This window comes from Malaclemys terrapin, chromosome 24 (assembly GCF_027887155.1).
Source record: "Malaclemys terrapin pileata isolate rMalTer1 chromosome 24, rMalTer1.hap1, whole genome shotgun sequence".
NCBI lineage: Eukaryota > Metazoa > Chordata > Testudines > Emydidae > Malaclemys > Malaclemys terrapin.
In genome coordinates, this window is record NC_071528.1 from 14423802 (window position 1) to 14548960 (window position 125159).

A 125159-nucleotide genomic window follows, 5' to 3' on the forward strand; every position below is an offset into this window, starting at 1 on the left:
GACACAGAGCAATCCTCCATTTGGTGCACAGATGGAACGTACGTTCCACAGGTAGGGACAGAAATCAGCTCCCATAACTGCTCTCACTCAACGTCCATACCAGCGTCTCCTCCCCAGTACAGTTTAACCACATTGTTGCACGCCTCGCCTGCCTTGGGCTTGGGATGCGGCAGACCCCAGGGCAGTTTATCAAGAGATTCTTCATTGTACATGGGCAAAAGAAAAGGTTGCTTTAGGTGCGGTGGGAGGCAAAATCTTGAACAGATGTCTGCCAAGCCAGGAACCGACTGACCGACCGACCCTTGACATATTTTTTCCTTTCCTAAGATCACATGAGAGCAAATGGAACCCAAAGTCACCTGATCTCATCAATGTTACCCAGATCTACAGTACTTGCATCTTCACAACTCTTGAAAGTTCCTCAAAGAGGCGTGGGAGGGGAAGGAAACTGACCAAGGTGCAAACTCAGCTTTTATCATCCCATGAACAAACAAGTCTGACATTTTAAAAAGAGGGTTTTAATGGGGAATCCCAGCTTGAGATGGGCTGTCTGGGGGGACGTCTACACTGCGACAAAAGACCTGCGGCACGGGCACGACTGGCCCAGGTGCGCTGACTCGGGCTCATGGGGCTCTATAAAATGACAGTGTAGACGTTCAAGGTCAGGCTGGAGCCCAGGCTCTGAGATCCTGGGTCTGAACATCTAGGCTGCTATTGTATGGAATACCAGGAGTGGGGGAAGGGGGCGCACGGCAGCCTGGGGGGGGGAATGGGGGGTGCACAGCAGACTGGGGGGGGGAAATGGGGGGTGCACAGAATACCAGGGTGGGGGAATGGGGGGTACATGGCAGCCTGGGGGGGAATGGGGGGTACATGGAATACCGTGGGGGGGAATGGGGGGTGCATGGAATACCAGGGTGGGGGAAGGGGGTACATGGCAGCCTGGGGGGGAATGGGGGGTACATGGAATACCGTGGGGGGGAATGGGGGTGCACGGCAGCCTGTGGGGGAATGGAGGGTGCACGGCAGACGGGGGGGATGGGGGGTGCACGGAATACCAGGGTGGGGGAAGGGGGTACATGGCAGCCTGGGGGGGAATGGGGGGTGCACGGCAGACGGGGGGGATGGGGGGTGCACGGAATACCAGGGTGGGGGAAGGGGGTACATGGCAGCCTGGGAGGGAATGGGGGGTACATGGAATACCATGGGGAGGAATGGGGGTGCACGGCAGCCTGTGGGGGAATGGAGGGTGCACGGCAGACGGGGGGGGATAGGGGGCGCACGGAATACCAGGGTGGGGGAAGGGGGTACATGGCAGCCTGGGGGGGAATGGGGGGTGCACGGCAGATGGGGGGGGTGGGGGGTGCACGGAATACCAGGGTGGGGGAAGGGGGTGCACGGCAGACGGGGGTGGGGTGGGGGGTGCACGGAATACCAGGGAGGGGGATGGGGGGCGCACGGCAGACCGGGGGGGGATGGGGGTGCACGAAATACCGGGGGGGGAAGGGGGCGCAAGGCAGACGGGGGGGAATGGGGGGTGCACGGCAGACGGGGGGGAATGGGGGGTGCACGGAATACCAGGGAGGGGGAAGGGGGCGCACGGCAGACGGGGGGGGATGGGGGGTGCACGGCAGACGGGGGGGGATGGGGGGGTGCACGGCAGACGGGGGGGATGGGGGGGTGCACGGCAGACGGGGGGGGAAGGGGGCGCACGGCAGACGGGGGGATTGCACGGCAGACGGGGGGGGATGGGGGGGTGCACGGTAGACGGGGGGGGATGGGGGTGCACGGCAGCCTGGGGGATTGCACGGCAGACGGGGCGGGATGGGGGGGGTGCACGGTAGACGGGGGGGGATGGGGGTGCACGGCAGCCTGGGGGATTGCACGGCAGACGGGGGGGATGGGGGGGGTGCACGGTAGACGGGGGGGGATGGGGGTGCACGGCAGACGGGGGGGGATGGGGGGGTGCACGGCAGACCGGGGGGGGATGGGGGGTGCACGGTAGACGGGGGGGGGGATGGGGGGGTGCACGGCAGACGGGGGGGGATGGGGGTGCACGGCAGACGGGGGGGGGTGGGGGGTGCACGGTAGACGGGGGGGGGATGGGGGATTGCACGGCAGACGGGGGGGGATGGGGGGTGCACGGCAGACCGGGGGGGGGGATGGGGGGGTGCACGGCAGACCGGGGGGGATGGGGGGGTGCACGGCAGACGGGGGGGGATGGGGGGTGCACGGCAGACCGGGGGGGGATGGGGGGTGCACGGCAGACCGGGGGGGGGATGGGGGGTGCACGGTAGACGGGGGGGGGGATGGGGGGGTGCACGGTAGACGGGGGGGGGATGGGGGATTGCACGGCAGCTGGGGGGGGATGGGGGGTGCACGGCAGACCGGGGGGGGATGGGGGGTGCACGGCAGACCGGGGGGGGGGGAGGGGTCCGTCTCTCGGTCCCAGCGATGGATGGGCTCGGTGGCTGTGCGATCCAGGCGCAGCCGCCCCTCCAGGCCTCTCGCTCGGCCCGCGGATCCGGGCTCAACACTCCCCCTTCGCCCTGTTGTCCTGCTCCGGGGCCGGGCTCCCCCTCGGGCCGGCCAAGCCAGTGTGGAAGGAGCTCGAGCTCCAGCTCCATCTCCATGGCGACGGGGCGGGGCGGGGCGAGACACGTCCAGAGAGAACCGGGGAGGGCGCAGCCGCTATGCCAGTAATGGGCAGCTGGCGGCGGCCATCTTGGTGCGGGGCAGCACAGTGATGACGTAGGGAGGAGTCCACCATCTTTGTGCGGGGCAAGAGGAGGAGGGGTATGCAACGGGGTCTTTCCCCATTAGCCGCCCCTCGGCAGCCGCCTACGATCGGGCTGCGGGTCGCGTTCCCCCGCACGACGCTTTCAAGGGGTGAGCGGGCGAGAGAAGGGGGGACGACAGAGTGCCCCGCACAAAGATGGCGCCCGCCCGGGAGCGCGTCGCGGGCGTGGAAGGACCCAAGGGGTGGAAGGACCCAACCGGGCCCCACCCACGGGCCTTCTCCTCCCCCTCCCCAGGCGTCCGTGCTCCCTTCCCCCAACCCCACCGTTCACGGCGGCAGGGGCCCGGCCGCTGCCCCTCCCCTCAGGCAGGGATCAGGCGCCCCGTGACGGGCAAAGCGAGCGACAGCCGGAGCCGGCAGCAGGTCAGAGCAGGGAGGGGGGAGCCGCTGAGCCGGGCCCCGCTTCCCCCGGGCTCCCTGGTCACGGGGGGTTGTGGACCCATGGGGGTTACCCCCCCCCCCGGGCTTGGACCGGGGGGAGCGCAATTCTGTGGGGCGGAGGTGGGAGGGAAGGTTTGAAAGAGACGGGGGGGGGGAGCTGGGTGTCAGGATGTGGGGGGAGCCTGGGGGGCGGGGCCCCCACTCCAGGGTGGGGGGCAGGGTCCATTCTGTGGGGTGGAGGTGGGAGGGAGGTTTGAAGGGGGAGCTGAGTGTCAGGATGTGGGGGGCAGCTGGGGGGTGGGTTTGGGGGGATGGGAAGCACGGTTGGCTGGCTGGGTTTGGGGGTTCAGTGTATTAGAGTTGGGGGTATCTGGTGTGGGGCACAAGGGGTGGGATGGGGGGCTAGGCCTACTCTAGCGTGGGCCTGGCCTGGCCTCCTTGTAACCATTCTTTCAAAGCAGTCTGTGCTTTGAGCGGGAGGAGGGGGTGGGAGTTGACCCCCATCAAGAGCCATGCGACTCAGAGGTCTTCCCACCCCCAAATGACTCTAGGGATGCTGGGTTTGTCAGGCCTGCACTGGGGCTGGTGCACAGTCTCAGCTCTCCCTGCTCAGGTGGTGTCATCGTCAGTTCAGGCAGGACCAACCTGGGCTCATTAAATCTTTAGAGCGTCTTTGCTTCTGCTTTACGAGAAGACTCTGATAATATCTCCTCAAGCCCTGGTTTTAGTTCCACTTCCCACGCGTGTTTACTTTATGCCAGTTAAATGTTTGCACAGTGCTTTGGAAAACAGGAAGTGCTTCATAAATGATGACCAGGTAACAGGCTTCACACCTCTCTGTATGCTCGTACCCTGTTTTTCTAAAGAATGGTTTGCAGCACACAAGTCATTCTGTCTGCTGAATCTTTACTTGGCAAATGTATATAAATTCTGACAAGGCTTGTATCAACCGACCCTGTAATTGACACAATACCATTGTCTTGCCTAGAGTGAGATTTAAGTTGTGATGTTAAATATGTTGGGCAACATGCTTCTGACATGGTGTAGTCATGATAGCGTGCCATAACATGTGTTTAAACTTTGAGTTAAAGCGTTCCCCCTAGGGTTCACCCCCTACCAGCTAACACATGTTAAAATACAACTTGTCTTCTGTAGAGTTTTAATGGGTTATCTATCATGACTTTAAAAACCTCTTTTATTCTAGTGAAGATGAGGCCTGTGTGTGCGTATGATGCTTATTTTAACATAAGCCAGGGTCCCTGACCTAAGGAGTTTCATCTTTAAATTAGATATGATAGTGACAAGAAGTTAAGTTGGGGTCCGGAGCGGAGAGGGGAGAAGAGGAAAACAGGGTTATACAGGAATGGTGGCTTTCTTGGGATTTTGTTTATATGCCTTGTATTCCTATTTTAACTTGTGTACAAAGCTAGATGATCTGTGATTTGTGAATGTGTTTGAGATGTTCTGATAGAGGAATAGGGGTCCAGGACAGGAAAGACACTTGTGAGCTTTCATAACTTTCCTTTGTCCCATAATCTCACTTTTGTGGAATCCTGTTAAAATCACTTGAGGCAATTTAATAAAAGCTTTGAGGTTAATTTTGACTTATGACGTGGAAGGCATGATGATATAACGAACATTGCCACTGGCAGACCTAAGTTCTTTAAAGGCTGTGAGAAAACCCACAATGCAGTGGGGTAGGAGGGAGAATGTGTAGGATGAAGCAATTGCTCCTTCTGTCTGCTCTACATCCCAAAATGGTAAAGAGGCTTGTGTTAAAATGCAGACCATGTGCACTAGCTGTGCTGTTATTGAACCAGAAGGTCTCTTGCTTTGCTTCCACTTATGAATTCTTGTAGAACAGGAAAGCTGTCGCGCCTTTTCTTCTGTGAGTGACTAATAGGGAGAATCCTCACCACAGATGCTTAATAGTCACCAGCGGCTATGTGCACGTACGCAGGCGTGGATGCACTGTGTCTGTCAGTCGTATCTGAGTGAAGGGCTGGACTCAATCCTTTTGTTGTATTTTGGAGGTTGTAGTTTGCTCTAAGAGAGGAAATACTGGTTTTCTTCAGAATGCACAAACAGGACCTCTAGTGCAGTAACAACCGCTTACATGACAAAAAAATCTTTGTTTTTCCAGACCTTTGGCTTTGTTGGATAATTGAATTTTCTCTGTAAGGGTCAAAGTCTCGAAGGAAAGCTAGAATTTCATTTTGCAATCATAGCAGACTGTTTTTTTGTTTTTGTTTTATGTAAGTTGGGTGGCTTAGCAGACAGGAATAAGGCCAGTCTGTCGGTCTTAAATCTAAATTGTGACGGAAACTAAATATTCTATGTGAAGCTTTCTCCACAGATCAAGCCACACTGTTTGACATTCATGTTGCACTTTTCATTTTCTAAGCACTTTACAAATCTTAACTAGCCCTTGCTGCATGTGAGCAAGTTAGTATGGGTGTTGTCCCCACTTTACAGTGGTGGGGGAGAACTGGGGTTAGAAGTTGAGTTCTTGGCTCTCAGTTCTGCTGTCAGCCACCAGTCTGGCCTCTGTGATTTCGAAGCAGTTTGGCTCAGACTTGGTCTACACTTAGAAGTTCTGTCAGCGTAGCTACGTCATTCCGGGGTGTGAAAACCCCCACCTCCCTGACCTACACGGCTGTGCTGACAAACCCCCCAGTGTGGCTGCAGCTATGTCGATAGGCTGTAGCTAAGCCAGTGTTCCTACGCTGACAGAGACACTCAATCAGTCAATGCAGGCTGCATCTCTACCAGCCTAGGCTCTGTAGCATAGACAGCCACAGCTGGAAAAAGAAACTTCCTCGATGGGATTTGGGATCAGAGCTGACCCTGTCTGTCAGGGGATGTCACCTGAACCCATGGCCCAGGCAAGCACTTTGGCAATGCTTTTTCCCCCTCTTCTCCGCAGTGCACCCTGAGGGATGCCCAAGAAGTTCCAGGGCGAGAACACCAAGTCGGCTGCTGCCCGCGCAAGGAAAGCCGAGGCGAAGGCAGCAGCCGATGCCAAGCGGCAGCAGGAGCTGGAAGATGCCTTCTGGAAGGATGAGGACAAACACGTCCTGAGGAAGGAACAGAGGAAGGTAAATGGATGGGTGGTGTGGTGGGAGGGAATGTGTGTGTAAGGGAGCCTTGTGGCAAGTCCTTGCATTCACACCTGGGAACCCCAACTTCCCTCGCAGGGGCTGCTCCTGTTCTTCTGTTCCAAGGCAACCATTGGTGCCAGAAGCACTGTCCTGGACTCTTTCAGGAACAATAGCTAGAGCTCAGTGCTACCCTAGGAACGAACAGAAGCAGAATGTACTGAGGAGCATGAATGTTAATGCACAACTCAAAGCTGTGTTAGATGATAGAGCTGCTCCCTCAGGGAAATGGTGAGCGCCCCATTGGAATAATTTAAACTGAACTGGGTAAAGTGCAGAAGAACCTGGTATAGGGAACAGTCCCGCAGGAGCCTGGACTACATGGGCCCTAATCTTTTGTCCATCTCCTGCAAATCAAAGAAATGTATAATCCACAAAGGATAGCTTCTGTTTGCTAGAAGCTGGGAATAGGCGACGGGGGTGGATCACTGGATGATCACCTGTTCTGTTCATTCCCTCTGGGGCACCTGGCACTGGCCACTGTCAGAAGACAGGATACTGGGCTAGATGGACCTTTGGGCTGACTCAGTCCGGCCGTTCTTATGATTGCACATGACTTGTTTTTCTTGCCTCTTTCACACCTTTGTAACATTGGCTTTCTGGGAAAGAGGAGTTTTCCCAATTAGATTCTAATCCACTTACTGTGCTCTGTACGTAAATCATTTAGCTGTTCGATGGGTGGAAGAGTTCAATGTTAACTCCTGGACCGTTCAGACTTGAAGGTTGTGTTGTATGTTGTAGGTCAGGTAAGTTTCCCTCCCATTCCAGTAACATTTTTATTTGACCTACCGTGTCAGTTTGAAGCTATGAAGTTCTCACAATCCCCATGCCAGCCATACACAAGCAAGTGCACATCTTACTACTTCCATGGGTTTCCTAGAAACTTAATTGCCACCATTAACTGCTAGTAGAACTTGCTTTTCTAAAACAGGATTTGGTTACCCTGTTGATATCCTTTCCTAGCCCAGGGAGTTCTGTTGGAGTCCTGGAAATGAAATGCCCAATGTGTGTAGGTCTGCTCTCACGGTAAACTCCATCAATGGAAGCTAAGCGGGTGTACTGAATATATGGGGCTGGTCTGATCTCTACTCTAGTTTGCCCATTCATTTACATAAACAAAAACATTAAAGGCCTTTATGCTCCTTTGGAATAATGTATTTTGGCCTCTCCATTGCAAAGTACATGTTACAGCTTCACCATTGTTGCAAAAAAGTAGAGTACTCTTGTTCATTTAGGAACCCTGGATACATTTTTTTTTTTTAAGCATCTTTTTTTTTTTTTTTTTTTTTTTAAAGATTTGGGGTTTTGCTATTTTAATTTTGCTTTCAGCTGAAATGGCTGATCATAGAATATCAGGGTTGGAAGGGACCTCAGGAGGTATCTAGTCCAACCCCCTGCTCAAAGCAGGACCAATCACCGACTAAATCATCCCAGCCAGGGCTTCGTCAAGCCTGTTCAACAAGTCCCATAGGAATCAGAGTTACGAGAAAATAGCCACACAAATGGGTTAAGTCTCTTCTGTGGCTCTTAACTCACTGATTGAAAAACTTGTTTTTATTGCATCCTGATGCTTTTTCCGACCTAGTTTAAAAATCCCCTCTTCACCACCTCCACACCCCCCCCCCCCCCAAATAGCAGTATTGGAAAACGTCGCTCTTGGCTGGGATGCCAGCGCAGAGACTGATTTCTAGGTGTGCCGTCCCAGTGGGGTAGCTCAACTGTCTTTCTGAGTGTGTTTATGCCTGGCCATCAAGGGGTGTTTATGCCTGGCCATCACTTCGGCCAGTGAAAGGCCTGGCGTCTTGCAGCATGGCAGGTGGCCGTCTGGCACCCTTCGTGCTTCAGTAGCATGCCTGCATGCGGTGCCAAACTCTCTCCTGGCCAGCCATTGCTGCCTAGTGGCGTAGAGCCTCGCAGTTGTGTTTACCCTGAGATCAGGCCATAACCAGGTGTGGGGAGTATTGCAGTGGGAAGGCAATAAAGCAGAAGGTCATTGAGCCAGCGGCTTTATTTAAGTTGCATCCAATGTGCAGCATAAGCTGATCACTGGGATGGTGATTCTAAGTTACTGAATTGCAAAGTGGCTGAGCTGGGGCCTCTGTTTCTGCCGTCTTGGCTGAAGCAAAGTACTGGGAAAACCAAGTGAAGGGAACGGTCCCACGTTGCCGAGGGAGATGGACTAAATGGTTGGTGTTCTAGGCTTCCTCTTGCGACCTGATGAGCTGCTGTGGTGGTCCACCACAGCCAGCTTCCTGTTCAACTCATCATGCAGCGTGGGCCGTTGTGATCATGAGAGTGAGGGTTGGCGCAGATCTGTGCTGGGTTAGAGTATGCACAGCAGACTGGGTGGCAGAGTCCTTGTCTGATCAGGTTGGGGGTGCTAGGACCAGTGGCTGGCTGCTGTAGGAATACCTAAGAGTGAATTTCCATTTCTAGTGTCTCTGATCTGGAGATATCAGCTTTTGCTCTTTAATGCCCATCGGTTCATCTCTGGTCTCTTTCCTGCTGTCTTCCATGGCATGCTGCACATTGGGCATCAGAATGAGAAATAAGCCCCATGTGTTTCATGGAGCAAGAGGCTTGAGAAGCCTGTCTATAAACATTTTTTTTTTTTCCCTGTAAAGAAAATGTTAGCAAGGAATTGTTTGACCTTCTCAAACTTGGGGGCGTTGGCTGCACTCGGCATGTGTAGTTTGCTTTTTCTTTCTCTGCAGACAGAAAATTGTTACTGAAGTAATCATAGCTTAGCGAGCCGCTTGGTTCAGCTTCCCCCTGAAGTCTTAATGCTGCTAATGTATTTTGACGGGGGACGTGGCCATGAGATGCGATCTTCCTCAGCTGAGCTGAGAGCGCGTTAGACAAAATGTAATATTGGAGTCTCTTGGCATTTTTCCCCTCTCCTCTTTTGTCTCCTTTCCTTCACCCTTCGAAACGGCTCTTTGCTGAGCTTAATTTAATCGTGATCTGCGTCACATCTCAGTATGTGAAGATGCTGCCCAGGCCGCAGTCTTAGGAAGCCGCTAATCAGTTGTGAAAAATCTAAACGAACGCCTGGCTCCACGAGTATCTGAAATTTGTGGCGGCGTCGACCTTCTGTCTCTCCTTAGGGAGAGCAGACCGTGCACTTTCCCCAACTGCAGCATTCTGCTGCAGCTTTAAGATTATCCGTCGCAAATGGGGACATGGGGTAGTATTCGCTATGCACCGGGGTTGTAGTGTGCAGTCACTGCACATAAAACAGACCCCTCGATTTCAAGGCCTGGGCATGCTCCACTAAAATGTCATGTCTTTGCATTTTACTCAGTGGCCTTTGATGGATACTTTGCCCTCCTCTCGCTGCCGTACTCTTGGGGATTCTGGAAATGTCCCATGAAATCTGTGGTGCAGTTGGAAACGGAACCTACATTTCTGGAGTCCCTGTCCAGTGCCTTCACCCCAAGGCCTCCTTCCTCTCTCTTATTGTGGCTGTGTGGAGACCTGTCCACTAGGAGCTGGACTGAGACCATCTTTCTTTGGCCTGGTGTACTCCTGAAATGCTTCGCCGGTATAGATCTATTCCAGGGGTGGCCAAACAGCAACTCTTGAACGGTTAAAGTCTGGCTCCCGGAGGGGGCCCCCCTTCCGCCTAATAGACTGGTGGGGAGGAGAGCTCGGGGCTTCTGGCGGGTCTCAAACCTGCCAAGCCCTGGCAGGTGCGCCCGGCTCTCGAGGCGATGAAGATTATCGTATGTGGCTCAGAGAGTCAGTAAGTTTGACCGCCCCGATATGTTCATTGAACTAAACCATCCGTCTCCCTCGTGGTGATGCAGCGTATAAAGGCAAGAGTTCCATTGCTGGTAAAGCTCCTCCCGTGCCCCAAACAGGGTCCGCTAGCTGGGCAAAAAGCCTCTTTTGCCACTATAACTGTCTACACTGGGGCTTTTTCTGGCCTGGCTTTGTTGGGCGGGGGGGAGGAATTGTGCCCCGATGACATAGTTTTGCTGGCAAAGCTTTGTATGTGTCGCTGAATAGCTATCAGCAGTTTAATGACTGAATTGTCTAGGGAGGATTGGGGTAAAACCGAGAATTTATATGGACTCTGATTTTAGGAAGGCAGGTGCCCAAATGTGACTGAAGAATCCATCAAACGTGTTTGGACAGGATCTGCCAAAGGATGGTATCTAGCAGGGGAATAGCCTCCCTCGGTGCAAAAGGGACTTGTGCTGCTCTCAGTTACAGTGCGTGTAGGGGACCGTCTCTAACGGTAAGTCTGCATTGCAGTAAAACACCCCCGGCTGGCCTGGGGCAGCTCACTCAGGCTGTGGGGCTATAAAATTGCAGGGTAGACATTCGGGCTTGGGCTGGAGCCTGGGCTCTGGGACTCTCCCCCCTCCTGGGGTCTCAGGGCTCAGGCTCCAAATGTCTACACTGCAGTGTTCTAGCTCCAGTCAGCTGACTCGGGCCAGCCCCGGGGGGGGGGGGGGGGACACGTTGCAATGTGGACATGCCCTTAGCATCTTCTTCATTCAGGACCAAAACGACTCTCCCCAAATCTGTCCAGGTGGTGGCAGTAATGTATTACTGCATGGAGCTGGCACAAAGACCCATTACCTCCTGATTTCCTGCACAATAACAAACTTCCTCCGCTAGAAAGAATGAATGACAGCCGTGGGGATAGAATGCTGCAGGGTGTGTTGGGTTTTTTGTTTTTAAAACACCCCTTCTCCCTCCTGTCCCTGGCAGATGCTGACCACCAAAGCCCTTGTGTTGTGAATTAGGATGTAGCGTGCTATTTTCCTCAAGCTGCTGCCTCTCTGAGTCATTTCAGGGTTCAGTGACTCTCTGCACAAAACAATTTGGTGGGCTCGTTTAAGCACTATAGACACAGCCCGTATGGTGGCACCTTAATATCTGGTCATTAGGAAGTTTAATGTCTAAAAGGCAACATCAAGGCTTGGCTGATCGGCTGGCGCCTGTCGTTGGATGACTCACCTGTGGCATTTGTCTTGCTGTGTCTTTAAACCTACAGCGTTTTGAGATGATCTCTGCTAATGGAGAACTGTGTATATATATCCTGGCTTTGCTGCATAACGGAGTGTCTGAGCTAACATCAGGCATCGATTTCTAGTCTCCAGTATTTCTAGCAACAGACCACTTCTTGTCACTCGCCATAGGGGAGTCTGGCTTTTGTGCTCATGCATGAGGGGCAAATCGTACAAACTAGACCCAGGCAGCAGGGCCCAGTGGGTAGGGCACTGAACGGGGACTTGCACCTGGTTTCTGTTCCACTCTGCGGCTGCCCTGCTGTACGACCTTGGGCAAGTCCTGTCTCTGCATCCCGTCCTGTCTTTTGTTGTGTCCATTTCAGATTGAAGCCCTTGGGGTGCAGTTTGTCTCACCATGGCCAGCGCAAGGGAGCCTGGACGTGCAGTTGTCCATAGTATAGATTGTGGTAGGGCCCTTACCTCTCTAAACACCGCTCTGTCCCGTGCCTTTCAATCTTGACCTGGCTCCATACCCTGCCATTCCTGATCAGAAGGCCGGAAATGGAAAGGCCCATTGTGCAAGGTTGGGGTGTAAATGTAGACCAACCAGGTAAAACATGTCTGTTCTACGCCTCTCTTTCGTCCCCCTCCTCGCTCTCCCCTGCCCCCAGCACAAGCCTCCTCATCTAAAAGCCAGCCTGTTGCCTCAGTGCATTACCTTAGCCCCGCCCTGCTAAAGTGTCATGTGTTTTTCCTCTTGCAATTAACTAAAGTGCAATCTGGCTGTGGAATACCCTTGAATGCTGAAGCAAGGGGTGAGGTGAGTCTGCAGGGAGCTCTGAACAGATCTACCAAGTATTCGGGGAAGAGTCGGCAAATTGACTAAATGTCTAAGGCTCCTATGACACACACAATGTTGCATTTGCTGAAAGCACAAAGCGAATATTCAAAATGCTGTCCAGATTCAGAGGTTTTTTTTTTTAATACATCTCTTGAGAGAAAATGTTCTGCAAATAAAATTATGCTTGGAGGTATGGAGACACGGCAAAAGGGAAAATGAGCACTAAGTGGTGATCTTGCATTAATCTCATTTACAACTTTGTACATCCAGCACCGCAAAAATGCGGCTGCTTCTGAGGTGGAGAATAACACATGGCAATGCTGCACCACTGTTGAGTGGGGATAGAAATGGTAGCAAGAAAGCTTCTCCTTCCCCTGTTGGAGGAAGATGCTACTCAGACATCCAGGAGATCTTTTAAATCTGCTCTGCGCTCAGCCAAATGGTGGGTTGCCCCAGCCCTCATTGCAGATATGATTAAAGCTGGCTGTGTGTAGGAAACTCAGCTGTGGTCCTGTGCCGTCTTGGGAGAACCATGCATTGTTCTATGGGGAAAAAGATCTTGGCTGTGAGCCGGTCTATCAGTACCCTCACGGGGGTGTCTTCTCTGCTGGGTGGGAGTGCCCTTTGGAGACTGGCCAGACTACCCCTACTCACTCCTCCTAGGTGGAGTGGAGCCTGCTCCTGGGCTCTGGGGAAAGGGGGTGCGTGTGTTTGGGCTGGTGGGGTGCTCCAGAACCCCCAAAATACTCCATGCCAGTACACACGCACACTGTCTTCATTCCTCCGGCACTGTCCTCTATTTGCGAACTTGACATATGGTAACCCTACAGGGGCAGGGTGAAAAAATGAGAATCGACTAGAAGACCAGAGGGGCAAAATTGTCCCCTAAGATGTGCCCAGTTGGCATGTGACATACCCAGACTGAGACGCCCAACGAAAGCATAACGGAATCAGGAACTGGGTTGTAGTAGGGGTTTCTTTAACTCACTGCTCTTGGGGGAATCTCTTTTGTTGTCTGTATTGTTAGACACTTGCTGACAGGTATTTTGCAATAATAAATTACCAGAGTAATTGAAACTGGCGTGATTATATTGTGTTGTTTTGAGAAATAAAATAGGCAGAATTTTGCAGACTTTTAAAATATTGTGGGCAGAACTTTTAATTTTTTGGTGCAGAATTCCTCCGGGAGTGATAGCTGTCCTCTCAGCAAGGGGAGGGGCCATTTAAAGGGATTCCAATAGTGTTTTGACTGGTCTTCCACTTACTGGCCGCTTCACGCTGTGCTTCAGCTAAAGGCAGCTTTGAAGTGCCAGGAAAGCCATTACCTGCCATGGGTGACCTATGCAGCCAGCTGCCTGGAATCCCTTTTACACTCTCCCTCCACAGCGCGTGTCTGGAAGTGGAAGCACCACGCTGTGTCCCTCCACTTCTCTCTGCTTCGCAGGCCTCTTCAAATGTCAGGCTTCAGGAGGTCTCTCCTGTTAGCTTCTGCACCCCGGTTGGAATGGAGGGAATCCGTGGCCACCTCCTTTCAAAGAGAACAGGCTTATTGTGAGAGCCAGCAAATTAAAGGTCTGTGCATTTAAGACCTCTTTCCAGTGATGGATACAGTCATGTGTTAGAAGGGTACAGATGTCTCCCAAAGCTCTGCTGGCATCTGACTCCTCTGACGCTCCTGGTCATATTAGTCTGAATCTTGGGGTACAGGTTGGCCCCTCTGTACACTGATCTCCTCCTCCTGTAGTGTTATCGCAGGCAGGCAAGTTTTGGTTAAATGGACTGTTAAACAGATGGAGTAATTAGGCCCCACGTCCGGGTGCTGAGGCGGATGCTCGCTGCAGCTACAGGAGCGGCACTGAGCTTGGGGGTGAGTGAGAAATGAAGGGGGAGTGGGGTCTGGTGGCAAGCGCGCAAGAGGACTAGGAGATCTGGGCTCAGGCCTAAGTGCTAATTCCAGCTTTGCCACTGACTTGCTGTGACTTCCGTCAAGTCCTGAGACCTTTACCTCTGTTGTTTCCCCCCCATCTGTAAAATGGATCTACGTTGGGGGTTTTGAGGGCTGATCAATCTGACAGATGTGGAGAACCTCAAAGGCCCATATGCACGCTCAGTATTCTTATTCCAGCTTGCTTATACGCCCCCCTCCTGACCGTATCCGACTTGGCATTGCCTAGTTCTTCTGCTCTGTGAGAAGTAACGACTTTGCCCTTCCAGCAGAGATCTCTGTGGTGTGCCTCCGAGTCTCCCGCGAAGAGGTTGATTGGGAGCACAGCCACTTCATTTGACCATTTGCTCAGAGCCACATGGCTGTGACCTTTCTCCCTCCATCTAGGAGGAGGGAATTCATTGTGAAAGTTAATGAGTCGGTTCTCGCTTGGCCAGTTCTTTGCAAGGCTGGAAATTTTATTTTGAATCGCTAGAAAGGCGTGTGAGCGGAATGTCCGGCCAAGGAAATTTTCCTTTCCTGTGCCCTCTTGACTCTGATGTTGTTGGGGGTTTCTCTTCCAGCTGGCTGCTTGCTTTGCTTGTATGTTTCACTAGTAAAAACTGGAATGTCCCTTTCATTAGAGCACTCATGCTGATTCATTGCGGTGATACACACAACTAGGAGTTACTTCTGACTCAACCTGATGAAGTATTTAAATTCCTTTCTTAAGGAGCTCCTGTGAGTCCAAAACAGAAATATAAATTGTACATTGTCTCTAATGTAAGAAAAGCCCCCTCAATGGAAATGAGACAGCCCCATAACTATTTAAACACTCATTCTTGGCATAGAATTTCAGCTGTTGCCAATCTGTAGAGACCTCTTCCATAAAGGCTCCTTCCCCTGAACGACTGACCTCTGCGCTGTCAGCCCATTAAGGAAATTGACATTTGTACACTCAGGAACTTGCTGTGAATTGGTTAAACGCTGGTCCTCATGTGCCCGCAAGCCTTATTACTCGGCCACCCGTGATTCAATTCCTGATGTCACTGCTGTTGCTGCAGACTTCCCGGCGCTGCAACAGGGTCTTCCAGCTTTGAACCCTACTAAAGGCCCAGAGCAGGGTGGAAAGCCAAGTGCTGATAGTGAAATCTGATCGTGTATATTTTGCATGCCTTGTGACAAATTAGTAATGATTTGGGCTTGATTACTTTCTGGAAGTGGAGCCTCTCAGTTGTAAACATTAGAGAGCAGGGAGTAGTGTTGGCTAGTGGTCAGAGCAAGGAACTAGGAGTCGGGATTCCTGGGGTCTGTCCACTTAGCTACTAACTTGCAGCATGAGCTGGAGGGAAGAGAGCACAAGTTGCTTCCCTTCTCTGCCTCATTTTCCCCATCCTGTAAAATGAAGTGGGCCACTTATTACTCGAGGATCCTATTTTGAAAAGGACTATAGGAATGCAGAGAGACCAGTGGAGTCGCAGTGTAGAAACCCGTGGCAGAGCTAGCTGTCTTGTAGAACAAGTTACCCTACTAGCAAAGGGAATAAAATATACATTTTCTCTAACTACAAATAATGTTTCTGTCCTGAAATGTCGGGGTTCCCTCCCTCAGCTCATTAGCACTTGTATATCCGCTCCTTATCTGCCTCTTGAATTATTCATACCTACAGCCAGGCTGGTAGTATCGCAAAGGTGCTTACTGTGCCAGGGATTTCTTTTGGTTACCTTGTTCAGTCACACTTGCGCATCAGAGAGAGGACAAAGCGGTCTGAGAATAGTTTCGCTTTACAGTAATCTGTGTTCTAGACACACAACACCAGTATCATGAATACTCTGCTGGTTCTCCTGTGTTCACTATAGATCTAATTAAATTACTTACGCACGCTCTCAGGTAGCTGTTGTGGTCAGTGATTTCTTCTGCCTCTGGTGGAACTGTAACATGGTGGTTCCGAAGATGTGATATTGATGGGGAGCAGAGGGAACCCTTGAGTGGTCGTTTAGGCAGGCGGCAGAGAGCACACAGGGCTAAGGCTGCCACTGACGACTGCTGTATATAACCTGCGTTGTCCTGCCATGGACCCACCTGTCCCTTCTTGGTACGTGACGTAGTGTTCGAGGTGGCTCCGGCAACGGTTCTGCCAACCCTAATCCATGCTCTTGGACCTTCGCCTAGATGAGGGGTGCGTCTGACCAGGCTATGCTCCCCGAGCCTCTGCGTGAAAATATTGTTGAGAGACCTTGGAGCTGGTGCATGTGCAATGAAGAGCTAGGAAAGAACAAACACAAGTTGCATCACCTCTTAAGCGGGCATGCCACTAGAGTCTGCGGTCTCTCGTGATACCATTGCTGTATCTGCAGCCCTGGCCTGTTAGCTTTAAGAGGAGCAAATGTCTGTCGCTCCGCTTTTATTAGCAAGCGCATGAAATGGAATTGCAGCACTGGCCGAGTCGGTCTATTTCATACTCAGCAAATCTGTGTCAAATGGGGAGTATGCGTGGCTCTTCTTTATTCAGAGCAAATACCGGGATGAATCTCTCATCGTCGTGGTTTCTCCAGATACACTAACCTTTTAAAAGTGAATGGAAGGCTGTGAACAGTTTGAAACGGATTCTAGCAGGCTAGTCAGGAATCCCAGTGTGAGTCACCTGTCTAACAGAGCTGCCTTACCCCGGAGAAGTGGAAAGATGCAACGGGAGACTTCTGTCTGTGGTTACTTGCTCAGCTAGGCTTAGGAAGTGCTGTGGGGGGAAACTTCAGTGAGTGGCATTGCAATCCGGCACATAGGGTAGCAGTACCTCTCAGGTTTGGCCCCGCAGCTCCTCTGTCATGGTGGAGGGGCCATGGGGCCAAATTTCAGTGAGTGGTGCTGTGACCCCCACCTGCCACAGGGTTTGAGGCCCCCTCAAATGGAGGGCCTGGGGTAAACCATCCCTTTTTGCCCCCCCTTGCCTCCAGGCTGCCTTGTTGAGAGAGACACAAGCACCAGGACGGGGGGCGTTGAGAGATGCATTTCATACGGGACCGGCTCATCAAACTGTTCCCTGCAATTAGAAAAAGTGCCAGATTGCTTGTGGATTTGACAAAGAAACGGCAGCTGTAGCGAAGCAGGATGAGGGCTGCTGGATGCAGCCCAACGCTGTCAGTTCTCACAGCTGTGGCCTGGAAGCGTGGCTTTGGATGCGCTATGGTTCACCGACAAACTGCTGTTTCAGGATGGAGAGCTCCACTTGTGTTTAACGGTGACCATATGTGGGGGCTTTTAAATCCAACTGCAAGTAAGATCTCCTACAGCGGAGAACATCAATGTGTAATAGACTCTTCATAGCGTAATCTGAATTTGTAATGAGGGCTTTAAAATCCTCCGTTGTGGCAGGGCCAGGCTTCAGCTTCGTAGTAAGCAGTTGGTACTTGTAGGAAAACCTTCTGCTATTAAAGTGAGAAGTTACTTAAGATTTTTAAAGCTCTTAAAAACAAACAAACAAACAAAACCGCAAAACCCCCCATAAAGCAGCCCTGCAGTGAATTCTTCTAGCTGCCCAGAAATACAGGGGTTTGGGCAGGGAAAATCCCCTACAGGAGGGTGTGTTGAATGGGACTTGCGCGAGAGCAGGCAAGAATTGAAGAGATTTGAGCTTGCAGAGGAAAGGGCAGTATCAGGGCCAGAGAGAACAAAGTGTAGTGACAGCAGAAATAGTACCTTTGTGACACACCTACTGCCACAGCCCTTCTTAGCCGTGTCCACTCTGCGGTGGTGCGGTACCAGGAGAGCTGGATTTCATTCTGCCATCTGTTAATGGGTTAAATGCTGCTGGGTGAATCTGTTCTTGCATCACAGCCAGTGGAAAAACAATGAATGGCTTTTGGTTTTGGTTGTTCACCCTGAACTTAAAGCAGGGGTCGGCAACCTTTCAGAAGTGGTATGCTGAGCCTTCATTTAGTCACTCTGATTTAAGGTTTTGCGTGCCAGTCATACATTTTAATGTTTTTAGAAGGTCTCTTTCTATAAGTCTATAATATAGAACTAAACTATTGTTGTATGGAAAGTAAACAAGGTTTTAAAAATGTTTAAGAATCTTCATTTAAAATTAAATTTAAAATGCAGAGCCCCCCGGACCGGTGGCCAGGACCCGGGCAGTGTGAGTGCCACTGAAAATCAGCTCGCGTGCCGCCTTTGGCACACATGCCATAGGTTGCCTACCCCTGACTTAAAGCATTAATGCAAATGACCTGGAAAGACCCTTCTATCTGTGACGCTCTACCCTCTTTAATGGAGTCTGAGGAACCTGCTCATCTAAGGCGGTTGATCAAATAAGATCAAGAAACTGAATGGAGAGAGGCAATGTAAAGCAAGTGGGCTCCTCCAGCTCTTGTGGGAGCCAGGGAACCTACTTAATGTGTTATGAGGTGACTCATGCTGGGACAGGCCAGGACTGGCTGAGCCAAATGCTAGAACAACGTCATGTCATCTCCAAAGGCATCGGAACAAAGCACTTAGTGAGCAAGAATTTGCAGCCTGCCAATTGTAATAAACTTCATCCCCATAGTGGCTTTTTTCCATCCTGGATCGGAGCTGCTCTAAATCTGAGGTATGCTAGTAGGCTACTTCCCAGCCTGGATTGAAAGGCTTATCTGTATTGCATCAGACTGATACGGTGGCTCCTGGGGCACATTTTATATCGCTGTCTGTCTGATCTGAAGCTCCTTAAGTTCCCAAGCTGAGGAATGGCTTAATGAAAATTGTTTTTCCAAAGTAGCTCTAAAACCCAGCCTTATTTACAGTCTCTAAAGTGGGCATACATAATCCCATACTCCTTAAACACAGTGAACAGACAGGGTGCATTACTGCTTCAGTTGTTCTACTCCGCAGCTGCCTTTCACAGCAAAACCCATGATTAGTTAGCTGTACCGTCCCCGTGAATAATGGATGAGACCCATAATTAAGAGTGGCCACGGAACTAACCGAAGTACGGGGCTGCTATTTGGGAGTGGAGTCGCTTTGTGACCCTGGCAGACAAAATCAAGCTGGACAGAATGACAATGCTGTTGGCTGTGAAACTCTCTGGGGCTTTGACTCCACTATGAAGATAAAACTCAAAAGCTGCTAAAGACTTAGTGTCTAATTGCACTATTGTCTCCTAGCGGCGCCTTCGCCAGCAAAACGGAGGTTCAATGTCTTGAGTGAAATTGGCAGTGTTTCTTGCTTAAGGACTACAATAATTGCTTCAGTTTAGAGATGCAGATTAGCCTTTTTATTCTGTCTTAAAAAAGGAGAATGCCGAGAAACTGCTCAGCCTTTTGATCTGAATGTCAGGACTTCTGAACTTTCAAACTTTGACCCTTTCACTCTTATTAAAATTAACAGTGGGAAAACTTATCCTGATTAACGGTCTTGGTCAGCATCTCTCTCCTCCATTGACGGGTTATATTTCACCACGCTGACATCACAGTGAACCAGTACACGATTACAGATGAAGTTGGGGGGGGGGGGGGGGGGAGAATTGGCAACCGCACGGGGAGTGTGAAATTACCTCATCTAATTACTATTTTGAGATGGGCTTTGAAATCCCAGCATGATGGGCAAAATTCCTGGCCCACTTTTTGTGAGGTAGCCTGGGGAAGGGGCCAAGAATATGAGTCTAGTAGGGCTTCAGTGAACTCTGCTGCAAACACTGGTGGGGACCCCATGTGCCGGCCCATGTTGCATGTCCCCTTATTCTCATGACTGGATGGGCTGAATGAACTCTGTCCCTCCTGGGCAGCCAGCAGGGGTCGTTGTTATGGTGATTTAGCAGCAGTTGATGGGAGACCAGAATTTGAAACTAAAAGGTTACTGAGCAAACATAAAAGCAGCAGTGTGATAAAGAGATGCCTTAACACCCCTCCCCTCCGGTCCCTTGCACTGGGGGTGATGCACTATTGTAATCATCTCTCTAGTGGAAAGGCTGGGTACCTTTTGTGTTCCCATGTTTTATTACTTATCCTAAATGCAGACCGGCGCCAATCTCCTTCGGCCTGGTGTTCCTCCTCCAAATGCAGCGTGTGCTTATGGCATGCTGCCCTAGCAACTAAGGGGGTCTCTGGATATAAACAAGGGATCTCTCATGTTCCTGCACGTAGTAGCAGAGCTACCAAGTCTCGCTCCTGTTCTGGCTTCGCTCTAAAGCCGTTCTTGAGCATCTTGCTCTGAGTGGAAGAGGTTCTGGGAAGATGACTCCATTGTCCATGATTGGTGGCTCTGGTGTATGATATTGGAGGTGAGGGGCAGGGAGAGCAGGTGGGCTGAGATTATGAAGAAGCTAGATGCCCATCTCCATACAAGTCACTTTCTCTCCGGCCCTAGCAGGAGGGTGGACTTGATTGAATCAAAATGAGTCTTTTCCGTCTGTCTCCTGTGATCCTAAGTTGCTATAAAGTGGCTGATTTGATGGTGGAAGTGGGCATTGTGGGACAAGAGGCCTGGGGCAGGAAGTGACCTCACATTGTCTCTCCCTTCCAGGAGGAGAGGGAGAAGCGTCGTCTGGAGCAGCTGGAGCGCAAGAAGGAGATGCAGCGCCTGCTGGAAGAGGAAGATGCGAAGCTGAAAGGGAAGTTACCGAAACCAATCACCCCAGGCAAGATCACCAGGGCTCAGATTGAAGAGACCATCCGGAAAGACCAGCAACAGAAGGAGAACGGAGATGAAGGTTTGCTGCTTCCCCATCATTATACCACTGAATGTCCCCTACTAGCACAAGGGTTTGGTATGCCTCACAGACGGGCTGCTCAGGCCCCATGAGCTCCCCAGAGAGCAAGCCACATCTGTCTGATTTGGCAAAGTGCAAGATGTCCTGAGGACTAGAGAACCCTGACTTCCCATGTCCCAATGATGCACCCTTGTTGCATCCCTGCTAGGGACTCCTAGCTGCTGTGTCTAACTGGTCCCAGTATCTCCAAGCCCCAGAGAGAGAGGAGAGGTTCCGATCCTAGGAGGCTAAACTAGCATTTCACTCTAAGTTGCTGTTGTGTCACTCTGGACACCAGACTTGTTTAAAGCTTCAGGTATTGGCCTTCTTCCGAGTGCCAGCCAAATGAATACTCCTGCCCCGGCGTGTCTGTACCTCTCAAAGGCTTCATCTAGCTGCGAGCTGAATTTTTTTCCCCTTCCTATTCCAGTGGAGAAGCAGAAGAGCCACCTGGATGTTCCCTTGGAGGAAAACATCAACAGAAGAGTGTTGGAGGAAGGCACGGTGGAAGCCAGAACCATTGAAGATGCCATTGCAGTCCTCAGGTATTTGGCCATAGCTTCATGGTGCTTCGCTTGGAAAGGGACTGGTTTCCTTAGAGATTCCCCAGAAGCAGCCCTGCCCTGGAGGTGGCCCAGGTACTTTTGGGTGTTTTACCACTTAAAAAATGTAGCTATCCACCTCTGATGCAGCAAGAACAAGGCAAGTCCATCAGCCTCCTGCTGCACAGCCTCTCATCCCTGCCTAAAAAGCGAAACTTCCTGAAAGCGCGTAGTGGGTCACCACTGAGGATGCCAAATTCAGGACGAACTGCTGAGAAATGGGGCAAACGCAACCCAAAACTGGTGGTTATTCTTTTGTGGCTGTTTGGTATATCTTATAAAATAAACTCCTGTTTCACCACACTGGCTAACAAGAAAACAGAGAGGCAGTTTCCTCAGGCATTCTGGTTCTTGTGTCGCCACCAATAGCACTGGGTTCAGAGATGAATGGTGCTTTACAACCAGTCTTATCAAATAATAGGTTCTTCTGATCCCAAAGGACCAGCCACACACCCAAGTCAATATAGAACGTAGATCTTATCCAAAAATCACGCTGATGCCAATCCTTTAGTATCTATAAAATCTAAAGGTTTATTTATAAAAAGCGAGAGGAAAAAGGTGAGAGTTAAAATTGGTGAAATGAAATCAATTACATCCAGTAATGGGAAAGGTCTTGGTTCAGGCTTGTAGCAGTGATGGAATAAACTGCTGGCTTAAGTCAAGTCTCTGGAGTACATCCACAGCTTGGATGGGTCCTTCATCCTTTGTTCAGAGCTGCGGTTTGTAGCAAAGTTCCTCTAGAAGTAAGAAGCAGGATTGAAGACAGTGGAGATGTTTCCAGGGCCTTTTATAGCTTTGTGCCCTGTGGAGGGCATCCCGTTCTTACTGTGGAAAATTACACCAGCAAGATGGAGTTTGGAGTTACATAGGCAAGTCCCATGTCCATGCATTTTGCCTACTCACAGCAGGAAATTTCATTAAGTGGAGATGGGCGTCTCCCATGGTCCATTGTCTGTTAAATGTTCTTTCGATGGGCCACTCCATTTGAATAGTCCCTCCAAGATGTGCTGGGCGCTACCTTCTGGGCGGTACCCCAGGAGCCAACATTTGAAATCCAGGTATAGAGCCAATACTTATAATGTCACATACAAAAATGATACATGCATACAGATAGCATAATCATAACCAGCCAATCATAACCTTTTCAACCTCACGCAACAAGATTTGCTGCAGATCTATAACAGTAGTTGCAACAACGGTCTATATAGTCGTATTTTAATCAGGTAACGTCACACATAATCAATCAGAATAACGAAGGGGGAGCATCATTGCTTTTTCTGTTTGTCCTTGGAGGTATTCGGTTTGCTGCATTTACAAATGGGGCTAAGGCCTCCTTTTGAAACTCCCCTGGGATCAGAAAAGCCAGCTGTCCTCTTTCTGCTTCCAGTGTCCTCCTGAACTCTGCCAACCTTCCTGTTTGATGCGGGAGGCTTTCCCGGCGCTCTATCTACTGTTCTGCGCAGGGGTTAGAGCTGGTGTGTCTGAGTGGACAGACTGGAGATGCCTGGGGAGCAGAGCTGGCATGTGCCTTTCCAGCACCACTCTTCTGACTGAAGCATCCTCCAGACACTGTCACTGCTAAGGACACTCAGCCCTAGATGACGTGGTTAGAACTGGAACTGGCCAATGATCTAGCCCAGCCTCTGACCGGGATAGGGTTCTTCCCAAGGGCCTGGGCTGAGCTGGTGCCAGCTAGAAGCGACTGAGGTTCTTATTTCCAATATTCTTCTCCCAACAGCGTTGCTGACGACCTGGACCGTCACCCAGAGCGCCGGATGAAAGCCGCCTTTGCCACATTTGAAGAGATCAACCTGCCACGCCTGAAGCAGGAGAACCCCAACATGCGCCTCTCCCAGCTCAAGCAGCTCCTCAAGAAGGAGTGGATGAGGTCCCCAGACAACCCAATGAACCAGAGGCACATGACCTACAACAGCCAAAAATAGAACTGGAAAGAAGCCAGCCCATTCCCCTGAGGCCAGGGCTGAGACCTAGGGCTTCCTTCAAACACGTAAGAAAACCAAGCCACCCAAGGAACCTTGCTTCATTTATTCCCCCACCCCCGCTCCATCTCTTTTGTGCCCTGTTGTTGGACTCCTAATTAAACGTGAGGCTTCCTGATCCAAACAGATGCGTGCAGCTCTTCTCGGGGCGCCCCAGGGAGCCTGGCTCCCCGATCTTGGCTGGAGCCTTGCCTGCTGCAGATGTTCTGAAACTGTCCGTTGCATACAGACCTCTCCAGAGCAGCCCCTTGTTTTATATCGTTGGGCAGCTGGGCCCATGCAACCCAGATGGATTAACTCAATCTTTAACTTTTAAAATCGTGGTCGTCAGTTTAGAAAGGTCACTCCTGCCCACCCTGGAGCGCTGAGAGTATTGTACCAAATGGGGCACTGCCACACAGGCACTCCCATTGCCCTCCATGACTGTCTAGACACCTGAGCTGCCTCGCACCACGTTTAACCCCCATTCGAACTGAAGTGTCCTCTTTTTATCCCTGTCTCTGCTGGAGCTGCCCTAAGACCTTCTTTGCAATGCAGAGCTGGTGACCCGTGGCAAGAGAACAGGGTGAAGAAGGCAGGTCGAGCAGCACTAGGTTGTTCTGGGAGGAGGTAATGGGCTAGGAGTGGGTTTAACCCTAAGTGCTAGGCCACTATCCTGCCTGCTGCTGTTCCCTCGGTGTCAGTCAGTGACCCAGCGCGGGGGGAAGTGGAGTCGAGGCTGTGGACAGGATTAGAGGGAACTCTTCCACTGCAGCCACTTGTCGTTCTCTGCCCTCCCTTCCATCTCCAAGGGAAAAGCAAAGGATCAGTGCAGCATGTAAGGTGCTATCGCTTCTCCACGCAGCTTTCCCCACGGCCCCTGTGCGGGAATCCTAGGGCTTCGCAGCGGGAGATCAGAACGGGACTTCAGAGAACGCTCCGCAGGAAGAGCAGGCTGGCGCCTGGGGTGCGTTTTGCCCCTCGCAAGGGGAATGTGGATCTTGTACCACGGCAACTAACGCAAGGGGTCACAATGACTTTCTCCCACCTTCTGTGTGAAGGCAGCAGTTCGACACCCTGCTCTGCGTTGCCCCAGCCCTTTAAACGCTGCTCGCTGGCCCAATCAGCAGTGCCGTTGTGTTTTGTGAATAGTCCTAACCCTCTCCCTTCTGCACGAGTGGAGCTAGGGAATCAAATATCCACCGTGAACCACCAGGCTGAGAATTCCCCTGCGAGCCCTGCAGTGCTCCTGGGAACACCAGCAGCCCAGCACCAAGGGGCTAACATGGAATTCTAGCCCTCACATTACACATACAATGCTTACCTCCCCCCCCCCGTCCTGCCACCCTGTGCTCTAACCCCCTCCTTCTGAAATTAAAACCTACCGAGGTAGGTCCAAGGCCATCACCCTGACTTTGTGCTTAGGCTCTATGATTGCAATCAACTCTAGCCCCTCACCTGTGCAACGTCTCTGCCATGTCAGGCCTAGGCTGCTGTCATCTGGCATTTAATCCTAACCCGCTAGCTGGGTGAACGAGGAGACCGTGCTCCGCTGGTGCTGGCATTCTTTGTAAAGCTGCTCCGTGAGCCAGCTCATAACCCTGACTTCCATCGCCCCCTACCCCAAAGCACTAGCCTGTAGGCAGCCTCCCCAAACTTCTTTGGGTAAACCCGTGCCTGTCGTGGATGGAAATCTGACTCCACAGGTCAGGTTTAGGGCTGGCCTCCACTGCAGTAGGAAGAGGTGGGGAGGTTTTCTGTGGAGTCCTTCATTGCCAGACCGCAGGGGTGGGGGTTTCCTTTAATGGCAGTAAACACAGAGAAGAAGCTCCCCACCCACTGCACTGATTAGGGGTAGCCTAACCATGCCCACTTGCTGTTGCGTTTGAAGTGGCTGCTCATGCACTGTGGTAGCTCTGGTTGGAGCTCGGTGAGACAGTCGGGTTTGCATTGAAAACCCTTTTCGATGCGGCTCACCTCTTGCTTTGGCTTCATATCCAGCCAGGTATTCCCATCAACCTTTGCCCTCTTCACACCCTACTCAGACTTGCTTCAGAAACAGATGACCCAAACCGTCCTCCCCCTTCCACTATCCCCAAGAGTTCAAAGAAATCCAGCTGGCACAAGGACCGGGAGAAATACAAGATTGTGTCTTTTTCCCTCCTTTTAGTGTGAAAAGCTCCTATTTTTGTTTTAATCTAATATTAAAAATGGAAATCCCAACCTGTAAACTATGGAAGAAATAAAGCCTTTGAATCATGCTGGCATATCTTCCCCCTTCCCTTCCTTTGTATGTATCTGTTCAAGGGAGCAGAAAAACGGTTCCAACTCAGCTCACCAGTCAACACTGACCACCTCCTGCCTGGATTCTTTCTGGGCCGAGCACAATTGAAATTCTCTTGTCTTATTCCTCTGTCTTCCAAGTGCCATCCAGGGCTTGCACCATTGCATTCCATCAATTGAGATTGGTCCTTGGGGGGGAAAAAAGAGGGGGAGCTGAAGTGGTTTGAAATCTCCCTTAAGTGTGCCTAAAGAAGTTTCTCTGTTTAATGAGCCTTCTCTTAGGGCTACATTCAGGCGGAAGTTTAGAGCCTCCCCACCAGCACTTGCATGGCACAGATCAAATATGAAGCTTTTGGTTCCTATTTCAGCAGCTGTTCATGGGCTACTGCTGTGAGCTTTACCAGCAAAGCATGAGTTGCTTTCTGAGGGCCAGAGAGAAATGGCCATTTGACCGTCCGCCCCTGGAGGGGCTACCCAGGATGGGGAAATAGGAGAGAGGCTCATGCATTTACACCCTTCCCTCGAGGTTTAGCTTCCAATGCAGCTTTGGTTACAAATTAAAATGAGTTTTTGTTTTCAAGTCGGGCCCTGGGAACCTTTGTCCTGGGTCAAAAAGCAGAATGGGGGAGTGTGTTCGGGTAAATTAAGAACTGCCAGAGCTGATCCGTCCCGTGTAAAGGTCTGGGTAACGCTTCCACATCCCTCTCCCTGCTAGGGCCCCTTGCTTGTCTGTCTCTGCCAAGTAGCAGAAGTGCTAACCTGTGTTCCTGGCTCGGCCGGAGATTTCCAGGCCAGTTCTGCAGCACTGAGGGGTGTGGAGAAAGGACTGAACGGGCTGAGGCCTGGCCCTGCCCAGTGCTAAAACTCACCTGAGCGGGCGTGGCAGTCTCTGCCACACCTAGCCCTGCAGCAGCAGACCCTCGGGATTGAGGAGCGGAGTCGTGGGGGCATCCCTGGCCTGGGCCAGTCGCGGGGCGTAGAATTACAGTGCGTTGGAAGAGAGGGAGGGTAGCAGAGAGGGGTGACGCTCATACACTAGTCCCAGAGCTGCCCTGGGCCTCCTGTCTACCTTCTGCAGAAACCGGGAAGTGAACAACGGTGAGTGCTGGTTCCTTCCCTACCATGGGGGAATATCAGTCGCGGTGAAGTAGGGAAGGGATTGCTGGGCGGGGGGGAGAGAGCGGAGGCCAGAGGTGGTGATACTGTCCCTGGGCTGCAGTGTACGAGGAGTGGGATCCCCCCCTCGGCTGGCCCATTAGGGATGACTGACCTGCTTTGCTTTGCAAACTCAGCAGCACTGAGCAAGTGGAGAGGAAGCAGCGGGGCTGGGCTTCCCCCCGCACTGCTCCTGGGGCCGATCTCTGCTGGCTCTGGCTGCGTCCAGCAAGGCAGAAAGCTCACTGGAGCGGTGCTTAAACTTCACTGCTTATTAATTGCAATTTATCAAGGCGGTTAGACACGACGGGCAGAGCGTGTGCTGTGGCTGAGGGGAAGCTCCACCCGTTCAGCTGGGGCCTCCACATCACCTCTGGCTGGACTTGCTGCAGTACTTCGGAAGTGAACTCGGCACAGACGGCGCCCCCTCCAGGAGAGCGGCATTAGAGCGGGGCAGGAGGAGAGGACCCATGGCCTGGCCAATCTAGGGTCCCTGGGCCATCTACTCTAGCCCTGTGTCTGGCAGTGGCCAACACTGTGCGCGTGTGTCCATCCAATGACTTGGGCCCTTGAGTTGTCCTGATCACCCCTGTGGGTTCTGGTAGCCCCAAGCTGTCGCTTTCAGCCATGGGACCTCTGCCATACAACAGCTGAGTGTCTCCTCTTCCTGCCAGAAGATGTGTGACAGATTGGATCACAGAAACCCCCGTGGGAGCTGCCACTTGATGTGCCCAGACTACTTCGACCCCTGCTTTCCCTGCCAGCTCAGGACTCCAGCACCCTGTCTTGCTGAGCCAGACACGCCCGTCTGCTCCAACAAACACCCAGGGTCTGAATGACGTGCCCCAAAGCTGCAGGTTTACCTGAAAGCAGCTCACAGAAGTGTTCCTGTCTTTAACACTCAGCTGCCCAACTCCCAATAGGATCTAAACCCAAATAAATCCGTTGTACCCTGCATAAAGCTTATACAGGGTAAACTCAGAAATTATTCGCCCTCTATAACGCTGACAGAGAGGTATGCATGGCTGTTTGCTCCCCCAGGTATTAATACATACTCTGAGTTAATAAGTAAAAAGTGATTTTATTAAATACAGACAGTAGGATTTAAGTGGTTCTAAGTAATAACAGACAGAACCAAGTAAGTCACCAAGCAAAATAAAATGTGCAACTCTATGTCTAATCAAACTGAATACGGATAAGATCCTCACCAGTTCCAAAATGTTCCCTTTTACAGACTAATCTCCTTTTAGCCTGGGTCCAGCAATCACTCACACCCCTTGCACCCTGTCCTTTGTTCCAATTTCTTTCAAGTATCCTCGGGGGGGGGGGGTAGAGAGGCTCTCTCGTTAGCCAGCTGAAGACAAAAGGGAGAGGTCTCCCAGGGGGTTAAATAGACTTTCTCTTGTGGGTGTAGACCCACTCCTATGCAAAGTCCAGCTCCGAGATGGAGTTTAGGAGTCACCTGGGCAAGTCACATGACTCAGTTTTTACCCGTAGCGTCCATTATTTACATGCTACCTTGAACGTCCTCAAGTAGACTTCTTATGTGGATTGGAGCATTCCAAGATCCATTGTCCTTTGCGTGTTTCTTGATTAGGTCCTTAATTTCAACATTCCTTTCTCCAGGAACTGACCAAATGCTCTACTAAGGTTATCTAGAAATCAAGCCAGTACACAGCCAACATTCATAACTTCAAATACAAAAATGATCCATGCATACAAAGAGGATTAATACATTCAGTAGATCATAACCTTTGAGATATGTTACATGGCATATGTAGCATAAAACACATTCTAAGCATATTTCCAGAAAGCCTTATGGGAGGTACTGTCCCAATGCAGACACCCTATTCACGGGTGATCTGGTCTGCTACCGCCACCTCTCTTCAGGGCTGGGGGTGGGTGAGAGTAGCAATGCCTCCTGGGAACTGCATCACAAACAGCTCTAGAAGCAGGCTCAGAAACCCCACTCCTGCGAGCTTCTTTCTTCTCCGTCGCATGCCTTGCACTATGGGCCTGACGTCCATTGCCCCATCTGCTCTAGGCAGCCGCTGCCCCTCATGGGCTGCAGTTTGGCTTGGCTAGCTGGGATCTGGCCTCGAGTCCTGGCCTCCCACACTTGATCCTGCACCCAGTGCTTCCTGCCTCTCTGTTCCAGAGGCAGGTGGGGGCCTGGGGCGCTGCTGACGGGATGGGAGATGGGCCTCTTCGCTGTGGCAGGTGCTTGTTTTGCTGGGGCCTGCCCCTGGCTCTCAGCTGTGCTTCTAGGCCAGGTGGCAGTGAGTAGCTGCACCATGGCGGGGAAGAGGCTGGGTGTGAGAAATGTCGTGGCTGGGGGAGATCAGTGGAGTCACCGTAGCCTGTCTGCTTCCCCAGCGCGGAGCCAGTCAGCCCCGGCTCCACCCTGTTTGCTGCTTAACTAACACAATGAACTGCGTCTCGGGGAGAGCGTCCGCCCTGGCTGGTAGAAAGAGCCGTGCTCTGACTGCACAGCCATGGCCCATCCTACGCTGTGTAACCAGAACACCCTGTGATGCCTGGAGCAGGGAGCTGGGCCCAGCGCCGTGCACCAGGGCACAATGCCGCTCGGTCTGGGGGCCCTTTCAAATGGGGGGGGGGACCTGCCACTTTTGCTTCCCCGGGGCAGCCCTGCAGGCCAGTAACCGCCCCATTCGTTTCCCCGTTGCTGTTCAAACTTGGCTGCCTGGCCCTGTCGTGACTCAGGTATTTCTCCGCTGGCTATTTGATCCTTAACTAACGTTCAGTAAAGCACAGGGACAGCACCCCAGCCCTGCTCTATCCCCTGCGCTCCGGGCTCCGATGTCTCCTTGGCCTGGCAGTTACTTATTGACCCCCCCGGCCCCATCATTCCTGGGCCCATCCCCAGAATCCTCCCAAAGCCGAAAGCACAAGAGCCTAGATTTGGTGTTTGTCGCAGTCCTGGCCCCCCTACCTCCCAACTCTGCTGCTGCCCGTCAGTCCCAGCTAGGGTGACTAGATGTCCCGATTTTATAGGGACAGTCCCGTTTTTTGGGTCTTTTCCTTATATAGGCTCCTATTACCCCCCCACCCCCGTCCCGATTTTTCACATTTGTTGTCTGGTCACCCTAGTCCCAGCCCGTATATCTCCTGCCCCCACTCTCCCGCCCCCACTCTGCGACTGCCCCTGGGTCCTTGCACCCTCTGCTATGCCAGGCTGCCAAACCCCATGGAGGATCAGAGGCACAGACACGCGCCCCAGAGACTGGAATGAAAGCGACAAATTCATTTCATTTCTGATCTAAATGTGGGAGAGCCTGCCCTGCCCTGCCCTGCCCTCCCACCCGCACCCCTTTTGCTCCCTGCCTCCCCAGGCAGGAGTCCAGTCCCAGCGCCGGCAGCTGCTCCGGCTGGGCTCTTGGCCAGACGGAGCAGCTCAGATGCCCTGCGGGCCGGGAGCCCACACCCGGCTGCATGTGTGTGCGCCAGGCTCCTTCCGTGATCTTTACCCGCATCATCGCTGGCAATCCTGGGAGCTGCTGGGATGATTGGGCCCAGTCCCGGGGCAGCAAGCGGCAAAGCCACCAGGACGGAGACCCAGCACCGAGGGGCACTTAGTGACGGGGCCCAGGGAGGGAGGGTGAGGAGCCAGCAGGAGGAAAGGGAGCAGGGCCAGACCTGGAGTCTGCAGGGCAATAGGGGCTGGCTGCTTTCTGCCCCATCCCCCGGGTCTCCCCCAGCCCTTCCTTGGGAACCATCAATTCTGGGGGCTGCCGTCCCTCCTGGTGAGCTGGGCTGGGGAGACTGGATCCAGGAGGGAGGAGGGCGGGCTGGGGAAGGGCCATGGACAGGGAGGCCCAAAGCAGCTGTAGCCCATGGGTCATTCCCAGCGCCTCCTCCCCAGCTCAGATCAGCTCTGCCGCCTTGGGAGCCTCCACCGTGTCAGCTGGACTGGGGGCTCTGCCCCCCTTCCCAGGTAGCTCTGGGGAGCGGTGGGGCAGGGAGCGCCAGGGCCTATGCAGGGGGCTCCCTGGCCGGGCAGAGAGGGGCTTTTCTGTTAGTTCCCCAAGGCTGATTGGTGGAGAAGTTGCTCAGTGTCAGAGGCTCTTCTGCAAACACCTGGCCCACCCCATGTCAGCAACAACGGGGCCCCTTGGCTCCCAGCCTTTCAGGGACCCTTAGGAACGGGGCTGGCAAAGCCCTGTTAGCTCTTTGTAGTCCAGCCCTCCCAGCCATACCAGGAATCTCCTTGTGTTACATTCAGCAGGGCCCCATCTGGGATCAAGGGACGGGGGCTTCCCTGGAGTCGCTTTCACAGCCTGAGCGATCACCATCTTCCTGGTACCCAGCCCAGCAGCCCGCAGTCCCAGCAGGCTTTTCAGATGGGTTCTGGATGCTACCCAGGGGGCATTGCTGATCGGAACGGTCCCTGGTGGATAACAGTGAGTACTCATGGGTATTTCTGGGCCAGGGTGGGTACTGATTGGAACGGTCCCTGGTGGATAACAGCGAGTACTCATGGGTATTTCTGGGCCAGGGTGAGTACTGATCGGAACGGTCCCTGGTGGATAACAGCGAGTACTCGTGGGTATTTCTGGGCCAGGGTGGGTACTGATCGGAACGGTCCCTGGTGGATAACAGCGAGTACTCATGGGTATTTCTGGGCCAGGGTGAGTACTGATCGGAATGGTCCCTGGTGGATAACAGCGAGTACTCATGGGTATTTCTGGGCCAGGGTGGGTACTGATCGGAACGGTCCCTGGTGGATAACAGTGAGTACTGGTGGGTATTTCTGGGCCAGTGTGAGTGCTGATCGGAACGGTCCCTGGTGGATAACAGCGAGTACTCATGGGTATTTCTAGGCCAGGGTGGGTACTGATCGGAACGGTCCCTGGTGGATAACAGCGAGTACTGGTGGGTATTTCTGGGCCAGGGTGGGTACTGATCGGAACGGTCCCTGGTGGATAACAGCGAGTACTCATGGGTATTTCTGGGCCAGGGTGGGTACTGATCGGAACGGTCCCTGGTGGATAACAGCGAGTACTGGTGGGTATTTCTGGGCCAGGGTGGGTACTGATCGGAACGGTCCCTGGTGGATAACAGCGAGTACTCATGGGTATTTCTGGGCCAGGGTGGGTACTGATCGGAACGGTCCCTGGTGGATAACAGTGAGTACTCGTGGGTATTTCTGGGCCAGGGTGAGTACTGATCCGAACGGTCCCTGGTGGATAACAGCGAGTACTCATGGGTATTTCTGGGCCAGGGTGGGTACCAATGGATGCTGGTGGGATTAATACCCAGTGAGTAGAGTACTGATGGGTGGTGTTATTGGTGGGATACAGAACTGGTGGGCAGTGGGGGGTACTGGTGGGTATTTGGGGTAACAGTGGATGTGTTACCCTGTGGGCATTTCAGGGCTGGAGTTCTCACCACCCTGACTCTCCGGTCGTTCCCAAAAGGTCTTTGCGCTTCCAGACACACTCTCCCCTGAAGGGCCTGGGGTGCTCCTTCCCCTTTCAGGGTCCCCCTCCTCCCTGCCCCATGAGTGATCCTCCTTCCATTAACCCCTTCACTGCTGCAGGCCAGGCCATCCCACAGTGCCATCTGCCAGGAGGCTCCCGCTTCCTCCGGACGATCTACCCCGAGGAACCGCTGCTGGGGCACAGGGACAGCCGGGGAGCAGCAAAGGGGTTAACGAGAACGACGGGGTTAGGAAATTCCCCTGCTGCCCCCACCCAATTAGAGCCCGCGATCATTCCTGTCACCCAACGAAGTGGTGGCTGGGCCGTAATCCTGGCAACTTAACAGGGCTTTGCACCAGCCCGGGAAGTGCCCCTGGGACCTAACTCTTCAGGGGCCTAATTCTCAGCAGTCCCACTTGGGGGGCAGGTGCCCAAATCCCCGTCTGTATTGGCAGCAACGCTGGCAGCGACAGGCCCCCTGAGTTGGGGTGTGAGTGGCAGTGGGACCAAGGCCTGGACCCTGGGTGTGGATTCCAGCCAGCGCTGTGCTGACGGCCCTCGGATCACATGGGCAGCTTCTCCCACCCTGCCCTGCTGGTGACGGGGGACGGCAGATGCCACCCTTAGCCCTCCGAGGCCTTGTCATCTGCACCGAGACAATGGGATGGGGGCCAGATCACTGCAGTGAAGGGCTTGAGAGCTACACAGGGACAGGGCCACCGAGAGCAGGTTCGGGCCCCGGTGAAAAAAAATTTTCAGGCCCTGCAGCAAGGGCGGACTGACTAAAAATGGGTGACAAGAAGGGGGGGAAGCCGGGCCCCGGGTCTCCTTCCAAACCACCGGGCCCCGGTAATTTGTACCGGCTTCCCCCCCCCCTCTCGTCGGCCCTGCATGTAGATAGTGCTAGAGAAGAGCAGGCTGCCGGGGGTATAATTATTTGATATATTTGCTACATCGGCATGTCGGGCCAAGCCAAACGGCGGCGTAACTCCCTTGAATACAGGGCACAGTTCTGGTTCTGCAGCTGGAAATCCGCAGGGAGGTGGGAGTTTATCCCGCTTCCCTAGCAGCTGTGGTTGCCTCTGTGACCAGCCCTAAGTCTGCACTGGCCCTTTCCCAGCATGCTCGCTGGCCCTTTAAATCTGGGAGACAGGCGCAGCTGTTGCCCTTAGGGTGTGCTTTGGTTTCCCCGGTGCAGAGAGATTGCAGCTCCTTGCCTTCCTGCTCGTGAGTACTTGGTGTGTTTGTGTTGCTGTTGTCTCCCACTTTGCAGCCTCTCTCCAGCGCTGTGCAAAGCTGGGGCTGCATGTGGGGGCTGATTAATGCCTCCTTTTGCTCTTCGTGGCTCCAGACCTGTGCCCCATTGAAACCGATGCCTTAGCAACAAAGGGCACTGGTTCCCCAGAGCTCTCTGAGCCCTGAGGTTGCAGAATTGTTTCAAACCACAGCGGGTCTCCTGCAGGGTCCTGATCTTCTCCTGGTGCCTTTCACTGGGTGGTTTTAACAGGGCTGCACTGGTGGGGAGGTGGACAAATCCCCTGAGTGGTTCTAATGGACAAGAGACTGGCTTCCGCCGGAGAGCCATGCCTGCTGGGGACTCCATGGGGTCCTGGGATGGACTTGGCCCGAGGGTGCTTGGGTAGGGTGCCATGTGGATACCAGACTTGGCCATTCTTTGCCTTTCCCCTGCTGGGATCTATTACCCCCATTTAGCAATGTGGGGAGGACAGGGTGATGGTGAGCTAGCGAGTTAGGACAATAGCCCCTTGGTACCACAGCCCCCCTTGGTATGGCGCCCGGCTTCCAGCTGCAGCACAGGGCCCGGGGTGTTTCTGTGTGTGGAGAAGGTTTCAAAAGAAAGGCGAAGGCGTCGAGTCTGTCCCAGTTAATCGCCATCTCCTCTGCCATGCTCGTTCTCTGCCAATCTTCATTTTAAATCTTAATCCTGAATCAGGGACCCGGGCACTTGGCAAGGCACCTCTGGCCATTCGCCACTGTGGCAGAAGAGAGACAGGAGTGGTCGAGAGCACTCTGAGGGTGGGGGGCTGCGACTCGAGCTCAGCCCCCTCTCAAGGGAGTCTGGTTTCTCCCCACTTTATGCCTAGAATGTTCTTGTGGATAAGGCACCGGGCTGGGACTCAGGAGATCTGGGTTCAGTCCCCTGGCTCTGCTGCAGTGTCCCCATCTGACTTTGAGCAAGTCCCTGCACTTCTCAGGTTCTCCAGCTGTAAAATGGGTTTAACAATCCCTCCTACGCCCGTTCTGCCGGTGAGCTCTCTGGGACAGGGTCTGTCTCCCCTGCGTCTGGGCAGTGCCCTGGTCTGGGACAGGGATTTTAGAAACTCTTGGAATATAAATAATGCTGCTGTGTAGATGCCGCTGCAAAGGACGCTCTGTGAAAACCTGTAGGGGGGCGGCCGGGCTACGAAAGGGACAGACCTTGCTGATGGAATATTGTTCCTGATCGTCTGTACCGAGGCCCCCTTGTGCTGGGTGCTACAAGCACTGGCCAGTCTGTCCCTGCTCCCAAGATCTTCACAGTTAAGGCCCTGATCCTGCAATGACACTGGCACGTGCTTCTCCAGCGTTCGAGTTAGGCACATGCACGGCTGCCTGTGGCGCTGGGGCCTGCCTCGCCTGAGGGAAGCAGAGGAGGCTGCATCTCGTGCAATGGTTAAAAGCTACCAAGGAAAAGTCCCCCTGACCCGACCGGGGACTCAGATCACGGGACTCTGATTTTCTGCTTTGGGTTCTATTTCCCACTATGGGAAGGAGTATTGTCTAGTGGGTACTGGGAGTCCGGACTCCTGGGTTCTCCCCACAGCACTGGAGGTGGGAGGTAGAATTTAGCTGAGTGCATAGAACGAGGGAGACCGGGAATCGGGATTCCTGGGGTCTCTCCCAGGCTCTGCTACCAACTTACCATGCGACCTTGGGCGAGTCATGTCCCCTCTGTGCCTCGCCGTCTCTCTCCCTCTTCTGTAAAATCTTTCCCCTCCTGCTGAATTTGTTGCCTGAGCGCTGAGATTCCCAGCTGGCAGGTGTTGGGCCAGGGTGGGATAAGGTCAGTAAACAATTGCTGGGGGTCTTTTAAAGGGCGCTGCGGCCTTTGCTCTGCGGCTGGCGTCTTTCAGCAGCCGCCCTCCGCCTGTTGGGCTCGTGCAGGAGATAACCAAGAGGAATCTGATGCAGAAGCGATAACGATGCACCAAAAGCACCGCCTTCCCAAAGTCAGGCCAAGGACACGTTCTAATCCTGGAGCTAGACCGGGAGGATTTAGAAGCCGTCTCGCCCCCGGGGCTAAGGGCTGCAAGGGGTTAATGCCCGGCCTCCTCCCACCTGGAGACCCGCCTTCAAATCTGGGGGGAATGGGTGTAAGTGAAATGAGTTTGCAGAGTCTCAATGCACTTGGGCGCATGGCATGAAACCAGCACAGATGAAGTGCCAGGACTGAGATCATAGGGAGACTGCAGGTCGGGACTGCGGAGCTCTGTGTGTGAGCAGCCCGGGGCGGGAATGTGGTTCGAGACTGAGTGGCGTTGGCAGGGCTGCGGGTTGGGATTGAAGGGCAGGGAGTGGGCAGAGTGTGTGTGTGGGGGGGTCTTCTCGCTTCTCCCAGCCCCAAATTTCCTCTAGCTTGAAAAATCCAGACAGCCCAAGCCTGGCCCCCGGGCGTCAGAGAACTCAACGGGAGACCTGGCTGTGGGGCAGTGTCAGCTGCTGGAGGGGGTTCCCTTTACCTGTGACGAAGTGGGAATGTTCTTAATGTTTTCTTTGAAGAGCGAGTGGGGAGTATTGACCTGGGAAGGCAGGGGAGTTTTGCTGGAACTGGCTGCATCGGGGATGGGAGACTTTCCTGGCGGGAGGAGACCTGAGCACGTACAGGAGAACCCAGGAAGCGGGTTGGAGGCCAGGTGACCTTGCCGCGCCAAGCCAAAAAAACCCCCTGCGGCGCAGCTGGAGCCAGGGTGCAGGGGGACTCCCTGCGCTGGTGCCCCGGCTAGCGGGGGGGGAGGGCGAGGGAGCGGGGGGAGAGAAAGAAGGGGGCGGTCAGGGCTTCAGAGGGGCGCTGCCAGCGGCCCCAACCGCTGCGCCGCCTGCCGGGAGGGCTCCGCGCCGCGGTCGGCTGGGAGGGAAGGACGCGGGTTGCCCTGCCGGGCTTGCTGCAGGGCGGTCCCCTCCTCTGCACCACCGCCCCCTACAGGCGGCCGTGCCGCCCGAGGATTGGGCCGAATGCCGCCTCGTACAATCTGCCGCCCCAAGCACCAGCTTGCTTGGCTGGTGCCTGGAGCCGGCCCTGCAGGTGACACCTTTGCCCACAAAGGCTGGGGGAGGAGCCGGGAGAGGCTGAGGGAGACGGCTGGAGGGAGTTTCAGTTTGGAGCTGGCTGGGAAAAGGGAGGGGAGCCCAGATGAGGCTCTGGCCGCCCAATCCCCTCCTCCCCCCCTGGACCTAACTGGGGGGAGTCCTGTTGTCTGTACCCGCAAGACCTTTCTTGGACTGTGTTCCTGTCGTCTAAATAATCTTCTGTTTTACTGGCTGGCTGAGAGTCACGGTGAATCGCAGGGAGCCGGGGGTACAGGGCCTTGTGCCTCCCTATACCTGCCACGGTGCCTGTTCTGGGAAGTGGCAGGGCCCAGCGGGCGGGAGCAGCTCCGCACCGTCAACCCTGTTCCGCCCGCTTTACCTTGTGTCCCTGCTGCTTGTGCCAAACACTTCTGAGCCCGCCCGGGGAGGCGCAGCCCAGCACCCCAGGGACGCAGCACGGAAACAACGGGTTCCCGTGCAGCGGGATGGGGCAGGGGACACATTTTTCAGACCACTTTAAGCACCGCCTTATGCGAGGCTTTGAAAACGTCTGGTCCATTGCTTGAAGCAAAACGGCAGGTGGGGAGCATGCGGGGGGGACTGATTAGTTGGAGGGGGGAGTGCAGGGTGGGCAGAAGAGGCGGGGACTTCGGGGGTAGGGGAAAATTGTTTTTCCCCCGTGCCCTGGGGCTTGGAACTGAAGGGGTTAAACTCTGCAACACCCTCATACACCCCTCCCCGCCCCAGGGAATGGCTTGTAAATTACACTGAGATCAGCAAAGGGAGCATCCTATGACCCTGAGCCCCAGAGCACTGACCCTACCCCAGGATTGGGCCCCGACGCCCCATTATTCTGGCCTGGGGTTGGAGGCGGTTGCTGTTGGTGAAGGCCGTTAATCTGCTGAACATCTCGTTATCCACCTCGTTATCCCCAAAGTGAGCTGCGCCTCCGCAGCATGATTGATGGGCCCCGTGAAGCTTTAATCCCCCTTCTTGACAGCAGTGAAGGATGAGCGAGGCCTGGAAGTGGAGAGCAGCCTGGCTGGGCTCTCTGCTTACCCCCCTGGCTGTACACGGGGCAAGTCCCCGGGGCAGCAGCCTGCTGGGAATCTCCCAGGTATTTAACACCTGTCTCTCCTGCAGCGGGGGCTTGTGCATATTACTTGTATCACAGCAGCATCTGGAGGGTCCCAGGGCACTGCCGAGAGACATAGCAAGAGACAGGCCCTGCCCAAAGAGCTCACAGTCTGAATAGATGAATGGTGGGAAGGGAAACTGAGGCACATAGCGGGGAAGTGACTTGCCCCAGGTTACCCAGGAGGCAGTGGCAGAGCCAGGAATAGACCCCAGGTCTCTTCTCCCATTTCCTCGTCCAGTGCCCCAGCTACTAGGCCTCACTGCCTTGCTTACCATCTCCAAGGGAGATGCTTTTCTCCCAATGGCTGCTTCTTTAAAAGCTCCAGATTTCACTCTTCACTGTCCTCCCTGCTGCTCCCACCCTCCAGGAGCTGGGGTGTGGCTGGCAGTTGCTGGGAGGTTTTGCTTCGCTGCTGTCCTCAGAGGGATTCGACACCATGATCTGCTGCCCTTAGCTGCGGGAGTGGCTCCCTTGGCTGGTAGCAGTAGTAGGTTGTTATCCAGCCACTAGGTGGGGACCCAAGCTGCTGTGCTCACATGCTAGGTGGGGTTTGTGGGGTGTGCAAAGCAGCTCCCCAGGGCCTGGGAACGGGGAGGATTTTTGGCGGGGAGGGGGACAGGAGCTCAGTTCCTCCCTCCCGCTCTTGCTCATTAGCCAGGATTTGCCCTTTGGGTAGGGGAGCCGCCCATCCTGGGACTGCGCCCCGCTTTGGGCAGTGCCCCCTCTCCTCCGCCCAGAGGTGTGGGGATCGGGGGAGCGCATAGGTCTCCTCTGGCTCTCCCCAAGCTCCCCCTGCCCCCACGGCAGGATGGGGGGAGAGACGGGGGCGCGAATCGCTGAGGTGGAGGGGGGGAGGGCATGGGGCGGGCGGCCCATCCAACCTGTAGCACCTCCAAGCCATGCGGCACCTTTGGCTCTGATCTCGCCCAGCCCTTCTCCTCGCTGACCTCCCTGGGGCATCCTGCAGCCAGGCGTGTGCAGCTCTGTACTATAGGGGGAGGGGGAATTTCCTCCCAAGCCCCCCCTTCGCCTCCTGCAGTGAGTCCCCTCCCATCTCCCCCCTGCTGTGCCTGCAAAATACGCCCCCCCCCGGATTTCCCGAATCCCCCCACTGGTCAGCTACTTAGCAGTGTTGCCAATGTAGCCGTTTTCCGCCCCCCCCCCCGTAAATTCCAGCCACCCCCCCCCCCGCTCTCATTCCAATTCCAGGGGAATCCCTCCGCCCCTCTCCCCCCCGCCCCCCCCGGGCCTGGTTTATTTTGGGAAGGGGAATCCCGCCTGCCAGATTGGAGCTGCCACCCCCGCAGAACCCAGCGCTCGACACCCCCCCCCCCCGCCCTGCCGCGTATCGGAGACGGGGATGAATTATGGATCGGCCGGCGTCTCGCTGCTTTTCATCTTGGGAGGGGGGGGCTCTGCCTGCTGCCATGGCAACGGGGCATCTCTGCTGCGGCGTGCCAGGAGCCAGCGCGGGGGCGGAGGGGAAGCCGGGGAGCGCCGGGCTCGCAGGCTGTCATGCGCCGGGGGGGGGCAGGGGGGAGGAATCCTCGCCTGGGCTTCCCCATGTGGCGCGCAGGCGGCTGCTGATGTCACGGATCCGGGGAGGGGGAGGGGAGGGCGTTCCTGGAAGGCAGGGAGCCGTGCTGGGAATGACGAGGAGGAGGGAGAAAATAACCCCCAACCCCCCCACACACACATACATTCCCTGTGTCTGCACGGCAAGGGGTGGGGTGCTGCGTGCAGGCCACCCTCGGGGGATGCAGAGCAAAGCTGGAAGGCAGCAGGTTGGGGGTGGGGGGGAGTTTTTTCTTTCCATGGGGAGCCGGGGTGCTGTGGGGGGGAGCCGACCAGCATGCACAAGGCACAAGGGGGGTGCAGGAAAGGGGGATTGTTGGATCTCTGGGGAGAGTTCTGCCTCTCGCAGGGGGGCTCACACTGGATACGCAGAAACGAGGGCCTGGGATCTTGATTCCCCCCCAGTCCTGCTGAGCTGAAAACATCTGTCCTCATTGTAACAGAACTTGTGGTTCAAGGATTGGCCTTATTAGCCACCTGAGAACCCGTAACACCCATGGAAGATGATCCTACTCAGTAACGAGTGATCGCCCAATATCGCCATCAGAACTTGGGGGTAGAGTGATGGGGACCGGGCCTTTGTGCCCCCTGGCTGCGCTGTGTTCTGGAGCCCTCCGTGGCCCTGGTCAGCCCGGGATCAGCGGCAGCAGTCTCTTGGGGTCTGCCTGCGCCCAAGGGCGGCTGGCCCAGGGCCCGGATATTGACTGTTTATTAGGGGCTGAATCTCAGTACAACGCGTAAAGGACACAAAAGGAGGGATGGGCTCTGTGAGCTGCGACTGGCCTCTAGCCCAGGGAGCTGGGGAGCTATTCCCCGATGGCAACCCTTATGGGGAGCCGTGCACCCCCCGGGAATTGCCTGGGAGCTGGTCCAGGATGCATGTAGTCCCTGCTGTCACCACTGCTGGAGCACAGATGCTGTGGGTTTGCCATCCACCTGAGCCAGTCCCGTCCCCTCGCCGTGCCTCAGTTTCCCCCCCACGCCCCATCCTTTGACTGTTTCGCCTGGAAGCTGTTTGGGGCGGGGCCCATCTCTCGTGTCTGTGCAGCGCGACGGGGCCCTGCTCCATTGTGGCCTCTGAGAGCAAAGAGAACACAGTTAATTGTAAACAATGAATGCAATCCTACCCAAGGCTGGCTGGGTGGGTGGATGGAGCCAATCCCCTAAAAGGTCAATTGAACTGGCATTAAGAGCGAATTAGACATGGGTGGAGGAGCAGCCGAGCTGAGGGTAGTTCTTTGTCTCAGGGCTGGGCGAGTCGGAGAGAGAGAGACTCTCGTGCAGCTGCGGGGACTTGATAAATTCACGATTCCCGGCCCTACCCCGCCCCCTAAGAGCAGCAGCTGCTCCGGGTGTTCCAGCTGAAGGCTTGTGAGGAGACAGTCCTGGGTCCTTGCCTCTGCCCTGTGCGGGGGCACCCGGATGATGCGGGGCTGGGGGCAGTGACGCGGGACAGATGAGAATGGCCCCTCTGCACAGTGGATCCCGTTTTAATTTTCTGCTAAATAAATAAAGGCCCGATGTGGGGTGAACGGAGTTCAGAGATTCCAAGGCCGTTGTCATCTAGTCTGACCTCAGGCCTTTTAACTTCCCCAGCTTCACTGGGGCTCTCCGGGCTACGAGTGACACAGGATGGAGCCCTAGGGTTTCAATGCGGCGGACAAGGCGGAAGAGTTCAATCGTATTTCGGTGGCCTGGCTTCCTACTGCATTGCCACACGGGCAAAGGGCAGATGGATTTCTGCACCAGTTCTGGCCAGGCTGGGCGGACTGGAGGAGCAAATCCATTGGTAGTATTCATTCCTACTGCAGCCAGGAATCACAGGCTGGGGTTAATTCTGCAACCAGTGTCTCAAACAGAGGACAGTAGTTTTTGGGGAACAGCTGGTTAGCAGGGCCTTGTCACTAAACTGTCAAGTTTCAGGGGTTCAGCTAACACTGGCATTTGATCTGCGACAAGATCACAAAAAGCAGATTAAAAGACTTTGCCTTGAGCAAATGAGAAAGTGGATCAGGTGCTAAAGTGAGGGGGGGAAAGCTGAGCCGAGGGGAGGTCCGGCTGGTGGGACTTCAAAGGCTGAAATGTTAAAAGGGCCCTTGCCTTCCTGCAGATGCGGAATTTGCCCAGCCTAAGGTGGAACTAAAGCCGGGGAGTCAGCAACGATCTAAATGTAGATCCAGACAATAGATGCTCCGGCTGCAGAGACAGGTACAAATTCCCTGTGTGTGTGTGTGTGTGTGTGTGTAAGCAGAATAACAATAATAAGACGTGTGTCACTGCAACCTTTCCTCTGAGGGCTTGGGAGAGCTTTTCCATTGTTGACAAAGTAATATCCCCTTAGGGAAGTAAAATCATCCCCATTTTCCACATGGGGAAACTGAGGCACGGGGGAGTGACTTGCCCAAGATCATGCAGCGAGTCAGTGGCCGAGACAGGAATCTGACTTCCTGCCTACTAGGGCCCTAACAACACTAACCACTAACACCAGCAGATGGAGGGATAATGTGGGCAGAGTACACAAGATTGGGAGGGGGCCGTAATGACAGGTGCTTGCAGTTCATTATTCAGCCACTAGAGGTGTCTGCGTGCCATAGTGAGGGCTAGGCAAGCTGTGGTAAACAAAGGCAGTTGAAGCTGGAACACGAGTTGCGTAGAAGCCAAACTCTTTGCCGGCACAGCCGTACCGGTATGCTAGGTTATTAAACATGCTCCTAGTGTGGAGGTAGCTTCTTGCCAGGATAGCTTATTCCGGGCCCCATGAGTGAAATAAGCTGTAGCAGCGAAAGCACAGTTTTGCTGGTGGAACTTGTGCCTGTACTAGGGGCTATGTCAGTCCGAGACGCACCCTGCCCAACAGGGCTGTGGCTGGCCAAAGTCTGTAGTGTAGATGTGCCTCGGTGTTGCTAGTTTTGTGTAATCCTCTCCTGCTTAGGACGGGCTGCGGTTCCGTAGAGGCCCCAACGGGCTGGTGTGTGGCCATGGGGGCTCCCATGGATGGAAGGGGTCTGGCTCCCCACCCAGCCCAACAACTGCCTCTTGGGGAGGGACGTCAGAGTGACTTTCACTCTCTGTGGCTCGGCCCAGGCTGCCCTGGGATGCTCCCAGCCCCCTGGAGACCAGAAGGATATTCACAAACGGGAGGGAGTGCTGAGAAGGGCAAGAAATATGGTGGAGGGGCTGGAGAGACTGACCTGGGGGCGGGTAAGGTTTAGAACACCTGCACAGGTCCATCTTGCCTGAGTGGGCCCTGGAGGGGAGGAGATGGGAATGGTCAGACAAGAGTCAGCGCCAAGCGGAAGCGGTGCTCTTCGGTGGTGGGAGCCCATGGGATGAGTTTGAAGAAGAGTATGTGGAGGCAAAACACCCAGCCTGGGAGATCTGCCGGGCTGCAGAATCCTCTCTCTGGGCCCATCCTCTGGGGAACTTGAAGCCGGCCGGCCGGCATAACCCTGCAGCGGGAGCTGGGAACAGAGAGGCCCCTTCCAGCTCTGCTCCGTTTGCAAAGCAGAGGGGTTTGCTGCCCCCTCCGCCCCTGTGCTGTGTGCAGCCCCTGCGCTCCCCTGGCTCCGAAGCCACTCGCTCTCCAAGCCGCAGGGCTGGGGGCGAGGCCGGAATTTGGCAGCCGGTCACAGAGCCAGTCCGCCTGAGCCAATAACAATAAGGATGCGATGAGAGTGACTCCTGTCTAAAAATAACCTCTCCCCCCACCCCGCTCTAGCGTGCCTCGGGGGAGGCCTCAAGGTCACCATCCAGAGCGCAGAGCAAGCCCTCCATCTGGGGGAGGAGCCTGGGGGGCATCCCCACGCTTCACCCCACAGATCCCATGGTCTCTCAGCTCCAAACAGGATCGTGACGCTAAACCTGCTGCGGGGGTTTTGAGTGTCTTGGCGGACCCCCTCCCCCCGGCTTGAAAGCGGCTCCAATCCAATCGGCTTTTGAGTGTCTTCCCTTGGCTGCTCACCTGAGGAGACCCACCGCTCAGACAGCGAGTGAGCCCCGGACACTCCTCGGCCCGTTCTGGGTATCGAGCAGGGAGCGGTTTGGCCCTGCGCTCAAAGCAAAGGCCCAGAACTGAGCTCGGGGGCGGGCAGGTAAGGGGGCGGGTGATCTGTGCAGAGGGAGGGGGCTCGAAGCGGCTTCTGCCCCCCAAGCTGTTCTGCTCGCTTCGCGTTCGGAAGATGGTTGCTGGCTGGCTGGGCAAAGGCAGAAGGAAAATCTCTCCCCTAAGATTGGGTTTGGGGCAGGGTTTGCAGATTAGGCCACAGCGGGTGGCTGGCCTGGGCTGGAGTTTGGGGGTGGGTAGGATTGGAGGCCTCTGCTTGTCCCGAAAGCCAAGAAAAGTGCATCAGATTGTGGGTGGGAAGTGCACACGCCATTTGGATGCTGCCCTGTTTGGCCTCCCTTGTCAGCGGCCCTGATCCAGGGTTTTCCCCATCGGCCGCCCACGCAGCCCTGACCCCTGAAATTACCGCCTGGTGCGTTAGTTGGTTGGCGCGGTATTGAAATGGGGCGAGCGACGGGGCTTTACCTGCAGTGACGGGGCAACTGGCATGTCCCGAAGCTAGGGCAGGCGTGGCACCCAGATGGGCACGAAACATGCCAGCAGCAGGGCTGAGGGTGGCTTCTACCCGGGGGTGAACGGCTTTAACGTGGAGCCATTAGATCTTGTTTGGCCTTTCTCAGCAGGTTAAACAGCTCGTAGTACCTGGGATTTTCTCCCTGCGAAGGTACTTCTGCGCCGTCATCAAGTCGTCTCTTGAGCTTTTTGGATAAGCCAAGCAGCTGGAGCTCTTGAAGGCGGGCGTTTTCTCCAGCCCTCCAATCCTTTTTGTGGCTCATGACATTGGAGCCTGACCCCTGCCCAGTGCTGGTGCTGCTGATCTTGGGTGAGTTCTCTAGGCTTAACCCTAACCCGTCCCTGCAACCCCACCCCCCACATCCATCCCGCTATCTAGCAGGCCTGTGAAATTCTACAGGGCAGCCATCCTGACCCTGAGTTCCCATGCTGCCTGCCTTTGCCCCCCCCCTCTCCCCCCGGGATCCTGCACGCCTTTCCTAGGCAAGAAATAGTCAAAATATTAAATAAATCACCCGCATGGAACCTCTTGGCCGTCCGAGTCTATTTTTAGCTGCAGCCTCTGCAGCAGCTGCTCTGTCGGACCCCAGAGCTCCCCGAGGGGCGAGGGCTATTTTCCACCCAACCAAGGTCTGGGAATAGTTCGGATTTGCAACGTCAGCCAGCATTTGACAACAGCGCTTGCGGGATTGTTTAAAGCTATCGGTGCCGGGTCCACCCTCGAAACGCTCCGCTCCTCCAGTGGGCTGGACAAACAACACAGGCGGGGATCTCTTTGCTGCGCCGCTGTGAAATGCAGCCGCCTCTGGGGTGGAGCGCAGCAGCTGTGTGAGTTCATGGCTATGCTGGGGGGCTCGCCGTGTCTGGTTAAAATCACAACAGGGGAGTCTGGGGAGGAAGAATGAGACACAAGCAGCTTGTTGATTAGCACAGAGCTGGTTTATGGAACCCGCCAGCGTCATGGCTTATGACTGTGCGGTCTGGTTTCCCATCCACCCACCAGCCTCACTGCCACCTTGCAAGCTGCCAAGTGCACAGTCAGTGCTGACCTGCTTTTTTGATTCCCTTTCTGGGCACAGACTTAGCCCATGAAAGATGTTCCCCACTGGCTCTCTCCCGGGGTAGGGGGGAGCAGGAGACGTGATCTATCTTGATTCTAGTCAGGCTTTTGATGCAGCCCCACGTGACATTCCCATAAGTTAACTAAGGGAAGTCTACTCTAGATGGAATGACTACAAGGTGGGTGCAGAACTGGTTGAAAGACTGTACTCAAAGCGTCCTTATCAATGGTTCAGTGTCAAACTGGGAGGGGGTCTCTAGTCGGGTCCTGCAGGGGTCTGTCCTGGGTCTGGTACTAGTCAATATTTTCATCAGTGACTTGGATAATTGAATGGAGTGTATTCTTACGAAATCTGCAGATGGCACCAAGCTGGGAGGGGTTGGAAGCATTTTGGAGGACAAGATTAGAATTCAAATGACCTTGACAGTTTGGAGAATTGGTCTGAAATCAACGAGATGAAATTCAATTGAGAAATGCAAAGTCCCTCACTTAGGAAGGAAAAATCAAATGTACCACTCCAAACGGAGGAAGAACTGGCTGGGTTGTAGCACTGCTGAAAAGATTCTGGGGTTACAGTAGATCACATTGAATATGAGTTGACAATGTGATGCAGTTGCAAAAAAGACTCTTCTCAGGAGTGTCCGATGTAAGACACGGGAGGTAACTGTCCTGCTCAACTCAGCTGAGGCCTCAGCCAGAGTCCTGTGTCCAGTTCTGGGTGCCGCACGTTAGGACAGATGTGGACAAATTGGAGAGAGTCCGGAGGAGAGCGACAAAAATGATCCAAGGGTTAGAAATCCCGACCTGCGCGGAAAGGTTAAAAAAAGCGGGGGAGGGGTGGGGACAGGTTTAGTCTTGAGAAAAGCAGATTGAGGGGGGGGACCTGATAACAGTCTTCAAATCGGTTAAGGGCTGTTCTAAAGAGAACGGGGATCAGTTGTTCTCCACGCAGGATAAGAAGCAATGGGCATAGTCTGCAACAAGGGAGATTTACGTTAGATATTAGGAAAAACAACGGCCAGGTTTGTTAAGCTCTGAAGTGAGGGTGTGGGATCCCTGCAGGGCCGGGCTACCATTAAGGCAAACTAGGCGGTTGCCTAGGGCGCCAAGATTTGGGGCTGCCAAAAAGCGGTGCCCCCAATTTTTTTTTTTTTTACAGCGTTCCTACGCCCCCTCCCTGAGCGTGCGGTCGCTACTCCACTTCTCCCGCCTCCAAGGCTTTCAGTGCCAATCAGCTGTTTGGCACCGCAAGCCTGGGAGGGGAGGAGAATTAGAGTGGGGGCGGCATGCTCGGGGAGGAGGCGGAGCAGAGGTGAGCTGGGGTGGGGAGCTGCCGCACGGCTACCCGGGGGGGGGGAACTGCCACGGGGGGGGGAGCCTCAGGGCGGGGGGGGCGGGGAGCTGCCGCAGGGCTGCGGGGGGGCAAGGTGGAAGTTCCTTGTATCGGCCCTGGATCCCTGTCATTGGAAGGGTTTAAGAATAGGCTGGACAGGCCTCTGGCGGGGAGGGTGGGGGCTAGGGGTCGTGGGTGATAAGCCAGCTCCTTCTTCCTCCAATGCCACAATCCAGGTGGAGCTGGTGAGGCTGGCCAGGGGGTCCCCCTATTCCAGATAAGACAGGGTATTCCCTGCCTCTGAATTCTCGTCCCAGCAGGGGTGTGCCCTCTGGCATCCAGCTGTTACCCCAAACGCAGCCAAGGTAACAACCAGAAGGCTGGCCTTGCCATGGCCCTGCTGGGCTCGGCTTCAGGGGACCAGTGTTAGCTTCCCAGCTCCGCTACCGATCCTTTGTGTGACCTTGGACAAGTCACTGAATCTCTCTGGGCCTCAGTTTCCCCATCGGTAAAACATTGGGGGCAGTTCTTCCTTTGCTTTATTCAGACAGGGGCAAGGACAGCGTCTCACTGTCTGTGCAGCACCGGACACAACAGGAGGCCCTGATCTCAGATGAGGCCTCTAGATTTACTGTAATGCAAATCATAGTAGCCGGGGCGAGCTGTGACTCTAAGGCTCGGTGCCTCAGAAGTGTTGTAAGGTACCAGACGGGGAGGTAGGTGGCTAACCCCCGACCCTTTCTGTTTAACTTGACTGGCGTGGGCGGGAGTAACAGGCCTGACTCAGAGTCAAGCAGGGCAGAAGGGAAAGAGAGAACTGCCATCCCCGTGGGAAGGGGTTAATAGTGGGAAGGGGGACCGAGTGGCAGAGATGGGGTTTGGATCAGGAGACCCCAAAGTTCAGGCTTTGGGGCGCGGCCACGTCTGCATGTGGCAGAGCAGTTGTGCAGCGTGTGGCTGAGATGGAACAGGAACCCGCTCGCTCTAATTGTCTCTGTGTTTGAGGCAATTACCGTGCAATGCAATTGACCCGGCCTCCATCAGCAATGCCCCGTTTCCCAGCCTGAGCAGCAGCCGTGCAGCCAGACCAGCCGGGAGCTGGCTCCCAACGCGATCCTTTCTTGGCTTCCAAAACTCCACCGTGAATTCCGCCAGCGGCTCTTCCCGGCCAAATCCGCCCTGAGCGAGGGGGGCCCCAGCTGGCGGGCAATGGATGGAGCCGTCAGCAATAACGCCGCCCCTTGTCTGCTGCCAGCCAATTCTCCGGGGTATTATAATGGCAATATCTGAGGTTTCTAGGGTCCCCAGGGGCTTAGCAAACCGTGAGTCGAATTTTACCGCAAGCGACCCCTGTGCAGTTCCCATTGGCCACATGAAGTGCAGCCACCTCTGGGGTGGGACACAGCAGCTGTCTGAGCGGTCACCGAGACATTCTGCGTCTCAGCCTGGGACCTTGGCCCAGCTTTCTTGAAGGATTTTAGGGGCCTCGCACCCCTTGAAATCCTAGAATTCAAGGGGAGTTGGGCACCTAAATATAATTGAGAAGCTGGGTGCTCACTTACAAGCCCGGCCCCCTTGGCTTGTTGTCTGGCCTGGCAGGGGTTACAATGTGTTTACTGAAATGAATGCCTGGCCCCGGCGGCCACCTGCTTTTTAGTGCCCATTGTTTGTGACATGGGGAAGGAACCTGATCCGCTCCTGGCAGCACGTGCAGAATTTTCCATGCAGCCCGTGACTGGGGGCAGAGCGGCCCTGGGGTGCACAGGCTGTCCTCATTCTGCCATTTGTCACTCCCCCTGCCTCGGCTGTCCCAACGCTGCTCTGTGCCTCCATCTCCTCGGGGTGACGCCAGCGAGCAGGGTGGCCCCTGGGGTCCCCTGCACACACACCCCTCCCGCCCCTGAATCCCATCACTGGGAAACCCAAGCAGAGGATGCATAATTTACTAGTGCTCCCTGGCAAATAATAGACGCTGTCTGTGCGTGGGCGGCTGGGGGTGGGGGTGGCGAGGGGGTTCCCTCGGCAGCGCGCTCAGCTGCGTTTCCCCGGCCTTCCCATGCAGCCATCGCCAAGCCCTTGTGAGTATCCTCTGCCTCCCTGCCCAGGGAAAACCTCCAGACAACTGGGCACGCCCTGTCTCTTTTATTGTCTCTCTTGTTTCTCCTTGTCTGTCTGTCTACTTCCCTAGATCCTAGTGTGTCTGTTTATTCCCCCCTCCTATTTTCTTCTTTCTTTCTTTCTTTCTTTCTTTCTTCGGAATCTCTGTGGAATAAGGAAGGGTGAAAAATCGCCCAGGGGAATTGAATCAGGGGGATCATCTGCACATGAAAAAAGGTTTCAGACCCCAAAAGGATAATCCACTGGCCCCTCTCCTGCTCTGATGGAAGCTGCTGTAAATCAGGTGTAACTGCACTCAAGCCAAGGGGCAATAGAGGCAAATCCAGTCCCCGGGGTTTCTGGCCGGGCGAAGGTGCCTGGCCCTGAAGGCCATGGGCATCCCCTTCTGTTGGATCTCTGTGCATTGGGCCAGGGTCCCACGCTCTTGGATGGGATCATCTATGATACCCTGCCATGTGCAGGCCATGCCCATGGGTGACTGATCCTTCTCCAGCTGCGTTGGGAGCTGGGTGAGCCCCAGGGGGGCGTGTGCCCACATGAAGCATTCTCTCTCCACTAGTCATTGAGGCACTAACGCGGATTCCTTCCCCAGCACGCTCCTATTTAAAGCCCATGACCTTTCAGTGCCCACCCGGGGGTAGGAAACCAGCACATGCTCTGAAAACCTCCATCCTCCCCAGCGTCTTCATGAACCCAGTCAGGGCACGTCACCGCAACTGACATTCAGCAAGGGGGGGGGGGGGGCGAAATGGGAACCTCTGTCCGTCTCCTGTCACAGCCCCCTCCTGCCCGGATCCTCTTGTCTTCTCTACCGCACTGTATGTGTGGGGTGAAAAGCATCTCTAGGATACCGGCCTCATTGGGACCCAAGAGGTCCCTCCCTATCCACTACTTCCCTGGGGAGGCTGGAGACAGAACCAACCTACTGGGGTAGGTCAGAACGTTCCACCATGATTTGATGTGTTTGCGCAGCCCTAGCATAACGAGGGGGGGGGGTTGGGAGGGACAGCTTGTCTGTCACCAAATAGATGATTTAAAATAATGATTAATAATAATGTTATTGGGGACCGGGCGACATCTTCTGCTGGGTCACAGCTGGCCATGTCAGTTCCCCTCTGTTTGGGTCTGGTTTCTAAGAGGAGATGATGCATAACTCTTGATGGGGGGGGACAATTTAAAGGGGGGGCCCGTGACCACCCCATGCATCCCTTCTGGGAGGGGGTAGACATGAGGAAAATTGAAACTTGCCTACTGAATATGGTTGGACATTTGCTGGCAGCCGGAGCAGGTGAGAAGCCCTGTCCCTTGGGTGCCTGGCCAGCGGCTGGCTGGGGGAGGATGCGGCCGGGAGCTGTTTTGCCTGTGGGTGTAAGCTTGGGAGCAAGGGGTGACAGAGGGAGCTCAGCGGAGACTGCGGTCCCAGTAGAGTGGACCGTCTGCTTCGTGCCCCTGTGGCGAGCGCAGAGAGGGGAAGGTGCTGAGAAGTGTTAAGCGGGACTGAGCCCAGGCAGCCAACGGCACCTAGAGACGGCAGGGGACTGGGTGGGCTCTGCCCTGCTACATCAGCGCTTCGGGGAGCAGGACCAAACGGAAGGGGCACATGACGGTGTGTGTGTGTGTGTGCGAGAGAGATTGATCGATCCTGGCTGGAGGCCGAAGCATTAGGCACAATTGTTACCAGTGCTGGTAACTGACCATTAGAACAAATGACCAAAGGACGTGGCAGATTCTCCATCTCTCGATCAGGGACGTCATTTCACACCAGTGTGGGTGCCGGGTGCGGGGAAACCCAAAGTTGTGTCATCACACAGCCCATGGTATGGGATTGTATTATATCCTGGCAAGTCTGGCAGCGGTGTATGGAGCCCACAGACCTACGGAAAGTCTGAGGAGAGGGCAACCAAGACCTGAGGGGGGCAACTTGCCCCCTTTGCCCCATAGCAAATGATGTCCCTGCTACCGATGTCCTCAGATCCAGCCTGGCGGCCTTTCTGGAGGATGCTTTAGTCAGACCCATTGGGCTGGATACGGGGGTAGCTGGTCTGTGCTGCACCAGAGGCCGGAGCAGGTGATCTAATGGTCCCTTCCAACCTTACCATCTATGAGGGGGTGTGAGCGGCTGCCCGGGAAGGAGAGATTAATTGTCTGAGCGAGGAGAGCTCTGGGGTTCTGTGAGACCGGGCGGGTGTGATTTCTATGTGCTGTATATTTATATATAAAATCATTGTTCGTGCTCTCGCGCCATGCGCCCTGTGGAGCCTGGCTGCTGGCTGTCATTAACCCTGACCTCATGGTGCCGAAGTATTTTGCTATTAACAAGGAGAGAGAGAGTTTTGTCCTTGGTCGTTTAAGAAAATAGCCGTCCTTCCAACGGGGAGGATAGTTCAATTTCCTTCCCGTCCCCAGAGCCTTATTTAAGAAAGAGCTGCTGGGAACTAAACTCAGCCCAGGTGAGAAAAGCGTTGTCTTACTCTCTGTTGCAAGGAGCAAAATAACTGCAGGGGGCTGGTCTCTTGTCAGCCTTTGCAAGCTAAGCAGGGGGAGGCTGGCCAAGGCATGGATGGGAGGTTGCTCCTGTGAGCAAGGCTGGGTTTACAATGGTGCCATGGAGCCAGGTCCATGCTCAGAAGGGGCCCCGGCCTGCTCCGCGTGCACTGCGCCCCAAAACCCCGCTGGCTCCTGCCCACCACTTCCTCCACTTGGCCTTCCTGCCAGTTGGCCGAGGGCTCCTCTCTGCCCCCTGGCCGGACCCCATTGCACCTCCGGCTCTAGGCAGTCTCTACTTCCCACCACCTGTGGGCCCTGTCTGTCTCCCCGGAGCTGAGCCGCCTGGGACTGGTGCAGAAGCCTGGCCAGTTGAGGGGCAGGGACAGTGTGGAGGGCTTGGCTGGGCCACTTTCGGCAAGTGGGTCCTGAGGGAGCCCGGCCGGGGCAGCCCCTGGCCTGGCTGATCGCACCACTCCCGAGGGGCTGGAGCGATTCCCTGCCCCGGGACCAAGGCTCAGCCCGGCAGACACAGTCGCCTCCCAGCAGGGCCGGTGAGTGCAGTCGGGAGGCAGGACATGGGGGAATGGGTCTCTGGGGAGTATGGGGGAGGGGGTGCTGGGCTGTGGGGGGGCAGGGAAGATGTGTGTGTTGGGGCACCAGGGAGTGGGGGTTCTGTGGGGGGTGCTGGGCAGTTGTGGTGGGCCTCTGGGCAGGGGTGATGGTGGGCAGGGTGCTGTGCAGTTGCGGAGGAGGTCTGGTGGGGGGGGTGTTTGTGTTGGGCGGGGTGGGGGGGGAGGCTGTGTGGCATGACATGGGCCTGTCCATGAGGGGAAGGGGCATGCTGGCAGAAGAGGACCAAGTGGACCACTGTGCAGCTGGCAACTGCCGGTTTGTAAATAGTGCCCTCGCGCTGGGCAGAGCGGGGCCGCCCCTGCCATGCCCCGTCCCATTGCCCCTGGCTGGCCCCTCGCTCTGGGGACCGACCTCCCTGCACCGTGCTCCATTACCCCCATGGGGGCCCACAGATATGTTTGGCACTGGGCCCACAAAAGGTTAATCCGGCCCTGCTTGTGAGTCAATCCTTTAGCTGCGTAGTGACAGGAGCCACCACATATGATGGTGCTTGTTCAAGATCCCACATCCCCTCTCTGCAAAGTGCTTCTTATCCCAAAGCACTGCACGGCTGCACCCCAGAGGAGGCTGCATTTCAGGTTCAGAGGAAGGGATTTTTTTCAGCAGAGGCTTTGTGACACCGAGCTGGGCTCTCCGCGTGGAAAAATGTTCTATCTCAATGTCTATTAAGATTATGTATTAGCCGGCCGCTAAGAGGACAGAAGGTCCGTGCCTGGTACAAGATCGGTGTTGTTCAACATGGTCATCAAGAATCTGGAAAAGGGGTGAACAGGGAGGTGGCAAAGTTTGGTACAATATTACTTCGGATAGTTAAATCCAGAGCTGGCTGTGAAGAGGTACAGAGGGATCTCCCTAAATTGGGTGACTGGGCAACAAAACGGCAGATGAAATTCAGTGTTGATAAGTGCCAAGTAATGCACATTGGAAACCATAATCCCAACTGTACACAAACAATACGAGGTCTAAATTAGCTGTTCTCGCTCAAAAAAAGATCCTGGAGCCATCGTAGGTAGTTCTATGAAAGCATCTGCTCATTCTGCAGCAACCGTCGAAAAAGCGAACCGAACGGTAGGAGTCATTAGGAAAGGGATAGATAAAACAGAAAATATAATGCCACTATCGAAATCCGTGGTACACCCACACCTTGAGTACTGCACGCAGTTCTGGTCACCCCATCTCCAAACGGTATATTAGACTTGGAAAAGGTACAGAGAAGGGTAACAAAAATGATTAAGGGTATGGAACAGCTTCCATATAAATTGAGATTTAAAAGACTGGGACTACTCAAACTAAAAAAGAGACAACTAAGCGGGGGTATGATAGAGAGGTCTATAAAATCATGACTGGTGTGGAGGAAGTGAATAGGGAAGAGTGATTTACCCCTTCACATAACACAACAGCCAGGGGTCACTCAATGAAATCAATAGGCAACAGGTTTAAAATAAACACAAAGAAGTACTTCTTCACACAACGCACAGTCAACCTGTGGAACTCATTGCCAGGGGATGTTGTGAGACCAAAAATATAACTGTTCAAAAAAGAATTAGCTAAATTCTTGGAGGATAAATCCACCAATGGCTATTAGCCGAGGGATTGTCCCTAAACTTCTGTTTGCCAGATGCTGGGAGTGGACAATACAGGATGGCTCACTCGATAAACTGTTCATTCCCTCGGAAGCATCCATCCCTGGCCACTGTTGGAAGACAGGATGCTGGGCTAGATGGACCATTGGTCTGACCCAGTCTGGCTGTTCTTATGTTCGTATTTGCATTGTTATTGCCAAGGGATTATAATGCTCTAGGGATTGCAACTCTCATCCTTATGGCTTCATGTAGATCTTTGCACCCTGGATAACACAGCTGGTACAAGGAGGGGCCCCTGTATCCCATGCGCTAACGCAGGACAAACCCTTGTGGCTGCTTGAACTGGGGTTTGGAGAAGGCAGCTAACTACAGCGGAGATAGCTGTGCTGGAGAAGGGTTCCCAGAGCAGGAATATCTTGGTTGTGGGGGGCTGGGAGGTTGTTCATCATGGGCTGAGCCAGGTTTCAGGGGATGGGGCTAGAGGTGGGTTTTGGAGAGGGATTCTCATGTCCAGGAGAAGTGGGTTGAGGAGTTACCTAGAGCTGACCTGGCTGGGTTGCTGGTGGGTGGGAGGATGTGCATGCTGGATGGAGCTGGGCTGCAGGTGTCAGGGTGGGTCTGGTTTTTGGAGGGGTCGTCATGGCAGCAGCGGGCTGGCGCTGGGTTTGGCAGGGTTCCCATGGTAGCGATGGGGGTGGCGCTGGGTTTTGGAGGGGTTGTCATGGCAGTGATGAGTGGGGTTGGATCACAGTAGCAATTCTTTCCATCCAGACTCTGGAGCGTTCGAGCCCTGGAGACCCCAGAGGTGCCAGGCCAGACATTTTAATCAACTGTCATTACATGGCCGGGCAATAAATTTTCCCTGGTGGAGATATTTGTATTGATGTCCTGACAGGAGGAAAGATTTAATAAAGCCCATTTATGATGACATCAATAGAACCGATTAGTGAAACATCGGCTAAGTGATGGTTAATAAAATATTTACTTGGCGCCATCTCAGAGGACCACTCGGCGCTGCGCTCTCCCTGACCTAATTTGGGAGCCCACAGGAAGCGCTGACCCCAAAAGCTGCTCCAGCCTCGACGTGTCGGAAACGCCTCTTGCTCCTGGGTCTCTGCCGCTGCGGACGGAGGAGCCGTTGCTGGGGTGAGGCTGGCCGTTGGCAATGTACGAAATGGGTTTGCGGAGAGACTCTGGTTTGGAGTGTTTCCAGCAGCTCCCTGAGGATTGCAAGCTAGAGAGGAATGAAATCGCAGGTAACATATGAAATAAATGAAAGGCTGGGAGTGGTGTCTGGTTGTTAGCGCAGGGAACTGGGAGCCCGAACGCCTGGGTTCTGTTCCCAGCGAGGGGAGGGGAAGGGAGTCTAGGGATTAAAGCAGGGGGTTGAGAGTCACGTCCCAGCCCTAGGTCTGGGAGTGGAGTGTGCTCTACTGATTAGTGGGGGTGGGGGGAAGGGCTGGGAATTAGGATGCCTGGGTTCCATTTTTGTGAGGAGGCCTCTTGTGTCCTCTCCCCAGCGCTGTTGGGGAATATTGCCTGGTGGTTAGTGTTCGGTGGGCCTGGGAGTCAGGACACCTGGGTTCTGTTGACTCACATGTGACCTTGAACAAATTGCTCCTGGGCTTTTGCTTGCCCCAGCCAGAAGACGACACACGTTTGTCGGGGGGAGGGGGGAGTTGTGAGGCTCTGTGGAGGTTGGCAAGGGGCTCAGAGAAGAGCTGGGTATAAAGTCCGCTGGCAGGATGTCTCGGGGCGGTGCTGAAGTCGCAGCCCCAGCTGAGCTGCACTAGAACCAAGTAATTCTGGGGGTCGTGGCTCTTCCTTGGGTTTCTTCTGCGGGCCCCCGGGGAGCAGTCAGGTGGGCGGGCGGCAGCGCAGGGACTAACCTGCCGATTAATAGCGCTGCCAGCCTCCTGGCGCCTTCGCCTTCTGCCCCCTGCCCGAGGGGCCGGGTGAATGACACAGGCAGGGACGTGGAAGGGAAAAGCCCCTTTCCTGCCCCGTTCCCACGGCTGGAAAGTAATGAGGCCAAGATTAATGTAAATTCTCCATCTCCAGCCCACACTGGGGCCCTTGTGGACAGTGTGAAACCTGCAACCTCCGTCATCCTCAGAAACCAGCAGTAATTAAAACATGGTGACAGGGATGGGATTAGAAACCAACGCGGGCACTTCAGAGCCAGGCCTGGGGGGAGCATTAAGGCCCCACATTATCCCCGGCTTTCACCATTAGACATGCTGCCCGTCCCAGCTGGGAATGGAACTCAGGAGTCCTGGCTCCCGACCCCCACCAGCTGCTCTAAGCACTAGGTATCACTCCCCTCTGTGTAGAACGGAGGAGTCCCGACTCCCAGTGCTATCCTGTTCCTTCCACTAGAGCCCACTAGCGTCCCAGGGCCGACCCCTATGGACCCACTCATAGGAACGCCTTGGGAAATGGGGTCAGCTCCCCACACGCCCAGTTGCACCTTCAGTCTTGGGCCTTCTGCACAGACACACTTTCCCCTTGTCCACTTGATCCTGGCACGAGAAGGGTTAACCGGCTTTGGAGTCTCCAGCCTTGTGCCCCTTCCCCCCGTCCCTTTGGGTTATGGGTGAAGCAGGTCTGGGTCTCCTCCCCCTGCCCCCATCCTGACCCACAGCCTATCTCAGGCCAAGATGGCTCCCCAAGGGCTCCAGTCCATTGCGTGTTGAGGCATCCAGGGCTCTGTGTCCGTTGGAGGCGATGCCGTTAGCTCCCCGCCCCAGCCCCACAAAGGAGCCTTAAGGACGCTCAGCCCTGGGAGCTAAATCCCTGATCTTGGCTGGGGGCAGTGGGACCTACCACGCCACCCTCCCCCTCAGTAGCCCCTCTCTCCCCTGCCCTCCAGGCCTCACTCCCTGAGCAATGGGGGCTTGAGAGGGGAGACGGCTCCTCTCACCAGCCCAGGGTCATCCCTCTCCGTATATTCCCCAGCACTGCGTCCACTTTACTTTCAAACACCCCCCCGGGGTCTCCATCGCTTCCCTTGGCAAACGCTTCCTCGGGCTGGTAGATTTCTCCAGCAGGACGCGTTTTCCCTGCTTTCCTCCTCCTCGTCTCTCTCAGACCTTCCCCGCCAATGGGCCCCTCGCCCTGGTGTCCGTTCCCCTCGCTCCACATGCGCGTGCTGGGCTACGTTGCCATTTCCACACCGGGGCAGCGCCGGTTCTGGCTCCCGGCAAGAAGCAGGAGGGTGACCCGGAGGAATCCTTACAAATGCTTTGTGCCCCGGGGCAAGGGGCTGTATGTTTTGCGGGCTGGGTGGGGGGACACCAGGCTTTGAGATGCCCTCACTGATGGCTGGCTCTCTCCAGCTCCTGAGGCCCCCCCCCGGGCCAGAGTGAAGATGGGACAAGCTGAAGAGCTGGAACGCAGCTCGGTGGGATGCAGAGCGGAGGCGGAGGGGTGTGATGTCTTGTGGCTCATCCCTGCTAATGAATAGGACACGTGAGGTCCTGGCCAGTGATGCTGGGCAACGGGAAGACAAGGCCTGAATGAATCATGAAGCGTAGCAGGTGGATGCCCCAAAGTGAGCGGCAAGAGTGATGGTGACAGGCAGATTAAAAGCGGGGCCCACGGCGCTTAGTGGGAGCAGTGTCCCTGTCACCTTCCCTCCTCCCCATGTCTGTGCATCCTCCCCCCCCCCCCCCCCCGCCCCAGTTGTGCCGTGTGATTCACCTAGGGCTTGTCTTCACTGCGGAGTGAGCTCAGGTTACGGCTCGAGTCCCGTCCACACACAACCCAAACCCTTCACTCCAGCACAGTGGTGCTTTTACCAGCAGTTGGCTGTCTGGGCCGGGGGTCCGAGCTACAGCTCAAGTGAGCACAACGCATCAGTGGCTGGCACAGCTGCTCTGTGCTCCCCCAGTATTATTTCAGCAGAGGCTGCTCTCGCTTGGGCTGGGCTAACACTTGAGTGTAGATTAACTGGAGTTAACCCTGCAGTGAGAACAGACCAGATGGCAAGCTCTTTGGGGGGAGGAGGGGACTGCCTTTCATTGCCTGTGTGTACTGCACCGAGCACTGGGGGAGGGCCCGGGGGGGGTGCGGCTGCTGTTGGAGCCTCTAGGCCATGCTGCAATGCATCCAGCAATCGTGTGTATTTGCAAGGCAAATGGGCCCCATCCCTCTTAAAGGGAAAGGGTCCTGGTTTTAATTAACATGAATCAAAATGTGGCCAGGAGGCCTGCTTCCCTCTCTGCCCTTGCACATCACGCAATTGTTTGCACCAGTGCAAAGGGAGCGAGTCCACTCTGATCTGGGAGCAGTTTGCACCTTCTTCGCCTGGGTGTCAATGGCTGGGCAAGGCTTGTGGGGCTGGGGGATCAGGCCTCTGGTCTCTGGCTGGGTGAGTCCCGCTCTAAGAACGTGTCCTTTGTAGCCACCCTGCCAGGTTCATTTTTCCTCCCCATCAAAATATTAAAAAGAAATTGGAGACCATATTCGTGCAATAAATTTGGCACAATGGAGAGAAAATGATCTGGCTCTGGACCCTTGCCAGCATCCCCATATATAATACTCAGTGGCTGGGTGCTTGCCCTCCACAGGTGGTAAAATATCCTCTTCTGCTCTCACAGTGACCCTCCCGCCCGGGACCGTATAGCAGGCTGCTTGTTCATGGCATTGCCTCTGCCCCAGAGCACAGTGCCCCGCCCCAGGCGCTTTGGCTTTACGAGGAAGGGAAACACGCTATCATTCGAGAAGGCAGCTGCACCTCTTGGTCTGGACAAGGAAAGTCGCACATCAGGCAGGGTAATCTCCCACTCCCCTAGCACGTCCCGGCTGAATAGAATCCAGGTATCCTGACTCCCCGTGCTGGGCCTTCACAACTCCATCCTTCCTCGAGATGGCCAGGGCCATGCAAAATATTCCTAGCACCCCTCTATGCCTCATGTCCCCAAGTATTCCCAGCACCCACATGCTAGGTGGATCCGGTTTGGCGGTTCTGTTACAAATTTGCATCGTGTTTGTTTGTACGCTTGGGGGAAGTTTTCAAACCTGAGGCCAAATTGTACAGAATTTGCAGTATTAAAAAAAAAAAGTGATTCCAGGTGAAACTAACAGGTCTCATCTTTATTTTATTTACTAAGGTCTTTGATGGTGCAATGTACTTGGATCCAGACCAAAAGCAATGGTCCTAATCCTCTTTCTTACACCAGTTTTATATTGGTATAACCTTATACGCAGCAGTGGAATCATTCCTGATTTCCACCAGCGTGAGCAAGGAAAGAACGGTTGAAAGAAGAACCTGATTTTTAACAAGGAGGGGAATTAAGCATCGGAACGACTTACCTAGGGATGGGTGGATTCTCCACAGAATCGCAGAAATGTAGAGTTGGAAGGGACCCTGAGAGGTCATCAAGTCCAGCCGCCTGTACCGAGGCAGGACCAAGTAAACCTAGATCAACCCTAGCAGGTGTTTGTCCGACCTGTTCTTAAAAACCTCCAGTGATGGGGGTTCCACAACCTTCCTTGGTAACTATCCTGAAAGTTTGTCCTAATATCTAAGCTAAATCTCCCATGCTGCAGATTAATCCCTATCTTCTGTGGACAGGGAGAACAATTGATCACCGTCCTCTTTATAACAGCCCGTCATATATTTGAATATTCTTATCAGACCCCCCCAGCCCCCTCCCCCTCTTTTTTCAAGACTGAACATGCCCAGCTTTTAAATGTTTCCCTCCGAGCTCAGGATTTCTAACCCTTTTTTTGTAGCTCTCCTCTGGACTCTCTCCAGTTTGTCCACATCTTTCTGAAGGTGCAGTGCCCAGAACCGAACGCTATGCTCCCGCTGAGGCCTCCCCAGTGCTGACTAGAGCAGGACAATTACCTCCCAGGTCTTACATATGACACCCCTGCTGATACGCCCCACAATTGTAACTGCAACACATTGCTGACGCTCATTCAATTTGTGATCCACTATCCCCCCCCAGATCCTTCTTAGCTGTACCGTCACCTCACCAGTTATTCCCCATTTTGTAGTTGTGCATTTGATTTTTCCTACTTATGGGTAGTACTTTACATTTGTCTGTATTGATGTTCCTCTTGTTGATTTCAGACCAATTCTCCAAATTGTCAAGGTCATTTGAATTCTAATCCCGCCCTCCAAAGTGCTGCCAACCCCTCCCAGCTTGGTGCCATCTGCAAATGTGATAAGCATACTCTCCACTCAATGATCCAAGTCATTAATGAAAACATTGAATAGTACTGGACCCAGGACTGATCCCCGGGGTACCCCACTCGGGGTGAATCATTGATAACTACTCTCTCAGTACATTCTTTCAACCACTTGTGCACCCATCTTCTGTTTCCATCTAGACCACAATTCCCTAGTTTGCTTATGAGAATGTCACGTGGGACTGTATCAAAAGCCTGACGAGAATCAAGATCGATCACGTCTCCTGCTCCCCCGCCCCCCATCCACTAGGCCAGTAATCCGTCAAAGAAGGAAATTGGTTTGGTTTGGCATGATTTGTTCTTGACAAAGCCATACTGGTTATTCCTTAGAAACCCCATTATCTTCTAGGTGCTTACAAACTGATTGCTTCATAATTTATTCCAGTATCTTTCCAGGTATCAAAGTTAAGATGACTGGTCTATAATTCTAGGGTTCCGATTTGTTCCCTGTTTTAAAGATAAGTGCAATGTTTGTCCTTCTTCTGTCCCCTGGGGCCTCATCTGTCCTCCACGGGTTCTCAAAGATAATTGCTAATGGTGCCGAGATTGCTTCAGCTAGTTCCCTAAGTACCCTATGGAGAAATTCATCTGGCCCTGCTGACTTGAATACATCTCACTTCTCTATATTCTTTAACCCATTTCCACTTCTTCCTTGTTAATATTATTTGTGTTGCGTATCTGGTCACCATTAACCTTTCCAGTGACATCTGAAGCAACATTCACATTAAACATCTCCGCCTTCTGGATCTCACCCATAATTAGCTCTCCTTACCCCATAAGTAGGGGACGTCCATCACTTATAGCCTTTTAAATGAAGATTGGATCTTTCTAAAAGACATGCTCTGCGCAGACATGGTGCAGGAATGACCGGTTGAAATTCTGTGCCCTGTGTTACGCAAGAGGTCAGATTAGCTGATCGTAATGGTCCATCTGGCCTTTAAATTTGAGTCATTAATTATTGCAAGAGGGGGAAAGAATCTTAAACTCTAGTCTTGTCACGTAAAAAGTTTTTCAGTTTCTCCGTCAAGGTGCTAATAATTATTCCAGAGAACACCTGGGCTACAAAGTCCCACTGGACACTAGCCTTAAAGGATGTGTCTAACCCTATAATGCTGCACACAGTGGCTCCGCACACAGATTCTGTACCAGACCTAGGGGAGGTTGGGAGTGATTGTTATTGATGATTTATACCAGTCTGATCCCTAATGTGGACGCAGTTATATTGGTATAAAGGTGCCTTAGGTCAGTAACCCGTATGCCCCTTGCCATGTGGGACTAGCTCTGCTAATACATCTCAGTATAACTGGATCCACACTAGGGCAGGCTGTACCGCTTTACCTATACAGGGAAAGTTAAAGTGGTTCAACTTTCTAGTGTAGACAAGGCCCCAAAGTTGCATCAGTTTACCTACACTGGTATCAAGTTATATCTTCAGTGTGACGTTGTGGGTAGCTCTGGGCTGGCTGTTTGCGTGAGTCTGTTGTCTCTCTTCCATGCTGATGACTTCTGTTTGCTCTCCCGCCCAGGTGTTTAGGGAACCCAATGGCACCTGGTCCCCAGGAGACAGACGGAGCAAGAGCCCTCGCTAGCACGGCTGCTCCCCATCCCCACGCAGACACGCCCCGGGCGCTCTAAAAGCCAGGGGCCGATTCCAGCCGGGCGCCCTTGGCGCGGAGCAGGTAAGGCGCAGGAAGGCAAAGCCAGGCCCTGGTGCCCGGAGGTTGGGGCTCCTTCAGATCCGGTGATCTCCCCTGGGGTGCGTTTTGGCTTCAAGAGAGGGGCTCCCATTTCCTGCCCAGGAGGTCCCTGCCTGTTTCACCTGCCCAGGGACTGAGATGATGGGTGGGGTGAGGGGGACAGGAAGGGCGCCCCTTTGGGACTGGTTCCATCTGAGCTGTCTTGTCCTTGTTGCTGCAGGACTGTGGGGGTCGGAGGGGGGGCAGCTCAGACCCCCCCCCCTTTACCCCTCCTGGCCAGGTGGGCAGGGAACATTTCTCTGTCGATGGGGGCGTGGCCCTGAGCCTAAGGAGGGGAGGAGGGAGCGGGGGGGTGGGGTGCGTCATGAGGGTAGTTCTGGCCGAGCCCACCAATCCGGCGGCCCGCCCGGGCTCCCCCAGCACCCCGGGGAGCCGCGGCAGCGCGAGCGGGGCCGGGCCGGCCATGCCGCGGCGCTCGCAGGGAGCTGTCCCTCAGCACCACCCGCAGCGCCAGCCCCCGCGGCGCCCGGGATCGGTCCAGCGCCCGCCCGCCGCCCTGCGCCACCCGCCGCCGGCAGCGCTTCCCCGCGGGAGCCCCCCCGCGCTGCACCCGCGAGCCCCCGACCCGGGGGGGCCCGGCCCCCCCCGCTGCTGCTGCGCATCGGAGCCGCCCCCTGCCCCGGGCGGCTGCCGCCTCCCGCCGGGCTGCGGAGCAGAGGAGCGGGCTCGCTGGCCCCGGCCCCCGTCTCCGCCGGGGGGCCCCGAGCCGCGCTGCCCCCGCCAGCCTTTGCCGCACCTGCCGCCGGGAGACAGCGAACCGCCGCACCGGCTCGAGCGGTTACCGCAGCGCTGCCGCTGTCAGCAGCGAGCCGGGGGCGAGGCGGGGCGGCGAGCTCCGAGCCTGCGGCTCGCAAACTTCTCTAGCCCCAGCGCCTCCTGCGCCTCGCAGCGCTGCGGGTCCGAGAGCCCCCCGGAACAGCAGGTAGGGGTGTGGGGGTGGGTGTGTGTTCTCTGGGGACTGTGCACTCCCCCCCGTGCTCTTCCTAGCGCCTCCTCGCCCTGTGTCATTGTGCAGTGCAGTTTGGTGCCCCTGTTGTGTGTGTGTGTGTTTGGATTGTAAAGCTCACACAATGCACCACTGGGGGGGGGGGATCTGCTAGCAGCCCTGCTCTCTGAGTCCAGCTCTCTGCAGCCGGCAGAGGGGAGATCAGTGAAGTGGGGAGAGAGAGAGAACCCCATAGACCCAATCGGGGCGCGGGGGGGGGGGGTTTAATGATGCTTGGCTGCAGGCAGATCTTTGTCTGAAGAGCCCGGGACTTACCAAGGAAAATGTAGGTACCGGGGTTGTGTTAAAAACCTGATTCCTTTCTGTGTGGTTAGGAAGGGGGGATAGAAACCTGGATATATTTCTTTCCCACTGCCCGGGCCCCCCCCCCGGCCTGAACCGCTGGGTTTTGGAACGTTTTGATGACAGGCTCAAACTTTGCCTTCTTCCCTCCCCACATCATGCTGTGGGAGTGAAGTCCTGGCCCTGCCGAGTGGGTTGGGGGTGGGCTCGTCTGGGTGTGAGCCCTGCTTCTTTCTGAGCTAAAGGATGTGACGCTCAATTGGGGGGGGGGGGGTTCTTGAAAGTGGCTGAAAATCCAGTGCTGGGCTTGGTCCTTCTCTGAGACTGACGGGTCCGCGGGGGTCTGTGAGACTGGGCCCGAGGAATGATTCAGGGATAATTTGGTTTGTAAGGGTGTGCAATGCTCTCTGTTGGCTCGCCAAATGTTACTATGGCCTTACCCAGTGGCTCTCAGCCTGGGGGGTCACAATCCCACAGGTGTCAGGGGGCCACGCCCACCCTGCTCTTCCTGCAGTGCTAAATGGGAAAAGGGGGGCAGGGTCTTGGCTAGGCCCCAGGTGGCTGGGAGGAGGGTGATCTCTGGGTGGGGAAAGGGGCCTTGGTTTGGAGATGGTTAAGAATCCCTGTCCTTGTCACTCCCCTTAACCTTGAGTTTCACCCCATTCTGTTTTCTGGTTGGCTGGTTGTTTTCCTGTCAGTTGTGGATAACGTGCTGTTTGAGTCCCTCTCCAGACGAGTCCCAAACACTCACACTCTGGGGTCTGGGAAATGGAAATAAATGGGCGGAAGCCTCACCTGTCTCGGGTCTGCTGACTTATGGCACCTGAACATGACTTTGCTCCTCCTCCCGTTGGTGTTCAGTAAACCTTGAAGGAGCAGAGGGCTTGGAATGAGGGGAGCGTTCTTCAAACGGAACTTTCTGATATCCCTGGCATTGGGCAGAGACCCGTTCAATCCAAGGGAATGCGTAGCTGTGGCAGATAGAGGTGAGGATAGCTTGTGTGTGTGCGTGTGTGTATCTATCTGCGCAGAGGCTCAGAGAACTACCCAAAGTAAAGGCTGGAGTTTTCAATCAGAACCTAAGTGATTTGGGCGCATCCGTTCCATGGAATTCCAATGGAACTCGCTCTTTTAAAATCTCACTCAATATATTTGGGCTTGATCCAAAGCCCATTGAGTTCAGTGAGTTTAAATCAGGCCTTTACATCTAACGAAGGTGTTCATGTCTTGTTTGATCTCAGCTGGACCATCGGAATTTTCTCTTTTTTAATTAACCTATTGATTGATTGCAAGGTTTTCTATAGAGGATTAAAGATCCCTGATAATTCGTCAGAGAGACTGAAAAAACGAAATGCATTCTCTTTGTGCTTTTGCCTTTTGTAACTTCTCAAAGGGGATCCAAGACTTTAAGATTAAAAGTCATGAGTTGCGAGTAATGTCTTGTATTAGAAGGAGTTTGGAGCTTTTCCAGAGTAACAACTGGTTTGGTTTTTTAACATAATGCCACTTCCTAATGGAGTGGGAGTGTGGTCGGGTAGCGTTAGCCATGTAAAGATGGGTTAGCAAGTTTAGTGTCTGCAAACAGCTGCATCTCCATGTAGGTATTCACTTGGCTAGCTTAGCAGTTCAGTGTTTCTGCAGTGAAGTCCAGCCATCCAACCCTAGAACACTGCAGTAGCTTGACAGTATTTCCCAAACCTGGCTTGCAGAAGGAGGTGTGGGAAAGCCATTGAATTGCTATTGCAAAGTCAATTTATATGGATATGAAAGGAAGGGGCCTCTCTCTCTCTCTCTCTGCACCCACTGAGTTTATAGAATTAGCAGCAATGTGCATTTAAAATTGTCTGTCACCAGCAGCTGTAGAGCTCAGCGACTGGAGGGAGGAGTGCTGGTGGGGACTTAGGATGAAGGGAAAGGAAAATAGAAATGTCACATTCATGTCCTCGCTGCCTCCATCACAGGCTGGGAGATGAAGCAGAGCAGCGCTGGGGAAGTGGACTCCGAAATAGGTCCAGGAAGGGGGAGAATCAAATTTTTGAAAACTGCTTGATTAAATGTAGCCTTTTATCAGTATCAGTCAGTGCCACCCAATGCAGGAAATTGTCTTTTTAGAGCAAGGGAAATCCCACGCTGTTTTGCAGGACCTTTGAATGACACCCTTTACTTTTAATACCCTTCCTACTGCCCCCTCCCAAAAGTGATGGTGCCTTTCCATAAATGGTCCAGATCAGCTGGGGTAAATCAGTGGGGCCTGATCCCCAACTGGGGTAAATTGGCACTGCTCCATTGAAGCCAATGGGCCGGATTCTTACCTGTTATAAATCAGCGTCGCTCTCTTGCTGTCAGTGATGCTCTCCTGATTTAAACCAGCTGAGGATCTGGCCCAGACGGTTGCAATGGTAATGGATCAGTGAAGAGATCAAAATCCACCCTTTTTGAGTTTGTTCAGCCAAGGGACCGGTCGCGGCCTGAGAATGTTTGATAACTGCCTCGTATATGGGGATTGTGGGAGGTTTTAAAAAACTGTAATAAGTAACCTTTGCATGGCTGCAGATCCAGGCTTCGTGACATTTGTTTGCCGAGAAAGGCTTTCTAATCTATTACAACTGGGGGACTAGTCTGTCACCTGGGGTGCAAAGGGAGGCTACAACCATGCAAATGGAGGCAGGCAGCATTGAACAAGAAAGCTGGGATCCTAGGGAAGGGAACTGCCCATCCAGCGACAGTCATGGGGTTCACCCCTACGGAGACGAGTCCCGCGACACCACCGCATGTGCAGCTCCTGATTTTATGTAATTTGAGTATTTCCCGCAATAAAATGCAGCCACGCCAAAGTCAGGTCCGAAATGCATCTCAACGTTGCACCTGGATCTCAAAGCGACGGGATCTATAAAGAGACACTCTTGCCCCCAAATAAGCATCCCTGGCCCATCTTCCCCCCCACTCCTGCCAATCACAGCCCCGGGGAAGTCGGTAAATTAGGAAGTGGCTTTGCAATCTGCCCTTCAGAAGGGGTGGGATGTGTGTGTTTGTCTCTCTCTCTCTCATAAAAACAAGAAGGAGTCTGGTGGCACCTTAAAGAATAAATCTGTTAGTCTTTAAGGTGCCACCAGACTCCTTGTTGTTTTTGTAGATACAGACTGACACGGCTACCCCCTGATACTTCTCTCTCTCATAGACACCCCTCTCCTAGTGAGTTGTGTCTGTAGCTACAATGGAGGAGCTCTGATGTATGGGCCCGATCCTGCAAGCCTTTCTTTGCGCAGCTGGCTGGCTCTGGCAGGGTGCTTGTGTGAGGGAAGGCTCCTGGCAGAGGGGAAAAGGATTTTCAGGATCAGAACCGCTGCCTGGATCCTCTGATCTCCATGGAAGCAGGAAGGGGAATGTCTAGAACGACAGTTTGATGCTTTGCAGTTCTGTGACTTTCACCGAGGATGGCAAAGCGCATCCCAAATACAACATAACGACCCCCTCCCCCTGACTCAATAAACAATAAAAAGCCCAGGCCTGGGCATGGGGTGGCAGCGCCCATTAGCATCAGGTGAGCAAACAGGGGACCGAGGGCAGGGGACGCGTGGCTGAGGGTCGCGCAGTGAGTCGGGGACAGACCTGCGAACAGACCCGAGGCAGTGAGATTCCAAATCGCCTCTGTTGTTCCCCCTAACCCAGGAGTCCTGACTCCGCCTGCCCCACTAGCCTGCCCTCCACTAAAGCGAGGTTTGGAATGATTCAGAAGCTAAAAGCACAGCTGTACCGCCTCCCATAGCCAATGAAAGGAAAGGGCGAGGGGGTCTTTCGCTTTCAGGGTCAGGGCTGCTCTGCTCTTACCAGTTGTTGCGTGACCTTGGCCAAGCCACTTCCCTCTTTGGGCCTCGGTTTCCCCATCGGTACGATGCAAGATAATCCCCACCTAGCCCATGCCCAAAAGGCGCTCCCAGCTCCTTGGTGGGAAGCTGGTGCAGAAGGGCACCCGCTAAAACCAAGAGGCAGCACAGAGCAGACACAGTCTCAGTCCGTTGCATGTCCTCAGTCCCCATGTAAAGGATCGTTAACGAGGTGCTGAGTCAATGGGCTGGATCCTCCCTTGGTTTGAATGGGGCCTGAAGGGACCAGGCACCATGGCCCAGCCTGTGGGCCTGCGTCAGCAGCTCGGCGGGGGGGCTCCTCCCATATGTCTGGGGACACAGCCCCCAGCGCCGACCTCCCTTTGCTCTAAGCGCTTTGTAATGAGTACAGTGGCCTGAGTGCAATCTGTGTCTGGAGACAGGGAACAGAAACGCGCTGAGCCAAGCTGGGGCCGCGTTTATACAGGGCAGGAAACCAGTGGCAGCGCCTTCGCCCAGTGGGGGCTTTTCCAATTAACTTGATTGCAGAGGAGCCAAGAATTGCGTCTAAGGTGCAGATTTTATTATATAACGTGACCCAGCATCTGCAGGACCCACAGCAGATGCATTTAACCGGCTGGGTCGTTGCACGGGCATTTCAGTGGTGGAAGGCAATTCTGTGCAAAGGGTCAGAGGCCCTGGACTGAGACTCCGGAAACCTGGGTTCTAGTCCCAGCTCTGCCACTGGTCTGCTGGGTGACCTTGGGCAAGTCACTTCACTTATCTGTGCCTCAGTTTCCCCTCCCACCTTTGAGTGTGTTGCTTGCAGTATAAATCTTTGGGGTGGGGACTTTCTCACTACGTGTCCTGATCTCAGTTGGGCCTTCTAGGTGCTACTGCAATACAAAGCTAGAACAAGTGTATGGAGGGAGTGCTATATGCTAGGGAGAGCACACAACTGGGCGTCAGGACTCCTGGGTTCTCTTCTTGGCTTAAGGAGGGTGTGTGGCCTAGAGATTAAGGCACAGGGATGTCAGTCAGGACTCTTGGCTTCTAGCCCCAGCTCAACACTTGGGCAAGTCGCTGCCCTGCTCTGTGCCTCAGTTTCCCCACCTGTAAAATGGAGCTAGTGAGTTCTGCCTAGCTCCCGTGGTGACCAGCACCATATAACTGCTGAGCACAATGATCGTCTACTATGAATAACTCCGGAGTGGTTGCCTTGTTGCGAATGCTGCCAGGCTGTTGTTCCAAGTGATGGCTTAAATGCCCGATGCTGCATACCAGCAGTTGCATAGGAAGGTTCCCCCTGCTTTGCAGTTTGCCTGGTGATTTATGCTGAGAAGGCAAGAGAATGGATCATACCCTTGCACATCCTGAGGGCTGGGGCTGGTGTTCACCACTGTAGGGTGTAGGGGTTTCTCCCCTCTGTTTGCCATCAATCCCCACCCTACAGACATCCCTGAAAGATCAGGCGCCCTCCAGCCAGCCCCGTCCCCATCCACCCGCCATGACCCCGGCAGCCACCGGCTCCATAGGCCCCTCGTGCAGAACAGGTAACATCACGCCCTGCTGAGCTTGGCCGTGCTGGGATTAAAGAGCAGAATCTCAACGCTCCCCTCTGAGCCAAGAGCCCAAGGCCTGACCTCTGCCGTCACATACCCCGGTGTCGAGTGGCTCCCATGAGTTCAACAACCAACAGCCAAATCCAGCCCAAAGGCCGTGGTGAGGGGAGCAGACAGCAGGAAGAAGAGAGGCTGCGGGGGATTTTCCACCTCACAGAGGTTCCCAGCTTGGGGGTCACAGCCCCCCCCACCCCCAGACTGGATCCCAGCCAGATCCTGGCTTGATGGATGGGTGATCTCAGGGCGTGCGAGGTCATGCCGATGGGGGCGAAGCGTGTGGATCTAGCCGGCTTTCGAAACCCCCGGCACCAGTGGTGATGGAACAGTGTTTTATAGTGGGGGCGCTGAAGGTGGAAACCATGTGTTTGAGTTGTTATTACTACTTCCAGCCAGGGGGTACGGCAGCACCCCGAGTTCCAGCACCTATGGCCCGAAGCAGGTAGCCCACCAGAACCATTTGGAAAGGCCGTTACCGAACGCAGTGGCCGGCGACCATCCTGTGTGGCGTGGCATTGGGATGGCTGGGAGCCCGCAGCCCTGGAGAGAGGCCGGAGCTGGGGCAAATGGCCGTCGCTCGGAAATTGTTTCCTAAGAGGCTGTGTGCGAAAGGTGCCCAATAGAAGCAGACAGCCAATTAATCTCCCCCTCATTTCGGAAACGTTTAGGAAGAAATAGTCCAGCGGCTGCCTTCGGGTCATGGCTGACGGCGCAGGCACGGCGCACACCCATCCAGAAGACAAATTGCAGGCCCATCGCGCTTCGAGAAAGCAAACCAAAAGGCAAAAAGAATGATCAGTGGAGGAAAACCTTGCATTTGAGACTGTCCTGTGCCAGCGATCCCGCCGGCCCCTGTATTCTTTTAGCACGAGTGCGGGTAGCGGGACGCCTGCATTCTGTTCCAGCCACCGGGAGGGGAGTGGCGTGGAGTGGTTAGAACAGGGGATTGGGAGATAGGACTCCTGGGAGGGGAGGCTAATGTGTTAGAGCAGAGGGGGAAGGCACCTAGGTTCTACTCCCAAGCAGGATTCGCTGGGTGACATGGAGAGAAAAGGTGGATGAGGGAATATCTTGGATTGGCCGATCTTCTCTTGGTGGAAGAGGGTGATATGATTGAATTTTCTCACCTGTTCAAACTTACCTCAGAGCGATTCTTCAACTCAGAAGAACAGGGGAGAAAATCAAATGATTCCAACCTCACTCACTAGCAGAAGCTGGTCCAATACAAGATATTCCCTCCCCCAACCTTGTCTCCCTCGTACCCGGCTACACCAACCCTGCAAACAACAACATGTGACCTTGAGAAGGTCGCTTCTGGCGAAGGTTTTATCCCCCAGCTGCAGTCCTAGTAAGTAAGACCTTGGTTACACTTTAAACTGTATAACTATATTGGTTAGGAAGGGTTGATTTTTTTTTTTTTTAACCTGAAATAATTATACAGGTGAGAGCCCTCGTGTGGACATAGTTATATTAGTGTAAAGGTACCTTATACGGATACAGCTTATTCCCCGTCCTGTATGCAAATAGTTATGTGTTATGTGTACATTCACACTAGGGTCTTTGTACCATTTTAACTCGACTGCATGCAGTGCTCTTTTCTAGTGTAGACAAGGCCTGCGTGTCTCTGGGTCTCTGCTTTGTCATCTGTAAAGTGGGGGAAATAGAACTGGCTGAGAATTTTTGACCCAAACTTTATTTTTTTGGTGAAAGATGAAGATTTGGATCAGCTGAAACATTTCACAAATTTGCATTGAGGTGGTTTAAAAAAAAGTCAAAACGTTTTGTTTGAACATTTTCTTAACCAAAAAATGGACTTTTGGATTCAAAATTTTCTTTTAAAACATTTTCAAAATAAAAGTAAAGGGAAAAGAAGCTGGAAACCGAATGACATTTTTTCGACTTTTTGATTTGCCCAAAATTCCCCAAAATTTTGGTTTGGGGTCGGCCCAAAATGATTTTTTCCCCCAGGACTCCTAGCGAGCCGAAAAATCCATTATTCGTGCAGCAGTAAGTGATAAAAATACTTATCTACTGTCACAGAGCCTTAAATTGCACCTAGCATGAAGGAAGAATAATACTGGGGTCCTGCAAACGAGACCGTCCTTTCTCCTTTGGTGGAGGACGGAAAGGATCAGCAGGACGGAGGAGTTGTTTATTATCGTTCTTTCTTTATTTTATTACTGACGTTTTCTGTTGAAACTGAACAATTCAAGAGGTTGAAGTAGTGTTTGTGAGGCCAGGTCTGGCCTGGACCCTCACAAAACTGAGCGGTCATTTTCCCCGCAGACCATTTCAGTTTTGACAAAACCCCAAATTTTTCCTTTTGGAAAAATGTTCATGCAGTTAATTCCTGCCAGCTCTGACTCTGAGCAGAGACGTTAGTTCCAAAGCTCCATCCTGGGATGGGGAATCCTGGGCTCAGAGAGCCACCCCAGCCGCCCAGGACCCCAAATTTGCAGTTTCTCATTTTTAGCCCTCACGGGAGAGTTTGCACATTATTGCGGGGGCAGGGGGGTGTCAGGGAGGTACCACCCTGATGCTCATCCTAATGTGAACCCAACCTCTTACCTGACTGCCCTGGCCAGGGCCTGCTCCTTCCTGTCCTCACAACTGAAGCAGTTAAATGGCCCATCATACCCTCTCTGCTCCACAGTTTATCAGATTTTCTCCTCTCCCCCAGTTCAGCCTGGGCACCGTCTCGGAAGCTTTCTCTGGTCTCTGCCGCAGAGAAATCCCTGCGGATGCTAATGCCACCTCCCCAACCTTGTCACGTCCTAGCACAGAGAGCACTTAGCTGTGGCAGGAGAAATGGGGATGGGGGGGGGGTTACAGTCCTCAGAAATAACAGGCCTCTGCTAGTGAAATTCATGCTCTGTCAGAGCCTGCTCCTGCTCCTCTGAGTCACGGGGAGCTGGAGCGGTTTGCCTGGGAATGGATCCAGAGATTATGGAACTGGCACTCTGCCAGGAGAGGGGCCCATGTTACATAAGGGGAAACTGAGGCAAGGAGGGGTAGGGGAGGTGACTTGCCCAAAGTCACTGGGGAAGTCAGTGGCAGAGCTGGAAATAGAACCCAGGAGTTCTGATCCGCCCCCCCCTTTTCTGACCACCCTCCCTCTAAACGTCGGGGACGGAACCCAGGAGTCCTCTTTCACTTGAGCTCTAACCAGTATCATGACGGGGGGGGGGGGGGGAGACTTTCTGGTTTGATATCCATGGGCGTGAGGGACCCTTTTCAGGGAAGCTGTTTGAGTCTGTGGTCCTAGCTTTGCCTGTGGGTTGTAACATTTCACATCTTGTGTCTATGTTTTTTCCCCAATCCCAAGCCCTATTTTTAAAACTGGCATGTTGGAAAGTTTGACTTTTATATTTAGCCAAAGTTCCATCCCGTGCTTACTCCCCGAGCTCTGTCGCTGCCTTTGGTGCCCAGAGGCTGCTGACAATATTAATTCAGCCCAAATATTTGTCCACTAAATCATGTGCACAATTACGGCAATGACCCTGGACGAGAGCGATCTATTTTTAATGCCTGCTCTTGGTGTGTGCCATGCAGGGAATAATGCGGAATGCCGCCAAACAGTTAAGAAAAACCAACCCCTCCAAGCAATGCTCACCACACCCACAGCTGGCATCAGACCATCTCAAATCTAGGTTTTGTAAGAGACCCCAGCTCTTGATACTTTTAGAAAATGGTTTTCTAATTAGTAATAATTCCGTTTGTGTATTTCATTGCTGGTTCATTTCTATAGCGACTCAGGCTCTGTGCTTTGGGGATGGGGCTGTCTTTCAGTTTTGTTTGTACAGCACCGAGCGCGATTGGATTCTGGGCTGTGACAAATAAATAACAGCAATATTGACCAAACTACGTAGGGAGTGAAATGCGAACTGCCCCTTTAAGAAGAAGGAGGGGGCACTTGGCGCCGGGCCTTTCCGGGGGCCAGTGTGCAGGGTGTACTGCTGTGGGGAGTGGTTGGCACGGAGCTGGGGGACGAGGACTCAGCTTCGCCACTGAAGTCCGCGGAGCTTTGCTGCTTTGCACCAGCTTGGGGGCTGGACGACTCAGGGGTCGGCAATGTGCTACGGAGCCTTTCGCTGCGACGTCACGGGTTCAAATCCAGGCCGGGCTGGTAGGGGGCAAAAGCCAGCTCCAGCTGAAACCTCTTTGGGCAGCCCCTGGGTGCAGTGAGTTTGGCGGGACTCAGCCCACGAGTCAGGGAGGGCTGCTGACGTTCTGGAAAGCTGCGGGCAGGGTTGAAGAGGTCAGGCTGGGCTCACTTCTGCCCCCTGCAGCGGTCCCTCTATCCTAGGGACGAGGGAGGATCACGCCAGGGGCCGGTTTGCAGGGGGAGCTTGTGATCCATGCCACGCACTCCTGTGGCTGAACAGAAGCCGGGATGTCCATCTGGCACCTCGTCCCAGCTCCAGGGGGCTAGTGCAGCCGCCACCTCTTCATCCACTGGGGGTGACCCAGTGGACGGAGCGAGAGCTGGCGAAGGGCTACGAGCATCGGCCAGGCAGGTTGGACCCAAGTGATTGCTGGAAAGAAAGGGTGGAGGCTGCTTTGAACTAGGGCTGTGGGAAAGGGGTTGGGGAGGGGGAGACACTGTGGGTCGAGGCGAGCGAGGAGCATGTGATGGAGCAGGTGGATTAGGGGAAGGGCCGGCTAACTCCCTCTGAGCAGGAGAAGAGTGGGGATCTCATTTGGGGCAGCACGGCCTTCTGCTCCTACACTGGCTTTCATCTGGGGAACGGAGGCCAATGCCGATTCTGAAGGGAGAGCGCCCTGCTGTCACCCACAGCGTCCCCGACCACCACGCTGGGGCATCGGGGTCCGCACCGGCTTAGGAGTGAGATCTACTGAGTCCCCACCGCGCAGGACCAGTGGGGTCAATGCTGAGTCACCAGCACGCAGCCTGCGTCACCTGTGGCTGTTTCGCACCCTGGCCTGACCCTGCTGAGCTTGGGAGGTCTGCCGGAGATCACAGCTGGAGATGGGGTCACTGGAAAAGACACCTCTCCTGAGTAAGCGTGTTCTGCTGACTCATGTGCTGGGGAGGGCAACTGGGCCCGGGGAGACAGAAAGCAAGAGAGGTTTCCTGGCACTGATTCCTCATGGGTATGGAGCCGCCGGCTGCATCCAAACCCCCGTCCCCATAGCACCAACAAAACACCGTCTCTCTTTTCTGCCTGTCTCTCTCTCCTTTCCATGTGGAGGGCAGGGGCTTTCTCGCTCGCCTTCCGCGCGCTCCTCATGGCCTGTGAATGCTGATGAGAGTAGTGCTGGGCCTCTCCCTGGCCACGGTTCGCTCTCTGCTCTGTCTCATAGCGTGTGGGTTTTGGAGTATTTGCTTTTACACTGGCCGTTCCACAGGGGCAGCGGGTGCCTCTGATGGACCGCGCGGGAGGTGACGTGAACTGGGTTTGAACATCAAATGGGTTTCTTTCATTAACGCCGAAGCGAGGGGTCTTTGCATCTTCCGGAGACTAAAGAGGCCGTAAGCGGAGAAGACAGAGAGGATACCTGGGCATGCTGAGGTTCAGCAGGGGGGTGTAGGGGAGTGTACACACAAATGTGTGTGTGACCAGAATGTGTGTGAGATCAGCACCAGGCCGGGGTGCGTGACCACCGCTCGGTCTCTGGGACCGTGTGTGCACAGGGCCGCATCAACACAGAGAGAAACTAGGCACGTGTCTAGGTCCCAAATTTGGGTGGGATCGGAGGCAAAATATGGGGAGGGGGGTGGTTGTTTTTTTAAACTGCTCCCGTAGTTATTTTGGTCGTCTGCCCCCGGATCGCAGGCAGCCTGTCCTTTGTCACTGGCAAGCACGCCACCGAACGTCCCGAATTTCCTGTGCTCTGTAATTCAGCGTGTCTAGGGGCTGCGTATGCGGGAGCATCGATTCCCCCGCGGTCTCTCCCAGTGTCAGATTCCAAGGCAGCATGACAAGGTAATTTTTGCTTGATTTCCTCCTTCCCCCCGTTTAAAGCAACTCCGCTCCCCAGCCCTGTAATTACCCCGACAGTGCTGCATGGAGGGTGGGTTCCACTGGCAGCGTTCTGGCGGCGGGCGGGGGGAAAGCGGCGTGCCGGGGGCATGAATGCCGGGGTTGTAATTATCTCAGGCAGCCATGTCACTCCCACTTGGCTGGAAGGAGCTCAGTGCCTTCAGAGGGCTCTGGGGCAGCATTCAGCAGGTCCGGGTGGGTGCAGACAGACAGCGGCGTGCAGGGAGGCGCTGGCATAGCTGAGTGGTTCCTTGGCTCCATGCTGCCTGCCCACTAGGGCTAAGTGCTGGTTGAGTTGCAAGTGGGAATGAGAGAAAGAGAGAACCTACATTTGCCTAACGTGTGTGTGCGTGTGTGTGTGTGGTTGTTTGCATCTATCTCTGTGTGTGTTACTATGTGCATCTACAGCAGTGTCTGTGTGTGAGAATGCATGTGGTTACAAGTTGTGTATGTGTGTGAGAGAGCATGTGTGTATGATTTTGAGTGTGTGTGTTGTCTGCATTGTGTCAGATGGCGTGTGCGCCTCTACGCTGGAAACTAGAACCGGGCAACTTTTTTCGACCACAACTTTTTTTTTTTTTTTTTTTCCAGTGCAAAATGCAGGTTCGGCAACGCCGGAATGTTTTGTGAATTTGCCAAATGGTTTCAGTGGAAAAGAAACCTTAAAAAAATCTGCAAAACTCCAAATGCTGCAATTCGATAATTCAAAATGACTTTCTATTTTGAAGTTTCCTTTGCTGTTGTTAAAAAATCGAAACCATTTTAAAATGCTCAAAATCAAAGCAAAACATTTTGTTCAACCCAAAGCAATGACCCTTTTACTTTCAATTTGCAAAAAATGTGAAACTTTTCATTTGCAGTTTGACCCCAGATGATTTTTCTCCCCCAATTTTTTTCAGTGTTGCCAGCGAAGCGAGACTCCGTCAGGCACACAGCACTAGTGGGAATGACACTGCGGGATTACCCCATTCTCCTGGGGTAGGAGTTTTTGGCCCAGGGAAAATCTGATCTACCCCACCCTTTTGGGCCTGCTTTGCTGTCTCTGAACCTAGGGTTACCATATTTTGTGCCTCCTAATGGAGGACACTCCCGGGGGGCCCGGCCCCGCCCCCAGCCCCGCCCACGCCCCCGCCCCAACTCCGCCCCCTCCCAAAGTCTCCGCCCCCTCCCCTGCTTGAAGCCTGAAGCAGGTAAGGTAAGGTAAGGTAAGGGGGGGAGGGAGAAGGAGGCGAGGCGCTGCGCGGCCCAGGCTGGCCCCCGGCGGCTCCAGCCTGGGTCGGCTCGGGCCCTGGCCGACCACCCCCGGCGCACCCCCCGGCTCCCAGCCCCGCGGCCCGGCTCCCGGCTCCCCGACCCCGGCCCGGCTCCCGGCTCCCCGATCCCGGCCCGGCTCCCCGACCCCGGCCCGGCTCCCCGCCCCGCGGCCCGGCTCCCGGCTCCCCGACCCCGGCCCGGCTCCCAGCCCCGCGGCCCGGCTCCCGGCTCCCCGACCCCGGCCCGGCTCCCAGCCCCGCGGCCCGGCTCCCAGCCCCGCGGCCCGGCTCCCCGACCCCGGCTCGGCTCCCAGCCCCGCGGGCCCGGCTCGGCTCCCAGCCCCGCGGGCCCGGCCCGGCTCCCAGCCCCGCGGGCCCGGCCCCGTGGGCCCGGACCGGCCCGGCACTGCGACCCTGGCCCGGCCTGGCCCCCGGCCCGGCTCCCGGCCGGGCACCATGCCCCCGGCCCCGCACAAAGAGGCCCCGGCCGAGCCTCCCGATTTTCCCGGACATGCCCGGCTTTGGGGGATTTCCCCCCGGACGGGGATTTGAGCCCCCAAAAGCCGGACATGTCCGGGAAAATCCGGACGTATGGTAACCCTACTGAACCCACCTCCTGGGTTTTAATGAACTTCCCCGTAACTGGCACCCTGTGTTTGTCTCATCCCAGATCCTTCGGAGACAAGTCTTAGGTCCGTCCCCCTCAGCCCCCAAACCTTGGGCCAGAACAAAACATTTCCACTCCTGCCGCCTCCCTTGTCTTTGTTCTTGTGATCCTTGTTCATTATTTTCTGTTCAGATAAGCAGTGTAGCTCTCCAGGGCCCTGGAGAAATGAGTCTCCAAGCTCTGGATAGAGAGGAGATTTTGTTCCATCTGCCACCTGGTGGCAAGAAACTGGGGAGAGCCAATTTACCAGGGAGTTCTTGGCTGGAGTAATCCCATGCCAGGCAGGAGTGAGGTGGGGATGCTCTCTGAGCCCTCCTGTCACACTGCTGGGTCTTCTCTGCTAAGCCGAGCCGGGCCCGGTCAGTAGTTGGGTGGGAGACCAACACGGAAAATGCAAGTGGTGCAGGAGCTCCTGGTGTTGAAGGATCGCTCCTGACTGGTTGCTATGCAGCTTCAGATGGTGCCTTTCAGATGAACTGTGCAGCCAACCCGTTGTCACGAAGGATTCCTGTTGCTCTCTTTAAGCAGGTGGTGCGCTGCACCCTAGAGGTGGCTGCATTTCAGTGGTCGGTGGTGGGATCCCTGTATGTCTGCTTTGGGGCGAGGGCTGCTCCTACTGTGGGGTTATTCTCTGGAGATGAGCTCCTCCGCACAGTGGTTTGTGCAGAGCTTGAAAGAAGCAAAGTGCTGTAGAGGGCTAAATAGTATTACTTACTCAGACTCGGATTGCTTCTTCTCTCGCTATATCAATCACCCTCCAGGAGCTGGGGCTGCCTCTGATGCCCCAGCCAGCGCCCACGCACAGATCCACGGGTGACCAGATCCAGCTCTCTCTGTGCCAATACTCACCCGCTCCAGAGTCAACAGCCAGGCGGTGCCAGCCTGCCCTCTAACGCCTCCCTGCTCCCAGCCACTCCGGTGGATTTTACAAGTGTGGCTGGGTGTCGGCGGGTGAGTTCGCACCAGCTGCATGCTTTTAAAAGGCCTTGTTGCCTGTGGTCCTGGGAAATCGCACCCCCCCCCCCCCCCGTTTTTGTTTTTAACTAGCCTGCAGCTGTTCCATGCAGAAGGAGTTTGGTGGCCGACTTGCTTGCAGGTGCTTTGTGCAGATGTTTGTAACTCTCAGCTCTGCAGTGGGCCAGCTGAGCTGTGTGCATGCTCTGCAGAGAGCTACCTTCGGAGATGGCCTTTACATGTTGGTGCAAAACCTACATTAGCCCCTACCAGGTCTGTCTGTCTAGCCAATCAGCGTATCCAGATTGTGTGTAGGTGCTTATCATATCACCTTAGCCAGAGAGGGATATGCTTTTTTCTATCAATACCTGAGTTTAACACGTAGCTGCAAGGCACAGTAGAAAATAGAGACCAGATGTAAAAGAAAGTTGGAGAACACTGTACATCTGGTCTCTATTTTCCAGTATGCACGGCAGTTAAGTGCTACACTTGGAATTGGCCTGGTGCCCAGACACTTAGAGACAGTCTGACCCGCAGTACTGTATCTTTTGTATACACGTGCACACCTATATCTCACTGCATTTAGAACTGGGCTGAGGAGGTCTCTCAGGAGCTGTGGGGCTCTTCAGATAGACGAGGTATGGGAAAGAGTTCTGTGTAGGGTTACCATATTCAAACATTTAAAAAAGAGGACACTCCACGGGGCCCCGCCCCTTCCCACCCCAACCCCACCCCTTCCCCGCCCCCATTCCAACCCCTTCCCCAAAGGCCCTGCCCCAACTCTGCCCCCTCCTCTGAGCACCCCGCATTCCCCCTCCTCCCTCCCGCTCTGATCTTGGTTGGGGGTTGCTAAGTGCTTCCCTGCTCCCCACTCGCCCTGCAGCCCCTGCACTCCCCCGCCCCTGCAGCCTCTGTGCCCCCTGCACCCCCCTGCCCCTGCAGCCTCTGTGCCCCCTGCTCCCCACTCGCCCTGCAGCCCCTGCACTCCCCCGCCCCTGCAGCCTCTGTGCCCCCTGTGCCCCCCTGCCCCTGCAGCCTCTGTGCCCCCTGCTCCCCACTCGCCCTGCAGCCCCTGCACCCCCCGCCCCTGCAGCCTCTGTGCCCCCTGCCCCTGCAGCCTCTATGCCCCTGCCTGCCCTGCTCCTCCTCACCCTGCAGCCCCTGCACCCCCCCGCCCCTGCAGCCTCTGTGCCCCCTGCTCCCCACTCACCCTGCAGCCCCTGCACCCCCCTGCCCCTGCAGCCTCTATGCCCCTGCCTGCCCTACTCCTCCTCGCCCTGCAGCCTCTGCACCCCTCCCCCCGCCTGCCCTGCTCCCCCGCTCCCCCGGCAGAGGGAGAGCTGCGGGCTCCATGTGGAGCCAAACACTGTGCCGCGCTGCTCTGCGGGGGAGGAGGGAGCGCGGGAGAGGGAGGGACTCTGGCTGCTAGAGGCCCCAGTGGCTGCGAGTGGCTTTCAATCAGGCCCAGCCGTCCAATCAGCCGTGCCGCACTCTGCATGAGGGGAAGGGGGAAATCCCAGCCATTTCTACTTTATTAGAAATCCCCCCCCAGACGGCCATTTAAAGCTGAAAAAGCCGGACATGTCCGGGGAAACCCGGACTGATGGTAACCCTAGTTCTGGCAGGGAGCTTTGCGGCAGGGAGCACGTAGCGCCTCCGGGGATTGGGACCTGGGACCCTCCCCTGGATTGCCCCTAAACCTCCCCCCTCCCCATGCGATGGGAAATTATAACTTGATCAGCAGAGAACCAAGGGCCCGAGAGATGAAGTGATTGACTGGAGTGTCAATGGCAGAGCTGGATACTCAGCCCCCATCAAAGTCCCAACCTAGCCCCTTGGCCACAAGGCCACCTTTCACCCATGCCCATCCCCGTGGTATCTGAGCTCCCAGCCACCAAGGGTGGAGCTGGCCTTGCCGTTGCTTTATCATGGGGGGCTATTTCTCTGCGCCAACCAGGAATTCTATGCAGTGGATCATAATGGCCTGTCTCAGGAGCAGAGCAGAGCCCAATGCTGCCGCTGGAGACCTCAGCGACTGCTTTAGAGGATGGGGCTTCCCACGTGCTTGGAAATGCGATGAGAAGCCATCCCTTGCGGGACCTTTCCCCGCTGCACGTGGGTCAAGCAGGGGATGGATGATAGTGCTCAGCACCACGTCTGTCCCCTCTCTCTGCCTGCCTGGGGGAGCCCCCCGGCCCTGCTGCATTTAGGATCCGACAGCTTTTTAGAAAGAGGGCTTTGATTTTGGAGCTCATCTTCAGTGCTTCGGGCTAGTGACAGTGCAGGCTGCTTCGAGCCCAATCAAAAGGCTTTTCATGTGACTGCAAGAACGAGAGGGGCCATTCCACAAAGCTGGAAGATGACAAATTGACGTCTGGCAAAATAAGGTGTTTTTCCACCCAGGGCGCAGTGAGCCAGTGGACATGGCAGCATTGAGGCTAACAGCTTAGCAGCAAAGAAACGTGTAGTGAGACTAGCCAGCATTACAGCCAGCAAATTATGAAAAATAAATATCTTATTGCTTTGGAAGGGCTAGAAACCTTCATGCTTCAGGGCATGAGCCCCAATCTCTAATAGGGGTCAGGAGGGAAATTTCCCTGGGAGACGGTTATCCCAACAGTGCCTCCTGCAGGATTTTTCTCTCTGACACCAGTTGCTGCTGGCTAATGTAGGGGACAGGCTAGATATAGAACTGTCCGGGAACGTTTTTACATCCAGATTTGTCAAAACCAAAACTGTTCACGGGAAAGGGGGAGTTTAGACTAATCTCATTGGGGGGAAAGTTTCAAAATAGTTGAAATGGGATGTTTGGCCATGTTTTGACGTGCAGGCACTTGGCTAACAGACCGGAGATTCATTCCCCAACCCGTGCCCCGTGCCAGATGCAGGCCATTAATCAGCACCGGGGAAAGGCCTGTTCGCCAGCCAGCGAGATGGCTCCACATAGCTCAGGAAAAATCAGTCTTATTAGAGAAACCCAGACAGACCTGTACACCCCCCACTGCTGCTGCAGCCGTTCCCTTCCCGCGAGGCAGCAGCCTCTGAAGTGCTGGGTCCCTGGACACCCAAGCAAGGAAGGGGTGGGCCAAGGAAGGGGTGTGAGGGAGGGTAGCCTGTTCCTCACGCTGGGATTCTGCCAGTGCTCAGTGCTAAGCAGGGGTCGGATGGGAGACCAGCAAGAGCTACCGAGCTTTGGGATGTTGTGTCGGTCCATAACCCCTGACTGCTGTTTATGACCCTGTCACCGAGGCAAGTTATGAGGGGGCGCACTTTGTTCTGAGCGAGTGGCCCAGCTCTTGTGGATTTGCAGATATCTGCTTTATATCCACGGACCATGTTCGTGGATCGCAGATCGGATGCGGATACACATTTGGTATCTGCCCAGGGCTCTACTCGTGGGCACTGGCTTTTAGATGAGATTTGAAACTGATCATTCAAGTCCCAAGGTCTTCTTAGCGTCTTCACAGCATGCCTCAGGTGGGACATGGCCAGGATTCATGACCGAATTCGATCCGCTGGTTGGATCATTAGTGTTCCCGGCCCGGCCCGGGTACTGACTGGGAGTGTGATATAACCCGCCTCTGTCCAACCCCCACCCGGGGGTCGTTGCAGCTGTACGTGGAATTCTTCACTTCCTGTTGCTGTGAGTTGTTATGCAGTTAGTGCACTTCGCCACAGAGGTGGCCGCATTTCCACGCTGGTCGAAGGGATCCCTGTGTGGAGCTGAAGTTTGTAAAATCCTTTTGGGAACCTTTGGGATCAAACTATTTTAACCAGCTGAGTTGTTTGTTTGTTGATTTTTTTGTGGGCATCTCTGGGCGTGTTCAGAGGTGAGAGCGGGGACTGGCAGTCAGGACGCCTGGGAAGGGAGTGTTGCCCAGTGAGTAGATCAGGTAACCGTGCCCCCTAGCATGTGCACCTGTATCCTAAGGGACTGCTGAATTTTCTTTCTTTCTTTCTTTCTTTCTTTCTTTCTTTCTTTCTTTCTTTCTTTCTCCTCTACCTACTTTTTATAGAGTGCCCATCACCACAGCATCTGAGCTGCATTACGCCCCTCCCCATGCCTGCATTGTCCTCTCCTCCTGGCCTACTGCCCCGGGGGTGAATTCCACCCTGCAATGGTCCCAAGGGTGGGCAGGGCCGGGCAGACAAGTCCCTCACCTCTGTGTAGGCTCTTGCAGCCCTCTCTCCCAGCATGGTCCCTGCCTCTGGGCCTCCCCGTCCATTTGCTAATGGAGCCTTTATCCTCATGCATGGTCGCCGTCCACAGCTCTGCGTCTTGGTAATGTCGGGGGTCTCTCTGCCTTAGGGTGGGTGCCACGGCCTGCCTTCTCGTAGCTGCCAGGGGACCGGGGTTCAAGAGCGGCTCAGGTGGTGCGGTTTAGAGCCACACACCGCTGCGCAGGCGGACCCCATGGGACGCCTCCCGATGCTGGCTCTTAGCAGTCATGGTCTGGGGGGTGAGACCAGCCCAGGGCCTGCCCTCCCTTCGCTGTCCCTGCCGCACATCTGTGATGCTAGATAAGTAACACAGACTAATAATAACTAGCCCCCTGCACCCCCTTTAGCTCAAATTCTGCTTTGTAGAATGGAAGCTGCAGTCCCGGGGTACTTGGACTGAGAAGGGGGCGAGCTCTCCCCTTCCCCCCCCTCATCTCTCTGCCCCCAGGTGTGCCTCTCTCTAACCCCATCTCCGTCTCCTCCCAGGTAAATGCGGACGCCCAGGTTCTGAATCATGCTGGATCCAAGACAGCGTTCAGCGAGCCCAACCCCTTCACCGAGATAGCCATGAACAGCTGCAAGTACAATGGAGGCGTGGTCCGACCCCTGAGCAGCCTGAGCGCCTCCCAGCGCAACCTCCATGAACTGGGAGCCGAGACCCAGCCCCTGCAGACCCTCCACAGCTCGGGCCTGGAGGTGGTGGTCTCCAAAACCGAGCAGGCCAAGGATACAAGCTTGCAGGCGGAAGAGGAGGCGGCGGCGGCGCGCTCCCGGAGCCAGAAGAAGAACCAGAACGTTGGATACCGGCTGGGCCACCGGCGGGCGCTCTTCGAGAAGCGCAAACGCCTGAGCGACTACGCCTTGATCTTCGGGATGTTCGGCATCGTCGTCATGGTGACGGAGACGGAGCTCTCCTGGGGAGTCTACACCAAGGTAGGGACCGCGGCCTGTCTTGAAGCAGAAAGGCCGGGGACCCGGGGGACAGACGCGCCTGGTTCAGAGAAGAGGCTGGCGCAAGTCCTGGGTACCGCATAAGTCCCACTCACGCCCTGTGGGGGTCCAGGCCTGTATGTCGCCCTTGGGAAGCAAAGGATCCTGGGAGTCCCGGCCCTGGAGCATAAGTGGAACTTTTAGCTGGTACCTAGGTCTCACGCGGGCGGGGGGCTGGAGGCTGTGTGAGTGCAAGACAGCTGTGTGTGTGCAGTGCCTGGCACACCAGGCGTCCGAGTGCCACCGTAACACACATAAGGGATAAGGAACATGTGTGAGAGAGACAGAGAGAGCAGGACTGCCCGCATGTCTGAACGTCAGCTTGCTGTGGGGGTGTGCACACGCGGGTGTGCCAGGGGGTGGTGTGGGTGCGTCCGGGGAAAGGAGGATGCGTTTAAACGTGTGCCCCAGAGTCTAAGTATGTGTGCGTGCACCGATGCAGGGATACGTGCACGGACCCATCTCTGTGCGTGTGTACCTGTTCTCCCCCTCCCCGTGGGTCTGTGTTTGCACCGACCCAGCGATGACTCTCCTCCCCCGAGCTGCTGTGAGGATTAATGGACCCTGCCCTTCGCTGCGACGTTTGATGCCAATGGGCGCTTTGTGCTGACAGTGTGAACAGTCCTGGCTCAGCGAGATGCTTTATCATTCTTGCTCAGCTGGCTTCTCTCCAGGGCTGATGAATCTTCCCCGAACGGCAGAGGTGTGGGGCCAGACAGAATCGTTCATGCAAACACCCGCCTGTCCCCTGCATGCTGCCATGCAGCTCCCCTGTCCTGCGCTCCCCCGTCAACTGCACATTGTCCACATGTCTGTGACTGCAGAGCCCCAGATCTTGCCGCTACAGAAGCTGGCTTGCACATCTGTCACCGGAGAGCCGGCAGACCTCTGTGCAAGGCCCCGGGGATCAGAAAAGGGCCCCGGGCTGCTAACATCCATGTGTCAAATGCATCCCTGGATGGAACTGGTCATGTGGCGTCTGCCCCCCTCAGCCACACTGGAGGCTGCCTCTTAGGGGCAAGTGTAACCCCCCAGAATCGGTTGGGATCTCAAGAGAGGAAGCTGGTTCAGGGGCTAACGCTCAGGGTTGGATTCTGGAGAGCTGGGTTCCATTCCTGGCTCCACCCCAACCTCCTGGGTATCCTTGGGCGTGTCTCAGCATCTCTGTGCCTCATTTTCCCTGTCTGTGAAATAAATGTGGATCCTAATGGGGGGAGCTGGGAGGCTTAGCGGATCACTGCCAAACGCTGGCTGACTGTCAGTAGGGAGGGGAACAGGGTTAGGATTAACCCCTGCATTGGGGTGTCCTGTACTGCAGGCTTCCCGGCCAGCCTCTGGGGCCAGGGGGTACGTCCAGGCAGCAGCTGGGGGCGTGATTCCCAGCTCGGGTAGACATACGCTCTGGGGGAGCTCGTGCACTAAGAATAGCAACGTGGCCATGGCGGCATGAGCTAGTCGCTGGAGGACAACCCCCTCCGAGGTCCTAGGTATGTAGCAGGGCAGCTGGCCTGAGCTGCTGCCAGCACCAGACCATGGCCACGCTACTCTTTGCAGCGCACAAGCTTGATCAGGGCTACCCCGGGCATGTCCACCTGCCCTGGAGATTCCCGTCAGCCGCTGCGGAGATTTGCCCCGAGAGGCCAGCAACCCAGCCTGGAGTTCAGTGCAGGTTGGGCCGGCGAGTGGCTGATGGCCTGCCCACGGGATCGGCTCTCTCCTGGAGTCGGGATCCCTGCAGCATGCCAGGTTCGTCCCGGCGAAGACAGTAGTCCCTCCCACCAGCTCGGTACGCGCCTTTCCATAAAGATCTGTGTGTGCCTATCGAACGAGCCGAGTCCAGAGTCTCCCTGCCACGGGTCTCCTCGGGACCGAAGGGGGAACCATGCCTGACGCTGCTCCTCTATGTCTCCCTTTCAGGAGTCTTCATATTCATTTGCACTGAAATGCCTTATCAGCCTTTCAACCATGATACTTCTGGGCCTCATCATCATGTACCATGCCAGAGAAATCCAGGTGAGCTGCCCACCCCAGCGCATGGCCCCTTCCCTATTTCACGGTGGGGGGGTGGAGTTTGTGCCGGCACCAGGCACAGCTGATGGGAGTGTGAAATCAGACAGGAACGTTCTTCTGGGAATCCCATTGCACGTGCTCAAACCAAACCCTCGCCCCTCCTGAGACACGGAGCCGGCGGTCCTCATGGGAACCTGAATTTGTCCAAACTGTGGTTCTCAACCTTTCCAGTCGACTGTCCCCCTTTCAGGAGTCGGATTTGTCTTGCGTGTCCCCAAGTTTCACCTCACTTAAAAATTACTTGCTTACCAAATCAGACGTGAAAATACACAAGTGTCACATCACTCTTCACTTTCTCATTTTTACCATATCATTATGAATCAACCGGAATATAAATATTGTACTTACATTTCAGTGTGATACCTGAGCCTGTTTTTCACTTCTGAGCCTTCTCTGAAGCCGAGCCCCGGACGGCAGGGCTGAAGCATGTAACCTAGCTTCGCAGAGTCCCCGTGGCATAAGGCCCCGGGCAACTGCCCTGCTTGCCCCCCTCTAACGCCGGCCCTGCACTTGTGACCCCCCCAAACCCATCCCATGACGCCCTGGGAGTTGCATCCCCCACATTGAGAAATACTGATCTAGATGAGTTGAGTGCCCCCTGGAAGACCTGTGTGAACCCCAGGGGTATGTGTACCCCGGGTTGGGAACCGCTGCAATGCAGGAGACATTGATTAGCTGCAGCTTTCCTAGAGGTGGCCCCGAGCTGCAAATTTCACACCTGGATCCCAATTTTTCAACTGCTTCCTCCCCCGCAAAGTTCAAAGGGGTTTGGCGCGGGGGTGGTTTGGGGCTGTCTCTGAGCCCTGCAGCTGTGTCAGATCTAAGAGGAGCAGGGTCAGGACGGGCCAGAATTTTTCAGAAGAGCTGCGGGCTAGATTTCCAAGGGCTCACCACCTACCGCTGGGCTCGGATTTTCACAAGAACTCAGTTCCCATTGAGGCCCTGCATAAGGGTCAGATTTTCAAGTGGGGTCAGCGGGTTCCCATTGTGACATTTACCGGCAAGTTTTCCCAAGCACCCAGCACCTAAAGGGCTGGAAATCCGGCCCAGAGCTCTTTTAAAAGAATCTGGTGCCCAGAGACCTAACCTGACCCAGCTCAGCTCCTTAGGAGATCCTAGCAGTCGGGAGACCTCCAAGGAACAGGGAGGTACTGCAGGAAGCAGTGCTGGGGAGTCAGTAGGTGGCGCCGTTCATCTGAGCCAGCGCCGATCAACAGGTGAAATCCTCCCCGGTACAGGAGACCCATGTCCCACTTAAGATCTATTCTGAAGGCTTAAGAGGGACTCTACTAACATGTTTAGCACATGCCACTCCCTCCTGCACATACGCCGAGGGGGCGGCTTGCTGCTTCAGGTTGGCATGACAACATTCATTATAAAGGTGCAACATCACATCTTAAAACACGTCCTTCCCTGTATGACAAATTAGCCAGTAGGTTATTAACATTAAAACAAGCTGCATTGGCTTGTTACTATTAAATTATAAGCTGTATATGCCTGTCACCTTTTGTTCTTTATTTACTTGTTGCATCCTGCGGATTTTGAGCGCTACTGATGTGTGGGTTGCAGATACTGCCAGTGCTGCCGACACAGGGAAATACACCGGGAAATACTGATCAACCTAGGAAATTGTGGCTGGAAAATCCTAAAAATTGGCAAGAAGACTCAGTAGCGTGTTTTTATTGAGTCTCGCAATATGTGATGTTTTCCCTTAAAGTACAAGGTGCTGGAGTCAGGTGATTACCTGAGAAGCTCAGCTTTTGTAAAAAGAGAACAACCCAAAATGTATTTTTTTTTTAAATCTCATGATGTTTGAAGGCTTCAGCACTGGTGCATTCCTTCTGTGATTTTTAGGGGACCCGGGGCAAAATCTGAAATCTAGAACCCTCACCCTTCCAAAAAAATTCCTGCTGTGTGTGTGTGTGGTGGGGGGGGGGGGGGGGGGGGCGGAAATCAGAGAACAAGCTCCCACTGCACTTACCCCACAACAGGGGCTCAGCTTCTATCCTGCGGGGCAGAGCCCAGATCTCCGCCCCAGGCATTGCTGGTACGCAGGGTCGCAGCGCCACTCAGGTATGGCCCAGCCGTCCCTCTGCCATGATGCCAGGCCAAACCTGAATGGCACTGCGATCCCACGCACAAGGTCATAACACCACTCAGCTTGGGGACCCTCTCAAACTGGGGACCCCTTTTGGCTGCTCCAGTACACGAGCCAGCTAGATGAACATTAACTCAGGTCCATCTACACAAGCTGCACTCCCACCCCGTGCCCTGGCACGTCAGCGATGTACATGCTGCCCCGCGGCCAGTGGCTGCACAAGGCGCAGAGCAAAGGAGAACCAGACCCAGCAGAGCTCTGCGGAGACCCAGCGTTCCATCCACCCAGAACAGGTTGCACAATTGGAGCTGGAATTGTACTTGATAACAGGATTTTCTAGCTGGGGTTTGAGAGGAAAACAAAAGTCTCCAGTGTTCAGAGACGGCGCCTGGTGCCGCGGAGAGATGAGTTGAAGGAGCAGATACAGCAAAAATCAGGAATTTTTTTTATCCAGGGACTTTCTGACCCTGGCGCCTGGTCCATTTGAAGTTCACCACGGCAACCTCTCTCCTATCTGTGCTGCCTCTGGCTTGCAATCTAGCCCCTTTGGGCAGTAAACCATCTTCCTCCCAGTAATGCCCACCGTATCGGCTACACCCGATGTGACTTTGATCATGTCCCCTTACGGCAAAGCACCATCCGTTCCGCAGAGGCTGAGCTCTGTGCCCCCAAGCAGCTGTTAGGAGAAGTCACAGCATTCATCCTGCAGCCACAGCATCGCCAGGAGAAAGTCGATAGTAATGCGTTAAGAGCTTAGGGAGGTGGATTTTAATGCCTTAATTGAAGGAAAGCGAGCTCGCCCGTTCTGCACAGCAGGAAGAGAGAGGCCGGTCTCAGATGAGTCCTGCCGTCTGGGACGCCGCTCTGTGGATTTGTACGGCTGCTATTTCCTCACCTGCTGTGTATTTAATTTCACTTTGCGGGGACTTTTCGCGCGGCAACACAGGGAAATACTGATCCACCTAGGAAATTGTGGCTGGAAAATCCTAAAAATTGGCAAGAAGACTCAGTAGCGCTCAAAATCCACAGGATGGCCAACCCCAAACGTTCAAACCTCATGAGTCCAGCTCCCCAAAATATTGAGATTGGCTTCAATTAACAATGCTGTGGGTGTGCCGTTCGTTTGCCTTTTGGGTCTTCAGCCTTTGGGGTTACGCACTAGTCACATTTTCAAGGTTTTCTTTGCAGCCACGAGGGTTAGAAATTGACTTGCTTTAAAAAAAAAAATCACCAAATTCCAGAAGCCGGGACACCAAATACTACGAAACTCATGTTCAAACCATGAAAACTGGCAACACTGAATATCTGAGCTTATTGACAGCAAGCTGTGCGGACACTGACAGCCAGAGCCCCACCGCCTGGGGCCGAAGCACGTAACTGAGTTTCACGCGGCCCTCCTGATTAGCCGAATTTTTGATCATCCGATCTGGCCTCGATCCCAATTAGATCGGATAAACGGGGTGCCACTGGACACCGGGGCCTTTACAGTCATTTATACTTGTCCAGAGACCAAACCACAACCCCTCTGGTCTGGTAGCGTTTTACAAATCTATAAATACCAGATTTACACAGGTATTTGGGCAGCTAAAGACGCCGACAGGAGCTTAGGGGGGTTTCCAGAAGTACGTAAGCGAGTGAGGTGCCTACCCTGTTAGGGGGATTTTATACATTCCTGGGTCTGTTTCACTGCAGACTCTGACTCCGATGCTGCCTCTAATCTACACCCAAACCTCTGGCCTGAGTTCCGTGGGAAGGTTGTTTAGCTGTAGTTGCGCTGAGACATGGTTACTGGCGGGATAGACAAGCAGAGAGAGGGGCCTGAGTAGGGACCGCCCCACTCTGCCTTGACAGAGAAAGCCAGCAAGCTCTGTGCAGCCTGTGTGAGTGCAGGGGAAGATGGAAAATCCCCACAGCAGGCCCTGGGATGAGAGCCTGCCAGCCAAGCTGACGCAGAAGCAGATGTGCGAGCAGTGGCTTTGGGCTGGGTGATGCGTGCAGTCATTACTCAGCCGAACAGCTCCGGCTGTTGCAGGCGGCACATGGGGAATGCATCTTCAGGCAGGGCTTCAGCCTGGCCGTTTCCAGTGCCGAGTGGGCCCCGGAGAAGCCTGGCAGAGTCCCAGAAGAATAATGCAGGGCTAAATTGCTCTGAGACGTCCCATTACAACTTTATTATTGGCTGCAATTATTGCCGAGAGCCACATGCGACCTGCTGCCGGTGACGGGGCACAGGAGAAAAACATCCCTTGTTCTATGGGCAATACGAGCCCTCTATAAATCCTATTGCATTTAGAACAGGGTTCGTTCAGTTACCCATCTCTCCCCTTCTGCCCTGCACAGCTGGCCCCGGGGGCGTGAGGGAAAGACAGGAAGGCCCTTGTTATTATTTATCACCGGTCCAGGCGGGTGTCGCTACAGGACTGGATGCCTGGTCTGGTGGGTAGGCAGCGGCGCCAAGAGGGGTGAGTTCAGTTCCCACCTCTGCAGTGACTCGCTGCCTGATCTAGTGCATCAGTTCCTGTAAAAGGGGGAGAACAAACCTTCCTTTAGCTGCCTGCTCTATTTAGGACAGGAACTGTTCCTGGCCAGGCGCTGAGCTCAGCTGGGGCTAACCACCTACTCCTTGGCTAGAACCTCTCGCCACCGCTTGTATTGTAGCGGCGCCGGGGAACCCATCTGAGCCCCAGGCCCTTTGTGCCAGGCGCTGCAGTGTGAGAGCGGGGAAGGGGCTTGCCCCAGGCCAGCCAGCGGGGCTGGGCATAGAGCCCACGGGCGCTACCCCACACCACCTGCCAGCTCCTTGCTAGCTGCTGCTGGGCCTTTCGACCCATCCTACAGCAACCCCCAGCCTCTAACCCCCCTCCCCTCTCCCTGCCCAGCTCTTCATGGTGGACAACGGGGCGGACGACTGGAGAATAGCCATGACCTACAAGCGGATCTTTTTCATCAGCCTGGAGCTGATGGTGTGCGCCATCCACCCCATCCCGGGCCAGTACCTCTTCACCTGGACGGCCCGGCTGGCCTTCACCTACACCACCTCGGTGGCCGACGCCGACGTGGACATCATCCTCTCCATCCCCATGTTCCTGCGGCTCTACCTGATCGGGCGCGTCATGCTGCTGCACAGCAAACTGTTCACCGACGCCTCCTCCCGCAGCATCGGCGCCCTCAACAAGATCAACTTCAACACCCGCTTCATCATGAAAACCCTCATGACCATCTGCCCCGGCACCGTGCTGCTGGTCTTCAGCATCTCCTCCTGGATCATTGCCGCCTGGACGGTGCGCGTGTGCGAGAGGTAAGGGCTCCTCGGGCGGAGGGCGGGGCAGGCTCTGCACACGGGCCCTTTGGAGGGGCTCGGGCCCTCCGGGACATGGCGCTGAGAGGCAGCTGGAGACACGCCAGGCTCTCTTAAATAGACCAGAGCTGGGGACCCCTGCGTATGTGATCCCCCCACCAGTAGAGGGAAAGGGCCCTTTGGTTGGCTGTTACCGGCTTCAGCCGTATGTAACACGGGTCACCAGCAGGGAGCGAACCCACAGCCTCTGGGTGGGAAAGCAACCTCCTGCCTGAGCTAAAACCCCAGCGGTAGCTGACTTATAGGCCACTGGGCACGGTCTGGTCATTGGCAGCTGACAGTCCCACTCTGTTACGTGAGCCGAGCAGGGCCGCCCAGAGGATTCAGGGGGCCTGGGGCAAAGCAATTTCGGGGGCCCCTTACATAAAAAATGTTGTAATACTATAGAATACTATACTTTCGTGGGGCCCCCTGTGGGACCCGGGGCCTGGGGCAAATTGCCCCACTTGCCCCCCCCCACTCCCCCGGCTCCTCCTCTCTCTCGTCCCCGAACGTCTCCGCAGATGTGGGGAGCAGCGCGGTGTCACCAGCCGTTCCCCTCCGGGGCTTGTTCGCCCGCTCAGTCCAGCCATCTAGCGGGTGGTCAGCCTCGGGGTCAGACTGAGTCTGCTGGGCGGGCGTGACTCTGTCGTACCTGGCGTTCCGCCGACATGATCTGTTATTCGAACGGAGGTGGCACCTCGGCGCCCCAGCGCTGTGAGGGGCAGGGGCCTTCCTGAGCTCGTGCTGGGGAGGGGGCAGGGCTGGGAGCCGATCCAGAGCGAGTTAAACACGCCAGGTGCTCTTGACCTAAATTAGCTCTTCCTTTCTTTGCTGTTTCAAAGTAAAAGCCACTGAAGGTGCACCGCTCCCTCCCCACGGCCCCCCTTCAGGCGGCGCAAAGGGGGCCCCCCCTCATGCTTTGCTTTCCACTAAGATGAGCTTCTGAGCCCCAAAGCTAGTTGGAGCCGTCGCCCTGTCCTAGGATTCCTCCCCGCTTCCCTTCCTGTCCTCCCCACTCCGCCCCCTTCCACCTCTGGTCTCCCCTTCGCCACCAGGCCTCTTTGCCCCCAGCTTGGCGTGTCGCGGTGCCGCTGCCAGACGCAAGGGGGCACCTGCTGCACCCGAGGGCTCCCCCTTTTCCCTACAACCAGGGGTAAGCTCAGGTTACCTAACCCTAACCCTAACCCAGGCCGAGAGCTCTCAGGGTGACTGGGGGGTGGGAGTTACAGTAACCCACCTCGGCCATCTCAGGCACACCCGTGGGCCACCGCCTCAGGCAATGGAGTCAGTGAAATCAGCGGAGCTGGGATCCTAGGGGCCAAGGCCAGGTTGATTTACACCCGCTGGGGCTCTGATCCCATTGACTCCAGCAGAGCTGGGCCGATCGATACCAGCAGGGGATCTGGCCCTTTGCCTCCTCTTTAACTTGGGCGGATCCCATCGAACAGGGAGCAGGTCCCGAGCTCTGGCTTTTAAGGGAGCGGGCGCCTCGTGCCTGACGCGTGCTCCTTCAGCTGCAGGTCGGAAGGGACCCGAACGGTGTGCCTGGGGGTGTGCGTGTGCTCTCTCCTCTCCTCTGCTCTCCTCTCCTCTCCTGTCTGCCACTTCTCCGCTGCACCGGGACTGCTCATTAATCTGCTCTTGTTTTCCCTCTCTAATTGCTATGCTGCTCATAGGGACAAACTGTGAGTCTTCGTTCCTAGAAACCACTAGCCCCAATCCTGCACGGGGAGCTGCCTCCTACTGCCGAGCCTTGCGCCTGCCAAGAATTTAAGATTAGCTGCAGCTGGCGGGGTGGGCGGAGGCGGGGATCCAGTTCATAGCAAAGGGGCCGTGAACCTTGAAAGCAGGCTGGAGCCCTTCCACTTGGAACCTCTGCATTTCATTGTGATGGGGGCAGGTGCCTCCGACATTCTCCCTCCCCTCCCGCCCCCGCTAGTCCATTCCAGGTGCGCCCAGAAATCCAGCGCCACTTCTTCCCTCGACCTCTCCCTTGGGAAGAGTTTCCAGGCGTGGATTCCTCATGCTTTGCCGTGGGAGCCATTCCATCCCTGCCAACCTCAGGCCAGGAGCTGGGCCGTTAACCCTTTAGTGGCAGGACTCTGCTTTCCTTGGCATGGCCAGGTGGGAGGAACAGCCACGCTCTGGAGGGAGGAATCACCTCGGCATTCATTATCGCCAGGCCTCCACCGCCAGCAGCGTGATCTTTCTGTGCGTCAGAGTCCCCGGCCTTGGGGCAGGGGGGGAGTTTTTCATCACGGGCCCTGTAGAGCCGTACCCCTAGGATCGGAACTGCAGCATCCCCACAGGCGCTCTGCCCGCGGGCTCAGATGGAGCCAAGCTCCAGGCCCCGGGGCCAACAGGGCTCTAAGCGCCGGGGCTGGGCAGCTAGTTCTCATCAGAGCCGGCCGCAAGGGACGCAGGCGTCTCACCCAGCTCCCCTCCGCGGCACTGGCCCCTCTCTGTGGCCTGGTCTACAGTTAAAACGTCGCTCAGGGGTGTGAAAAACGGCACCCCCCTGAGCGCTGACCTCGTCCCTGGTGTAGACGCGGCTGGGCCAGTGGACGGATGCTTCCGTTGAATTCGCTAGCGCCACTTGGGGAGATGGAATTCCTGCCGCAATGGAAAACCCACTTCTGTCGCTGGAGCGAGTGTCTGCGCTGGGGGTAGCCCTGTGTCCACCGGCCCACGCCCCCTTCCGGTGCAGGAGTCGCTGCGATCTATATGGGTGACTCCTCACAACCCCTCCTGGGAAACAGGTTGTGAGCATCATCCCCATTGTACAGATGGGGAAACTGAGGCATGGAACGAGGCAGTGACTTGCCTGAGACCACACAGGGAGTCAATGGCAGTGCCAGGAATAGAGCCCAGAAGTTCTGGATGCCAGTCCGCACCAGCCTCTCTGCTGAGCTGCAGTTCACTGCTCGGGCAGGTGTGATGAGTTGTCAGAGCTCAGCGGGCAGGATGACGTTTTTAAGTGAGAGAACCCGGGGTTGGCACTAAGGCCAGGGACCAAAAGACCCACAGACTAAACTCCCTTCTCGCCCCATGGAGGTGAGGCCGATTACCTACACGGTCCAGCGTAGCGGAGATCTGCCTTCCACTCACCCATGCCGTACCACCTTGGTGGAGGACCCCGGCCCTGAACGATGCCAGTCCTGCCTCTCTCAACAGTCGCACAGTTGGATTTAAAATGCTTTTTGCAGGATAAAAGAAAACAATGAGAGGCCGGTGCGAGGCGTCAGGGAGGTGGAGAATTCCCTCCCTCAGCCCTGTCCCGTCGGAGCTGCCCACGCAGGGGGGCCAGCACCGAGACCACAGGGTAGGGTGGGGTCAGCTGCAGCAGCTGTGCTCATGGCAGAGGCGAAATGGCTATTAGTGTCCGGTTATTAGCCTGGTGTCAGTGAGGAGCGAGTAGCAGTGGGGTGTGAGCGCCACTCAGGCCTTAAGGAGGCTCCCGGACCCCGGGGTTCCCTTTAGTAAAGGAGGGGGGTTGCAGCGCTGCTCTACTATTCTGTGCCTCTCAAAAGCAAAAACTTCTGCTGTGCCAGCCCTGGAGACCGGAGCAGAGCGGAGCCAGCTTTGGCAGAGAGAGACCCATCCACGTTGCCCTGCCGCCGCATCTCAGCCCTGACCCAGAGGGGAGTTGTCTCCATGGCTCTTGGGTTCTGGGCCAAGGCAACCAACCAAATGGCTAATTGATGCCAGTCAGGGCTGCCTGTCCTGGGGAACTGGACTGAGTCCCAACCATCTTCCACCTGGATGTGTATCAACCACCACCCAGAAGCTGTTCCTCATCACTGCTATTCAGTTGGATTTGACCTGGCATCCTAGAGGAAACCTCAAAGCCCTGCCGTGCTGCAAGGCGACTGAGCCACCCGGCCTCCCTGGCCAAAAGGCCATTAAAACAATCACCCACCAGCAAGATAATGACCGTGCTCCCCTACTGCTTCCAACAGCCCAGCGTGTGAACAGCAGCTCCAGGCTATGCTCTGACCAGCAGGGCACTGGGAAAACCGGGGGCGCTCACCCCAACATTTCACTTGGGTTTTTCCTATCAAACAGACACAACTGATTCAACTTGGGTGAAAAATCACCTCACTCCCACCACTGGGAAATCCTTCTAGTCGTCCTCTGCATCCTCTGCTCTATCCCTTCCGTTTCTGTTCGCCTCCTCTTCCCTGTCCGTTTCACCTCTTTCTCTACCCCCCCGCAGCCTCTGTTTTCCTCTTTCTCCTCCCTCGGGCAATCCCTCTCCAGCATCACTAAGTGGAAGATCGAAGTTCAAAAAGGTTCCAAATTCTGCAAAGATGGCATTCTAGAAAATCCAGATGGGCAAGATTCTGGATTCAAGAGATTCTAAAGGAGCTGGATCCAAGAGGTTCTAGAAGAGCTGGATCCAAGGGGTTCCAGATTCTGGATCCAAGAGGTTCTAGAAGAGCTGGATCCAAGGGGTTCCAGATTCTGGAAATAAGATACAGATGATCCTCTGGGTGGCTTGTCTCTAAACTATATTTCTCACCAGGGACAGGCTGGCAGCTCTTCGGAGAAGGCCCCGAGGAAGACAGGAGCAAGCATGGCGGAGAATGGAGCAGTGTAACCTTTTCTCTTTTAAGCCCCGCTCAGAGGCTGCTCAGGGTCCAGTTCCACCATGTCAGAGAAGTGTCCCTCTCCCCCGCCTCTCCCAGCCCTGCTTGTCAGCTGCCTCTCTTGTAACGTTGTGTGACGCTACCTTGGGCTGCACCAGGGTGCCAGAGGGAAATGCCACGCAGCTGAATTTAGTGCATTGCATCTAGGACATAATCGGCGTTTCAGTGAGTGAGCAGGGCAGCAGGGCAGTCTAGCAGGTAGAGCAGGGGATTGGGAGCCAGGACGGCTGGATTCTATTTTCAGCTCTGGCCCTGGCCTGCCATATGACCCGGAGGGCAAGTCACTCCCCCCCCCCCATCTCTCTCTCTCTGCCTCAGTTGCTCCCCTTTAAGGCTCCAGACTCACTCATGGTGCTGTGTAGTCAATTACTCCACCAACCCTTGAGTGGTTATTACGCACCAAAATAAAATGGAGCATTTATCCTACTGACAGATTCCTAACATTCCCCTCGCTCACACCAATAGTGATTGAATTTGAAGCTCATCAATACCCCCTGCCTAGCACTTCACGTCCAGGCTAGATATTAGGGTGATGGGCTCCAGAGAAGTGTCCAGGAATAATTAGAGCTGAGGAAATTAGTGGGGAAAAAAAATTCTTACTCAGATTCCAAAGCAAATTTTGAGCTATGCCCGTTTGGTGTTTGCCTTCCCCGAAGGTCTGACCTCTTTGGCTTCACTAGCCCGGATCCTCGTGAAATGGAACATTAAGGTGGAATATTAGCCAAGAGTGAATTCCCAACGAGGGGCTCAGTTCACCATTAATCCATCTCTTGTGCAGGGGTGCACAGACCACCCTTACCTGTGGTCTGTGCACCCCTGGGGGGCTGCAGACTATGTCTAAGATTTCCAAAGGGGTCTGCCCCTCCCTTCGAAATGTTTTAGGGGGTCTGCCGCAAATGAAAGAAGGTGGGAAATTACTGCCCCAGGGCAAAGGAGGGCTGTACAAGGCTCCCAAAACGAGGTGGTAACATTCTGCACCGGTGAACAATTCATTGAACAATTAGCGGGAGATCTGTCAAGGCGGGAAGCGTAGGTCAGTGACACAAACTGTCCAATCACAGGCCAGAGAGGATACCAGGTGACTCTCTGAAGCATTCTCCCTGATCCACAGATGAAATTTACGAACGATGAACACGGGTCAGAATCTCACGCTCTCCTATTGAGTCATAAATGGAAGGGAACCAAAAAAAAAAAGGTAAAATGTGTTGCATAAATGATTCATTACAAATCATTCACACGGTGCCAATTTATTACATGACGCTCACGCTATGGGTCACAGGCTGTGGTTTCCATAAAGCAAAATGAGTCAAGCCACAGGTGGTTCCATTTCTTACAACGTGGATGCAGCAATAAAACCTGGAAAAGAATCAAGACAATCGACAGCAGCTGGAAAGGAAACATTCACCCCTCGTTATTTATAGAATGAATGAGGGTTTGGCTAAAATGTCTCTGAAGGCCTTTCTCTCAGCTCGGGGTCTTTTTTGCCGCTCAGCATTTCTCCATCTTTAGCAGCGCAAGTCAAATGTCCCGGGAGCGATCCCTGCAATCAGGAGGAGAATGAGGGCTAGAGGGAAGGGGAAAGGCAGAGATGGAGGAAGACTCTGCATTAGGGCCAGGTTTTCACCTGCTGTGCGTAGTGCAGGGGGCCCCTTAGAAACCGACTCAGTCGCATTCAAACCAAGTCAGTGAGTGGGCACTTCTGGAATCCTTTGCCCCACAAGGGTGACCTTCATCTCTGGGCAGAGGCTTAGCATGAGGCCTGGGCACTGCTTAAGTCCCACTTGTGCCAAGGGGTGTAAGCGGGACTTAAGTGGTACCTAGGTTTTGGCCGGATCTCTGGCCAGGCCTGAATTTTTCCCCCTATCATGTAATGCCCTCTCACAGTGGCTGCTTCCTCCTGCAGCTGTCTCTAGCGGGGGTCAGCTCAGGAATTATTCTTTTAAAAGAACGTAAGGTCTTAACTTAGCCCCACTCCACCGTCACCAAGTTAGCCAGCTGGGGAGAGAGGGTGAAGTTAACAGCTCAGTGTCTTCATTCCAGCTTCTCCTGCATCCGTTCATCGATCCAGGCACTTACAGGAGACCAACCTGTTACACCAAGGATTTTTTTTTTACCCATAATGCTTCACCACATCATCTCCTTTCCGCCAACAGATGAGCAGTATTTTTCCCATAGTGCTTCACTGCTGCAGTTCCCTTCCCCACTGAGGTTCCAAGCCAAACTTTCAAAGGTTCACTCGATCCTTTCTGCAAAACCCCCTTTTGAGAGCGAATGCATGAGACGGGGTGGGGCAAGGGCTGGGAAGGCTGGGGCATGTCTGACTGTCGGGATCTGAATGGGGTAGGGGGGTCTGTCTGAGGAACGCAGCAATCCTAAATTCCAAGTCTCCTGTTGCTTGAATCTGATTTCTGACTGGTTTGGGGCTCTCTCTTTCTCTCTCTCATTCTTTTTCCTTTATTTTTGTTTTGAGTTTTACATTCTCTTCTCTCCTTTTCCCCTCCCCTGCATGCCTCTGGAGCCCTGCTGCAGAACTTTGACAAGTCTGGCAAGATCTGCAACACTGCTCAGTGCCCGTTATTTTGGATTGGGTTTTTACCACCCCTACCCAGCCTCTTTTTCCCTTGGGAGCCCTGGGTATTTTTCCTCTTCATTTTCGGGGTTCACTTTTTTCCCCCGGTGAAATTTTGCGCTCAGGGTTTCAAGGCCGGGCGGACATCTCAGACAGAAGCATTTGGTGTTAACTCATTAGATGCTGGTTTCAAAAGAACACCGCCCTGGAATTGTCTCTCAGTGCTGAGATACAGTTGGGCAGGAGAGAGCTTCAGAGCCCTGCTGAGGTGGAGAAAGCCACCCTGCCAGTCCCCGGTGCTATTTCTGGTCACTGGCTCCTCTACAGGCTCAAGTAGCCAAAGACGGGAAGACGTTCATTTCACTATGGATGAAATTCAGCCTGGTGCAGAAGCCTGTGTGAGTCCCATGCACCACTTAAGTCCCACTTAAGCCCTTAAAAACATGGCTTAAGGCATGTCTACGTCTTGTGCTGGCTCTCTGCACAGTAGTGAATTTCACCCCACTGTCCGTTCTCACCCCCACTTCCTCCCACTCCAATTCCAGCTTTGGCAAAAATGATTGCGACCCAAAGACATCAGCCCCAACAAAAGTGACTCATGGAAGTGAGTTGAGAACTAGTGGGCCAACGGCAACAGAAATCAGTGGCAGGGGAGGTTTTCCTGCACCTCCACTGCAGAGCTTTGACCTGGTGGCTCACAAAACGCTTTAAAACTCTAGGTTGTTAGTTTAAACCCAAGCAAATCAGCCGTGGCTTGAAAGTAGCTATCCCCTCAGGGCTGGCTCGTAGCCTTTGGATACCGAGTGGGTGGCTCTCAGGTGCTGAAGTGAGGAGAAGCCAAAGTTCGGAATCTTTGTCCAAATTTGAACGTGGTTTCTGTTTTCTCTGCGTGGCTCTGAAATGTTTGGTTTTGTGCTGCCTTTATGCTTCCTGCTGGGACGCAAAGAGCGCCAATCCCGCCAGCAATGGCCACTTCTTGTGACGTTTCCCTCCAGAAGCAAGAATCTCAGGAAATTATGTACAAGAGTGTGTTCTCCTGAGACCTCAGGTACCCAGATACCACGATGACGGGCGGCCTGATTACAAACTTAGCTAGGTAGTGCTACCCAATTCTGTAGCTTCAACTGGTTTGTGTGGATTGGCTGACTCAGTATCTGACCGTTTTGATTGGCTAGAGTTTGAGGACTCCTGGGTTCTATTCCCAGCTTTGCCATCAACTCACTCTTTGATCCGGGCTTCCCCACCTGTGTGCCTCAGTTTCCCCACCTGTAAAACGGGGGATGTTGCCTACTTGATGGGGCTGTTGGGAGGTGAAATTAATTTCACGTGCTTTGAGATCCTTGGAGAAAAGATGCAGAAAGGCCGAATTATTATTAATTGATCCCTCAAGGTCCTTGGGAGACTTAATTCTCTACTGAACTTCGCAGAGGGCACAGGTAATACGCGAAGCACTTTCCTTCACCTTCATACCACCTTTCAGATGTTTTGCTCTCCCCCCTCTGCAGATTTCTGTTGTCCCCGGTTCAGACCCATCCGCAAAATGTCATGGCTAAACCGCTAAGAGGTTGTATCAGGTGCGAGTTTCTCCCCCCTCTGCGAATGCCGGAATAGAATGTCCCCCATGACAGAGGCATGTGGTTGGCCAGCTGTGTCATACATGTGCCTGGCATCTCACTTACATGCCACATCTGTGTTCTGCACACGTCGTCAGGTTGATTTCTAACACACCCGGCTTCCCCCCTCACACCTCGATGGATTGTTCCACTGTGCAGTCGCTGTGTAGATCTCCTGTTCCCAGCGTGAGCCCCACATGGTCATGGGGGGGGAGGGTCTGTAAACCGATGCTCTAAGTTGCCATTTATCTTCATCCAACGAGTCAGCCACACCCAGGTGCTGCAGTGCGGGCTGGCTGAGCGAACACAGCTGGTCACTCTGTGTCGATGTCTGAACAATAGCCTCTGTCAAACTCACCTGCAAGGTAAAAGGGCAGGTTCCAGGAGTGATTTTGGCCTCGCGATGTTAAATTGCAGAGAGATTGTTACCCTGCAAACGAAGAGGGGAAAGAGGCCCTTCCCCATCTGCTGTGCTTATGGGGGAATTCACTCCTCTACACAAGGCTAAGGCCTTGATCTTAGCTGAGCAATTCAGAGATTGAGACCAAGGCCCCTTTAGACCTGTCTGGAGGTCTAAAGGGGCCCTACAGTGGGCATAAATGTAGTTTAATTTACCACGTAGTGTCAGGAAGAATGGAACAGAAAGTGACTGGGTACAGTAACGCTAGAAAGTACCGCGTGTCGCCAGAGAGCTGAGTCTAGAGAGCTGTGCCTAATTATAGACTCAGAAACGTTAAGGTCAGAAGGGACCATCGTGATCATCTGGTCTGACCTCCTGCACATCACAGGCCCCAGAACCTCACCCACCCACTGCTGTAATAGACCCCTGACCTCTGGCTGAGTCACTGACGTCCTCAAATCACGGTTGAAAGACTTCAAGTTACAGAGAATCCATTTACACTCGTTTAAACCTGCAAGTGACCCCTGCCCCGTGCTGCAGAGGAAGGCGAAAAACCTCCAGGGTCTCTGCCCCGGGGGGAAGTTCCTTCCCAACCCCAAATAGGGGGATTGGTTAGGCCCTGAGCATGTGGGTCAAGACCCACCAGCCAGACACCTGGGAAAGAATTCTCTGTAGTAACTCAGAGCCCTCCCCAGCTAGTGTCCCATCACCGACTCTTGGAGATATTTGCTGCTAGCAATCACTGATCGGCTACATGCCCTTGTAGGCAGTCCCATCCTACCATCCCACCACAAATTTATCAAGCTCAGTCTTAAGGCCAATTAGGTTTTTTGCCTCCACTGCTCCAGAACTTCACTCCTCTGATGGTTAGAAACCTTCATCTAATTTCAAACCTAAACTACTTGATGGCCAGTTTATCTCCATTTGTTCTTGTGTCCACATTGGTGCTTAACTTAAATAACTCCCCTCCCTCCCCGGTATTTATCCCTCTGATGTATTCATTGGTTTGAGTTTTCAAGGGTTTGAAATTGAGTTTCAGTTTCAAAGTTCTACCCACGTGGCTTTTGAAAGGCATAACTCCGCCCCAGCTTTGCGGGAAGGAGCCGTGTAACTTTCCCCAAACCCGGGCTGTATTGAGTCATGTTTCAGGTTTCACAGGGAGGATTTTGCTCTGCTCTCAGAGCCGTCCTTTTGAATTGCCTGACTCTGTACATACCTGACATTTGAACTGTCGAGTTGCATTTTGGGCGGCTTCTGTTCCCTTTTAATTACGCTGGGACAAATTCTGACCTCAGTGACGTGAGTCTAAACCCAGAGCACCCCCAGCTGACATTAGAGAAATTACTCCAGTTTTGTTGTGCCTAGAATCTGGGCCAGGACTCCTGAGCAGCCACTTACAAGTGAAATTTCAACAAATGGAGGGAGGTGAGCGGCCATTCCCAGCGACCAGCCTGAACCCCACCAGCAAACCTTATCAGGGAGCAGTGCTGGGCAGCCAGCTATTAATGCAAAACCACAGCTCCAGCGACCTCCAAAGAGACGCTCAAGTCAGCGGAAGACCTTAGCTGCCCCCTCTTTGTCTTACCTTAGTGCCGATTGTCATGTTTTAAAACTCAAACCCCCAGATGGTTCTTGTTTGAAGCGTTGTTTGCATTTCCCGTACCCCTAAAGTCTCGTCAGTAGCCAGAGTGTGTCACATTGACAGCGAATGGCTCTTTCGTGCCATCTAAAGTTTGCAGGGACATTTTCCGAAAGCATCCATCTTTTAAACAGGTCCAATCCCTAGAGTCTGAGGCCAGGTGAGACCATTGTGATCATCCGGTCTGACCTCCTGTCTAACACAGGTCACGGGTGGTGAGTGCGTGTAAATGAACACATCTGTGTGTGTGCACATGCACACACACTCTGTCTCTGTCTCACATACTGGCGCACGCAACCGTGTGAGCCTTGAGCAACCTGCGTGGGAATTCTGGCTGAGGCAGGACCAGGGGATGGACCCGCATGTGTGAGTGACAGAGAAAGAGAGAGCCCCGGGAAGGAGTCTCGTGCAGCCGTTTATAGCAGTGAGTGTGGTTGCAATGGAGAATCAGGCCTCTGGGTGGGTGGGTGGGCGTGCACACGTGTGCGAGAGCAGTCGTGTGTCACGCTCACACCATGGCGTCGAGCGAGAATGCTCATTCACAGATCTCATCGCTCCAAACTATCCTGACCAGCACCGTAGACCAGCTGCTCTGTCTGTGCCCGCTGGGCTCTCTGGGCTCAATCTCAGCTCAGTTAAAGGGGGCGATACCTCAGGGAGATGATTACAGCTCCCTGAGGCTGAGCCATCTGGCCCCAGCGCACGCTGGAGCTGTAGGGGACCAGCTCTAAACTGAGCCCTGTGGAGGGTCAGGTCAGTTCTTGCATCACCCCCCCATCCGGTCTCCCGGTTTGCTCCCCCGGTGTCACCTTCCCTGGCAGATCATTCCCCTGCACAGGAGCGTCCTCCACTGGCCTTTGCCAACTGCTTTCATCCCACTGTGTACTGCTGACGTAGCCCCTGGGGAGTCCAGCCCGCCGGATCTGCACCCTTCACAGGCCTGCAATTCTCTTGTCCCTCCACAGGAGCAGGGAAAAGCCCTTAGGTCAACCTAGTCCTTAGATCAGACCAGCACCAAAGCCAGGGGCAAGCTAGACAGCAGCAGGATGCTGTTGGAGAAGCTCTTGGCTTGTCTCTGTCCAGGAGCAGGACACGTGCCGAGAGCCGGCAGTGGGGAGAGGGGATGCAGAGCTCGGTAGGGTGCCGTGTCAGGGTCGTGTGAGGACTCTCTGGGCTGCTAGGTCAGCTGGCCAGACCACTAGCAGCTATTTCACACCCCGATCCCAGGCAGGTGCCAAGGCCAGGCAGGAAAACCCTGTATAGCTCCAGGCAGCGTCCCCGGCTCGCCTTTCCCATTCCAGGCCCCAGTGGAGGTTTCTTGGCAAAATGCCTCCGTCGCACTGAAAACACTTCGCCCCCTTGACGTGATGTGATGGCTGCAGATGTTTCTCTTTTCAAAGAGGCGCCGGGTTTTTAAACAGATTCCATCTCCCCTGAGCTGAGACCTCTGAAATCTGACCCCGCGTGCGGCTCTGAGACCAGGGGAGGGCCCCCCTGCAGCCCCGGGTGGAATTTTGAACCCCATTCACAGGCTTGAAGCAGGGGATTCCGATGCAAAGCCCTGATTCGCCAGCGCTGCGATGTCCAGCCGTCGCCATGGAGCTGCGTGGAAAGAGAGGCAAGGCCTAGTGGCTAAGGCATTGGGCTGGGAGCCAGGAGGCCGGTGTTCTGTCGCCCGTGTCCTCTGGACAAGTCAATGAGGGTGAAATGAACCTCTGGGCAGAGGGACCAGCACAGGAGGAATCACCACCAGAAGAGTCACCGTGCTGTCCCTCTGCCCAGGGGTAAATTACCTCTCTGTGCCTCAGTTTCCTTGTCCAACGCGGGGCTCCTGACACACTCCTGTCCCACAGGGTTGGGGAGGACGGATTCATTTGTGTTTGTAAAACCCTTCGGCAAAGGCTGTAGGCTGGGCTATGTAAAGGCGTCGTGGACTGCCCGTGGGATCAGAGCCCTCGCTCCTTTGGCTGCCTGGACAATCGCAGCAATAAGAGCGGAGTGTTATCACCCCATTGCCTGCAGAGACAGTAGAGGGAACCCGACAGCAGCGAAGCAGCCCCGCCCAGATCCTAGCAGGTGTGAGCCAGGCAGGAACGTGCACAGAGAGGGCGTGCCAGGGGGTCCCTAGCTCAGATCGCAGCTTGACGGACGCACCCCTCCTCAGCTCCACGGGGAAACCCCAGACAGCCTGGCATCCGGGCGGCCAGGAACAGAGCCTCGGCAGCGCAAGAACTATAAATCTCAGCAGGTGGGGATTATGAGCCGGGCTCCGCTCCCCTGTGCACTACTTTTACACCACTGGCTTTATTCTTATAAACCGTATGTGTTACGGTCGTGCCTAAGGCCCAGCCAGGAGGAGGAGCCCTGTTACGCTAGGCGCTGCACAGACCCAAAGCAGTGGCCAGCCCCTGCCCTGAGGGAGCTGCCAGTCCAAATAAGGAGTTGCAGGGTTGTTGCGGAGCAGAGATTCTGGCCTGGTCTTTTGCAATCAGACAGAAGCCCTCTTGGCCCGATGCAGAGCCCTGTGACAGCCCCAAGCTGTGGCCCTTGTTGGATTAAGATCTGATGAGTGACTCTGAAATGCTCGTGTCGGGGTGTGCGTTGGCACTGGTGCCGGGGGAGGGAGGGGCCGGATAACCCTTGACCTGTGTTTCATTGCCCCTCGGCAGGTATCACGACAAACAGGAAGTGACCAGCAATTTCCTGGGAGCGATGTGGTTAATTTCAATCACGTTTCTCTCCATCGGCTATGGCGACATGGTGCCGCACACCTATTGCGGGAAGGGGGTGTGCCTGCTCACTGGAATCATGGTAAGCCCAAGAGGGCATCCCGGCTGCATAGAGAGAGCTGAGCGAAAACCCGCTCTGCAGACATAGAGGCTATATTTCTGCTTTTCTAACCACCCCTGCTTGGAGTTTGAACCTGCAACCTACAGCACAAAAAAAAGCATTTACCTCTATGGCTTGAGCTAAACAGGTGACTCCCTTAGCTAGCAGCAGTAGTAGGCTCTTATCCTCTTAGAAAGATGAGCCACTAGAAAGAGACCAAGAGACATGTTCTCCTAGTGAGGGTGAAATACCCCATTGCTCACTCCCTGCTGCCATGAACAGTGCAGGCTCCCATGGCATGTTCCCGGGGTACCTGCAAACGTTTCGGGTTTCAGTGTGGTCACCACCCGGTGCCCCTATGAAAAATCTAGCTGGGTGCTGGCATCTCTTCTCCAGCTCCCTTGCAGGCACACGTCTGGCCTCCCACTGGTCCTAGCAGCCTCTTTCCTGGTAGCCCGAGTTCTGCTTTCTCTTACCCGCGCCCCTTCTTATTTCGGTCCCCAGGGCGCTGGGTGTACGGCCCTGGTTGTCGCTGTGGTGGCCCGGAAGCTGGAACTCACCAAAGCTGAAAAACACGTGCACAATTTTATGATGGACACACAGTTAACGAAGCGGGTAAGAAATCTCTCCCGCTCCCCAAGCCTGTTCCTTCCCCATTGCCCCAATCTCCTTCGCCCCGCAAATCCCAGCTATCGCGTTCGGGGGGCGGGGGTGTGTGTGAAATTCAGCCCTGGGAAACTCAGGATTCTGGGATTCCCAGGGGTGGGGCTGAAGGGAGTTTTATGTGGCATGTAGGCTTTGTGTTAGCCGCCCCACCCAGGGTGAATTTCCCCCTGCAAGTTGGCTCAAAACATGATCAATGCCCAATCTACACAGCCCGTTGACTACCGTATTTATTCCTGTTTCCCCCAGGTGAAAAATGCTGCTGCCAACGTACTCAGGGAAACTTGGCTCATCTACAAACACACCAAGCTGGTGAAGAAGATCGATCATGCCAAAGTTCGGAAACACCAGCGTAAGTTCCTCCAAGCCATCCATCAGTAAGTCCAACACCTTTACCTGCTTCATATTTGGTACCCGCCGGAGTTTCCAGGCCGTGAGGTTGGGGGAGTGAAGGGGATGGGAGGCAGGAGTGAAAACGAGCCAATTCACATTTTTAACATTCCAAAATGTGAATGAAAAAGGTTGAAATTTTGAGGGTTTTTTTTTTAAATTCTGTTGAGAAAATGAGAAAAAAAATTTCTTGTGGTTTCAAATTTTAACATCAAATTTAATCAAAATTTCAAATTTTGCCCCCCCAAAAATTATGTCAAAATTTGACGTGGCAAAATTTCATGTCAAAATTCCAAAACTTTCCCATGAAATTTGGTCAAAATTTTTTACCCAAAAGAAAACACAATACAATGTTTGCCAATTCCTTCATTTCCATTTTTCAACCAACTTTGCAGGAAGTTGAAATTTTCAAATTTCAGCAAAAAAATCTTGTCCAGCTTTTGAATTTTGATGGAAAATTTAATCTCAGTTTTGAGGAAAAAATGGGGACAAATATGGTTGACATTTCAATTTTGTGAAATTTTCAGCAATTTTGACAGATTCCTACAAATTGCCTTTTTTCCCTCCTGTTTTTCCAACCGACTGGCTGAAACTTTTCAAATTTTGAGATTTTTGACCCAAAAAGAGAGAAAACAATTTCTAAACATTGTCCACCAATTTTTTTTTCTTGGTTTTCCGTCAGCTCCATTTAAAACGACTCCAGTCGCCAAACTTAGGATCTCAGTTTTTCACCATAAAAATCTCTCCCTCCCTCCTGACTCAAGGGGAATTCAGCTTAGAATAGTTCCCCCAGGACTCGTTTGCAAGCTTTTGGGTCCTCTAGAAATCTCACGGATGAGTCCAGATTGCCCCTTCGTGCTGCGGAGCGCTAAACCACTTCAAAGCCCAATTACAGCCAAGATGACGCTCTGCAAACTACCCCACAGGGTACCAGATTTATCCTCTCTGGGCCTGTGGACTCCCGAGCAGTGCATTGAATCGAGCTTTCAGCGGTGCCCGCATCCAGGCCCCTATTCATCAAGTCACTGCAGCATGTGCTTATACGCTTTGCTGTCTCGGGGCCCCCACTGTAAGAGGAACCATCTGCACTCTCCCTGCCCCGGCGCCATCGTGACGGGCCACCATCAGAACTCCGCCAGCGACGCAGAGAGCAGAACTGGTGCCGACTCGCTTTCCCGGGGCTGGAGGGGCTCCGCGGACTGATGGCAGCAAGGACACCGGCGTGATGCCAGGCAAAAAGGTCCCTCTTTGTCTTGTCTTGCTATTGCAGACCGAAACTGCCAGCAGCCCCTCAGCGCCCACCAGCTTCCATCCTCCTGGGCAGGGCTCTGCCCTGGTGTTGCCAGGGGCTCTGTGTTATCGTTGGCTAGTGCTGCTTGTTCCCCTGCGGTTGGGTGCAAAGTTCCCACTGGACCCGGGCAGCCTTTAGTGCCCAGGAATGCCTGGAGAGTCCGGGTGCCAGGCCCAGGGCTCCAGGGGAACATGCCCAGCCTACTGAATTGGGCATGCAGGCTGCAGGGGCCCTTTAAATAACCAGCCCCAGCCCCAGCATAGGAGCGCAGTGCTAGGGCCAGCGCGGTGCAGCCAGGGAGTGCCGCGGTGTCATCCCTGGCTCTATCGTCTCCATCCATCGGGGCTGAGAGAACCGAGCAGCGTAAGACAGAGGCAGCGCGCCTGTGGCTGCCCCTGGCGTCCCTGCTGTGTGGATAGAGGGCTCCATCTCTCATGGGCATGTGGGCCCATGCTCAGTTCTCACCCACCTGAGCATGGGGAGCAAACAGGGCGTTCGAAGGGCAGTAGGTGGAAATCCAGCCTGCAGGAACCCAGAGCGGGTCCCATGAGCCCAGGTGCCCCATGTGAAAAGGTCCCCATGGGCCTGGGTGCCCATGGGCTGGGCACACGCTTGCATGGGATTTGCCCCCCGCCCCCGCCTGGGTGGCCAGTTTTGAAACTCCGGCTCTGAAAAACAAACCCCTTCAACCCTCGCTCAGGGTCGGTCGGTTGGTCTGTCTGTTCTCTTTGGCAGGGGCGAGGGGGAATGAAACCCCGACGTCGGGCACGTCGCCGGGTCTGCAGACTGGCTTGGCTTTTTTTCATTGTTTCCCCATCGTGATGCATCTCGCGTGTCCCCCTCCTCCGCAACACACCCACAAAGGCCCCCATGCTGCACAGAGATGGGGGAGGGGGAATTCGGGATGTACCTGGAACACGACACTGAACGAAAGGGAAACCATTGGGAAGAACTGGGTGGGTTGGATGGGTGCGTATAGGGATGGATGGGTGTATATGCAGATGGAGGGAGGGAGAGAGGGATGTGTATGGGGATGCATGGATGGACCAAAGCCCAGGCACCAAGAGAGAGCTATTTCAGGGAAGAGGGGCCTGGGGTTTTACCCACCCCACGTGGACTTGAGGGGAGGGAAGGGATCTGGGGCAAAAATCTGTCTGGGGATTGGTCCTGCTTTGAGCAGGGGATTGGACGAGATACCTCCTGAGGTCCCTTCCAGCCCTGCTATTCTATGACTCCGTGTGTGTAAGAGAGAGATTGGCAGACTCTTGGGCACTTCCCAGCCACTCTGCACTTGGGTGGATGGAGCAAACCCCCCCCCCCGCCCCTTCACCCGAGGCGTGACCCCAAAGCTGGTATAAATTGACTGCAGCCAGCAGTCCCCGGTAGCTGCGGGTCTGGCCCGCAGTCTTTGCTCCAGGAAGTTTTCCCCTCCCCACCCATCGCTGGTGTCTGCACGCCCCCCCGCCAGCCCAGCTGTGCTCCCGGTGTCTCTGGCCAAGCCGAGCGTTTAGGCTGCTGTGCCCAGGGCGTTCCCTTGGCAGGGGGAGGAGCAGCAGCGCTGACGGCCACGCTGCCCACTTAGGTTTGGCCCCGCCAGCCCTCTGTCGTGGGGCAGTGGGGCCAAACCCGAATGCACCAGGGCTCCCCGCTGGGGGCCTGTCTGGGCCACCCTGCTACCAGCAGCCTGTCCCCCTTCTCAGGGCTTGGGAGTGACCCTGCTCGTCGGCGTGGACGAGGCACAGGGGCCTGTCCCGGGGAGGGAGCCATGGGGACTGATGGTGTGTACCACTTCAAACATTGCTGGGGGCACCCCCCACGTGGCAGGACTCCTGGGTTCTCTTCCCAGCTCTGCCAAAGATTCTCTGGGTGGCCTTGGGCATGTCCCTTCCCCCTCTGTGCTTCTCTTTCCCCAGCTGTACACGGGGATGAGTCTTGTCTAAGCCCCATGTTTAAACAGTTCCTGTGCATAAAGCACCTAGAGAGCCCTTATAGTAACTATCCCTTAGAGACGGCAGCAGTGGGTGCCCTGTCTCCACCCTATAACGCTGGATACTGGCACCAAATGTCCCAGCACAAAGGCAGCTGGCAGATGGTCTTTCCCACAGATAGCCATGGCAGGCGGGCTGGTTTGAGCTCCGAGCGCTCCCCGTCCTGTTCCAGTGACTCACCCTTTGGCATCAGAAATCCTGAGACCCCTGGCCTGGCGAGCTATTCCCACAAGGTCCCAGAGCACTAGAAAGTGGGGGTGACCCGATTGTCTTTCCAGAGGGTCACCCCAAAGCAACCATGTGGCTGGACGAACCCCAGGAGGCCTGGAGTCGCCTGGCCCCCTGCTAAGCCTCTTCGGCTGGGAAAGAGCGAAGCTGGAGATTTTGTGGGGGTTGCAGCATTTCCACTCCCGGTGCCTGGGTCCTTCCTCGCCAGTCCCCCGGCTGATCAGCGTCCGTTCTTTTCCTGAGTTCCCGTCCCTGCCCCCGGGTTCATTTCATCAACACGTTCTGGTTTTCACTCTCCACCCGCCCCCCAGAAATACAGCTCTGTCCTCTCGAAATCTCTAGCACCGTGACCTCAGCGGTGGAGCCCTGACCTCAGCCCGCAGCACAGGAGGAATTTTAAAGGGCCGTCACCACAGTCCGGGATCGAAGCCCTGGGGAAACGGGCAGAGGAACCTGGGGAGACTTTTCCCCCCAGTGGGACAAGGTGCTAAATGCAATCGGCTTTGTCAGTTTCCAGATCTGTGCAAGCGGGCTGGGCCTTTGTGTGTGAAGGGGTGCGGGGCTCTGGGGGGGAGCAGGGCGGGGCAGGGGGAGGGCACCGGCTGGCGTGACAGTGCGTGTTGACTGTCGGGTTATTAAAACGTGCTGTGTTTTGTCTTTGTTTTGCCCGATCCCTCCAGAGCTCAGAAGTAAGTCGCCTCCGTGGAGCTGCCAGTCTCTCGAATGTGGCCTTGTGTTGTGCATGGTTTTGTTGAAACGGAACATTTTGGCCATTCAGACGCCCCCAAATCTACCCTGTGAATCCATGTTCTGTCCATTGCCCAGGGGTGGGGGGCAACTGCCGAACTGATTCCCCCTCATTGATCCATTCAGCAGCCTGAACACCATGGCTAGCAGCCATGTAGCAGCTTACCAGGGCTTCTCTCCCTGCCGGGGGCTTGAGTCTCTTGGTGTGTGTCTGCTCCAGCCAGAGGCTCACCACCGCTCAGGTAGCATGTGCCGGGCAGCCTGCCTGGGACTCCGGGTCTGTCCTCACAGAGCCAGCCCGTCACAGGGGCTGCGTGGCCTCATCTTCACGGCTGTTTTTAGCCACATTAAAACTAGCGCAGGGCTGCTCGGCCGAGCTGCAATCACCCCTCTGATTGCAGCGGAGACGTCCCCAGAGTGAGCGCGGGCCGGATCCGGCTCTCGGGCAAGTTGGCAGGGGAGTGACACCCACGTTAGCCTCAGCATCCCAGCAAGGGGCTCGTGGTGAACGGAGCTCTGTGGGTCCCCGTCGCTCTTTGCCACCCTGATGCTAGAAAAGGCAGGGCTGGATCCTATAGCCCGGGGCAGCTGGATCTAGGGGCAGGCTTGGAACACAAGATCTAGAACCTCTTAGAACTCCCAGGGCTCCCGAATTCCCCCCTCGTAGCCTTGGATGGCATTTCAGGGCACGGCAGAGGAGGGATTGAGGCAGTGAGATGGGAACTGCCCAGGGCGGCTGAGCGGAGGCCAATTTAGGGCACAGGGAGGGAGCTGCTGATGGGGGCAGCAGAGAGAGTGGGACAGACATGCCTCCATCCTTTTGCGTCTGTGCCGTCCCAAGGGGTTGAATGCAAGGCTTCCCAGCCCAGGAGCAGGGGAGAGAGGGCTGCCGTGGGAGTTAATTGCAGAACAGGGTGTGGGGGGGTCTGGGCAGCAGCCAGGCCAGGAGTGACTGCAGCGGGGGTGGGGGGGGAAGCGTGCCTGTGGAGAAAGCCCTTCTAAGCTGTGACATCTCCGGTGACTCTCATTCATACGAAGGCTTCCCCACTCCGCATCAGCCCAGCGCTACCCCGAGGTCACTTTTCAACCGCCCAGCCCAGCCCCCATCCCGAAGGGACGTTTGTTGCATCCCCCAGTCGGCCCCATCTCCTCTGCATCCAAATTGACTGTCCGTAGGGCATCTCAGTCCCATTTCCAGGCCTCTCTGCATGGTAGTGGTTCTCTATAGCACCACCGTCTGGTTGTTGTGTGGGTGCTCTCCAGTGAGGCCAGAGCCCCCTTTACTCACCCGAGCCCCACGGGGCCTCAGACACCAAGGTGCCTCCTTGCTCCCAAGTGCCCGCAAAGGCTGATTGCCGACCTGGCACCGGCTCCTGGAGGGAGCTGGGGCGTTGCCGTCTCAGGGAGAGATTTGTTCTCCGGCAGGGCGTGGCGGCTCAGGGCTCGAAAAGCGCGCCAGGAGCAAGGGGATCGGCCCCCTGCCCTGCGATTCCACAGGGGCCGCCTCATTCGACAGCTGCATGTCTGTGCATCGGAGCCAGCCAGCCGGGCTCTGGAACGCTGTGCATGTCCTCGGGAAGGGCCGCCCCAGGCCCCGGTCTCCGGCTGCCGGACAGGGGCCACTGACCCAGTGTCGCTTCTTTCGCTCTAGATTGAGGAGTGTGAAAATGGAGCAACGGAAACTGAATGACCAGGCAAACACCCTGGTGGATTTGGCAAAGGTGAGCTACCGGGAGACGGACGGCCTCAGCACAGCATGCTGCACCTGGGCTGGGCTCTAGTGCAGGGCTGGGCAAACTTTTTGGCCCGAGGACCACATCTGGGTATGGAAATTCATGGTGGGCCATGAATGCTCATGAAATTGGGGGTTGGGGGGGTGAGGGCTCCGGCTGGGGGTGCGGGCTCTGGGGTGGGGTTGGAGGTGCAGGAGGGTGCTCCAGGCTGCGACTGAGGGGTTTGGAGGGCAGGAGGGGGATCAGGGCTGGGGCAGGGGATTGGGGCACAGAAGTGAGTCACGATGCACGCTCCGGGTGGCGCTTACCTCAAGCAGCTCCCGGAAGCAGCGGCATGTCCCCTCTCCGGCTCCTACACGGAGGCGTGGCCAGGCGGCTCTGCACCTTGTCCCGTCTGCAGGCGCTGCCCCTGCAGCTCCCGTTGGCCATGGTTCCTGGCCGATAGGAGCTGCCAGGGTGGCATTTAGTGCGGGGCAACGTGCGGAGCCCCTTGGCTGCCCCGTGCATAGGAGCCAGAGGGGGGACATGCCGCTGCCTCCGGGAGCCACACAGAGCCACAGCACGTGTGGAGCAGGGCAAGCCCCCGACCCCGCTCCCCGGCAGGAGCTCAAGGGCCGGATTAAAATGTATGAAGGGCCGGATGAGGCCCCCGGGTCGTAGTTTGCCCACTCCTGCTCTAGTGGTGAGAGCAGGGGGCTGGGAGCCAGGACTCTTGGGTTCTGTTCCTGACTATGCGAGGGGAGCACGAGCTAGTGGTTCAAGCCGGGGGCTGGTAGGCAGGAATCCTGGGTTCTATTCCCAGCTCCGGGAGGGGAGTGAGGTCTGGGTTATGGGAGGGGGAAAGGGTCTAGTGGCTAGAGCAGGGGACTGGGAATCAGGATTGCTGGGTTCTATCCCAGCTATGGGAGGGAAGAGGAGTCTAGTGGTTAGAGCAGGGGACTGGGAGTCAGGGCTCCTGGGTGCTATTCCCAGTTCTCCACTGGCTCTCGCTGGGTAGCCTTGGCGGAATAATCACTTTGGTACGTCACTGTCCCCTGGCTCTGAGTCCTAGCCCTTGGGGATGGGTATCAGGAGCCCTTAATGGCTAGCGCCTTGGGAGCTGCGAGGCCAGGAGCCCTGCGGCTGCCTGCTGAGATGGCGTCGGTTCTGAGCGCCTGGCCTCGCCCCTTCTCTCCGGCAGACCCAGAACGTCATGTACGACATGATCTCCGAGCTCCAAGAGCGCAACGAGGACCTGGAGAAACGCATCAACACCCTGGAGAGCAAGATCGACTCGCTGGGCCTCAGCCTACACGCCCTGCCCGGACTCATCAGCCAAGCCATAAGCCAGCAGCAGCGAGAGCTGGCCAAGCGCTGCGCCCCCAGGTTCTGCCCCATCTCCAACAGCTCCGAGAGGTCCTCGTGGACGCCCACGCGCCGGCGGAAGTCTCCTTCCACCGCTCCCCACACCTCGTCGGAGAGCGGGTGACACCAGGGGGCGGGCCCGGCGCTCGGGCCCGTTTATGTCTGGCCATTGTGTGGCTGATTCTGTTTGCTTTGTTCTGTAAAGCCCTGTACAGTTAAACTCCTGGAGTTCCTCGTGCTGGAGTGAAGCTAGAGCTGCCTCATGGGCCCAGGGGGGAGTCAGGGGAGGAGGGGCAGGGCGGATAGAGGTGGAGGGCAGGTGCCCCAGGGCTCATGGCGAGGGAACCCGGCCGCCCTCGGAACGGGCACCGGTTGGGTGGAGCCAGGGCACTGCTCTACGTCGTCATGACAATGGGCCATACAGAAGCAGAGTGGTTTAGTGGTTAGGGCACAGGGCTGGGAGGCAGGACCCCTGGGTTCTTTAGGAGGCTTTGGGAAGTGGGGGAGGGGGTCGAGTGGTGACAGGAAGGGGATCTGGGTTCTGTTGGGAGCCGGGAATCTTGGGGGCTAGTTCTGGCTCTGGGAAAGCAGTGGAGATCTAGTGGTTAGAGCTGGAGGGGCAAGGAGCCAGGACTCCCAGCTTCTCTCCCCAGGTCTAGGAAGGGGGGTGCTGTCTCGCGGTTAGAGCAGGGCAGGGACTAGGAATCAGGACTTCGGGGTTCTGTGCCTGGCTCTTCCGCTAGGTGACCTCAGCTTAGTCACTTCACCACTCTGTGCCTCAGTTTCCCCATCTGTAAAATGGGGGATAACGATACTGACCGTTGTAAAGCGCTGTGAGATTCCTGGCTGCACTATTAAGCCAATACAGACTGTGAACAGGGCAGGCGCAGCTGATCCCGCCTGGCCCGAAGAGCTTGGCTGACGATGGCTCCTGACCACAGCGCCACACGGCAGCCGGGACCCAGGATGGGTCTGGATCCGGCTGCGGATTGCGGAAGGAACTCTGTGTAGCGAACGCCGGGGGGAGCGGGGGGCAGAGCAATGCCCTGGCATTCCAGGGAGGGGGGAAGTGAGCAGGGTGGGGATTTCACTCGGAGCTGCCTGCCCCACAAGCCCTTAGAGCTCTGCCCTGGGGAGGGAGGGATGGGCACAGGGGGCTGGCTCCCCCCCTTGAATGATGTTAAAAGCTAAACGTTATATGAACTACACCTCTGGCATCAATCTTCCAGGTGAGCCACTGAGGTTTTCTATCATCACAAATGGCAAGGGAGTGGCTGCCGGGCGACGGGGAAGGGGAGGGGAGGTGGGTGCCGGGCGACGGGGAAGGGGAGGGGAGGTGGGTGCCGGGCGACGGGGAAGGAGGATGGAGGTGGGTGCCGGGCGACGGGGAAGGGAGGGGAGGTGGGTGCCGGGCGACGGGGAAGGGGAGGGGAGGTGGGTGCCGGGCGACGGGGAAGGGGAGGGGAGGTGGGTGCCGGGCGACGGGGAAGGAGGATGGAGGTGGGTGCCAGGCGACGGGGAAGGGAGGGGAGGTGGGTGATGGGGGAGGGGAAGGGGAAGGGAGGGGAGGTGGGTGATGGGGAAGGGAGGGGAGGTGGGTGCCGGGCGACAGGGAAGGAGGATAGAGGTGGGTGCCGGGCGACGGGGAGGGGAGGGGAGGTGGGTGATGGGGAAGGGGAAGGGAGGGGAGGTGGGGTGCCGGGTGACAGGGAAGGAGGATAGAGGTGGGTGCTGGGCGACGGGGAGGGGAGGGGAGGTGGGTGCTGGAACCGGGGAGGTGTCTGTGAAACATCCCAGGGCTTGACAGAGCCCTGGCTGGGATGATTTAGTTGGGGTTGGTCCTGCTTTGAGCAGGGGGTGGGCCTAGATACCTCCTGAGGTCCCTTCCAACCCTGCTAGTCTCTGATTCTATGATCCCCAGGCTGAGCCGTGGCCCCACCACGAATGCCCGAGGTCCCTGCCCCTGGGGGACAGGCTGCAGGGTAACGGCTGCGTCTCAAGCGTACTCAGCGCGATTCACAAAGCGTAGGGAGGCTGGGGCCCAGGAGAGACTGGGCCAGGGGCATTCTCGGTGCTGAGCCGGAGGCTCCCACCTGTGCCTGTCCTGGTCCCTTAGGGGAGACGTGGTCTGGGGACACGGCGCCGTCACGGGGATCAAAACCCAGGTGGAGGAACCTGCCTGGGAGCAGGGACAAGCCCAAGCCAGGGTTCTGGTTCTGTCCCAGTGGACAAGTTCATCCTCTAGGCCAGACTTCCCAGAGATCAGACGCACGGTGTGGAGTTTTTAATCCGAATCCTAGTGGGGGAGGGTCATTGACACAAGGGAATATCCTGGGGTGACACCGACGGCCCCGTTCTCCCAATCCTGCTGCTCACCCCCCTCCCTGGGTTTTGTGAATGGTCTCAACCCAGCGCTGCCTGAATCCCCTAAGACACACAGGGGATGCTCAGCCAATCACAGGCCGCCTGTGACTGAACGTTCTTTGAGGCGGGTGCCTGGCGCAACAGACCGTTCCATTGTGATTTACCAAGGGAGGGGCATGGCTGGTCCCCATGGTAAATGGAATTTTAAACGTTTGGCAAGGAGAGATTTCCGCGCCTTGCACCATCATTTGCACCAGTGCAAAGTCAAACACTGCCGAGTCAGAGTAGCAGCGTTTCACGCCCGCTTTGCACTGGTGCAAATGGTTGCACAGCGGTGCAGGGCCTCGGTCCCCTGGCCTCCAGCTTCACTCCAGTATGTGGGTTCTGATGGCAGAATCCAGGGAACTTTCAAATCAACCCTTTTCCTTTGAAGCCAAACTTCAGATCCTGGCAGGAGCGGCGGGAGGACGGGGGGCGAGGGGTCTGGTCCTTTGTGACTTTTCCTTAGGAATATCGAAATTTTTTTTTTAAGGGAAAAATAAAGAAAGAAAGAGTCCAGCGTATGGCCAGTGTTTTGTATGCACTGTCGCAGGATGCGGCGTGGCGAGATCTGTAATATTTACTGGACGAGCGGTTTACTTCTTTCTCCTCCTGCGATGTCAGCTTGTCCTGAGATACTCGTGTTATCTCTGGGGCTCTGGGGAAGTCTTGGTTGGGGGTTCCTGGATTAGAAGACGACCTGCAGAGGGAGCCAGCTACGGCGCTGAAGGAAAGCCAGAAGGTTGGCTAGTGTGTAACTCACCGGTGAGTGTGTCTAGCAGGGAGATCTGGGGCAGTAACGGATTTTTCGGTTCACTGTCAATTCCGGAGGGAAAAAACTGTTCCGGGTCGAACCGAAAACAAACGTTCTTGAAATGTGGGGCAAATCCAAGTTGGGGGGGGAAAATGTGTGTCAGGTCGAAGGAAACGGTTCGTTTCCAGTTTGAGCCTTTCTGCAATTTGTCCTTTTTTTGAAAACACAGTGAGCTAAACCATGGAAACTGTCCAACAAAATGTTTTGATTTGAGTTTTGTCACCGTTTTTTTCCGACTGAGCCAGTTCGGCGAAAGCGACACAAATTCACGGGAGGTTTTGGGGTTGCCGAACCTGCATTTTTGGCTACAAAAAGTTTCGGTGGAACAACGTCACCCAGCTGTCGTTCTGGGCACCCCTCTGGGCCCGAGCTACAGCGCGGAGTCTGGGCAGCCCCTGCTGGGGCACCTTGGCTCTTGGCGAACTGCCTTGTGCTTTGAGCTCTGGAGCTGCCCAGCTCAATCCCCTGGGATTGCAGCTGTCAGGGTCCTACAGCTCATTCCGCAGGCTTGATAGCCGTGGCTGGGCCAGATCACGCATCCTGTGGAAGCCAGTAGGAGCTTTACTGTTGATTTTGGAGGGGAAGCAGCATTTAGGGGCTGCCGCCCACATGGGTCTTGGCCTTGGTTTGGAAACTGGTCGTCCCGTGACCTGCAGGGACGGGGCACGTGAAGACCTCAGGGCTGGATTGTAGCTTGGTGCAAATTGCTTTAGCTACAGACATCTCTGGGGACTGACTGCAGCAGGGCTGGAGTTGATCCAAGAGCCCAGCGTCAGCCCTGGGTCACGGAGGAGTCAAGCAGCCTTGAGGGCATTGGCAGCGTCCCTGGGCTGGTTCCATGGCCAGGGGGAGCACGGGAGCTGCTGAGGTCCCGTGGGGGTGACTTGCTGCCTGTCGCTCTCCTTTAGCGTGCTGAGTGGCCAGCTCCACTGGAGGGGATGCTCACCCTTGAGCTGAGCAGGGCCGGAGGAAATATTTGTCTGGGATGGTGTTGGTGATTCAGTAAGAGGTGCTCTTCCCTTGTGTTAGCTCCGACCAGCACAGTTCCTGAGCTCTTGCAGTCACCAGAGACCCCCTGGCACTTTACCAATGAGTCGGGACCTCTGGCCTCCCGGCCAAATTCCAACTGGTCCAATCGCATTCTGCAGGAGCCAGGCTTGGTCCTGGCTCTGAGATGAAGGATTGGTTCATAACACCCTGGGGAATGGGGAGCCAGGACCCCTGGGTTCTATCCCTGGCTCTGGGAGAGGAGTGGTCTAGTGGTTAGAGCAGGGGGGGACTGGGAATCTGTACTCCTGGTCCCAGCTCTAGAAGGGAGTATTCTCTAGTAGGTAGAGCAGGGATCAGGACTCCTGGGTTCCATTCTCCTTGTTGTAATCTGGGCAAGTCACTTCACCTGTCTGTGTCGGGGTTCCCCCCTCCCTAACATAGGGATAAGCCTCACCTGCCTCCCTGAGGGGGCTTTATGGATTAATTAACTAATTTACTTTGCAACTGGGCAGAGGATGGCGATGCAGATTGTGCCCTCGGCTCCAGCTGGCAAAGGCAGGAGCTCGCCCCCTCTCGCTGGCATTCCTTAGGGCTGTGGGATCACAACCAGCGAAGGGCTTTGATGCAGAGTGAGTGACTCTAACGGAGCTGGGAATGTGTCAGCCGAACTCTCCCCGCAATCTGAGCCCCGCCGGGCAGTGCGGGGAAGGAGCACAGAGATCTGAGACTGGATCACATCGGACCACACAGCGAGTAGCCATGCCCTCCGCAGAACCCGGCAGCCAACGAGTATGGAGGGGACCTGGCACCACTCCAGGGTGAGCTGTGAGCCAGGCCGGTGCATCTGGGCCATTAGCATCAGGCATAGAGTCCGGAGTGGGGGGCAGAACAAGCCAGAGCCTTGCCCCAAATATCTGCCCTTGGCCGTGTCTGGTTCGAGGGGAATCAGTATGGACTTTTTCCGGGGTACTAGATTCACACCCAGCAAGCCAGGGGCTTGAGCGGAGTGCTGAGTGCTGTGGGTGGCTGAAAGCCAGGACTCCTGGGTTCTGTCCTCAGCTCTGTGAAGCTGAGGGGGTCTCATGGTTGGAGTAGGGAGGGCAGGGAGTCAGGACCCCTGGGTTCTCTCCCTGAATCTGCCCCTGAGCCGTTGGCTACTCCCATCTGAACCAACCCTCTGACTTGTATGAGACTCACGTCCCTCTCCCCGATCTTGTCCTTTGCATAGAGACAATAAGGCAAAATACCCTAAAATCCCAGTGGCAACTCAGCTACTGAACCCCCTGGAATAACCCCCTCCCCACAGAGCCTGCTGCTGCACCATGCACAGGGCTCGGGGCGGGGCGGGGCGGGGGGGTTAATGCTAGAGCAGGTGACTGAGGCTGGAGGCCAAGAGGCAGTTCAGGCTCCGACCCTTCCCCTTTAAGCCAGGGCCATGCCTGCCCCGTGCCCAGCGAGCCCGGGGGGGAGATGTTCATTGTGGCTGGTTTTATTTGATTTGATTTTATTTTTGAAAAATCCTCCTGCCAAGCGCCTTGTGAGGCGTGAAATGAACTTCAGCTGTTAATTGAGGGCTGGAATGGCAGCTGTTCGGTAACTATCCCCCTCGCCCACGGACGCCCAGCCCGTCCATCACTCTCTGCCGCTTGGCCAGGAACGCATCAATACGCCGCGGCGCTTCCCCTTCCCATTATGGATCCAGCCTGCGAGCTGCCCCGGCCTCATCCATCAACCTGCCACCTCGGCTTCGCTGAGAGCCGGCGCCGGGGAAGGAATCGTCTCCACTGCGCTGCGCAGGCCCCGTCTGGACGTGCCAAGCTGGTTCCCCGCCTCCCCCGACGAAATACAGTCCAGTGTGAACCGACTACAGAGACGGTGGGATTGAGGGGCACCAGTGGAACTGTGTGTATGGGGGAGCCCAGGGCTGGAATAGCGACAGGCTGCGGATCAGGCTTGGGGGGCACCAGCGGGAGCCGGTGGGGGGGGGGAGAGTCCAAGGCTGTGGCTGTGTTTATGATCTGAGTGAGCCAAGCCCAGAACAGGGCTCCCCCCTCAGCTAGGTTTGGGTCAGTGTCAACTACTGGCACCTCGTGCGTTCCCTGGCGGGCCCAGCATTTAACACTGGCGTCAGTGGGCCAAATCCCCGGCTGGTGTCGATCAGCCCAGACGCCAAGTGGGGGTAGGGAGTTGGATCAGTCTCCTCGACTCTGACCCTCAGACAGCGCCCCCGGGATAGGCTCAGCTGGTGAGGCCCGGGAGCCCCGTGGGTTTCGCTGGAGAGGCTGTGAACCGACCCCTCTGGCTCAGCTGGGCGGGTGAAGTGATGGTAAAGGGGGATTCTCTGGGGAGGCTGCTGGACGCAGACAGGCCCTGTGGTTCTTTGGGGCTCTCTAGCTCCCAGTGTCCCCCTAAGCCACCCAGGGCAGCTTTGGAGCGGATCGAGTGCTTAGTGCTTCCACCAGCCGGAGAGGAGAGGCCTCTGCATGAGAAGCGAGTTGGGCAGGTCATTGCCTGCCAGCCAGAGACACCGAGGCCCCTGCTGGGAGCGGGCCTGCCGCAGGCCAGCCGCTGCCAGAGCCCGCCTGCCCCTGGCGTGCAGTGAAACATGCCAGGCCGGCTGGACACAAGCAGCTGGATTCGTGCGGGGCTCGGGCGTATTTTCATTAGCAGAAATGCACAGCAGAGCTCCGGGGTGTCTGTGTGGGAGGGCCTGGGGGAGAGGGTGACCCAGGAATGCTGTGGTAGGGCACCACTAATGGGGAACTGGAACCTTTGCAATGAAACAGGGAGGGTGTCTAGGCCGGTGGCTAGAGCAGGGACAGATGGGGATCAGGACTCCGGGGTTCTAGTCTGGCCTCTCAGAAGACAAAGGGGGAGCCTAGTGGTTAGAGCAGGGAAGCCAGGAGCAGGGACTGGGAGTCAAGATTCGCTTTGTGATCTTGAACAACTCCCTTCTCCCACTCTGTGCCTCGGTTTCCCCACTGGTAAAGTAGGGAGAACACCACCTCCCGCCCTGGACTCCAGATGTGCAAGGCAGTGGGGGGCTGTGCTGTGATTTCTGGGTGGAAACGGCGTGTGGCTCGCTCGGTTTTCTGTTGCCCAAGAGCAGGTGGCTCACAGCCACAATGACGGTTTCTGCTTTGAGATTTGGGGGTTGTAGGAGCCAAACCATGGGGGGCGTGAAATTAGTGCAAACCCCACTGGGGGACCCCACAAACGCCCCCCACCTGCACCTGGGTTTCCTGGGCTCTTATTGGCGGCCTGGCTAAGAGCAGCCCTACAAGACTGCTTAGTGAAGAGGGAGAAACAGTAACAGGAAACTTGGAAATGGCAGAGATGCTTAATGACTTCTTTGTTTCGGTCTTCACCGAGAAGTCTGAAGGAATGCCTAAGATAGTGAATGCTAATGGGAAGGCGGTAGGTTTAGCGGATAAAATAAAAAAAGAACAAGTTAAACATCACTTAGAAAAGTTAGATGCCTGCAAGTCACCCGGGCCTGATGAAATGCATCCTAGAATACTCAAGGAGCTAATAGAGGAGGTATCTGAGCCTCTAGCTATTATCTTTGGAAAGTCATGGGAGACGGGAGAGATTCCAGAAGACTGGAAAAGGGCAAATATAGTGCCCATCTATAAAAAGGGAAATAAAAACAACCCAGGTAACTACAGACCAGTTAGTTTAACTTCTGTGCCAGGGAAGATAATGGAGCAAGTAATTAAGGAAATCGTCTGCCAACACTTGGAAGGTGGTAAGGTGATAGGGAATAGCCAGCATGGATTTGTGAAGAACAAATCATGTCAAACCAATCTGATAGCTTTCTTTGATAGGATAACGAGCCTTGTGGATAAGGGTGAAGCGGTGGATGTGGTATACCTAGACTTTAGTAAGGCATTTGATACGGTCTCGCATGATATTCTTATCGATAAACTAGGCAAATACAAATTAGATGGGGCTACTATAAGGTGGGTGCATAACTGGCTGGATAATCGTACTCAGAGAGTTGTTATTAATGGTTCCCAATCCTGCTGGAAAGGCGTAACGAGTGGGGTACCGCAGGGGTCTGTTTTGGGACCGGCTCTGTTCAATATCTTCATCAACGACTTAGATATTGGCATAGAAAGTACGCTTATTAAGTTTGCGGATGATACCAAACTGGGAGGGATTGCAACTACTTTGGAGGACAGGGTCATAATTCAAAATGATCTGGACAAATTGGAGAAATGGTCTGAGTTAAACAGGATGAAGTTTAACAAAGACAAATGCAAAGTGCTCCACTTAGGAAGGAAAAATCAATTTCACACATACAGAATGGGAAAAGACTGTCTAGGAAGGAGTACGGCAGAAAGGGATCTAGGGGTTATAGTGGACCACAAGCTAAATATGAGTCAACAGTGTGATGCTGTTGCAAAAAAAGCAAACATGATTCTGGGATGCATTAACAGGTGTGTTGTGAGCAAGACACGAGAAGTCATTCTTCCGCTCTACTCTGCTCTGGTTAGGCCTCAGCTGGAGTATTGTGTCCAGTTCTGGGCGCCGCATTTTAAAAAAGATGTGGAGAAACTGGAAAGGGTCCAAAGAAGAGCAACAAGAATGATTAAAGGTCTTGAGAACATGACCTATGAAGGAAGGCTGAAAGAATTGGGTTTGTTTAGTTTGGAAAAGAGAAGACTGAGCGGGGACATGATAGCAGTTTTCAGGTATATAAAAGGGTGTCATAAGGAGGAGGGAGAGAACTTGTTCACCTTAGCCTCTAAGGATAGAACCAGAAACAATGGGTTTAAACTGCAGCAAGGGAGGTCTAGATTGGACATTAGGAAAAAGTTCCTAACTGTCAGGGTGGTTAAACACTGGAACAAATTGCCTAGGGAGGTTGTGGAATCTCCGTCTCTGGAGATATTTAAGAGTAGGTTAGATAAATGTCTATTAGGGATGGTCTAGGCAGTATTTGGTCCTGCCATGCGGGCAGGGGACTGGACTCGATGACCTCTCGAGGTCCCTTCCAGTCCTAGAATCTATGAATCTATGAATCTATGAAAGACCGTGCAGGGCCCTGCACCCCACCAGGGATTTATCGGGGTGTCTACAAGAAGCTCCCTGCCTCTCTTGGCAGACCCCCACCATCTTCCTCTCACACTGTCTGAGCCTTGTTCCTGAGCAAGGGTGGGTCTGAGGGACGTCAGAATGGGAGCACTGGGGGCGGAGCACTGTTGAGCTAATCCGGTTTAGACTGGAAGCGCTTTGGGGCAGAGACGGTCTCTTTGTGGCGTGTCTGTTCAGCGCCTAGGGCACCGGGGGGCTGCTCCGTGACTGGGACACCCCGGGGATATTGCAATACAATGACTCAGTAATAATGATAAGCCTGAAACCCGACCCTACCCGGGAGCTGCGATCTCTGGACCATCCAGACCTGAAGCGCCAGGGCTAGGAACAAAGGACGACGGGTGCTGGGTGGCTGCGGCACGCCCGGTCTTCTCATTTAGCCCCTGACCTCTAACTGCACCAGGAAACAAAACGCCACTCGTCCGGAGCTCACCTGGCCAGCAAGGCTGGGAGCACCTTGGAGGAGGGGTGGACGGTGTCACCGCCCTGTGAGAGGAAGACGGACCCAGCCCTACCTGGGCCTGACCTGCTCTCTGCAGGCACCAGCTGAGGCTGGCAGGGGGCGCTGTATGGACAAAGACGCCCCTTTATTCCGCTTCACAAATAACTTAGGACCAGTGTGAACTGTAGGGGGAGGGCGCCCCCTGCTGCCTGCTGCTGCAAAGAGATGCCCTTTGACCAGAGCCATCCTCTGCTGTAGCTCATCAGAGCTACTTGTCCTGGGATGCGCCAGGTTTAACAGGACTCAGACTTCTTAAAATTCAGTTTCCCACCCTCCTCCCCAACCAGGCCTCTTAATTTGGTCTCTAGCTGTTGTGTTGGCCGCTTCGGGGGTACGGCAAACCCTCTGCTATCGTCCTTTGTGGTGTCGTAGTGTGGGGGTGGGCGGGTCTAGTGGTTAGAACCCGGAGGACTTGGAGTCAGGACCCCTACGTTCCAGGCCCAGCTCTGCCACTGCCTCCTGCTGGGACCTCGATCAAGTCACAGCCCTGCTCTGTGCCTCAGTTTCCCTATCTGGGGAATGAGGAAAATCGACCCGACCTGAGAGAAGGGGCTGGGGGTGAATGGTTCATGCCGACACAGTGCCTGCAGTGTCTCTGATGAAAGCTGCTCTGTCTCTCTTGCTAACGCACTCTGCTCCCTGGCACTCCGTGGCTTTGCCGTGGCTTCTGGGCTTGGCACTAAGAATCCCATCGGCCCAGTTCAGCCAATAGGACTCATGGGTCTCCCCCCAGCCCCTGACTGTATGTGGAGCAGCCAACAGAGGGGGACAAAGACCCACACGGTGATAGCCTAGGGTACATGAAGTGTCGTAAGTTAAGTAGCTGTCAGCACAGTGCCTCCTGCTGGCTGTGACCTCCTATTACAACAGAAAAAAAGTGGGTCCTGCACCCCACTCCTCTGCCTCATCTAAAGAAACGGGGCGTGGTCATGGCCTCCTGAAATCTGTCTGTGAGCCCCAGGCTAGGACCCCGCCCAGGCTAGAGAGAAGTTTATAGACTCAGTGATACTAAGTGCAACAAAGGGGTGGGCGACTAGAGCAGTGGCAAGGAAGGGGTTAGGCGTGCCTGATTAGTTCAGGGGGATAAAGAGCCAGAAAGGTGCCACGTGTCATGCTTAAAACAACCCAGCAAACAGGAAATGTTTTTCTATGTTGGCCCAGCCCAAATCTGATTAGCTGCAGGGGGGGGCTGGACGTGCCGCAGCCCCAGAAAGGTGAATGATCCTGCCCCTCCTAATTGATTGGAGAAACACTTCAGCCATAGTGCAGCAGGGTGTGCTGAGACGGAGCTGGGCCTCAGGCCGTGTGGACGCCGATCCTTCTGCCCCAGTGGCCCAGCCTCAACCATTTGATTTAAAGGAAAATCTTCATTATCTGCTAGCAATATTCTGCCTATGGTACACAGCTGAGTCCAGCCAGTAGGGGGCAGTGATCACCCTCATGCTGTTCATAACCGTACTATTGGCCTCCCCAGTGCTAGCCTACTGCTGCTGCCAGTTCATGGAGTTACTCCTTTAGCTCCAGTGGGAGAGGGGTCTGTACTGGGCTGCTGAAGCTCAAAGGCTCGAATCCTGTTGGCAACCCAACCGTCGGGGGGTCAGTAGGAATCCACGGTGTCTGTTGGCAGGCACAGAGCTCTCGCAGATTTTATTTTTGCTGGTAGTAGCCCTGTCCCCGCCACCAGGAAGGCTTGGCTGATGGGCAGGAAAGCCAGGCGCATGGGGGGGGGGCTCCATTGGAACTCCCCCCCAGGGGTGGAGCTTATCACCCGGCCACACAAGAGCCCCAGCTCTGCACACGGGGCTGCCTGGCGGCTGGGCACAGTTAATGTTTAACTCATTGTTTTACATTGGAGGCTAATAGCGCACCACGGGGAGCAGCTGGGCCGGACGCCTTCACAACACCCCGACTTTGCCGGGATGACAGCAGGAGGCTGAGGATCAGCCATGAACCCATGTACCCCGCAGCCCGTGTCCCCGCAAGGGAAGGGCAGGTAATGGCTCACACCGTTTTCTGTTGGAAATCCTGGGGGCCCTCCCCTCTTGAGCGTAGGCACAGTCAGTGGCCACGCTGGGAACGCTGGCGTGGCCTAAGATCCCCTGCCGCTGGTGCAGATCCTACAAACCGGTCCTGCCCCGGCAACCGTCTCCCCCGGTCCGACTCCGCTGACTGCAGCGCCGCTGCTGCTGATTCGCGCTGGAAGCAGAAGTGGGCCCCGGGCGTGTAACACGGGGCCTGCAGTGGTGTGGCCGGGGTAGGTCCCACGGGCGCAAGCCCTGCTCTCCGCTGGTACAGCGCAGCCACACCAATGCGAGAATCCCCAGGGCAGCGGAGCCCCAGGCCAGAGGGGGTGTGCGGCTCCCTGCTGGACTTTGTGTGCTCCAGGGTAAGGCAGGGCGGCGGCCCCGCTGTGGCTGGCTTTGCCTAGAGAAACTGACGAGATCCCCGCTCGTTAGGGCCGGGTGGGAATTTTTCAATGAAATGGTTTTTTCCACTTAAAAATACCAATTCATCAAAACAGAAACGTCTGGTGGGAAGGCGTTGGCTCGGACGGCCCGTTCATCAGGAAGGCGTCTCAGGTCTGGGACAGCCAAGGGGCCAGGGCTCACCTGGGATGACAGAGGGGGACGCTCAAGTCCTTGCTCCAAATCAGGCAGAGTGGGGACTTGAACCTGGCTCACCCGTGTGAGGGCCTGGGCCACTGGGCTATTCTGGGGGTGGAGGGAGGGTGTCTCACTCACTCTCATGTATGTGGGGGTGGTTGCGGGGGGGGTGGATGAAAAATTTCCAAAGCTCTTGCGGGGGTTTTTCCAATCTGGAACAAAACCCAAGAATACTTGTTTTCCAGCCAGCCCTAGTGTGAACGCCCCCAGGCCCTCTAGAAATAGAAAACAGGAGCTCCAAACTTCTTCTGGGGTCCGTCTCGCTGTGCCCTCCGGATGAACAAAGTCTCCCTGGGCAGATGGACCCGTCCTTCAGCTCAACAAGTAGCTGCTCACGCTGTTAGTTCCCCCAGGTCAATCCCCCAACCCAGCCAAAGGCGTTGTTCCCTCCACATTTCACACACTAACTTCAATTGAACGTGACTTGTTAGTGTCCTTTTCCATGGGGTGCTGATCGGCCCCCCCGTGATGTTAGCCCTGCACTGCAGGTGGCATTAGTCAGGTGAGTGCAGAGGGTCATATCCCTTTAACTCATTCGTGAGCCAGCTAGTGGTGCTCACCATGTTTTAGAAGGCAGCCGGGCCGGCAGTGTGATGTAATCCGTCCTTGCATGTTGTGTGTCCTTAGTAAACATGGTTCTGTGGACCCCACCTTACCTGGGTGGCTGTTCTGGTACAAAGGGAAAAGCCACATCCCCACCCCAGAACCAGCCGGCGACGCCCCTGAGTAGAACCCAGGTTTTATGGAGGGGCTACGGAGCCAGGTGCCCACGGTGGGTGAGAAATGAAAAAGCCCGAGCAGTCTGGAGAAGGGGAGAGGACTCTCCTTAGACGTGGCGGCCTTTCTTTTGTTAGCTGCTGCTGTTATTTCTGAACCGGATGTGCTCGGCGGTGTCAGGGGAGCAGCAAAACGGCCAGTGAAAGCCGCTGGTCGGCGTGGCTGTTTGCATGGGAAGAAGGTTGGCTGTGCCAGCCCAGAACTCCTCCAATTGCTTTTCACGTCCAACAGAGATTGTGCGGCTCCTGAGGCTTGGGCGATGAGCTAAGAACAATCCCAAACAGCCAAGAAATTCTCTCTCTAGTCAACGATAAGGCCTGACAGGCTGCCCCATTATAGCCCAGCCTCGAGTGGCATTAATGGGGTGGGTGCCCAGGGCACCCGAGCCAAAGGGGCTGGTTACCGGTGCGGATTCCTACGGATGGGGAAGAATTGGAGTGTAAGAGTGGTGGTGACGTCACCATAAGCCAATCAAAAAAG

General features: G+C 55.1%; 2 protein-coding genes across 4 annotated transcripts; both read left to right on the forward strand.

The window, feature by feature from the left end:
* The first annotated feature begins 3003 nt into the window (after positions 1 to 3003).
* CCDC124 (coiled-coil domain containing 124) lies at positions 3004 to 25631 on the forward strand. Of its 2 annotated transcripts, none has more exons than XM_054013444.1 (5): positions 3004 to 3163; positions 6108 to 6279; positions 20564 to 20750; positions 21220 to 21334; positions 23130 to 25631. In XM_054013444.1, the coding sequence occupies exons 2-5, from the start codon at positions 6121 to 6123 to the stop codon at positions 23332 to 23334; spliced, it is 666 nt and encodes a 221-aa protein (XP_053869419.1). In that variant the 5' UTR covers positions 3004 to 3163; positions 6108 to 6120; the 3' UTR covers positions 23335 to 25631. The 2 variants fall into 2 exon arrangements, with proteins under 2 accessions (XP_053869419.1, XP_053869420.1); XM_054013445.1 differs by lacking the exon at positions 3004 to 3163 and adding an exon at positions 3664 to 3998.
* Positions 25632 to 60864: 35233 nt separating this feature from the next.
* Positions 60865 to 111654, forward strand: KCNN1 (potassium calcium-activated channel subfamily N member 1). 2 transcript variants are annotated; one of them, XM_054013638.1, is made up of 9 exons: positions 60865 to 60940; positions 81336 to 81782; positions 83757 to 83852; positions 88887 to 89305; positions 102887 to 103028; positions 103551 to 103661; positions 103959 to 104086; positions 110005 to 110074; positions 111267 to 111654. In XM_054013638.1, the coding sequence occupies exons 2-9, from the start codon at positions 81417 to 81419 to the stop codon at positions 111552 to 111554; spliced, it is 1620 nt and encodes a 539-aa protein (XP_053869613.1). In that variant the 5' UTR covers positions 60865 to 60940; positions 81336 to 81416; the 3' UTR covers positions 111555 to 111654. The 2 variants fall into 2 exon arrangements, with proteins under 2 accessions (XP_053869613.1, XP_053869611.1); XM_054013636.1 differs by lacking the exon at positions 60865 to 60940 and adding an exon at positions 61858 to 61940.
* Positions 111655 to 125159: the final 13505 nt, after the last annotated feature.

Excerpts from the sequence above, each read along its gene's own strand:
- CCDC124 (XM_054013444.1), top strand. The coding sequence starts at position 6,121 with ATGCCCAAGAAGTTCCAGGGCGAGAACACCAAGTCGGCTGCTGCCCGC. Across the intron at positions 6,280-20,563 it reads TGAGGAAGGAACAGAGGAAG|GAGGAGAGGGAGAAGCGTCG; the intron begins GTAAATGGATGG and ends TCTCCCTTCCAG. Across the intron at positions 21,335-23,129 it reads GATGCCATTGCAGTCCTCAG|CGTTGCTGACGACCTGGACC; the intron begins GTATTTGGCCAT and ends TTCTCCCAACAG.
- KCNN1 (XM_054013638.1), top strand. The coding sequence starts at position 81,417 with ATGAACAGCTGCAAGTACAATGGAGGCGTGGTCCGACCCCTGAGCAGC. Across the intron at positions 81,783-83,756 it reads CCTGGGGAGTCTACACCAAG|GAGTCTTCATATTCATTTGC; the intron begins GTAGGGACCGCG and ends TCTCCCTTTCAG. Across the intron at positions 110,075-111,266 it reads CCCTGGTGGATTTGGCAAAG|ACCCAGAACGTCATGTACGA; the intron begins GTGAGCTACCGG and ends TCTCTCCGGCAG.